Below are 104400 nucleotides of genomic sequence, written 5' to 3' on the forward strand. Positions count from 1 at the left end.
GGGAAGGTCTTGGGGATGCAGGTTGGAAATGCAATGCTAACTTTCACAAGAAGGAGATCAGCTGAGGCAGGATTTGAATTTGTGGCTGGCTCCAGGAGGCTGCAGCCCCCTCTCAGTACAGACCGAGGTTCCCCACTCTCTGGCTGCTCTGGTGAGATACTGGGGCACCCCCCCTCTGGCATCCTTCACCCCTGGGTGCTGCATGCCTGTGCCCAGCTACCCTGAGCTCCTCCAGGCCACAGAGCAGCCCAGAACGGCCTCCTGATGCCATGTCTGTCCGAGGCCAGGCTGTCACCGACAAAGGCATCGGATCGCACTTGCGGAGACTTGAGGCTGTGACGGAAACTCAGCTCACCCGGGCTAAGGCGCGATGAGTTCTGGCCCCCCCCAGGAGGCGATCCAGCGCTCCAGGTGCCTGCCTCGGCTGTGCTGCCTCCCAGACGGGTACCTCTCCCGACCAACGTCCCAGGGCGGACTCATCGGCCTGGCGTGGGTCCCTTGCCCTTCTCAGCCTGTGCCCACGGGGATGGGGCACAGATGCTGACCGGCCTGAGTCCTGTGCCCCCCAGGGGAGGGCAGTACCTACCTCCCTCGACTCACTCGGGTCCTAGAGCCACCCCCACCTTCCTTGCTGACGGAGTCCTGGTTTCCCTCGGGAGCGCTTGGTGGCATGGGCGTCAGATGGGGTGGGCATCCCTGTTCCAGGCAGTGAGTGCAGCTTTGTTGCTTAAAGCTTGAGTCTAAGCCAGCCGTGTCCCCTCACCAGTAATCGGACCTGTGATGCTCTTGTTTTTGTTTTGTTTGTCTTGGGGTGTGTGTGTGTGTGTGTGTGTGTGGTGTACTTCTGACCAATAAGACATGAGGGGAGATTCTAGAAATGTTTGCTTCATTTTTTTAAAAAATTGATTTTAGAGAGGAAGGGAGAGGGAGAGAGAAACATTCATGATAAGAGAGAACTATGGATGGGGTGCCTCCTGCATGCCCCCCCACCCCAGTGGGGATCAAGCCCACAACCCGGGCATATGCCCTGACCGGGAACTGAACCCGTGACCTCCTGGTTCATAGATTGATGCTCAACCACTGAGCCACACCAGCCGGGCTGTTTGCCTCACTTTTAAAGAAGGACATGAAGCAGGGACTCCCTCTTCTGGCTTTGGGCATAGAAGCTATTGCAGCCATTCTGTGATCGTGAGCCGTGACCCAACGTGTTTCTCTACTTTGGGACAGTGGAGCAAAAAGATGGAAAGAACTTGCTGGGGTTGTTCAATCTTTAATTTAAAAAAGTTTCGAATCAGCAGAAAAAGCACAAGGAGCACGCTTCCCTTGGATTCCCAGTTGGGACCGGTTCAGGGAGCTGGTGACATCAGTAACAGAATGAACCCTCGGGCTGCACCCTGGTCTCGTTTTGCCTCCCATCCCTCCGGCAGCTGACGACTTTCCTGGTGACCAGATGCCGTAGAGCAGGGGTGGGGAATGTCCAGCCCACGGGCCTTGAGAAATCATGTGGTTTGGTCATGTGGTCTGGCCCTGCCACGGCAACAGGGGTGAGTTAATGCAACATTTAACCAAATATAGCAGGCTGGTTTTTAAGTTGGTCATTTTGTGTGGCCCACAAATACTGTTACACATATCCATATGGCCCTCGGCAGGTCCCCACCCCTGTCCTAGAGGTGCTTTCTGCTGTCCCTGAGTAATTTTTCCCTTTGGGGGTGGCTTTGAGGCTAGTGGCCCAAGCTCAGACTCTGAAATCAAGATGCCACCCACCAGCTGAAACCGGTTTGGCTCAGTGGAAAGAGTATCGGCCTGCGGACTGAAAAGGTCCCAGGTTCGATTCCTGTCAAGGGCATGTACCTTGGTTGCGGGCACATCCCCAGTAGGTGGTGTGCAGGAGGCAGCTGATCGATGATTCTCTCGCATCGATGTTTCTAACTCTCTATCCCTCTCTCTTCCTCCCTGTAAAAAGTCAATAAAATATACTTTAAAAAAACAAAAGGATGCCACCCACCAGTCTCTCAATTTCATTTTAACTGTTACCAATAGCCATAACCAAGGGACTGGCTATATATTCTGTTTGTTTTGTGGTGTGTGTGTGTTTTCCCTATTTCCTTAGCCATCCAGTAAACCGGCTCCCCAAGAGTCATCTCCCAATTCCACTGGTCGCTTTCAGAGTCGCTGGCGCCCCCTCCCCGTCCGCACCACGGAGACACGACGTGGCACCCAGGAGCCTGGGGTTCCTCACGCCCTGTCCTCCTTCCCCTTCCCAAACCACACGTTTCCATGAGCCGGGCCGGTCCAGCAGCTCCCACTTCTCGGACGGACGCCAGCTGAAAGGGAAAAGGGTTCCCTCTTCCCACAGAATGCTCCGACGCCGGATTGTTAGGTCCGGGCAGGGGGGCAGCCAGAGCCCAGCCAGCAGCTGCAAGGTGGATGGTGACAGAGATTCCTGGACCCCTGGCCCCAGGCAGGAATTCCACCTCTCATGCCCTCCCCCTCCCCCGTAAACAGCTGTATAAAAGAGAGAGAAACATCCATGATAAGAGAGAACTTATGGATGGGGTGCCTCCTGCATGCCCCCCTTTTGGCGAGAACTTCCCTGGCCCACCCCGGACCAGCGAGGGAGCGCAGATTAAAACCTCCCCCCCTTTTAATTGCCTGGACTCCGTGTCTTGCTTCTACATCGCAAACCTCTCAGCTGGAACCTTACGCAGATGTGTGGGTTTTCCACCTCAAGCCATTCTCCAGTTTCCTGCGGACACCAGCGGGGCGTCCTCCGGGTTATTCCATTCCGACGGCACCCAGAGTGCGTGCAGGACCCACGGCTCAGGGGTCAGTCCTCCCGACTTCCCCACTGCGATGCCAGCCCCAAGTCCCACGTTGTCACCTGCACTTCTGACCAACCGGCTACAAACCGGGGTTCCCACAACCCCTTGCTCGGGCTGGATGCTTTGCCATCGTGGTTTGGAAAACTCAGAAAACACTTACGTTTGCCGGTTTCTTGTGTGACGAAGGCTGTGAGGAAGGGCACAGAGGAGGAGTGGGAGGAAGAGACACGCACCCTCGAGCATGTAGCATGTCCGCCAACCCCGAAGCTCTCCACACCCTGTACTTCAGGGTGTTTGGTGGAGATGGATTGCTAACTCAGTCTCCAGCCCCGGAGGGTAGGGGTGGGGGTAGCGGACTGAGAGTCCCAGCTTCTAATTATGGCTCGGCATGTCTGGTGACCAGCCCTGGAGCCATCCAGGAGCCCACCCAGAGTCACCTCATTAGAACAAAAGACATTCCTGCCCTGGCCAGCGGAGTGGCTCTGTTAAGCCACCAGAAAGTCATGGGTTTGATTCCAGGTCAGGGCACATACTCATAGAAGGCAACCCAGCGAGGTATCTCTCCCGCTTTCCCTTCCTCCCTCTAAAAGAAAAACAAACCAAAAAAGATACTCCTATCACCCAGGAAATTCCAAGGGATGTAGGGGTTCTGTGTCAGGAATTGGGGTCACAGACCAAATATTAAAACAAAAGATGCTTTTCGCATCTCTCTTGCTTAGGACATTACCAGGGTTTTAGGAACTCGGCCACTAACTGGGGTTGGAGACCAATTATACATTTGTTACCTCACACTCCCCAATTTTTTTTTTAATATATATTTTATTGATTTTTTACAGAGAGGAAAGGAGAGGGATAGAGAGTTAAAAACATCGATGAGAAAGAACTATCGATCAGCTGCCTCCTGCACACCCCCCACTGGGGATGTGCCCGCAACCCACGTACATGCCCTTGACCGGAATCGTACCCAGGACCTTTCAGTCCGCAGGCTGATACTCTATCCACTGAGCCAAACCAGTTTCGGCCACACTCCCCAATTTTTAATTTGGAAAAATGTCAAACCAACAGGAAAGGTGTAAGAGCAGCAAAGGAACATCCATATGCCCTTCACCGAGATGCCCCGTTGTTGATATTTGCCCAGTTTGCTGAGTCGTCCTTTACACTTACCCTTTCAGCTGGTTCCTCTGAGAGTACGCTGCTCACCCCAAGTCTTTCCGCTCGTCTCTCCTAGGAGTGAGGACTGTCCACACAGCCGCCTTCCACGGTCAGACAAGAGCCCAGCTCTCTGATGATGTCACTGAGCCCCTGAATTCATTTGCCACGGAAGCCTCCCAGCTCCAGACTTTTTATTTTATTTTATTTTATTTTTTTATTTTTTACAGAGAGGAAGGGAGAGGGATAGAGTCAGACACATCGACGGGAGAGAAACATCATCAGAGCTGCCTCCTGCACAACCCCTGCTGGGGATGTGTCCACAACCAAGGTACATGCCCTTGACTGAAATCAAACCTGGGACCTTTCAGTCTCTATCTACTGAGCCAAACCGGTTTCGGCTCCAGACTTCTTGTTACGTGAGCATTTCTCTTCACTTCAAAGCCATATCCGATGTTTTGCAGCCAAAAACTGTCCTAATACACAGGCCCAGGTCCACCATAGAAAACATTAAAAAAAAAAATCACCCACATCCCATACTGTATATACCCTGTTTCCCCGAAAATAAGACAGTCTTATATTAATTTTTTCTCCCAAAGTTGCGCTAGGTCTTATTTTCAGGGGATGTCTTATCTTTCCATGCGCTAGGTCTTATTTTCGGAGAATGTCTTGTTTTCGGGGAAACACGAAAATATGTGGAATGTGTTGTTTGTCTTTTTTCCTATACATTTTTCAATGTATTTTAATACTTTTATTTCAGACATTATTTGGCTATGGGGATCGAATTTAGGAGCGGCCAACCTCTAGGAAGGCTTGGGCCCGCGTTTGAAGTAAGAAAATTCAACTCACACCATTGTTTTAAAACAGAACATACTTTTTATAACGACCGCCCTTTAAGTTTGAACACAGCAAACATTTATTAATTCCAGCTTTGCAGTTTCAGGATTTGGGAGCCAAGACTTTTTTTTTTTTTTTTTTCCTTCTTCCTTCAGGTTTCAAATATTTTCCAAGCTCTTAAAAAGCCCTTAGCTCCCTGGAAGTCTATAATTAGGACCAAAAAAATGTTTAAAAAAAAAAACCTGAAAAAGACTGGCGCCTGATCCCTGGAGGGCTAATGGATCCCGCCAGACCTCAGAGGAGAGGAGGGGCTGCGCGCTTAAGGCGAGCCAGGGCCTGCGCTCAGGGGGGGTGGGGGTTGGGGGGGACAGACAGCAGGTGGGAAGGCAGAGTGACTGGCCTCTGCTGTGTGTGGGGAGGTGGCTGGGTGGGAGGGGCCACACAAGCAAAGGCAAGGATGACAAGGTGGGCTGGGGGTTGGGAGGCAGGCTCCTGCACAAACCAGTAGGAAAGTGCCTGAGTGTGTGTGTGTGTGTGTGTGTGTGTGTGTGGCTGGGGGGGTGGGGGAGCAGGGGGGGGGGGCAGACATTCTCCGTCCCCTCACGAGTTCTTTCTACCCTTCACGGACCAGGACCCAAAGGAGATCGTTGTTGCCGAAATCGGTTTGGCTCAGTGGATAGAGCGTTGGCCTGTGGACTGAAGGGTCCCGGGTTCGATTCCCGTCAAGGGCATGTGCCTTGGTTGCGGGCACATCCCCGGTGTGGGGTGACAGGAGGCGGCTGGTCGGTGTTTCTCTCTCATCAATGTTTCTGGCTCTCTATCCCTCTCCCTTTCTCTCTGTAAAAAATCAATAAAAATATATTTTAAAAAAATAAATAAAAACAAAACAAACAAACAAAGAAGATCATTGTTGGAGGTTCCGATATGCCAGGCCCTTGGTGTTCTTTCCTGGGCTCAGCAGATAAAGGCCCCGGCCCGCCCTGGCTTCCTGTGACCTTGGTCCAGTGGCTGCCGTGGCAGGTGGCTGCTATGTCATCAAATAAGGGCGTGGAATGTGGGGGTCTCTCCCTGCTCGGACTTCCAGGACCCCTGGCTCCGACCACCACAGCTTTCCACCCACCCAGCCTGGGGGCAGCGGGGGCGGATGTGTGTCCGTGGGCCTGACACCCTCTCCAGCGCTGCCAGCTGGAGGAGGCACGGCCTTCACAGGGCAGGGCAGGCAGGGGCAGGGTTGGCAGGGGCAGGGCTGGCAGGGAGGGCCGCACAGCGCTGGCTCCCCTGCCCGAGCAAGTCCACCTCATCTCGTGCAGCAGCCAAGGTCCAGCCTATAGCACAGGCCTGGAGGATGGAGGACTCAGGGAGGATGGAGGACTCGAGAGCCCACGGCCTCCACTGCAGACTGGTGGCGGGGAGAGGGCCCGGGGGAGGGCGTTGGCCCGGGGAGGTGCAGAGAACACACGTTGAGCCCCTCACACATCATCCTGTAACCTTCCAGCCAGCTGGTGCCTGGGGACAGCCCCACTTTCCAGGCCCGGAAGCCGGGTCAGAGAGGTCAAGGACTTGGCTACAGTCACAGTCAGGCAGCCTCACGCCTTTCTTCCTTTCTTTCGTTTTAAAAATATATTTTCATTGATTTCAGAAAGGAAGAGAGAGGGAGAGAGAGAAACATCAATGACGAGAGGGCATGGTTGATAGGCCGCCTCCTGCACGCCCCCTACTGGGGATCGAGCCCGCAACCCCACGCATGTTCCCTAGGCCAGAATCAAACCTGGGACCCTTCAGGCTGCAGGCCGACACTCTATCCACTGAGCCGAACCGGCCAGGGCAGCACTTGCCTTTCTTCTCCCGTTCCTACCATCAGCTTCATCTCAGGGCCCAGGGACGCTCCCCTGTGCACGTCAGCCCAGATCGCAGGCAAGAAGAGGCGAGGAGAAGATGAAATGAGATAAAGTATGAAAGCGAGGCGCCAGGCCCGGGGCCTGGCCGATAAGAAGGCGCCACCACACAATCCACCCCGTCCCTGTCCCTCCCCTCGGAAAACCACGGCCCTGGAGACTCCCTGCCCCTGCCCAGGCAGGAGGAGACAGGTGGGGGTGAAGAGGGGGAGGAGGGACCCCCCGGAGGTGTGCCCCCAGGAGGTAAACAGCCTGGGAGAAGAAGCTAAGACCTTCTGAGACTACGAAGAACACACACCAGCCATTTAGACCAGAACTCCGCCTTGTGCTAACCTTGTCCCGAACAGGGTGTCACCTCCCCATAGCACAGATGGGGAGACTGAGGCAAGCAGGGAGAAGGGACTTGCCAGGATGCCAAGTTGGCTACGACCAACACCCAAGGCTCCAAACTCCCAAAGGGGCCTTTTCGGGGGCGTGTTCTCTGTGCCACACCGTGTGTCTCTCTCCACCAGCCCGCGGCCAGCCAGATGCAGAAGAGGAGTGAGCAGCCCCTTGTCCGGCAGCAGACTCTCCCGGTGCCGGCAGTCCTCCGGGGGAAGAGGAGAGGCGGTTCTGGGCCCCGGTGGTGGCAGCGGGGCAAGGACTGGCCTGAAGCGCCTCTGTCCTCGGTCTGGGCCTCCTCCTGAACGCCCTGACCCGGCAGAGAGGGTGCCTGTGGCCCCTGGAGGAGCAGCACAGAGGAAAGGCAGGGGGGCTGCCCTCCCTTTACCCACCCCTCCCCTCTTCGCCCCTCCTCAGGTTGAGGTTTGGAAAAGGCCCTGTGGGAAAGCGCAGCTGCTGCGGTTGAGCCGAGGCCGCAGGCTGGGTCCGGGAGGAGCAGCGGGAAGGGGCTCCCGGCGGGGGTGGCTCAGCCTCCTCTCTGGCCTGCCTTGCAAAACCATGCACCCCCCCCCCCCCATCTTCCTGGTCCTCTGTGGGCTTCAGTCCCTGGAGGAAGGCAGCCGTGGGGTGTGGGACCGTGGAGGCCGGACTGGGGCGGTGGTGGGGAGGGACAGGGCGGATTTGCTGGTCTGACCTCCAGATGTGAGTCCCTCCTGGTCCACATCTTCTTTCCTCTCTGGCGCTGCCAGTTCAAGGGGAGGACGGTAATGTGGAGAAGGAAGTCCCACTGACAACTTCCCTGGTAGCTTCCCGCCCTGCCCAGTGCTCCCCACACCCCTGACTCCACCTGGTTCCCGAGTGTGAGGTGAGCGCCCCTCCAACCCGCCCCCAACTCTGCTGCTCCGGCGATCCTCCCTAAAGCCCAAGTCTGGCCTCCGTCCGCACCTTCCCTGTGACCTTCCGTGGCTCCCCAGCACCTCAGAGAAAAGCACGCCCAGGCCCCTCCGTGAGGCTTCGTCATCCAGGCCCTGGTGGCCTCCCAGCCTCACGCTCTGTGTTTCTGCAAGACACCCCAAACTCCAGCCGTGGCCCCACGCCCGCCGAGTCTGTGCTCTCTCATTTCGCATCCTCTGCCCAGGCTGGAATGCCAGCCCTCCTCCCTCACGCACCCTCCACGGCCGCCCTCGCACTCTGGACAACCTCCGCCCCATCACCTTTGACTTGTCTCAGAGCTGACACCGTGCTGTTCCTTCACTGGTTCATGGCCAGATTCCGCCCATCCGGGGGCTGCCTGGGAGCAGGGACTGGGAGGGTTCCATTCTTCGAATCCCCTCAGACCAGCTCAGGGCCACGCACGTAACAGATGTTCAGTCAAATGTCTGCTAACCGGACAGGAAAGGTAAGGCTGTGCCTGGCCTTGGACGGAGAGATGTGAGGAGGGTGGAAGGGGTGCACAGAGTAGGGACCCTAGCCCCTCATGGCTTGGATCAGCAGCCCCTTCTCCTCTCCCCCTTTCTCCCCCCAGTCCTGACCCTCTCAGACAGGCCAGAGGCTGTCCAGCAGGGGCTCCTGTAGGATCCCCTGCAGGCACCTCAGGAGGGCCGAGGCCTGAGCCCTGAACCCTGGCAGCCGCCTCAGACTTGGCATCCGGCCCAGCCTTTCTTTAGCGTGAGTGACAGGCACGCGCAGCTGCAGCCGCAATCCTTGCTTCCGGAGGAGGCCCGGGTGGGGCAGGGCCTTGTGGTGAATGGGTCCTGGGCCCTCTGCATAAGCCTACAGGAGGGGTCACCGCCTGGCCGTGCCAGGGTGCAGCCCCAGGAACCCCAGGTCTGAGTCCCCGAAGGACCCTGCACCCCCTCCGCGGTCTCCCCTGGGTACCCCCCTAGCTCAGCCTGCTGGCCCCAGGCCCCTTCCCGCCAACTCCTGGGCCTAGCTCATCCTCAAACTATTTTCCATTGGCTTCCCCCAATCCCTGCCACAGCACAATTTTCTGGGGGCTGGGGAGGGGTGAGGGAGAATGAGAGGTGGGGCCTGGACCCCGGGGGCGTGGCCACCAAGGCATGAAAGGGGGGGTCACCATTCTGATTGGCCAGCTCCGCTCCAGAACTGGCTACCGAAGTCCACTGACTCCGCCTCCAGTGGCCCCTGTCCCTGTCCTGACTTACAATTGGCTGAGCGTCCAGGGGGCGGGACTCGCCGGGGTCTGGTCCAGTTAAAAGGGTGGGAGCGGCTCAGGGCCCATCTCTCGGGTGGAGTCTTCAGACAGCTGGTGCTGCAGTCTTCAAGACCACTTCTCTGTCCTCAGCCATGGCTTGCGTGAGTGCGGGGATCCCGCCCCGAGGCTCGGGGTGGCGTGGGAGCTGGCAGCTGGCAGAGTGGGGGCAGTCAGGGGTGTAGGCCCCACGGTGTGGCCATGGGCAAGTACCTCCTCTTTGCTGGGCCCTTAGGGGTCCCATCTGTAAGATGGGGGTGGGCACCGGGGTCTCAGACCCAAGACCTTCTCCGGCTTAAGAATTTTCTGGATCGCTCCAGGGCCTGACAGCACAGTTATTTCTGCCAAGGTCCGGCATTCTGCAGCTTTCTGAGAAGTCGTAGAAAGGGTGTGGCCAGCTTGGGGCGGGGGAGGCCCTTTGATGGCACCCAGGCCACTGTCCCTTTCCCCTCCTCCACCCCAAAGCCACCCCGCGGCAGCTGCTCCCAGGCGCCCGGCCGGCGGCCAGCGCTGTCACCCTCTGCTCTAGAGAGCCTGAAAAGGCGCCAGGACGAGATGGCCGCCCGGGAAAGGGGCCTCCCGGGTTAGTGGGTGGAAGGGGCTCTGTCCAGGCTGGTCCGGAGGGGGCTGAGGGGAGAAGGAGGCGGGGAACTTCCCAAAGCCCTGAGGGAAACCGTTCAAGTTTCTGGCAGAAGGAACCACTCGCTAGCAGTTAATCTGTGCGTTCAATCTTGTTAACCCCCGCCAGCCAGACTGCCACCCCCGCCAGCCAGACTGCTAACTCAGACCCAGGCCTCTCCTCCTAGAGGAGCTGGCCCTGCTCCGGGGCCTCCCCTCCACCTCCCTCCTCTGCAGGGGGGCCTGTGGGGGATCCCCCAGCCCCAGGCCCTTCTTCTCCAGCAGAGGGGCAGCCCCCCCCCCTCCTCTGCACCAGCTCCCTCCCTCCCAAAGAGTCTGATTCTCTCTGTCTAATCCACGAGGCACTGGAGCACCCCGAATCCAAAATCTCCACACTGACCCGCAGAAACTTCTAGACCTTGGATGCTAGAACCTTAGTCATGTTACAGATGGGAAACTGACCCGGCTGGGAGCAGGGAGTCGCCCTGGGCCACACAGAGAAAGGAAAGGAAAGGAAAGCTAGAACCTGATTTCCCTGCTGGCCAGGGACACTGCATCCTCTAACTGTCTGGGTGGGGTCTTGCCTGCAGGGTTTGGTCGCCAGCAACCTGAATCTCAAACCCGGGGAGTGCCTCCGAGTGCGGGGCGAGATAGCCCCCGACGCCAAGAGGTGAGGGGGCGAAGGCGGGGGTGGCGGGGAGGGGGGGCGAGTGGCGGGGTCTGGGCGCCCGAGGGTCCAGCCCGAGGTCAGGTAGGGGTGTGGCCAGCCCGGCCTGCAGGCGGCGGGAGGCCGGGGCTGGGTGTTCTGGGTGAGTCACTTCCTCCGCGGGATCTGGATGCCTCCTCCGCGGTCGCCCCCTCCCCTCCCCGCTGGAGCCTCTTAAACTGAACCAGCTGCGGCTCCCGCGCCTGCCGCCCCCTCCAGGCTCTGGGCGGGACCTGAGGCTGCCGGGGCGGGGCGGGGCGGGGCGGGGCGGGGCGGGGAGGGGAGAGGGAGAGGAGAGGGGTGTCCCGCTCTGTGCTCCCCCTCTGAGGTCCCTCCTGCGTTCTTCACCAGCAGCCCAGCGCTCAACCTTTCATTCCTTCCGTCCTTCCTCCACTCACCATTCGGCCAGCTGGCCTGTTTTCTCAGCAGCCATGTGACCGGCCTTGGGCTAGTCCACCCACTGCACTGAGCCTCAGTGTGCTCACCAGTAACCAGAACAAGGGGCCTGTGGCTGTGTGGAGGATGGGAGATGCGGGATCTCGCAGGGAGGAGGAGAGGGTCAGCTGACGTGACCAGAGCCGCATGCATTATTCATTTCACTCTTACCAAACCTCAGGGGCCAGGATCGCTATTCCCTCCACTTAGCAGATGTGTTGGGATTTGTTCATTCGCTACTGAGTGCTATTGTGTGTCATGCATCGTGCTGGGCACCAAGGATACAAAGATCCACCAGACAGACAGGACACTTCCCTCCCAGAGGTCTCCCACCTTGGCCAAAGGGCCGGGCCGCACACTACAGTCTGCAAGCACCTTGCCCGTCAGCACAGCGAGGCCCATGGAGATCCTTCTTGTGTGGCCCCATTGTGCAGATGAGGAAACTGAGACCCAGAGAGTAGCAGGGACTTGTTCAAGGTCACACAGGAAGGAGGTGGCCGGGCCGAGAGAGAGAATCGGATTTCCCACCTCCGGGCTCAATGCATGCTCCCAGCTCTCTATGCAGTGAATGCCAGAGAGTGGCTGGTCTGAGGGGGCTGCCGCTGGCCTACAGCTGGCCTTGGTGACCTCAATCCCTGCCCCCTGTAACCCCCCTTCCCCCAGCTTCTCGCTGAACCTGGGCCAAGATGACAACAATATGTGCCTGCACTTCAACCCTCGCTTCGACATGCACGGAGACATCAACACCATTGTGTGCAACAGCAAGGACGCGGGGGCCTGGGGGGCCGAGCAGCGGGAGACTGCCTTCCCCTTCCAGCCTGGCAGTGTTGCGGAGGTGGGCCGGGGACTGGGGCCGGGGGCTGGGGCGGGGGGCTGGGTGGGCTGGGGCCGAGCTGGGTTTAGCGGCTAGAGAGGTAGGCCCCACCTTTGTCCTTCCCGCCCACCCCCTTCTCTCCCTGCCTCGCCTGCTGTGTCACCCCCCTCTCCCAAGCTCAGCGGACTCCCCCGCGAGGTCTACGGGAGGAAGGGCTCTGGGCGGGCCCGTGGCCTGTGGGGCCATGGCTGTAGCTGCACCGAGACTCGCCCTGGGGACCCTGCTCACTGCCCTTTTCCCCTCCCAAGGTGTGCATCTCCTTCGACCAGGCCGACCTGACCATCCAGCTGCCGGATGGATACTCATTCAAGTTCCCCAACCGCCTCAACCTGGAGGCCATCAATTACCTGACAGCTGAAGGCGACTTCAAGATCAAGTGTGTGGCCTTTGATTGAAGCCAGCCAAACCGTAGCACCCAATAAAGGCAGCTGCCTCTTCCCCCTGAACCGGCCTCCTGTGTGTGTGTGTGTGTGTGTGTGTTCCACTAACAACCCCGCCCCCCCAGGCTCTGCCCCTTTCTTCGACCCACTGCCTTGATGCACACCTGCTAAGTGCCAGGGACAGCTGAGTCCCCTGGGCCGAGAAGAGAGCTCAGTACCTAGTAGGAGGCTTGGTGACACACAGCTCCCAACCCTAGTGGGCCCCAGCACACAGTAGGTGCTCAAAAGATGAATAGATGAAACCCGGGGCAAAGCCGCAAGGCCAGACTGATCCATGCCATGGTCTCGGGCAGCACAGAGAAGGGTGACTGGGCCCCTCATTTGTTCTCATGAGCTAGAACGAGCTGGTTCAGACGGTGGTGAGGGCTGCAGCTGTGTGGCCTTGTGTGCATTAACTGACTATGGCTAAACGTGTGTGTGTGGGGGGGGGGCGGGGGAGGGCGGTTAGTAGCACATACCCAGTTGTGAGGAGTAAGAGAAATGTGTGAAAGGTGAAGATTAGTGCAAGGCCCCTGGTAAACAGGAGTGGTTTCTCGCCCCCACTGCACTCTAGCCTCTGAGTGGCAATGGGATGCCCTGGTCTGTGCCACACCCAGCTGAGCTTGGCAAATCTCACTCCCCAGAGCAGCCAGCAGCAGCTGTGGGGCCCTGGGCAGGTCTTGTCTGTCTCCAGCCTTCGTTTCCTCACCTATAAAATGGGGGTTATTTCCCACACCTGGGCCCTTTGGGGTGGAAGACTCCCGCCCCCGCGGGTCCGCTAGGAAGCACATTTCTAGGAGAGGCCAGGGAGGAAGGGGCGCACATGCTGGGCCTCCTCAGAGCCACACCCAATCTCCTGTTCTCCTGAGTCACTCAAGTGGCCACCCAGAAACCGCATTGGAAATCTGGCTGTGGGAGGGCGCCCTCTGCTGGACATTGGAGGAAGTGTCCCCTCGACTGCCTTTCTCTGGCCCTGAGAGTTCACTCGCATTGATTCTCCCTACACTGGCTGACCACCACCAATACACCAGAACTGGGACCACAGGGAGCCAGAGGAAAGCCCTGGGACAGATAAGCAGAGAGACCGACACACATTGGAGGAAGGAAACGGCTGGGGTCTGACCTGTGTTCAAACCCCAGCTCCATCACTGTTTGCCCTCAGATCAGTTACTGAACTTTTCTGAACCTGTTTCCTCATCTGTCAAATTGCATTTAGACTAGTATCTGCCCTATGGGGTTGTTGCAAGGATTTGCTGAGGTAATGTACAGAACGTATGGTGTGTGGCACATAGGAAGGGCTCTCTGTAAGTGTTGGTTTCCTTCACCTCTTTTTTAAAAATGTATTTTATTGATTTTTTACAGAGAGGAAGGAACCTAGAAACATAAATGAGAAACATCGACTAGCTGCCTCCTGCACACCCCCCACCGGGGATGTGACCACAACCAAGGCACATGCCCTTCACCGGAATCGAACCTGGGACACTTCAGTCCGCAGGCCGACACTCTATCCACTGAGCCAAACCCATTAGGTCTTTCACCTCTTTTTTTATTTTATTTATTTATTTATTTATTTATTTAATTTTATTGATTTTTTACAGAAAGGGAGAGAGATAGAGAGATAGAAACATCGATGAGAGAAGCATCGACCAGCTGCCTCTTGCACACCCCCTACTGGGGGATGTGCCCGCAACCAAGGTACATGCCCTTGACCAGAATTGAACCTGGGACCTTTCAGTCCGCAAGCTGATGCTCTATCCACTGAGCCAAACCGGTCTCAGCTCACCTCTTTTTTAAAAACACACACACACACACACACAAATTTGTATGGGTTTCAGAAAGGAAGGGAGAGGGAGGGAGGGAGGGAGGGAGAGAGGGAGGGAGAGAGAGAGAGAGAGAGAGAGAGAGAGAGAGAGAGAGGAACATCAATGATGAGAGAGAATCATTAATTGGCTGCCTCCTGCACGCCCCTTGCTGGGGATCAAGCCCAAAACTTGGGCATGTGCCCCTGACCAGATTCACCTCTTTTAAGACTCATTGTGTATCAAGAGCCTATGAAACTCGGCCCAGAAAAATTAAGTAGAGCTCCACCCTTAGACCACCTGGCGCCACCCTCAGCGCTTGCTCTCCTTGCCTTGGGCACGTGACTATATCTCTCTGGGCCTCAATAGAGTGAGGCTCATGCCTCAAAAGAGATAATCGTGTAAAGAGTTAAATAAATAGCAAAATTCCTTTTGCACCTTATCTTCATCAGCACTTCTATCGATAGAATGTGCCATCTCTTGCTATGCCTGGCACACAACGGGTGCTCAAGAAACATCAGAATTTCAAAAATAATCCCCAGAAGGTGGTGGGTGTTTAGACCGTGAGCTGCAGTAAAAGGCTCTTAAGTTTTTGGAATCTGGGTGGCATTGCCAGTCTCTCGTTTCCTGAGCTCAGGCAGGAGGGCCTGACGCTCCCTAGGAAGAGTTTGGAGCAAAAGCGCCTGCCGGAGAGGGCGGACTTCCCTCTGCATTGGGAGCTCTGGTGGATGAGGCCTTGCTGAGCCCCCGTGGGCCGGCTGCAAAGGCCAACTGCACAGTCCCCCACACGAGGTCCCACACAGAGTAGTAGTGTAACCCTGGACAAGTCACTTCCCTCTCTGAGATAATACTGTAGTGTCGTTCCCTTCTCTTTAAAAAAATTTTTTTTTTTTTTTTAATTTCAGAGAGGAAGGGAGAGGGAGAGAGAGAGAAACATCAATGATGAGAATCATTGATCAGTTGCCTCCTGCACAACCCAGACTGGGGATTGAGCTGCAACCTGGGCATGTGTCCTGACTGATGGGAATTGAACCGTGACCTCCTGGTCATAGGTGGAAGCTCAACCACTGAGCCAGGCTGGCCCGGCTCCTTCCCTTCTCTATGTGCCTGGCATTCAACAGGCACACAGCTTACTTGCTCTCTGGGATCCATTCACCTATTAAAGGAGAAGGATGAGTCCTAAGAGTCTTTTAATGACTCTGATATCCCCCCTCTCAGCTTTTCTGGTGTCATCACCTCTGGGAAACACTCCACACTCTGAACTGCAGTCTGTAGGACTACCCAGCACAGATGCGTTGAGAATGGAGTGCTGCCCTAAGAATTAAAGGGGCCTTTCAAAGTGAAAGGCAAACAAGCATTTACCTGAGACCAGTAGGATAGTTATTAAGGAACCATTAATCCAGGCAAAAGCCCAAACAATATTCTGATTAGGAGACAAAGGCAAGTGGTATTTATGAGACAGGGAAGAGGGTCAATCATATCATAGAACGAAGGCATTTCTATTGGTGCAAATAACAACTTAGTGATGTGAATGCTAAACAATGTTTAAAATTTTCCATCTAGTAGTCATCATTCTATTAGTCACCATAACTGCTTTCTTATGATCTCTGCCAACAGTTCTTAGGGAAACGAGGTGGCTAAGGCCCTGTCCAGAGGTTCCTTTGCCTCATTTTTTACTTTCCACAAAATTCGAGGCATAAGGCAGTTCCTCTGGGACGGTGGCTCTGGCTCCATTTTAACGTGGCTCCATTCATATTATTGTTTACAGGGAGACTGAGGCATGTAATCCAGTTACTAAAATTCCCCTTCAGGTGTTGTTTTAGTGAAATTGTTCTAACCACGGTGCCTTCATTTTCAGTAGAGGGTTAGTTATGACACCCCTACTCTATACTTGGGGAAACTGAGGCATAGAGAGGGGAGACAGCTTGTATAGTAAACGTGTGGCATGATTATGTTATACACATGTTACATAACTCATTTAGTCCTCACAATCATGTTCTCAAAGTGTGGTCCGTAGACCAGCAACATCAGCTGGTGAAGTGTTAGAAATGCAAATTCTGGGGTCACTCCTGACTCGCTGAATCAGAAACTCTGGAGTGGGGCAAGGGATCTGGGTTTCGGCCTCCCTCCCCCCACCCCCAGAGATTCTGGTGCACACCAAAGTTGGAAAACCACTGCCTGACAATAACACTACAAAGTTCGCTATCATTATCCCCATTTTACAAAGGGCAATTCAGGCACCGCAAAGGCAGCTGGTCCAACACCCACAGTTGTAACCGGGATACCAGGTTTCTAATCCAGCTAGTTTACGTCCAGAAACGTGATCTTGGAGAGCAAGTGAACATCAGAATCAAAAGCAGGATGAGGCCCGGCTGGTGTGGCTCAATGGATAAGCATTCACCCATGAACCAGGTTTGATTCTTGGTCAGGGCACATGTCTGGGTTGCGGGCTCTATCCCCACTAGGGGGCGTGCAGGAGGCAGCCGATCAATGAGTCTCTCTCATCATTGGTGTTTCTATCTCTCCCTCTCCCTTCCTCTCTGAAATCAATTAAAAAATAAAAAAATAAAAAAAAACACTAATAGAAAAAAAAAAGTAGGATCAGTAATCTTTGGCCATTCACTAATAACTCCATATTGAGCACCTACTCTGTAACTAAACGTACTTGTCTAGAAGGAATGGGGCTGGGAGTCGCCGGGCAGATTCTTGCGGGTTACACCCAGAAGGGAGGAGCAAGGCTGGGGCGGTCCCTTTAAAAGACAAGCTCCAGCGAACGGAACCGCGGAGCGTCGTCGCGAGGCGCGCCCGGAAGGCTGAGGACGCTACACCGGAAGTGTCTCCGGGAGCGGGAGCCGCACCGTCCGGGCCTCACAGTGATGGGTCGCAACAAGAAGAAGAAGAAGCGAGACGGCGACAACCGGCGGCCGCGGCTCGTTCTCAGCTTCGACGAGGAGAAGCGGCGGTGAGTGCTAAGCTGGCCCGCACCCGCTCCGGGTGTCAGGGTAAGGCCTGCGCCCCCCGCGCCGCGCACGCTCACGCCCAGGCCCTTCCGGCCCCGCCCCGCGGCGTGCTCTGCGGCCTCCGGGACGCTCTACGACGTAACGGAACCGCTCGCCCCGCCCTCCCTTCGCTCTTCTCCGCACCCCAAACCACCCCGCTTCTTCTGTGTGCGGGGCCCCAGAGCTGGGAGTTCGGGTTTCAGAGCTACGGCTTCGACCTCCCTAGCCCAGCCGGCCGCCCCGTGTGCAGTGCTCTCAGATGTTGAACCAGACATTTACTTCTACGGACTGTCCCGATTTCCAACACTTTTTCCCGCGACCCGCGGCGTTTTTAAAAAAATCCAGATTCGTTAAAAATCGGGACTTTTTTAAAACGCAGCAGGACGCGGGAAAATTTGTTAGAAATTGGGACTGTCCCGCCAAAAGCGGGACGATCTGGTCACCTTATCCTACATGTGTGCGCCACCTTAGCGTGGGGTAGTGGGTCATCGCAAAACCTAGTGTTGGGGCCGGGAATAGTTGGGAATGGTGCAGTCAGTGCTACAGAGCCGAGGAGGGCCTGAGATCAGATAGATGGAGGGAGAGGAAGGCGGGGGCACCCACAGGCCCTACACAGATGGATGGGCCCAAGAAACAACTGCCCTGGAAATGCGGTGTTGGTCCAGCAGAAAGTGTAGAGGTCTGAGTAAGGGGAGTCCTGCTAGAAGTGGTTTGATTCACTGGGAAATGGGATTTGGCAGTGTAGATGGGGCCCCACCTACTTAGGTTCAAAGGCCCACAACCTACGTCCATCACCAGTCTCTTGAATCTGAAAGCCCAGGAGGGTAGTGGGTAGAAAGAGGCACCATCTCCCTCTTTTAATTTTTTTAAAAAATATATATTTTATTGGTTTTTATACAAAGAGGAAGGGAGAGGGACAGAGTTAGAAACATCATCGACCTGCTGCCCCTTCCACACTCCCCACCTGGTATGTGCCCACAACCAAGACACATGCCCTTGACCGGAATCGAACCCGGGACTTTTCAGTCCGCAGGCCGACACTATCCACTGAGCCAAACCGGTTAGGGCTCTTTTTCATACCTTACACTCTGTGACCTTGGGCAAGTAACCTAGTCTCTCTGTGCCTCAGTGACCCCATCTGTAAAATGGATTGGTACCCACTACACAGATAGTTGTGAGGATTACATGAGTTAACAGGTACATTTTTGGACTGGTGCAAGGTAGCTGTTTTTGGAGTGAGCCTTTCTTTCCTTGTATCTCCTGACTCTCCCCGGCCTCTTTCCTGTAGGGAGTACCTGACAGGCTTCCACAAGCGGAAGGTGGAGCGAAAGAAGGCAGCCATAGAGGAGATCAAGCAGCGGCTCAAGAAGGAGCAGAAGAAGCTCCGGGAGGAGGTGCAGAGGGGAGGGCGGGAGAGTCTCTCACCCCAGGGGACCCGCAGCCTTGGATGGCCTGAATGGGGCATCTACGGGGATGAGAGGGGGTGTGAGCTGGCCTGGGAAGCAGTTTGTATAGGAAGAGACGCCGTGGGCCCAGGTCTGGGGAAGGTTTAGGATGGGATCTCCTGGTCTTTCACTCACTCACCCTGCAGGTGAGCAATGCCCGCCTGAGGTGGGCTGAACAGCCATCATACTCACTGTGTCCCCTTCCCTTTTGGTTTCAGCGCCACCAAGAATATCTGAAAATGCTGGCCGAGAGAGAGGAGGCTCTGGGTAAGCCCACCCTTGGCCTGACCTGGAGACTAGCCAACAGGCCTGGGTTTATTAATCCCTCCATGGGTGGCGTGTAAGGGTTGCTCAGAAGCTGAATTCCTTAATTCTGAAGGTCTTGGTGATGACCCCGGAGACAGGAGTGGTCCTTGGGTCCCTCTCAATGTGAGTGGCTCAGAGACAAGGAGACCCACCCTCTTGGTAAACCCATTCTGAGCAGACAGCCCAGTGTCTGAGACCCGGAGGGACTGGGGATAGAGGGAAAGGACAGCAGCAGCTCCTGGCGTCACACTGGGCACACTAGGTGGGAACCAGGTGGTCTGGGGGTTTCCTGGAACACAAAAGGAGGAATTGGATAATTTATAGCATTTGTTGGCAGGCCAGGCTCTGGAGCAGTGACCTCCTGGATCCTCTCCCGTAGAGTAGAGGGGCCATTGCACTCCAGAGCTGGGAGGGGCTGGGGTCTGGTTACTTATGCCCTAGTGTTGAGGCCCAGTTCTGTGCTCACCCTGCACAGAGGAGGCAGACGAACTGGACCGGCTGGTGACGGCAAAGACAGAGTCCGTGCAGTATGACCACCCCAACCACACCGTCACCGTGACCACCATCAGTGACCTGGACCTCTCGGGGGCCCGGCTGCTCGGATTGCCCCCGCCTGATGTGAGTGTCACTCCCTGCCCGGGTCCATGTCATGGAGATTCCAGCGCAAAGGGTTCCTTCCCTTCTGGGCCTGGACACAGTCCTGGAGTCGGGGCTTCAGAGGCTAACTCCACCACTGAGCGGCTTCTCTTTACTTTGCCTCTTCCTCTCATTGGTAAATTGAGGTTCGCTAATGGCAGCACCTGCCTTGTGGGATTTCTGTGAGGTTAAGAGTGGTGAACCCACGAGAAGCACTCAAGGTAGCTGTTTACTGTGATCACTCGCATTGCATGGTAAGCAGCAATAATAACACGGCACATCTGTGAGCACTGACAGTGAGTTCTCAACCTTTGGGGTATGAGTTATTAGGAGGTTTCTAACAGCACTAAAGAGTGAGGGAGAGGGAGAGGGAGGGAGAGAGAGAGAGAGAGAAAGAGAGAAAGGGGAGAGAGAGAGGAGATAAAGAGAGAAATAAAGGAAGAAGTAGCCCTGGCCGGTGTAGCTCAGTTGGTTGCAGCGTTGTTCCATACACCAGAAGGTTGCCTATTTGATTCCAGGTCAAGGCGCATGCCTAGGTTGCAGGTTTGTTCTTAGTCGGGCAACCAGTTGATGTTTCTCGCATTGGTGTCTCTCTCTTTCTTGCCCATCCTCTTTAAAATCAATAAACACATCCTTGGGTGAGAATTTAAAAAAAAGCAAAAGCCATAGCTGGTTTGGATCAATGGATAGAGCATCAGCCTTCGGACTGAAGGGTCCCAGGTTTGATTTCGGCCAAGGGCACATGCCTGGGTTTTGGGCTTGATCCCCAGTAGGGGGCGTGCAAGAGACAGCTGATCAATGATTCTCTCTCATCATTGATGTTTCTGTCACTCTCTCCCTCTTCCTTCCTCTCTAAAATCAATAAAATATATTGAAAGAAAGAAAGGAAGGAAGGAAGAAAGAAAGAATAGAATTATCATTAAATATCAGAAAGCATCTCAGTAAGTTAGTTTCAGTTAGAGTTTGTCCAGGTTGTGTGGGAATTTGTATACACGTATATACAGTCACAAGCTAAAGCACATTTTCTGTCATGGGTTACAGTGTGCTTAAGTCCTGGAGCCACTGCCTTACCACGTCTTATTATCCACTTTGTATTTTGTGCTCCATCTTCTGAAAGGACCAATGCAAAGACAAGTTTTGTCCCCGTTTTAGAGTTCTTCCATCTGTGAGTGTTGTGTGCCCACTGGAAACTGAGGCAGCGGAGAACTCTGAAATACAGCTCTCCCTTGTGTGATTCCGGCCCCAGGGCATACAGAGCCTTCCCGGAGTCCCAGCCCAGGCCTGGGATGTGGCGAATCTTGCCCCCACTTGATAGAGCCATGATTGCTTGTCCTTCCAGTCCACCGCTCTCTGTGACAATCTTTGTCCTGTGCTTCTTTAGCAAGGGGCCGGGCCTGGGCCTGAGGAGGTGTCATCGATGGAGAAGCCAACCAGAGCCTTACCCAGGAAGTCCAGAGACCCCCTGCTGTCCCAGCGGTGAGCTGGCCTGTCCTCCCTATGAGCCTGCTCTGCATGGCTGCCCTGGTGACCTGCCTGCAGAGCCACCTCCCGCTGCCTTGGGGGGAGTGCGGTGGGCGGGGCAGGTATGAGGCCTCAAGTGGTCCTCAGCTTCTCCTCATTGTCCCCCATTCCCACCCCAAGAATGGCCGAACCTGGAAGCCCTTCGTACCTGGGGTAAAGAAAAGACCTTTCTCTCTCTGAGCTAAGGAGCTGGCTGGCCCTTTGCAGTCAGAGCAGGCTGCCTTTGGAATGGACTTGGTGCTCCCGATATTGTGGGCTTGTCCTGACTTCCCCTTTATGACCTGGGCTGTCAGTCAACCTCACCACAACCTTTCACTATGCCCCGTTCCCCTAGTAAACACCGCCTTTCACTATGCCCCGTTCCCCTAGCCTCACTAGCGTCCCGCTCTCCCGCAGGATCTCCTCCCTCACGGCATCGCTGCACGCACACAATCGCAAAAAAGTCAAGAGGAAACATCCTCGACGAGCCCAGGACTCCACCAAGAAGCCCCCGAGCGCCACTCGGACCAGCAAGACCCAGCGCCGCCGGCTGACCGGCAAAGCCCGGCACAGCGGAGAGTGAGCCCGAGAGCCAGGCCAGCCCCCAGCCTGGGCTGCAAGGATCGGTCCCGCCTCTGCTTGGCTGTCCCCGTAACCCAGCCTGCGCTGACACCGGGGGCTGTTACCCCAGAAGGAGCAGGCATGAGAACCGGCCTCCCTCAGGGGGAACCTTCTGAGCCACATTTGGAGCACCTTCCTAAATGTATACACCCCTGGGCCTCCCTCAGGTTTTTGAAACTAAGTGCACTGTGGTTTGTCCTTGGCCCCAAAGCCATGCACCAAGGGTGGGCTTCTGGGTGGTGGGCGTGGTCAGAGTTGGGTCCATCCTCGCCCTCCAGCACGTTCCCCTGTGGGTGTGAAGAGGCAGCGTCAGGGCTGGGCCCCCTCAGCCAGGCTGCAGACCAGCATAACCGCTGGTGGAACCCAGCGTCCACCTGCTGCCCCGAAGAGCGGCATCTGGGTGGGTGAGCAGTGCCAGCTGAGACTTGCAGTCTGTCCCTTCTTGGTCTTCGTCGCCTCAGCGGAAATTGAAATGGCAGGAACAGGTGACTCGGAGCATCCCCCACCCCCAAACAGGCAGCTTCTCGGTGCTCGGAAATGCATCTTGTCTGAAAGTGTGCCCCTTTCCGAGCACGCCCCTCGGGAGTCCGGCTGGTGGTGTGCGGGTCTTCACACTCCTTCCAGGCCTTCAGATTTGGCTTCCGAGCTGCTGAAACCACCCTTGTCCCTGCTTGTTAGTGACCCCACATACTCGCTTGTTCCCTGACCAAGAAGGTGGAGCACAACCAGAGCATGTTCTGGAGCATCATTGACTCCCCGCTTGCCACTCACCGGTTCCTGTGATTCTGAGCAGGACACAGGTTTTGGGTTTACCCTGGTCAGGGCCCTAACACTAGGACTGAAAGGGCGTAGATGTGCTCTCATCCCCAGTGAAGTTCATGGCTAGTGAGAGATGGTCACGGTGACAGGAGAGTGCTGTGATGGGAGCACAGATGCAGAGTCTGTGGCCTTGAGATATAGGAGACGCCTGGAGGAGAGGGAGTTGAAGTCTGGGGGCAGGCCTTCCCCCCACTCCTCCCAGGGAAGGCACTCCAGGAGCAGCCCCACCCCCATTGGGCAGGCTCAGGAACTGGCTCTGTTAGGCTGCACCTGGGGGTGGGCAGGTGCTTTCCCATGTCGCCATCACCACCTATCTGGTGATATCTGATGCAGTTCTGAAGGCCACACCTGGGCATGGGAACGCACAGCTCAGGGCTTCTGGCCAGGAGGCCTCGTGACCTGCTGCTCAGCTCCTTCCACCAGCTCCTCTTGTCTCTGGTTGTCCCCTCCTGTGCTTGGGCCAGGTGACTCAATCCCATTCGGTTGCCTCCATCCAGGGCAGAGCCTGCTACCAGGCTCAAGTCATTTCTGGTGCTCAACCCAAGATAGCCCAATGTGGCCCTAGCCCCAGGAAAGGCTAGGCCTGGGGCATCTGCACAGCAGAGTGGATTTGAATCTGGGCCCTCCCACGTGACCACTGAGCTCCTCACTCTGCTAACCTCCCTGGGTCTGTTCTCACGTAGGAAAATATGAGATACCGACCTCCTAGTGCTGCCCCTAAGGCTAAAAGGAGACCCTGCCTATGAACCGGTTCTCGGCACAGCGTTCTCCTGTGCGCCTGCAGTGCATGTGCAGTTGCTGACTGCTGAGACATCTGACATGGCCTCTTCCCATCCCCAGTGACATGGGGTCATGTGTAACTTATAGCTACAATTTGTAAAGTTTGTTAATATTCTTATCACTCCTATGTGTGCCACTAGTTCTTCCAGGAGAACAAGGACATTGAGGCATGTGGCTTTGCTAGTCCTAGTATCAGCAGTGGTGCAATCAGAACCCTCTGGAGAACTTGTCTTATTCTAGGAGCTCCTCTCTCCATGCTTATCTTTGGTTCTTTACCCCCATCTCGTGGGCCCTGTGGGTTGAAGCCTCTAGCAGCTTTATCAAGTCATGAGGCTCTAAGGAGTCAGTAAAAACAAGACTGGCCGCTTTGAATCACTACTGTGCAAGGTAACCACGGGCTGGAGCCAGCCCTGATGACCCTTTTAGAGACTCGTGCCTTCCTGTCCCTGCTCCATTGGGCCACACTCTCCTGCATCTCTGGCTTGCCTGCCAAGAGCATGTGATTCCCCACCAGGCCTGTGGGCAAGGAGAGCTGGGACGCCCATTTCCACTTGTTGGAGAGGAGGCTGAGGCTCTGGGGTGTAGCAGGAACAGAACCTATCTGCTCTCCCAGATCTCTGAAGAGGGGTGTCCAGCCACATGAAATGGCATGAGCAAAGGTGGAGATAAGCAGAATTCAGAGAACGGGAGATGTGAGGCTGGGACTAAATGGTGACGCTTCCTTGGCTGCCACCACTACACCCTGAGCCTGGGCCACCCCACAGAGGGGACAGCCAGGCAGCTCCAGAACTGGGAGGAATGCTCAGGACGGCCCACCAACCTGCCCCCGACTCTCCTCTCCTCTCCACTCCAACCTGTCCTCGCAGCTGAAAACTTACCCAGGTCCTGCGTGCTCACTGCCCCATCTTCTCCCGGTCTTTGTTCAAACGTCACCTTCCTCAGTGCAGCCTTCCCTGACAGTACCAGCCACTCCCACCCTCTCCCTGCTTCTTTCTCCTTTGTGCTCATCACCAGCCAACACACTCCATAACTGCCTATTTATCTAGTTTGTGGTCTGTCTGTCTCCACTGGAGTATAAGCATTACAAAAGCAGGAGATTTGATCTTTTGTTCACTGATCTGTCCTCAGTACACACACATAAGTATTTAATGAATTTGTCAGGAGGGCCACTGATGGGTGGGAGCAAGAGGGCTGGCATCATATCCTGAGCTTCAAACCCAAAACTGAGTGCCCACCTTACTCCCACCGTAGGCTCAGAGAGGTTAAGGAACTTTCTCAAGATCACACAGCCAGGGAGTGCTAGAGCCAGATATTGAGCACAAGTCTCACTATTTCCGGTTTTGCTTACAGTAATTGGGACCAAGCAGAAAGCATATTATTCTTGTTATGAAGCTGTATCTTCGCCTGTTCCTTGCGGGGCCAGAGTGACCAGTTCAGAGTCTGTCTCTCCCACTGGTCAGTGGGCTCCTCATCTCAGAAGGAGCCACATTCTGTTCATGTTACCATCTCCCTAGTACCCAGCTCAGCATGCCATGCCGGTACATGTGAATGTCAGACATCCAGGGTTTTAGTCGTGCCCCTGCCTCTTACTAGCTGTGTGACACTGGGAAGTTAGGTATTTCTCTGATCCTCAGTTGCTATGAAGTGAAGATCTTTGTACTTAATTCTTCACATTGTTATGTCTTCATAATTGTGGAGATTTGGAGCAGGAGCTGCCACAGAATGCAGAATAAATGTTAGCCTTTTACTAGTAAAAAATGTTTTTTTATTAATTTTAGAGATAGAGGAAAGGAGAGAGAGAGAGACAGACAGACAGACAGACAGACAGACACCTTTCGGACCAACTGAGCCACACTGGCTAGAGCAAAATGTTGGACTTTTTATTTTGTTAAATGTATTCTATTGGTTTCGGAGAGGAAGAGAAAGGGAGATAGAAACATCAATGATGAGAGAGGATCACTGATTGGCTGCAGGGGCAATCCAGCCCAGGACCCTTCAGTCCACAGGCTGATGCCTTAACTGCCGAGCCAAACCAGATAGGGCGGAGAAGTTAGACTTTTTAAAAGGGGAGAGCTGTGATTGGAGTGAATGTCGCATTAGTGGAAATGTGCAAATAGAGGTTGAAAACCCTTGGTTATTTAATTTTATCCTTACAGATAATATTACTAGCCATAGTTTATAAATTAGAAAACTGAGGCACAGAAAAGTTAAGACTCTAGCCCAAGGTCTAGGCAGAAACCAGGCTGGCGGACTGTGACGGGAATGAACCAAAGGGAAAGAGCAGAAGGAGCCATGGAGGATCCAGACCTGGTTGCTCAGGCTTAACGTGCAGTGGGTCCCGCGCTCAGAGGCATCTGGGCACCGCCCGCCTCCGCCCCGCCCCTTGCCCTCGGGTTGTCCAATCGCACAGCCTTCATGTAAATAAAGAACCTAGAGAGAGCCTGTGAGAGAGCAGCAGGGGCGTGGTCTCCCCCCTCCTCCCGGGCAATGTTCTGATTCATTGTTAAAATAAAGAGGCTGTGACCTCCCTACCCAACCCTGGCACCCCCTTGTGCGTGGAAACTCGAGCCGAGGTTAGTTCTGCGCATTGGGAAGGGTGTCGGGGAGGAGGATAAGCGGGAAAAGGTAGAGGAGTGAGGGATATGGGGAGGGACTGGCTGGCTGGCTGAATGGAGAAAGGGGTCCATTCTCCGGGTGGGGCCTCCGTGTCCTCTGCAAGTTTTTCATTGTTATATCCGCATCTAAATTGCACTTCAGAGAAGAATTCTGCCAATTGGTTGCGGGCGGGGAGGAGGAAGCGGGAGCAGTGAGGGAGGACGTGGAGTAGAGTGCTCTACACCTGCCCCCAGGAAAATGAGCAGCGGTCTCCATCCCAGAAGATACTCCTTTATGTGGTCAAACTGGGAAAGAACTGCGCAGGCTGGGTGGGACCAATTCACTCCTGGTCTACCACTGGGAGCTGGGAGCAGTGATGCTGGGAGAAGAGCCCGGCGAGGATCAGAGACCACCGAGGGGTCAGTGGGTGCCCCTCCTCCCCACAGATCATGGCCTGCCGCCTCCCAGGTCTGATGATGGAGGAGCCAAGAGCCTTCGCCCTAGCTGCCCCGGCGGCGGCGGACATGACATTCCCCAGCTCTGGGGTGAGATTGGCAAGGAAGGCCTGATCCCCCGGGATGCTGTGGAGGAAATTCTCCAGGTGAGGAGAGGTACCCTAAGGGGCAGGTATGTTTGGGAATATGGATTCCTCTCGCCCCCATCCCCTCCTGGGGCTCTGTGTGGGCTAGGAGGGCATCTTCAAGTCACTCTTCCGTTGGGGGTCCCCACCCCTCCCCGCAGGGCATGCCAATGGAGCTCTCAGAAGGGACAGGCACAGGCCAAGCCGGAACACTAGGGTTTCTCGTGGGCCAGGCTCTGCCACAAACTTGCTGTGTGACTTCAGGTTGTTCACTTTTGTTCACGACTTTGTCCTCAACTCTGAAAAGACCTGGCTGGCCTTTTGCCTCCCAGTGTTTCCCAAAGGACCTGTGTGAGTTGGCAGCATGATCCAGTGCCCCTCACTTCCACCTCCTTGTGTGTGTGTGTGTGTGGGGGGGGTGGCGGCAGCGGGGAGGAGATGCACAGACCAGTTCAGCCACTGGGACCTTGCAAGTTATGGAACCTCTGTTAGCCTTCCTTGCTTCATCTGAAACTGACATTAGTTTTATTTAGGGGTGAACGCAGGATAATTGTAAGGCAAGGGCACTCCAACTTTGGGGTGCATGAGTGCCCTGGGAGACTTGTTTAAAATGCACACCCCCTAGGGCTCTCCTCCAGAGAGATTTTCAGTAGGTGGATCTGGGGAGGGAACTGGGATACGCATTTTATAAGCAGCTATACTGAGTCCAGCAGAGTCCTCGGATCACACTTGGAGCAACACTGCAGTAATGACTAGGAAGCACGTGTCAGGTGCTTGGCAGAGTGCCTGGTGCTTAGGTGCTTAATGAGTGTTTGTTGAGTGAATAAATGAACAGATGACTACATAGATGAATAACCTTATTTCCTTGGTCTTTGTCCAGGGGCAAGCTGGGGCTGGGGTCCAGGTCCTACTAGCCAATCACCTGGTTCTCGCCTCCCTGCTCCATTCTTCCCAGGCCTAACCAGTGGATTGCAGGCCTGACTCACCCAGGATGGAAGGGGAGGCTGGGAATGCCCCCGGCGAACACTGTGAGGCCAATGTGCTTGCCCAGAGCTGCTGTCACCACTGCTTCCACCCCGAGGGGGCCCACAGAGCAAGGCACCAGGTGGGCTGGCGTTCCTGAGTGGTCGGGGGGTTGGGATGGGGGAGTCCGTGACAGGCTGGGGCATGACTGAGACACTCACTTGCAATCGAACCCAGACACCGGCTCTCCTCCTGGGCAGAGTCTCAGTTTTCCCATCTGTTCGATGAAGTAGTGGGACCATGTGAATGTTTCCCCAATGCCAGTCACTCTCCCGACGTTATGGGTTTGTGTGTTGTTTTTTTTGCCATCGTCTCATGTAATCTATTACATGCCTTATTCTTTAAATCAACCCCCCTTTTCAACTTACACCAAAGCAGAACTTTACATCACCACCAGATAGAAAGCGAGGATCATATCCTTTATATAAAAGGTTAGAGAGAAGGGAAGAGAAAGAGAAAGAACAGGAGTGTCTTTAAATTCTAACTAGAGAATTGGTTGGCCAAAGATTCTGAACCCGAGTCCTGCTGTCGGTTAAAACGGGAGGTTGGGGGGAAAGGGGAAGATTGGCGGGTGTTAGAGAGAGGTTACAGATACCCCAGCTGCCACTGCAAAGGTTCTCCTTGAAGGTGTAGAAGGAGTGAAACATTTTCTCACTCTGGGATCCGTATGGTCTTGGGCCAAGTCCCAGTACACGTAACCCCGGAGCTCCTGGCACACATGCTATGAGAAGCGTGGGGCCGTGACTCTCCACGGGCCCTCCAGCCTTGGTCCATCATGGCCCTGGCATTCCCAGAGGTCCTCAGGCTCCTCTGAAGCAGCCAGCACCATGCAGGGCCTTAGGCTCCAAAGTGACCCATAGCAGTGAGTCATTGTCCTGCTCTGGAGCCACGCAGCCAGCGTCCAGTGCCAGGCTTGCATTTTCCCGCCGTGTGACCTGGGTCATTTACCCTCTGGCTTCACTCTCTTAAAGCAACAAGGCCTCTCACTCAGGGCATCTGGCACGGCTTAGCCTCAGTCACATGTGGCCAATTCAGTACGCCTTCGTTTCCTCTCCCGCCTTCCCGATCAGGCAGACAGACCTGGGACATTCCTTTTTGCCCATCCTGATAGCTGTAGTAATAGCTCCCCTCCCGCCAAGTTCAGGGAACAGATGCCTGAAAGCTCGGTGAGTCCATCTTCCATGCAGCTCACCTCTCCCGGTGGGTGGGGAGATGGCAAGCCAGAAACAGAAGATTTTGATTTCGACAGGTTTGGGTTCTAGTGTTAGTCCCACCACTTCCCGGCTGAGATGGGCCACTTCATGTGTTCATACATGTTGAATGGGTGCTTAATGTGTGCCAGGCATTATGCTAGATGTTGGGGAAACAGTGATTAACACAGACACAGTCCCTGGTTCATGGGGCTTGCAAACTAGCAGGAGAAATGGAAACTAACTAATCTTGCAAAGAATGATGGTTGTGGTAAAGGTTGTAAGGAATGGCAAGTGGCATGAGGATGAATGATTGGTTTCTCCATGGAAAGACATTGCAGCTGCTTGGTAAAGGCTATGTGGGGACATTGGCCAGTGAAGTTGGAGGAAGAGGAGAGGAAGGGGACAGTGGGTGCAAAGGCCCTGAGGCAGAAAGGAGGAGGCACAGGAACCCCAGGGCAGTGCTGGAAAATGAGGTGGCGGCTGGTTTCCCTGTTTTTCTGGGGCCTCATAGACATGCTGACTTCCACCTTTTTCCTGAGAGGCCTGGGAGCCACTGAAGATTTTAAATGGGAGTGATGTGACCAGATTTGCATTTTCCAAAGTCACTTTGACTGCAGGACAGAGAATGGAGTGCAGGGAGTGAGAGTAAATCAAGGTGACCAGGGAGGAAAAGGTGTTATTCCTGCCAAAGATGATGGAGACTTTGAGATGGAGAGAAACGGACACATTGAACAGGGGAACCTAAAGGATTTGGTGCCTGAGGAACGTGGAGGGGTGAAACATGGCCGACTTCTAAGTTATTTCCTGAGGCGGGTAATTGGGGTAGGAAATCCATCGGGAGTGCTGAGAGCGGTGCCTGTGGCCTCACTGTAGATGAGGGAAGGTCCTGAGTTATGGAGCTGAGGAGCCCGGCCTCAGTAGGAGATGAAGGCTCTGGAATCATCAGGATCTGACCCTGATGAACGTCTTGCTCATGGATAAGTGGTTCAAACATGTAGAGTCACAAAGTCTGTGTTTAAGAAGCATCCCAAGCCTGGATGGGATTGTCTGGGGCCCAGCTGGAGCCTTAGTTAACCTGGGCTCCAGCCCTTCCCTGGCGGCTGGGAAGATATCTCTTGTGGGCGGAACTAGTTCTGACATCTTTACCTCCTTGGAATAGGCAGGGGTGGCCCAGGTCCCTCCCCAGAGCTTGTTCTGGCTCCCCCGGGATCCCAGCTCTGGATGTGCCTCTGCTCTGTTCTCAGCTGAGTCCCACAGGCCAGGGGAGGGCTTATCCCTGGAAATCACATGGCTTTGACCAGGTCATGGCCAGGTTTTGGATAGAGGGAGGGAGCCTTTGTGGGAAGGTCGTGCTATGTGCCAGGTACTTCACATCCCTTTTTAAAAAAAATATATATTTTATTGATTTTTTATAGAGAGGAAGAGAGAGGAGTAGAGAGTTAGAAACATCGATGAGAGAGAATCATTGATCAGCTGCCTCTTGCACACCCCCTACTGGGGATGTGACCGCAACCAAGGTACATGCCCTTGACCAGAATTGAACCTGGGACCTTTCAGTCCGCAGGCCGACGCTCTATCCTCTGAGCCAAACCGGTTTCGGCCACATCCCTTTTTAATGTATTTATTCCTAAGTGTGTTTAACATTCTATCAATTCAACACTAATAAAATTCTATTTCATCTTTATACGTTACCTATTATATTTAAGATGTACAGATTAGACACTGTTCTAAGCCCCTTACAAATATTAACTCCTTTCATTCTCATAACACCCCTAGGAGGTGGGTCCTCTTATCATCCTGGTTTTATGTATTTATAACCAGGCTCAGAGAGGGGAAGCCGCAGGGCTGAGGTCACTAGCTGGGAAGTGGAGGTGCCAGGATTGGGCTTGATGTCTGTCTGAGGCCAGAGCCTGTGCTGACCCGCCAGACAGGAAATCAGAGCCAGGGACTGGCTGCTGGGCTGCTCAAGTGGGTGATGGGTATGATGGGGGCTGCGGGGGGAGCAGGAAGGAGGTGCCATGACCGGCTGGGGTCTTATTGGGCTCAGCTGGGGTGGGACCCCTTGGCAATGCCCGGCAAGCTGCTCCGCCTCATTCATGCTGCGAGGTCCCTGGGGTGGCCCAGGCGCCAGGCCGGGCTGTGGATCTGACACCTCCCGCTACGAGCTCTGATCAGAATCTGGCTCCGAGGCAGGGGGCGAAACTGAACCCAGACGGGCTCCTCTGGCTTGGATGGCATGGCAGACACCCTGGCCCCACTCCGTGGCCTTGCCTAGGACCTGCCAGGGGCCACTTTCTTGGGACCCAGAGAGTCTGTGCCCACCTCGGGGTTGTGTCCAAGCTGTGGCCTCAGCCCTGAGCTCTGGGCTCCAGGGTCCCCAGGGAGCCCATGCCCAGGCCCCCGCCCTGCCAGCTCTCAGGTGAGCTGTGGGGATCAGGTTCCTGTGGTTTCATGTCCTGCATTGTTCTTGGCTGGGCCCCGGCTTATGAAACAGTAATGAGGGGCCCCTGCTCCCGCAGCCGGCCCCTCTAAGGTTTCTGCTGCCTGGGCCGCTGCTGCCACGGCCCAGAGTCGGGGCCTGGGAGGGCCGCAGCGTGGGGGCCGGAGCCGGAGCCCCCCGGGGACGAGGGTGCTGACAGCCGACAGCCGCCACCGCCGGAGCCCGCCGCCCAGGTAACCCGAGAGGAGGCGGGGTGCAGGGTGCTGAGGCCGCTGTCTCCCACCAGGGGAGGGCCCTGCCGCCCCAGGAGGTGGGGAGGAATGGGGGGGCCTTTCCAGAGGTGAGCAGCCGTTCCCCCTGGGTGAGCCCAACACCAGCCATCACAGGTGTGGCCTCAGGGAGGGCGGAGGGAGAGGGAAGCCAGCAGTCAGCTCAGGGCCTCCCTTCCACCCCGAGGGCCCCCTGCCCGCCATCGGCGGGGCAGATCTCTCCTCTGAGGCCTTCTTTCCCATCTCCTCCCTCAGACAGCCTCTTCCTCCCTCCCTCTGCAGGCTGGTTTAACCCTTCTTCCTCACCCTCCTTCCTCCTCCTGTTCTAGCTACAGAACGCTTGGTTCCTTCTGTGTACTTCATGTCCTCAGGCACACACACCTACATATGTGCCAACGTGTAAAGGAACTTGCATGCACTTATGCAAACGTGCGCTAGTATACCCCCCGGCCTTGCATACACATGCATGCACGTGTACACAGTTACGCGCGCGCACACACACATACCTGTACACACGTGTGCGTACACACACTGTACCTCGGCCTGGATCCCCAGGGGCGCTCCCAGCCTGATGGACAGCTCTCCTGAGAAGTCTGAGATCCTAGGAGGAGATGCCTGGAGACTTCCACAATGCCTGGTGCGGGGAGGGGCCGAGCAGGGGGAGGGGAGCCCCCACGTGGGCCATGAGGTGCCTCCTCTCTGCAACTCTGTCTCAGGAGCCCGGGAGCCCTCCAGGTGCTGAGGCGCCCTACTGCGACCTGCCCCGCCGCCCGGCCGCCTCTGAGGACCCGCCCGGAGCCTCAGCCTCTGGGCGCCAGTCTGTGGTGGGCCTCAGCCTTGAGCCAGAGTCTGAGAGGTGGGTAGAGCTCCAGGGCCTAGGGAGGGGCTCCCTGGGGTAGCCTTCACTTACCCCACCCCACACCTCTTCACAATGGCAGCGTCTGTCTACGGTGGCCTCTGGCGTGGGTCACACGCGCACTCCATACAGCTGGGCACACGGGCATGTTCCGGGGCCCTGGCTCAGCTCTGATCCAGGGTGCAGAGCACCCCCGCACCCACCCTGCGGTGGGCATGGCTCACAGCCGCTCACATTTCCTTGTTCCCTTTGCACAGCTTTAAACAATTAAATAGGCTCATCCCCCACCCACCTGCCTGTGCACGGCTCCGGGCTCTGGGGTTCCCTCCACCCCATTCTGAGCTGCACTGAAGTCCCTTTGGGGTTGAGGGGCGTTGGGAGGGCATGGCTGAGGGTCTAGAAACCTGGGGTCCAGTTTCAGCATCACCCCTGTTGGGCTGTGGGACCTTGGGCAAGATATTCCCTTGTTCTGTGCCTCAGTTTCCCCAGTTGAAAAATAAGAAGAATTGAACTAAATCAGCATTGCTTTGGGAACATGTGTTCCTCACAGGTAGACATTTTTTAAAAAAAAAAGCTCTGCCGTCAAATAGTTTCAGAAAGTCTGGGATCCTCAGAGGTGGATGTCTTTCTTGCAGGACTTGCCAAAGCCTTTAGTTTGCAGACGTGCATGGTACTTCTGAAGGGGGAGGTAGACGTGTGGAGTACGTCCAAAAGTTATTTGACTCCAGGCCTCTTTCTTGGGGGTCAGCACCCCTTTCCATCACTCTTTGGGGATACTGCCAGCTCTAAGCCTGCTAAGGCCCATGGCCACCCTCACTGGCTTCTGCAAAGCAGGACTCTCTCGCAGCACCCTCCCTTGGCATCCAGACGGGTGCCCCCGTCACTGCCACTGGTGTTCTGTTACCTCTCAGAGCCCCCATTAGCTCAGCACAGTTATGTCTGGGCTTCCTGAGCTTGGATTCCCACTGCGGCTCCAGTGACAGAGGGTCAGGGCTGGCACCACAGCCCTGATTCACAGGATAGCTCTTCCCTTTTCTTGGCCACTCTGAGCCTCAGTGTCCTCATCTGTAAAATGGGAATCATTACACTCCTTTCAAAGAAGGGCCGTTGTAGCTAACCCAGGAAGACATAGAGAGCCTTCAGCGTCAGCTCCCTCTTCCTCTGCAATGTGAGGTGTGTGTGTACCTGGGTGGGGTGTTACTTCTTAATTTCCATTACCGTGGGGGAAAAGTCACATGTCTGTCTCCTCTCTCAGGGGCCCGGCAGCCGCCCCCAGGAGGAGGAGCTGGGACGCGGAGGCAGTGCCCTATCTGGAGGGCCCGGCCTCCCCGCTGCGGAGCTTCGGCGCGGGCCCTGACTCTGGCACCAGCTCCAGCCCTGACTGCGGCGCCCCTGATGATACCAGCAACTCGTCCTCTGTGGTGAGCTGGGGGCGGGAGGCTGAGGCCACAAGCAGACCACCCCTCTGTGCCAGCCCCAAACGCCCAGAGGAGAGCTGGGCCTCACCCCGAGGACCTGGGCCAAGGGCCCCTGAAGGCCTAGTGGGCACCTCAGGCTGCCAGACCACCCCTCCTGGGAGAGGTAGGGGCCGGTGGGGGAGGGCAGGGCTCTGCCTATGAAATAATGGAGGAAGGAGTTTCGGTTGATGGGCGCTCCATGTGAATCACCAATGGGCTCAGGTTGCCAAAAACTCTTGGGTCACAGGTCACAGAGGGCCAGGAGGTTGGGTATTTTGTCCAGTGCAAGGATGGGATTGGTCCTGGTGCCGCCTTGGTTACACACCACTGCAGCCTGTGAGCAGCCCTGGCGGAGGACAGAGGGAAGGGAGCAGGCTGGGGTGACGGGGTGAAAGGGAGGGGGACACCTGGGCAAGGGCAGAGCTGAGAGAAGGGAATCAGGAACTTCCTGGGCATTCACCCCTCAAAGGGCCCCCCCAGGGTAGAAGAGGCAGACTGTCTGTGAGACCTCCAGGAGGAAGTGACAGGGAAGTGATGAGGTGGCCAGCGTGGGCTAGGGAGGGCTCACCACCCTGCTTTATGGCCCTGTTTCGGGGCAAGAAAACTGAGGCTTGGAGAAGGGAAGCAAGTTAGTGGAAGCCATACATCCGGGCAATGGGCGGGCAAGGCTTTGAACTCCTTCTCTCTGGATCCTGGGCTGTCTCTGGGGCGGGGGGCTGCTATGCGAAGGCCCTCCTACCACATGGCGCTCCCTGGGTTCAAGTCCCCTCCCACGTAAACCATTTCCCAGCTGTGTGATTTCGGGCAAGTTCTTGGCTCCACAGACCACCTGCCTCAGGAGCTGACTGAAGATTAGCTGAGTTGACACCTGCAAAGAGCCCAGCATAGTGCTGGGTATACAGTCGGTGCCCTTTCCATGCCAGTCCTTTCCCTTCCTTCTACCCATCTCATGCTGCGGGTCTCTCTTCCTCCTCTCCCTCCCTGGCAGGACTGGGACATTGTCAGAAGGCGGGAGGAGGCCCCCGGCGGGGACAACAACGCCGAGATGATCCCTCGGAAGCTGCAGGAGGGGTCCAGAGCTGACAGTACCCAGAGGGCTCCGTCTGTCCTCGCCCGGTCGCCCGTGGGAGGAGACACTGCGAGCCAAAGAAAGGAAGGTGAGTCCTTCTGCCTGACCAGGCTGGTTCCTGTCGCTGTCGATGGAGTGATTGCTAGGGGCCCTCTGGGTCCCTGGGCAGCTCTCACTTTGCTGGCTCAAGTCTTCATAGTAACAGTCTCCTATAATTATGGGGCAGGCATGATGTCCATGCATCCTGATTGACGTACATTCTCCCACAGTTGGTGGGTTAGGGTCTTCAGGTTGCAAGCGACAAACTAGCTGAGTAAAAAGCCTATGGGGATGCCGAAACCGGTTTGGCTCAGTGGTAGAGTGTCAGTCTGCGGACTGAAAGGTCCCGGGTTCGATTCCGGTCAAGGGCATGTACTTTGGTTGTGGGCACATCCCCGGTGGGGGGTGTGCAAGAGGCAGCTGGTCGATGTTTCTCTCTCATCAATGTTTCTAGCTCTCTATCTCTCTCTCTTCCTCTCTGTAAAATATCAATAAAATATATTTTTTTAAAAAGGGGAAAAAAGTCTATGGGGAGCCCGACCGGCGTGGCTCAGTGATTGGGTGTTGACTTACAAATCAGGAAGTCCTATTTCAAGCCCCCGATTTTGGACTTGATCCCCAGCGTGGGGCATGCATGAGGCAGCCGATCAATGATTCTCTCTCATCATTGATGTTTCTATCTCTCTCTCCCTCTCCCTTTCTCTCTAAAATCAATAAAAACATATATTAAAAAAAAAAAAAAAAGTCTAGGGGGAGATGGCTTCAGGCATAGCTGGATCCAGGTGCAAACAGTATCAGAAATCAGGCCTCTGCTCCGCTGTCTTCTGTGGGGGCTTCCTTGTCAGCCAGACCCGCGCCCGTAGTGACATGATGAGCAGCAGCAGTGCCAGGCTGTATCCTACCTGCTTACCCACTTCCACAAACAGTAGGTACAATCTTCCTAACAGATGCAGCTAAAGTCCTAGGAAGACTTTTCCAGGGGACCCAGCTTGGGTCATGTGCCCAATCAGGTGACCAGGGACAGGGTCAGCCCCCTGCACAAACCGCATGGTTTGAGAGTGGGGAAGGGGAGACAGCCCAGAGGAAATCAGGGTGGAGTTCCCAAGGGAAGCGAAAGGCTGCTGGTCAGGCCACGTCCAGAGATGCACGTGACGCTGGCTCCCACAGCTCGGGCTCTCCCATCGCTATGGCACTGTGTCCCTCCTGATCTGCGTTTCCAGCATCGTCCGGGTGTGGGGATATGGCCAGAGCGTGCAGCCACTGCGGTGATAGCTGATTCAGGCAGGAATCACCGGCTGATGCTAAATTCCCGGGTGAAAGGCTGTTGGGGAACAGGATATTCACACGATCTCAAAGTATCACCCCTCAGATTACACACCGATTACAGAGGGAAAAGGCACCTTTAGGATGGGAAGATTTGGCAGATCCCAGCGGGGGCAAAGTGGCGAGAGGTGCCCCCATGTGGTGCCCGGGGGGGACACAGCATCCTTTCCCAGTCTTCTGGCTAAAAATGCACCGCCTGCATCTGCTCTGACCAAAATATCAGACAAACCCAAATTGAGGGACTGTTTGCAAAATAATCGTCAGGACTCTTTAAAAAAATTTTTTTTTTAATTGAATTATTTGAGAGAGAGAGAGAGAGAGAGAGAGAGAGAGAGAGAGAGAGAGAGAAACTTCATTAGTTACCTCTCATATGCTCCCCAACCAATAGAACTTGAAACCTTTTGGTGCGTGGGCCAGGGCTGACAGGGCGCTATGGAAGACGAAAAGGGGACTATTCCCCAATAAAAGAGGCTACAGAGACAGAGAAGCAAAGTGCCTTGTGGGATCCTGGATTAGAGCAAGGACAGGAGAAGTTATAACTTTGGGAGACATTGCTGTGACCGCCAGGAAACTTGAACATGAAGTGTCTGTTAGGGAATGTTCGGATCCGCGCTGCGTTTCCTGAGTGTGGCGATGGGAGGAGACGGTCCTTGCTCACAGGAGGCGCATTAGGAGAGCATGAGGGTGAAGTGCCATGAGGTCTTCAACTCCCACATGGTCCAGCAAGAAAGAGGACAGGAAGACAGAGAGACACAGGTAGACAGGCAGGCAGGCAGATGGGTGAGAAAAGCAGAGGGGACAAACAGTTAGCAGCTGGTCACTCTGGGGGAAGAATTGCTCTGTGGGTAGTAGACGCACCACTCCTGTAACGCCTCTGGAGCCCGTTGTGATTGTCCGGGAGGAGATGGAGAAGCCTGAATTAGGGCAGGCTGTGGGTGAGGAGGGGCAGAGAAGGAGAGAGGTTTAGGAGGCGGGGACAGGAGAATACACGGTCCCAGCTGCTGGTCTGGGTATCTGTGCAGATGGAGATGGCTTCCACTGACCATGGAGAACTGGGGAGGAGGTGTAAGCAGTGTGGGCCGAGGTGGGTCTAGAGCCAGGGGAGAGGTGTAGATTCGGGGAAGAGGTGTAGAGCAGGCTGCTCAGTGATGGGTCAGGACCATCCTCTGGTTACTCCTTTGCTGATGCCTCTCCCTCCGCTCGACCCTCAAATATGGATGCCCCAAAGTCCGGTCCTGGGCTCCCTTCTCTCCTCTCTCTCACAACTTGACAACACCTGGCTTTCAATATTATCTGGAAAAATCGACATCTCCTGGGTTCACACCTCTGGCCTTGATTTCTCCCCTGACCTCTATCTAGTTCATTGTACAACTGACCTCTTCCCTGGGGTGTAGGATAGCACCTCACACTCAACGCAGCTTCTTCATTTCACTCATCCGCTAAGCATTTATCAGCACCTACTGTGTGCCAGGCTCCGTCCCTGTGCCAGAGAGCCAGAGGGGAGAAGACAGACAAGATCCAGCCCCTGGAGCTGGCCCTCCAGTGGAGAAGCTGACAGAAAACAAACAGAAAGCCAGATCAGAGAGCGGCAACTGCTTCTGGGAGGATTAAGACAGGAGACTGAGAGCGACTGGCCAGGTGGACAGGGAGGCCTGGGGGGCGGGGACAGTGGTATTGTGGCTGAGGTCTGAGTTCACTAGCAGAAGGAACAACCAGTGCAGAGGCCCTAAGCAAGAAAGCATGGCACCTGGTGGGTGCCTCACTGTGTGACCTGCTGATCAAAGGCGGTCACCTCCGCTGTCCACCTGGTGGCAGGAACCCAAATTGCAGGCAGGGTGCCAATGCCCAGGAGGAATTAGCCAAATCCAAGATGCTAGAAACTCCTTGACATCCCTCTTGGGCCATCTCTCAGTTTGCAAAGCACACTCTCCCCTCCTCACCTTGAACTGCCTCTTCTCTCTAAGATACCGGCGGTGGGAGCCGAAGCGCCGGGCAGCACTGGGCGAAGCTCCGGGGAGAAAGTGGGCACTTCCTGGAGCGGCACCGGGCTTCCTCTGCGGCGCCCCAGGGCGGGCCTCGAAGTACCGCCCCCCAGGCTTCCTCTCTCCACCGCTCTGCCCAGAGGGACGTGGCCCAGACTGCTTCCACACACCTTGATGCCCCCCGAGCTTCCTCTCCCTCCCAAACAGCCCAGCGGGACCACCCCAGAGCCTCATCCGCCCAACAGGACGCGCACGGGGCTTCTGCGCAGCAGAGCGCCCCCAGGACTGCCTCCCCCTCCAGAACCGCCCAGCGGGATCCCTCCAGAACCTCGTCCACCCAGCGGAGCAGCCCTCGAGCTTCCTCTTCTCCCAGAGCCGCCCAACAGGACAACTCCAGAACCTCTTCTGCCCAACAGGACAACCCTCAGGCTTCTTTCTCTGCCTGCACTCCTCAACCGGAAAACTCCAGAACGTCCTGTGCCCAGAGAGACAACCCCAGAGGCCCCTCTCCCAACCGGACCACCCAGCGGGAAAATTCCAGAACGTCCTGTGCCCAGAGAGACAACCCCAGAGGCCCCTCTCCCAACCGGACCATCCAGCGGGAAAACTCCAGAACGTCCTGTGCCCAGAGAGACAACCCCAGAGGCCCCTCTCCCAACCGGACCACCCAGCGGGAAAACTCCAGAACGTCCTGTGCCCAGAGAGACAACCCCAGAGGCCCCTCTCCCAACCGGACCACCCAGCGGGAAAATTCCAGAACGTCCTGTGCCCAGAGAGACAACCCCAGAGGCCCCTCTCCCAACCGGACCACCCAGCGGGAAAATTCCAGAACGTCCTGTGCCCAGAGAGACAACCCCAGAGGCCCCTCTCCCAACCGGACCATCCAGCGGGAAAACTCCAGAACGTCCTGTGCCCAGAGAGACAACCCCAGAGGCCCCTCTCCCAACCGGACCACCCAGCGGGAAAATTCCAGAACGTCCTGTGCCCAGAGAGACAACCCCAGAGGCCCCTCTCCCAACCGGACCATCCAGCGGGAAAACTCCAGAACGTCCTGTGCCCAGAGAGACAACCCCAGAGGCCCCTCTCCCAACCGGACCATCCAGCGGGAAAACTCCAGAACGTCCTGTACTCAGCAGAACACCCCCAGAACCTCTTCTACCCAACGCACCAACCCGCAGCCCTCTTCCTTCCGGCGGGACAACCCCGGGAGCTCCTCACCTCAGTGCTGCACCCCAAAGAGCAATCCTGGGCCATCACCCCCCCATCGCTCCTCTCAACGGAACAACCCCAGGAATTCTTCTCCCCATCGGACCAACAAAGACATCCCCTGGGCCTCCTTCCCGCTGCGGCCCACGCAGAGCGATGGCCCCCGCACCTCCTCCCCGTCCCGCTCCAAGCAAAGTGAGGTTCCCTGGGCATCGATCGCCCTTCGGCCAACCCAAGCTGACAGGCCTCAGACCTCGTCCCCCACCAAACCAGCTCAGCGGGACTCCCCCGAGTCCTCGGGCCCTCCCCAGCACAACTCACCGGCCCGGGCCTCTTCCTCGCACAACCCCGGCCCCCACACTGCCCCCCGGACTTCCACGCCTTTGTACCTCACCCGAGGGGCATCCCAGACCTCTTTTGACTCCTCCCAGTCTACATGGGCTGTGTGCATTGGGCACCGGGATGCCCCCCGGGCCTCTTCGCCTCCCCGCTATTTGCAATATGACCCGTTTCCCTTCTTCCCGGACCCCCATGCCTCTGAGAGCGAATCCACTCACCACGAGCCTCCCTATATCCCCCCCGCCGTGTGCATTGGACACCGGGATGCTCCCCGGGCCTCCTCACCCCCTCGCCACACCCAGTTTGACCCCTTCCCCTTCCTCCCAGACACATCAGATGCTGAGAACCAGTCGCCCCAGCACGACCCTCCCCAGTTCCCCCCACCTGTGTGTATCGGATACCGCGATGCACCCCGGGCCTCCTCCCCTCCGCGCCAGGCCCCTGAGCCCTCCCTCCTGTTCCAGGATTTCCCCAGGGCCAGCACCGAGAGCCTTGTCCCCTCCACAGACTCCCTGCACGAGCCCCCCCACCTCCCCACCCCGGTGTGCATTGGGCACCGAGATGCACCCTCCTTCTCATCCCCCCCACGCCAGGCCCCTGAGCCCTCCCTCTTCTTTCAGGACCCCCCTGGGACTAGCATGGAGAGCCTGGCCCCCTCCACTGATTCTCTGCATGGCTCCCCAATGCTGCCCCCCCAAGTGTGCATCGGGCACCGGGATGCGCCTCGAGCCTCCTCCCCACCCCGCCACCCACCCAGTGACCTAGCCCTCCTGGCACCCTCACCTCCTCCAGGCAGCTCAGGGGGCTCCCGGGGCTCAGCACCCCCCGGGGAGACCAGGCACAACTTGGAGAGGGAGGAGTACACCATGCTGGCTGACCTGCCCCCACCCCGGAGGCTGGCACAGAGGGAGCCAGGGCCCCAGGGCAGCAACGGGGGCCGAACCCGCAGCCCTGGCCGCGCAGAGGTGGAGCGCCTCTTCGGGCAAGAGCGCAGGTGAGCCCAGGGGGGGTCAGCCAGGTGGGTGGGGAGGAGCCTCGGCAGCAGGACAGGTGGAAGGTTCAAGGCTTAGGCTGTCCCCTGCGCTGCCACTTACTGGCTGTGTGACCTTGGGCAAGTCACTTCATCTCTCTTTCCCTAAGTTAAGCGTTTTTTTGTTTGTTTGTTTGTGTGTTTTTTTGTTTGTTTGTTTGTTTTACGATGAAGTGATATTGTGCACAGCCTGGTGGTTAAGAGCAAAGACCAGGGTCAGGCAGGCTGGGTTCAATCCTGGGTCAAAGCCCCTCCCCATCTTTGTGACCTGGTAAAGTTACTGCCTCCTCTGTAAAATCCGAATGTTCTACATTAATTGAAATGAGGTTAAGCTCTCAAACCCTTAATGTGATCCATAGTCACAGGTTTGTTTATTTCCCCCCCTCCTTACGTGAGGGAAGAGTCCCCATGATTTTTTTTCTGCCTTAACAAAGAAAACTCAAGGCTACCCATGCCTCTTGGAAAAGAGATGTCAGTTTAAAATATATAGCCAGAGCATTATTGTAATTAAGCGAACTCAGAATCACAGACTTCTTAGAAGTTAAAGGTTACTTTCCTGGGATGTGGCGAGAAGCCCAAGTTCAGGTGTCCTGTGAGTGCTCCGTTCCCCCTGCTCTGGCTGAGGTCTCTCTCCAGCAGTCCCAGCCTCAGGAGTTCTTAGGACCAGGGTTGGAATTCCACTAGTCAGGGTTGAAAGAACAGCAAACAGTTGGTCTGGTATAATGAATTTTAGTGTATCTTCCAAGACCCAGTTGTTCAGCCATCACCACCACCCAAATTTAGAGCATTTCCATCACCCTAAAGAGCAGGTAATATTTTGCATGCAGAATTCCTCTCTCTGTTGTCCCTGAGGCAACATTTTATCTTAGATTGAATCTGTGTTTGAAATCTTATCTTTTATTATTCAAGTTTCCTTTTCTTGTGAGGGTATTTTCCCCCATTGATGTTTAGAGATAGTGGAAGGGAGGGGAAAAGACAGAAAGAGGAAAAGGGCCTTGTGAGAGAGACCATTGATTGACTGGTTGCCTCCTGGGGATTGAGCGCCCCTTCAGTCCTAAGGCTCAGCTAAGGCTCAAAGTTCCTTTTACAGTAACTTCAATCCATTTACTATCCAGATGACAACCTTTAAGGTCTCCAGCATTAATATAACTATTTCTTTGGTCTTTTTAAAATTAAAAATATACGAATTTTTAAAGCAGTTTTAGGTTCACAGCAAAATTGAGTGGAAAGTACAGAGAGTTCCCATGCATCCATTTTCCCCACATGCCTGGACTCAGCTCATTATCAACAGCCCCGATCAGAAGGTGCATTTGCTACAAACCATGAACCAACACGGACACGTCATTAGCATCCAAAGTCCATAGTTTACATTGGGTTCACTCCTGGTGCTGTACATGCTGTGGATTGGGACAAATATACAATGACACAGGTCCACTATTATGGCATCAGATTAGTTTCACTGCCCTAAAAACCCCTTTGTCTTTGCCTTTTTACGACTATTTTTAGTCACACGTCAGCTTGTGTACTTTAACTTCTATCTGATAACTCAGTAGGAGCACTAAGGTTTTAAATCAAAGTTACATTTTCTTTCTTTCTTTTTCCTACTAGGATAACTTTTAGAGAGAGAAAGGCTTATAATAAAAGTCCAGAATATGTTTATACTTTTATTAATCATTTAATTGTTTTTACGCATATACTTTTATTCATTTTATTTTATTCTTTGAAATAGATTATTTACCTTTTTTAGCTTTATTGAAGTATAGTTGCTATATAACAATTAAATATGCTTAAGTATATATTTTGGAGAAATAGATGACTTAACTTTTAACCAAGGTTTTATAACTCTACTGAGTAATTAAATGTTCTCCTGTTGTATGGCACTTTTTCCAAGTAGAAAACCATTTGTAATCTGAAAATGAAATTGAAAAACCTATTTAAGTATCTGGAAGACTGAAATTTATGAGTGAGTGACTATAGATAGTACGTTTATTATTTTCTCCTATTTCATTTAGCATGTATTTATTGAGCATCTACTCTGTCCAAGCATTGTACTAACTAAGCCTGGAAATTTTTCCTTAACGGCTCTCACATTAAAGCATTAGGAATTTTGGCTTGATATCTTCATTTTCTTTTCCCCTGGATGCCTTTGGAATCTCTTATCTTACAATCACATAAGCACTTTTTAGTCTCTTCAATTCAAAACTGAGCCTTCATGGAACTTGCTAGACTTGACAGCTTTGTCCTGTAAACTTTGTGGAGGTGGAAGAGCTCATCCCAGGTTCCAAAGGGAATGCATTTCCTTTATCAGCCCAGTGCAGCCACGTCAGCCGCAGTAACAGGTGACCCGAGGGCCCTATTGCTGCCCAGATTCTACCCGAGTCTTCACTCCTTCTCTCAGTTCCTCCTGGAGCGGGGGCTCCTAGTAGGAACTGACAAGCTGGAGTTCATATGGAACATACACTCACTGGGAGAGAACACACACGTGTCTCGCTGCCCCACACGGAGTATTCTCCATCGCTGTCACAATCACATTTTGGGCTTTTGCTTCCCAGAGGCTCCTACACCCTGGTTCTGGCAGCAATGCCCTCTGAGGCCTCAGATCCCTCAGAGCAAGGAACCTCTCTTGCTTCAAATTAGGTTAAAAATGGAACCTGATCTGGTAGCCCTCAAACTTAGAATCATTTAGCCCAGTGGGAGGCTTTGATTCCCTGTGAGTCAGCTGCTACAAACTCCAGTTAGTTTATGGATTTGATTTTAGGGACATCGGTTAACGCCATAAGACAGCAACAGACCCCAAGCCCATGATTTGTTTTCGCTCCGAAGCCTCTGTAGGGTTCCAGCATGGCTCCCAAGCTGGGGGCAGACCCCAAGCACAGTCCCCTCCCAGGCCCAAGGGAGGTTCCTCTGGCTTCCCTCTTTGCTGGCTCTGTCAAGGCTCAGCACCAGGTCATCTATTCCGGGCTCCGCCCAGGTCAGCTCGGCCACCAGAGATACAGCTCCCTTTGCCCATGTAGATGGAGCCAGACTCAAACCCTGTTGGACTAGATACCCAGTGGAGCGGCCCAGTCTTGTGTTTTGAACCCTTACATGTGGGAGTGGAGAGACGGGCCCAGAACCTGTTTGGTATTCCTACGTGCAACACAGTTGTCAGTTAAGTATTAATAGCCATGGCTACCAATGACTAAGACAGCTAAGTGGCACTAAGGACGTTTACCAGCTTCGAGCTTATCTCTGACAGACGTGGCAACAATGCCTGAAGCCTAGGTGTCTTGGCAACAAACTTTTCTGCTGGCCTACCTGGAGCTGTGTAGGAAGAGGGAGCATTTCTTCCTTCTGATCTTGCCCAGAGCTCTGTTACCAATAGCTAGGATGGCCCAGAATTTTCAAGGCCAAGTGCAGGAATCTTGTTCGTACTGAGGAAGAAAAGGGTGGACCTGGGAACTCAAAAACGTACCATGTAGACTGAAAGATGGCAGAAAGAATGGAATAGGAGGATGTGAACATTCTGCAGCTCCCGTGGGGTGCGTGAGATGACATGGTTTGGCACCTGGAACACAGCAAATGATCAATAAAGGTTTGCCGTTACCATCCTGTGTACACAGTGCCTGGGGACCAGTAGGTGCTCAATAAACCTTAATTCCCACAAAGACCAGTCTAACCTTTGTTTGGGTTGAGAGATGGGCTGTTGGCTGGGTGGCAGTCAGAAATAGGAGGTACTGAGAGAGACAGGAGGCAGTCAAGGCCAAGGCTGAGCCCCCACCTTTGCTCATCCCTTTTCCCATTTAATCTCCACAACAGCCCCCTGAGGCAGGTAGAGCAGTGTCGCCCATTTTTCAGAAGGAGATACCGAGGCCCTTAAGGCTCTTCAGCTGTGGGTCCCCTATATCTCTTCCGGTTGGGGGTGGGAGTAGAGGGAGTAGAGTAGGTGGGTGCTGGGAGTGGGACAGCCCCAAGGGCCCTCAGAGGGGCGGCTGCATTTGCTCATAGGAAGTCCGAGGCACCAGGGACCTTCCAGGCCCGGGACGAGGGGCGGTCGCAGCGGCCCGGCCAAGGTCAGAGCCAGCTTCTCCGGAGACAGTCCAGCCCTGCCCTCAGCAGGGAGGTGAGCACTGCCAGCCTGCCCTGGGCCCTTGCACCCCGAGGGGTGCGCCACTGCTTTTCCCCTCCCCCAGGTGCCAGGCTGGGTCCTGGGAAGGGAGGTCCTCTATGAAAGTGTCAGAGTCCCCATCACGGATTTCCAGCTTCCCCCTTTCCCAGAGAGCCAGCAGCTCTGGGCAAAATTGTGGACCCCCCGTTAGTCCTTTGGAGATGGCCCTTCCTTGTTTCCTTCCTTCATTGGGTAGCTGCTATCTTGAGTTTTCAGGAAAAGCCTTGGACTCAATAGTCGGCCTCTAAGGGCTATCCCTTCCAAGGGGATTTATATATATATTTATATATATTTTAAAATATATGTATATTTTAAAATATATATATTTCTGCCAAAACCGATTTGGCTCAGTGGATAGAACGTTGGCCTGTGGACTGAAGGGTCCTGGGTTCAATTCCGGTCAAGGACACGTACCTTGGTTGTGGGCACATTCCCAGTGGGGGGTTCTCTCTCATCGATGTTTCTAATTCTCTATCCCTCCCCCTTCCTCTCTGTAAAAAATCAATGAAGTATTATATATATATATATATATATATATATATATATATATATATATATTCTTGATTTCAGAGAGGAAAGGAAAGAGAAAGAAACATCAATGATGAGAAAGAATCATTGATTAGCTGCCTCCCGCTGGGGAACAAGCCCACAATCTGGGAATTGGACCGTGACCTCCTGGTTGATAGGTCAATACTCAACCACTGAGCCACGCCGGCTGAGCAGGATTTGCATTTTTAAAGAAACTCTTAGAGGGCAAGGCCTGAGCCAGGGGAAGGGAGTGTTGGTGTGGAAATTCGTGCACCCGATAGCCCTGGTTGGAATCAATATCGTGGGGGAGGGGAAGCCAGGACAGTGAGCAGCTCTTTGCCGATCTTTCTGGAACTGCGGAAAGTGGGTGAGAGGGGAGAGCAGACACCCCCCGGGAGGGAGTGCAGAGGCTGATCCAAGCTGCTGTGAGGACACAGCCTGCCTCTCCCTGTGGCCTGGCCAAGAGCCCAGTGTCCTGAGCTCCTCGACAGAGTGCACCTGGCCAGGGTCCCGGAGCCTCACCCACCCTCACCTCATCCTCAGGTAACCACACCCCTTGCGAAGCAGGCAGAACCAGCCCGGAGGAGCCGTGCAGAGCCCCCTCCTCCCAGGAGGCCTGAGGGGGACCTGCGGCTCCAGGGGTCCTCGCCGCCCCCAAGAACGTCAGCCAGGACTTCTGAGAGGGAGCGGCGAACAGAGAAACCTCCAGAGAGAGGCCGAGCAGGCCCAAGACAGCCTGTGGGGGGGTGGCAGAGTCAGGAGGAGCTGCCTGGGGCCCGGTGTCCTCACAGACACGTGGAAAGAGGCTGGAGCAGCCAGGAGGAGGGCCCAGGCCTGGGGGGCTGGCAAGGACCTGGGGAGCCCAGCGGGGGCACTACCAGAGCCCTGGAGGGGACATGGAGGGGCCCTCTCAGGGAGTCTGAGGAGAGCTGGGGGCAGTCAGAGGCCTGGGAGAAGCCCCCCAGTAATGGGCTGCAGAAGCCCCCTGACAGGCCAGCTCAAAGGGGCCGGGGCGCTCTGCAGGAGCTGTTCGGTCCTCCCCAGCCTATGAGCCGCCCAGAGGACACCCGGGAAGGCCCCGCAGAGTTCTCGAATTCCCGGAGGCCTGAGACAGCCGCCGCTATGGGCCGGGGACCTGAGGGCGCATGCCCACACCTGCACGGCCCTGAGAGGCGCCTCGAGCTTGACTGGAGGGACCTGCTGAGCCTTCTTGGGATGCCCAGAGAGGGGGCCTGGGACCGCACAGAGGAGCCAACGTCTGCTTCCCGTCTTCCAAGGCTGGACTGGGAAGGCCTCCTGGAGCTCCTGCAGGCCCAGCTGCCCCGAAAGGACCCGGCTGGACACTGGGGTGGCCCAGCCACAGCTCCAGGGCCAGAGCTGGGTTCCCCAGGCACAAAGGATGCCCTTGAACGAGAGCAACAAAGCCAGCCTGCCGGCTGGGCAGAAACCGCCCTAGTCAATGGACACAGCCCCGAGCAGTGTCCTGCCTGCATCTCCACCCAGTGGCCAAAGACCAAAGCAACGGGTGGACCAGAGACCTCAACTACAGCTGGTCTGGAGACGAGCCCGCGGGCGAGTAGGAGCCCTGCAGAAGGCCCCAGCTCAGCAGACTGGGAGGTAAGTCAGTCTCAAAGCTCGGCCCTAATCCTCCCTCCTGACCAAAACCTTTCCCAGTCCACCAAAATGGCCATTGGTGATCATGGCCAACTCTCCAGTGAGAATTTACTATGTGCTACGCCCTGGTGTGAATGACTTACGGGTATTTTCCTCATTTAATTTCCATAGCAACCTCAGGAGAAAGCCACTGTTCATTTACAAATAAGGAAACTGAGGTAGAGAGGTCAAGCCACTTGCCCCAAATCACAGCTGGTAAGGGCTGGGGCAGGGGTGAACCACAGGTCTGCTCAGAGGCCTGAAGCAAGATGCTCTGTCCTGAGCCTTCTCCCCTCACAGCCCCCCACACCTGGCTTGTGTTGTCCTGGTGGCTCTTCGCTGACTTTGGCCGGCAGGTACCCAGTGCGGTCATGTCCCCTCCCCTCGCTGTATTCCGGGCCCCTCACAGACCAGAACAGCCTCACTTACCCCTCTCTGGTCCTTCCAGCTCCTTCCAGGCACAGTGAAGAGGTTGTTACCTGCTCAGTGAGTGAGTCGGCTGCTGAGACAGGTTGCTTAAATGAGGACCCATGTGCACAGTAAGCTCAATGCCTGGCACATAGTAGGTGCTCACCAAGTCCCTTCCCTGTCTTCTTGGTCCAGGGCAGGCTCACAGAGTCGGTGGTACTCTGGTGCTGCCTGGAGCATTTATCTGGAGGTGATGGGCTGGGCGGGTTCTGGAGGCCAGAGCCCTGCAGCCTGCCTCAGCTCCCTGGAACAGCACATGGTTTGGGACTCCTAGCCCATCTTGGCCTCAGTCTCCCCTATAAAACAGGACCAAATGCTTCCCTGACAGGTGCCACTGGGATGATGTGAGGCTCCCGTGTGTTTATCTGACCCTCAATGTACAAGGATGACGGCAGGGTTTGCGGTGTGCCGGGCCCTGGGCTGGGCGCTTTACATGCTCTGCCATGTACAAGGTTCAGACCATTAGGCATTTGCCAGGAGTCACACCTGTATAAGTCCACGGCAGGACTAAGGAGTTCCTCCCCCGTATTTATGGCTTTTATCCATTTGTCCTCTAATCATTCAATGCACAGACACCAGAGAGGCAGAGAGGTTCTGCCCTCGGGACAATGGAGGAATTTGGGGACCCCACACAGGAAGTTGCTGTCAGGCTTCCTGAGGAGGCAGGTGGACCACTCATAGCTCAGGGAGGGTGCCAAGCTGTGTCCCAGTGAATGCTGGGATGCCAGCTCAAAGAAAAGAGGGAATCCAGCTAGAGTTACTCCACAGTGAGGCTCAGGGGTCCCAGGGAGATTAGGAGATGGTGACTGGGGAGGGGCAGAAACACCACATGCTTAAGGGCATTTCTACACACACACACACACACTCACACACACACACACACACATGTCCACCGATGACAACAGGCATTCACTAGGCTCCAGCTGCTCACCTCTATGAAAATCCTTGGCACGGCATTCAGGACCTCCTGGCCTTCCTTTCACCAGATTTGCGCTCCGGTTGTGCTGAGCTGGCTGCAGAGCCCCGTGAGCACACCTCCCTGCCTTTGTGCACGCTATTCCCATGGCCCAGGATGCTCTTTCTCTCCCTCCTCACTAAATGCCGTTCACTGAGCAAGTCAGATCAGGTGCCCCGTTCTGAGCCACTTTCCCCAGGTTGGTGATGTCTTCCTTCTGGACTTGGTAGTTCTACTTCATCTGGTCATGCTCAGTTGTCGTTTCCCCATAAGAAACATGAGCTCTGTGGGGCAGGAGGTATGCCTTTTTTCTCTCTGTATCCCTGGCCCCTGGCCCAGGGCCTGCCACAGTGGAATAGGTCAGCTCAGTGCATGGCTGACCAGTGAATACATGGATGCTTACGTGCATGCAAGCCCTGGCTGGTGTTGCTCAGTGGTTAGAGCATCTGCCCACGTACCGAAGGGTTGTGGGTTTGATTCCTGGTCAAGGGCATGTGCCTGGCTGCAGGTTTGATCCCTGGCCCTGGCTGGGGCATGTGCAGGAGCCAACCAATTGATGTGTCTCTCCATATTGATGTTTCTCTCTCTCCCTTCCTCCCTCTCTCCACTCTCTCTAAAAATCAATGGAAAAAATATTCTTGGATGAAATTAACCAAAAAAAGAAGAAAAGAAAAGATGGAATATGGGGGAAGAGGGAGTGGATAGATGGTAGATAAATGATTAAAAATGGATATGTGAATGGATGATGAAAAGGGCATATATGCTGGACAAATAATAATAATAAATATTGCATGGATGATAGATGGGTAGATAAATATATAGATAGATGGGTGATGAATGGAATAGATAATAGATATTAGATGGATGGGTGTTGCTTAGATGATGGATGGGGTGATGAATGGATGGATGGATGAATGTTGGGTAGAATATGGATGGATAGATGGATGGATGTTGCATGGATGGATAAATGTGCAATATGGATGGTGGATGTTGAATGAATGTTAGAAGGATAGGTAGATGGACTAAGGAAGGATACATGGATGTAAGATGAATGGGTAGATGATGAATAGAGGATGGATGCATAAATGTGAAAATGGATGTTGGATAGAGAAGGTGGATAATGTAGGATGGTTGGATGGGTACATGGATCTATGGATGTTAGATCTAAATAGATGTTGGATGATGAGTAGATAGATAAGAAGGTGGATAGACGGGTGGAAACTGGGGGAAAACTTGGACTAAGCTGCGTTCTTTCTTATCTCCAGTTCCAATCAAAGGAGCCTGAGGAGTCAGAACCGAGAGGAGACTCATTGACTGACCAGAAGCAGGCAGACTCGGTAGTTGGGTCTTGGGTGTGGACACCTGGGGAGGGGAGTGGAAGGGATGGAAAATTAGATTGGAGATGGGCTGAGGTCCTCAGCTGAATTTTGGGTTCATCCAGACCCAGGTGGGCTCTGTAATGGGGTCGTTTGTGTGCATGGTGGGGCCTTGAGAGGAGGGGCTCCAGTGGAGCTGGGTGGCAGAGCCACCTTCTGGCTTGGGGATCGGGGAGGACTTGAGGGCTCTGCTTTTAACTTGCCAGAATGCCCTAAAAGGTAAGCTAAAACGGTCCCCCCGCCCCACCCTCCCGGCAAATAGCAGTTTGGCTGCAATGGTCTAAGAAGGCAAGGTCCTTCTGGCTCTGGAGGGCTGCCAGGCTGGGAGAAAGGGTAGAGCTTCCAGGAGCTGGAGCAAGAGCAGCGTTGAAGGGGGCTGAGGAAATGCCACGCTCAGCCAGGTCTGGAGCATCTCCAGGATCCTGGGGCAGGACAGATGTGTGCAGGGTGGGACCCCCTGAGGCTGCTCTGGGCCTGGCTGCAGCTGTAGTGCTTTGTCCCGCCCCTCCCCCTGACCTGCCAAACAGACTGTTCTCCTCACCCTCAGCCTCCAGAGAGGTGAGGTCAGAGCTCGGGGCCTGGGGCCGAGGGAGGGAGGCAGGCAGGGAGGAGACAGGCTGTTTGGGGTTGCGCTTTCCTTATCCTGCTGCTCTCCTTCCCACTTGCCGCCTGATTGGGGTGTCTGTCTGGCAGGCTGGAGCCCTGACTCTGGCCCTGCTGCTTGTCAGAGCTGGGGGATTGTGCCCAACCCCTCACTGTGCAGATGAGAAAACAAGGGGCAGGGGTGTGGTTCCAGGTCATACAGTTGGTGGCTGAACTCAAAGAAGAACTGGGGCTTGGAACCCCCACCCAGCTCTCTCTGCTCCCTGCAAGCTGCTTCCTGGCCCTGCCCTGACTCCCTGCACAGCAGCAGCAACGTCCCGTGTGCTTGGTGGGCCAGTCTTCCCAAAGGGTGGCTGTCGGAGTTTGTGAAATGGGAGGGGACAGGGGACTGGTCACTGAAGGCACTTCTAGCTCTCACAGGGGCCCCCGGCAACTTTGCTCTTCCTCTTTTTGGGTTATTTCTTCATACTTCCTGGGGCCAGGGTTTCGTGAACAAAGAGGAAATAGTCAGACAGGGGTCCCTCTGGTCTCCACAAAATGGGGCCACCCCAGCAACACAGAAAGCCTCTCAACCAGCCCCAGGCAGCCAGGGCTACACAGAATTGATAGCAGCCTCATTCATTCATTCATTCATTCACTCACTCATTCACCTTCCCTTAGTGAGTGCCATCTGCATGCCTGGGTGTGGGCGGAGTGACTCAGAGCGCCAGCATGGAGCGCACGGGCTAGGGGCCAGCACTGTGATGGGACAGGGGCTCAGTCCTCCCCAAACCCTTCTCCACCTGTGCTTTCATGCTTCATGTTCTGCCTCCAGTGAATCTCCCGATCTGGAGGGTTGGGACATCCGGGCTCTGTCTTTCTCCCACCTGCTCTGTGACTTGAGGCAAATGCTTTTGCTTTTCGGGGCCTGTTCCTCCAAAGGGGGCTCGCCTGGGGGGGCTACCAGGATGGGAGGACAGGTGGCTGTAGGAGTCTGTGACCCATTCCTTTCACCAAGGTGAGGAGAGGAGGCAGATGGAGGACTTGGGGCTAGAGGGGCCTTGGGTGGCCCCTCAGCCCCAGGTGGCTGTGCTATGGGGAAGAGGGTCCAGAGTTCCCACATCTTCACATATTTTAAGAGAAGTTAGAAATAAGTAATTACATGTTAAATCTCTTGATGATTTAACACTGGAACCTCAGGCAGAAAACCCCTCCTGCCGGCCACATGGGGTGAGGAGCCCTGTCAAGCACACACCCTGTAGCACGAAACAGGAACCGAGCTCTGTTCTCACAGCTCTGTGAGCGGAGAGCAAGGGGAACCCTGGGCCTTTAGGGGGGCCCGGCAGGATGGGCAGGGGAGGCCGTAGTCAGGGACTTTCCCATCCCACCAAAGGGACCTGGGGGCCAACACTGGACCCTGTTTGACAGGCAGACAAGAGGCCAGCGGAGGCCAAGTCTGGGAGCCCGCTCAAGGGCCGACTGGTGACCTCATGGCGGATGCCCGGGGACCGGCCCACGCTGTTCAATCCGTTCCTGCTCTCCCTGGGGGTCCTCAGGTGGCAAAGGGTAGGCTGGCTCCCGTGGGGTGGGAGGGGTGAGGGTGAGGAGCTGGGGAGGAGAGGGAGGAGGTTGGTGTTAGCCAAAGAGGAGTGAGGGGAGGCTGAGAGGGCAGGGTTTGGGGGCCCAGGTGAGAAAGCAGAGCCCTGAGCCCTCATGGCCTCTGAGAGGGAGTGGGGTGCCCACTCCAGGGGGAGGGGTGACTGAGTGAGCTTCAGAGCTGAAAGCTCCCGGTCAGCAGCCGGCCAGAGAGCCAGGCTGGGGGGAGGGGGAAAGGAAGGGGGAGGAGAGCCCTGTGAGGGGCTCTGGGATTGCAAAGTGTGTCTCAGTCCTGGGCCTGAGCCAGTTTCACAAACATCTGGCATTACGTAACCCATCCCCTGCCCAGCGCGGGCTGTAAACACTCAGGCCTCTGGTTCGGGGTTTCCTCAAGGGCAGGAGGGGAGGCAGCTGTGACCTGCCCCCTCCTGCCCCTTCACAGCCAGAGAGAAGGGGGCTGGCTCACGCGGCTCTTCTCTCAGTGACAGGCTGGCTGTCACCCTCTTGCTGGCCCTGGGCCCCGCCCTGGGCTGGGCACGTTAAAGACTTACACCCATTTTACAAACGAAGGGACTGCGTCTCAGGGCGGCGAGTTGACTTGCCGGAGGTCAAAGAGCTGGGGTTCAGAGGAGCCAGCTTCTCGGTGACTTTCCTCACTCCAAGACAAGAGAATGGCTGCAGCTGGACTCACTGAGCCGGGTTGCCACATCGGTCTAGGGGGGCAGGGACTCTATGAGACACTCAGGGTTGCAGGGGGGCCCCGGGAGATCAGGATGCACAGAGGGGCGATGGGGGCAGGTGTGGCCAAATACCAACTTCCCCATCCCCTTCATAATTTCCTCTCTTCTGCCTTTTGGGAGTTAGTAAGAGGGTATTGAGAACATGTTACCTGGGCAGGGTGGTACTTTCAAGCCATGGACAGGAAGTACCTTATGAGATCTTGTCAAAGGGAAGTGGGTCTGGCAGGAAGGGGCAGGTGAAGCCCTGAGTGGAGAGAAATGGAAGAAGGACTCTGGGATAATGATGCTTGCTGCTGATCCCTAGCATTTATTGTGCACCTACTATGTGCTCAGCTGTGCTCAAAGCATGGCATGCCTTACCACCAGGCATATCAGGAACTGTTTATATTGTCCATGTAACAGACAAGAAAATGAGGCTCAGAGAAGACAAGAAATCACTGCTGTAGATCCCACTGGGGGCAGAGTGGAGATTTAAACTGGTTGCCCTCATGCCCCCTCCCTCCCTACAACTGTGCATCTGGATCTCCCTTCCTTCTGCAGGCTCAAGAGTCCCCATTAGACAGGTGTGGCAGCTGTGGCTTGGTGAGTTTGCAGTGGTTCTTGCATCTGGGAATGAGGAGAATCAGGAGCTGAGGGATAGAACTGCCAGTGGGGCCGCCCAGACAGTTACTTAGAGTAGTTGCAAACATCTCTTGAGCTAGATAGTGACATTGGTCCAAGGTTAAGAACCAGGATGCCTGGGCTTGAATTCTGTTGCTGCACTAACTTGTGTGGCTTTGGGCCATTGTCTCCCTTTTCTGGGCCTCACGTGGCTATCCTTGACAGAGTACTAGCTTAAGACTGAATCCCCCCAAAGTTGGGTGGCCCTGTGTAATAACTCTCTCCTGCGTCCCCGAGCCTGTGCTCTCTCTCTCTCCTGCTAGGGCAGGTTGTGGTAAGGTAGTCATTTCTTCATTTGTGCATTCATTCATTTAACCCATGTTTGCTAAGGACGTATTGTGGGCTGCAGCTCTGAGACAGAGACAAAAAACCACTTCATCCCTGCCCACAAGGAGCTCATGGTTTGGTGAGAACACTGACACTTATGTGGTTAGAACACTGTGGTTATCACGTTATGGGGGAACGTACAGATGTAGGGAGCACTGGGTGGGAAGGTGGCGCAGGGAACATCAGACAAGGAGATGGTTACTGTGCTGGGGGCACTTGGGCACCAAGACTTGAAGAGTGAGGAGGTGTTTTCCAGGCAAACAAACAGTTGGAGGGAGAGGCGGGAGAGACGGGAGTGGATGTGTGCACTCTGGGGTGTGGGGAGTGAGGGTACAGAGAACTGGAAAGGAAGTGTTTCAGACACAGCAGAGAACAACGTGTGCAGTCCCACCGAGGTACAAATGACCTCATTCTGGGAATTCTCAGAAGTCCAGCATTGTGGACCCTAGCATGTAAAATGTGTGTTTATGATGATGAGGACAGCAGGCAGGGGCAGACTTTAGGATTGATTCAGACTGCTTGGAACAAGAATGCGGAGTTGATCTATTAGCACAGGGGAAGTATTGAAGAACCTGGAACAGGGGAGTGATCTGATCCCTGGATTGAGGAAACTAGAAGTGGAGTCCCAGAGGCCAGGAAACCTGTAAGGAGGCTGTGAGGTGTCCAGGCCACAGGGCAAAGCACTGGTGGTAGGTGAGGTCTTCTTCTTCTTCTTCTTCTTCTTCTTCTTCTTCTTCTTCTTCTTCTTCTTTAAAAATATATTTTATTGATTTTTTACAGAGAGGAAGAGAGAGGGACAGAGAGTCAGAAACATCGATGAGAGAGAGTCATCGACCAGCTGCCTCTTGCACACCCCCCACCGGGGATGTGCCCCCAACCAAGGTACATGCCCTTGACTGGAATTGAATCCGGGACCTTTCAGTCCACAGGCCGACGCTCTACCCACTGAGCCAAACCAGTCTTGGCCGAGGTCTTCTTTTTGTCCACTCACTCTCCGCAGGGTGGAATGCCTGAGTTAGGTACAGGGGTGGGGTAGGAAAGCGGCATGGGGATGCCAAAAGGCCAGTGTCTAGCGGAAAATGGGCTTATCTATGACCTCATTTCTAGTGTGGAGGAGAGAATCCCAGTGGGAAATACTGAGAAAGAACTACAGCTCCCTGAGCCTCCATTTCTTTATCTGTGAAATGGGGACAGTAATTATGATAGTAATAATTCTTGATTCCCAAACTAAGATGGCAGAATAATTGAAATGGCAGTTATTCCAAACCCCCTGCCCTTCTACCGAAGGATAGCTAACTAGGGATACATGAGGTGTTCTGAGTACTTTACTTAACAATTAATCCTTATAGCAACCCCATGGGACAACAGCATTATCCCATTTAACAGAGGGTGAAGTTGAGGCACAGAGAGGTTAAGTACCTTGCTTAGGTAATGCAGAGTTTGAATCACAATTCCACACAAGCTACTACATGCATTTAGCAACAAATTCCACCAAAGGTTCCTCCTCCACTTCAGGGCTCAGATGAACTCCTGCCGGCAAAAGGGCTCCTAAAAACCGCCAAGTGCTCTGGGAACGGGAGCCACGGGTGTGCACCCGCACCCGAGAACCCCAAACCAGGTTCTTAGGTCAGAAAGACCCATTCACAGAAGAGGGCATCTAGGGGGCACATGCTAGGAGTGCCACCTCTTCTTACTCTGTGACCTTGAGCAGGTGGGCTATCCTCTCTGCGCCTCTATTTTCTCATCAGTAAAATGGGGACAAGGGCATCGTCCTGTCAAGCCTGTAGTGAGGGTGAAAGTCGATTTCCTTGGTGACACGCGAGGCTCGGGGAGTGGGACGCTAAGTGGTTAGCATTGGGTATTTTGCCCACGTGCCCAGCAAACCCGGCGGCTCGCGGTAGCCGAGGCGACGTGGGGCCACACCCCGCACCCCGGCGCGGTGGGCGGCGAAGTCACCTGCCGGCCGCACGGCTCCTTCCGCCCCGCGCACCCGGGCCGAGCGCGGCCGCCTCCCCCTCCCCGCCCCCTCTCCCCGCCCCCATCCGCCCGCGGCCGCCCCGCCCCCCGCGCCCCTCCCGTCGCGCAGGCCCCGCCCCCCGGCCCGTCCCACGCTCCCATTGGCTGGCCCGCGGCCCCGGCCGCTGTTTGTCCCGGCTTCCCCGCCGCCCATTGGCGCGCCCGGGTCCTCCCAGGAAGTTTGAAAAAAAAAAAAAGTTTTATGGGCGGATGGACGGGCCGGAGCCGCGCGGGCGAAGGGAAGGGCCGGAGGTGCGGCTCTGGGCGGCCGAGAGGGGCGGCGGCAGCGGGATTCCCGCGCCGCGGAGCCCGGCCTGAGCGCCCCGTCCTCCCTCCCGCCTGCTGCCCCCACCGCCCCCGGGCGCCGCCATGACGGTGAGTGCCCCCCAGCGCCCCTCCGCGCCCGGCGAGTGAGCGACTGCCCGAGCCAGCGTCCTCCCGGGCAAGCCCCCTCCGCGTCCCGGCGGCCGGAGGCGTCTCCCCAGCGCGGGGCCGGCCGCCTGCCTCCCTTCCCCGCCTCCGCCTCCGCCTCCCCTCTCCCGGCCTGGAGCCCGGGCGGACCCCAGGAGCTGGGGACGTCCCGTCTGGGCACCCGCCTCCTCACGTCTGCGGGACCCGTCACCGACCGGTTCGGGGCGGCCCTTGACCACCGCCGTCCCACTCCCCTAGTGGAGACCTGACCAGGTCCCCCCAAACTGGGAGACCCGTGGGGGCTCGCCGGGCTCCGGGCCGGGGCTGGGGAGAGGGTCCCCCTGGCTCGGGTGGGTCTCGTTGGCCCGGGCCTGGGAAGACTGCCCCCCGTGGGGGCCGGCGGAGGTGGGTGGGTGAGAAGGGGTCCCGGAGCCCATCCTAGGACGGAAGCTGCCAGGACCACGTTCTCCCCGGCTTGCTCCTTCGCAGCGGGGCCTTGGGTGGGGCAGCGCCGCGAGTGGGATGGAGGACGCGCCGGCTGGGATTTGTCTTTCTCGGGGGGGTGAGCCCTACCCTGGTTCCATCCATACCTGTGCCTTAATAGTAGGCCTCGCAGCTGAGTGCTCCATCATCCCCATTTCACAGACCGGTAGACTGAGGCTTGGGGGAGAGGCCGGGGGGAGTTGCCCGAGGTTACCCTGAGCGCAAGGGAAGGAGCAGCCCCTTGGCGGGTCAGCCTGCCCCGCGGTGCTCTGGAAGGGAGGGCAGAGCTGCTTTTGGTTTCTGATTAGTGTCCTAGGGAGGCTCTGACAGCTGGTGAGCACAGGGGCGTGAGGCCCGGTGTGTATGTGCGTGTGCCCGTCCCCTTTCCACAGCCAGGGGAGTGGGCTGAGCTGCTGGGGAGCGGGCTGGTGGCTGGGGAGAGGGGCCCCTGTCCCCCTCACCCCCCTGCGAGTGTGATGACCTGGCCGCTGCCTGGACTTCCTCAGCCTCCACACATCCTGCCACCTCCCTGCTGGCCCTTCCTGTCTGTCCTCAGCGGCCTCCCCTGTCCTGTCAGAGAGCAAAGAGGGATGTGGGGGAGGAGCTGAGTCAGTGTCCTGCCCGGCCCCCCCAGGCCGGGGAGGGTAGCCACTGTGCCCACTGGTTGCCTGCCAGGCCCTGCACTGGCTGCTCTCACGGTACCAGAATTGATCCTCTAAGGCTGATGGGAACTGCCCGTCTGCCAGGTGAGGACACGGAGGTGCGGAGAGGTGACACGGGGCCCGGGCCGAGGCGGATCGGAATGGAGGGCTAGCCCGGCTTTCTCTCCGGGAGATAAGAAATGTACACAGTTGCCTCCTGGAGAAGCACATGCTCAGCAGGGCCAGGCTGCGGGGAGCAACATGTGGGCGCGGGAGGAGGGAGGCTGCCCTGTGGGAGCAGCCTGCCTGCCATTGTGGGCTTGGCCAGGTGGAGATGGACAGGGCGGGCGCGCTGTGGACGAAGGCTGGTGGGTCACATTTGGGGGGTGGCGGGGACGTGGGGAAGGGTCCGGAAGAAGAGGGCCCCAAGGCCGGGAAAAGTAGCATAGCCTTTTGGTCAGGGTTCCCGAGGAGCCATGGAAGGTCTGAGGCAGGGAGGAGGAGGAGGGTCACCCCTGACGGTGCTGACTGGTGTCATCCCGCTGCCCGCGGACCTGCGCCTGCTCCGGGCTGGTGTCCTTTCTCACCGCCCTTCCGCTCCCGGCTGAGCCATCTCCCTGTCCCCAGGGATCCGCATGGACCAAGTGGCCAAGGAGCAGTGAGGGGTGAATGCTCAGAGGCTGGCAGCTGGCAGCTGGGAGTCTCCGCCGCCTCCTCCTCCTGCCTTAGCCGTGTGCAGCCTTGCCCTGGAGCCTCATTCCGCAGCCTCTGCCTGGCACCAAATTATATACCTGCTCGCTTGTTTATTGTCTGTCTCCTGACCTCCACCGAGACGGGGCCACATCTTTCATCCGCAGCTCACGGACTTCCTGGTCCAGAGCAGGGCAGGAGAGTTAAAAAAAAAGAAAAAGGAAGATTTCCACAAACATTCCCCGGGTCCTGGGGGTGTGAACGCGCATGTCCCTGCCTGTGAGCTGAGTCTGAGGGACAAGTAAATGTCTTCGAGATAATCCTGGGCCACGGAGGCTGTGGGAGGGCGCGGGGGCGAGTGCGGCATGTGCTGAGGCCGGCCCTGGAGGAGGAGGTTAAGCCGTGTCTTAAAGCCTGAGGGGGGTGTGCTCTGGTGTTCAAGCCGAGGGCACAGGCGTGCGGAGGACCTGAAGTCCTGGCGTGTTGGGGATCCGTGAGGATGCATGGAGAGGTTAACACGGGGGGGGGGGGGGGGAGGAGCCTGGCTGGAAGGGGGGGGCTGACGCTCTTGTGCCATCCTAAGGCAGCTGGGTTTTGTTTTTATTATTTGTTTATTTTTCCCCATTTTAAAATCATTTTTATTTTTTAATTACAGTTGACATACATTATTATATTAGCTTCAGGTGTTCTGGACTTTGTTTTGAAGCCACTCCTGGCGGCTCTGAGCAGACTTGTAACACTGGGCCTTTTTGAGGGAGCCCCTCTGCCAGAGCGCCCAGAGGGAGGAGGCCGTGTCCCAGTCCGGAAGGTCCAGGAGGGCGGGCATAGTGCCCACCTGTGGCCAGAGGGAGGAGGGCGGGCTGGGCTGGGAGGCCTGCTGGTGCTCCTTCAGGGAGGAGAAGGTGAGCTTCCTGCAGGTGGCGGAGAGGTGGCTGGGCTGAAGAGCTGTGTGAAGCTGCAGTGAGAGATTTAGGTTATCAGACCTCTTGACCCTGGGTGGGGGGTGGGAGTTCTCAACTGACCATAGGACCTCCCCTGCCAGCAGTTTAAGATCTCCATCGGTGGCCTCCTCTCCCCGTGGTCCCTGAGCCAGCCCACGCCTGAGGTGGCGTGCGGCGTGTTGGTACCGGCTTCCCAGAGGGCCACTGGGCTTTTCCATGGGGCACGTTCAGTCCTCATAACACTTGAGGGGGTCAGGACGCCCCGTCATTTACCACATTGGGCAGCCGGGCTCAGAGAGGGGATGTGACTTAGGAAGGTCGCTGTGACCCCACTTCCCAGCAGCCCTTGGGGTCCCAGCCTGCATTGCTGCTAGGGAGCCCTTCCTCAGCTTCTGGAAGTCCAGGCTGATCTCCTGTGGGCCATCCCAGGAAGCCCAACTCCTCAGGGCCAGGGGGTGGGGGTGGGGCCTGTCTCCAGAGCACAGAAATGTAGATGGGGTAGAGGAGGGTGGATATTTATTCAGCACGTTTTCCCGAGTTCTAGCCACACCATGCCTAGTCCTGGTGCCACGGGAGGTCCAGACTGAATGCAGGTGAACCCAAGCGGCCCGGTGGCCTTAGCGGGGCTGCCAGCCTTCATTGGGTCTCGGTTTGGGACAGACACCTTACATTTGGGAAGAGGATGGGAGAAATGGAGAGCAGACAGAATGAACACCACCCAGAGTTTCTCAGGTCTGAGCAGAGCCCGTGTCCCTTCCCTCCGACAGGTATGCAGGGAGGGGCTGCAGCGCAGGGTGGGGCTGCCAGCCTGCTGAGACGGGGCCCTGGTCCCACGGCCATGGCTGTGGGCGTCTCTGAATGTCCAGGCTGCTGCCCCAACCTCCTCTCTGGCCACTTCTTCCAGCTGAGGAAGAGGAGAAGGCGACTCCCTAGGAGGAAGGCAGGTCAGGGGAGGAGGCCAGGTCAGGTGGCTCTGGTTTCCAGGTTTCCAGCTGCCATCCTTGCCGCCCACCCCACTGAGCCATGCCACCCGCTCCCTTCACGCAACCAGACACCTTGGCCTGCTGAGGCTTCGATGCAGGCGCTGATAGGTGGGCTCAGAGCCATGGCAACAGGTGGACGCCTCTTCCCTGCCCGCCAGCCTGGCCCGCCCCGCTCTCCCAGTGGGCAGGAGCTGAGACTGCAGAGGGCCCGGGACTTAGACTTAGACAGGAGAGGTCTCCCCAACAGGCAGGAGGGTCTGGTGTTGGGCACCCACCAGCTGGACCTGAGAGAGAAATTGTGAGAATGAGCAGCTTCGTTGTCTAGGCCTAGGTGGGGGCTCGTAGCTCACAGGCCTCTGTGGAGCATGCTGCAGCTGGGAGCCCCCAGGCCCCGGGGCCGTGTCCCTCTGAGCAGCACCCGGCAGGTAGGGCTTGCCAGGACCGGCCCGTCCGGAGATCTAGAGGGAACCAGAGGGTCTCTGATCCCAGCCTGTGCCTGGTTCCGTCTTTCAGGATCTCCAGGAGACCAGGGCAGGGCAGGGCAGGGCTGTTTGGACCACAGGAGGGCAGTGGGATGGGGGCAGGTGGCAGCAATAAGGCATTTTCCTGGTGGGCCACCCGGGCCTTGTCGGAGAGGAACTGGCCTGTGGGTCTGGCTTCTCTACAGGATCTCTACAGGCAGCGTTCTCTCGGCCCTCCCTCTCCCACTCCTGCGTGAGGAAGTAGGCTGGTGGGAGGGAAGCTTGAACATCTTTGGTGGAAGTCCCAGTCGCCTGGTCCACCCTCTTGGCAATCAGAGATTACTGGGTGTTCTGGAAAGGGGCCAAGACTGCATTATGGCCGGGGAGCCTGCCTCGATTTGGGGTGTTACCTGGGCCCTCAGCCCTCTCTCCTGGCTTCTCAGGCCCTTAGTCTTACAGGATCCAAGGCCTGGAGGGTGCAGCACCCCCTCCTCCCCAGCCCATTGGATTCTCCATGGGCCTGACTCATCTGCTTCCTCATCTCCCCATAGCCCGATCTGCTCAACTTCAAGAAGGGATGGATGTCGATCTTGGACGAGCCTGGAGAGGTAGGAGGGCGAAGTGGAGAGGAGGGGGGTGGCTGGGGCAGCCCAGGAGGCTGAGCTGCTTTCCTCGCCTGTCCAGCCTTCTGGAGACCATGGCTTCCTGGTGGGGGGGGTGGTCCAGGGTGGGGGCCTGAAGTGAGAACTCGGAGGGCAGGGCTTTCTTGTCCAGCCTTGGACTGTGGGGGTGGGAGGGCGGAGGCCTCCTGGAGCAGTGTGCAGTGTGTAAGAGTCACCATGGAGGGAGGCCTCCTAGCCCCTCAGGCTCTGTACCCCGTCCCCTCCTCTCACCAAGAACCTCTTGATGACCTCCTGGGTATCGGAGGGTCTGGGGGGAAGGGCTCTCAGATTATTGGGCCTGAGAAGCACAGATTGGTAACCACTCAGTAGTGTAACAGCCCCCCCCCCCCCCCCCCCCCCCCCCCCGGATGATGCTCAGAGCACATCTGAAGTCTCACCAGCCTGGGGCCCATTGGTTAGATCACAGCTTTCCCTGGCCTCAGTGGCCACATCTGTGCTAGGGGCATAGTGGATGATGAGGATTCCCTCCAGGTGGACAACAGGCACAGATGTCAAGCAGGCAGTGTCTCACATAGCCCCGGTATCTGCTAGGGCCTCAGTGATAACCCTCCCCTTTCTCTAACGTGTCTATCCTTAGACCCAGAAGGGCCAGTGCCTCTTTCGGGTTCTGCCCTTTCGGCTGCCATGCTGAAGCTGGAGCTGGCTCTCTGCCCACCCACCTTGGGAGGGAACGGCTCCCCGCCCCTGCCCTGCATGCGCTCGTGGCTTTGGGCTGTGTGCAGCCCGCACGCCGGGAGGGCTGGGAGCCAAAGGGAATTGCATTGTGTTTCCTACCCACATGCTTTATCCCCTCTCACCCACAGCCTTCCGTACCCGCTGCCTGCTTGCCGGTCCTCTGGTGGCTGCGCTCCAGCCTCACACAGGCCTGGCACCTTGCCAGTGACCCGTCCTGGCCTCCCACCCAGGGTCTCGGGAGGGCAGAGATTATGGGCTCCGCCCAGCACTGGCCATTACTCATTCTCTCTCACGAAGTTTTGGAATGTCCGAGCTGGAAGGGCCCTGGGAGTTCCGCCAGCACAGCCCCTAGGTGCAGACAGGAGACAGGCCCACAGGGCTTCCATCTCTCCCAGGCCCCGCAGTGCCTTGGGCAGACACAGGCCATGCACTCAGGGCACCTCGGCCCACAGAGCTCCATCTAGTCCCCATCTTAGACAGGCACAGACTGGGCCAAGGACATCATTTGGCACAGAACCCTTGCCCCACTTTACGAAGGGACAGTTGAGGTCTTGAGCTGCAATTCAGGCCGCTCAGTGAGAACAGGGAGTCTAAGAGGGCCAGCCTTTTAGAGCAATCCACAGCAATGAGCTGCCCCCCCTGGGCCAGATGCCCAGAGAGACATACCAGGGAGAGGTAGGAACTTCTGACCTTACAAGAAGGCTTAGGGACTTCTTATTAGCCCTACTTTACAAATCTGAGGACTGAAGCTCAGAGAGAGAAAGATACTTAACTAAAGACACACAGCTAGTAAGGGATAAAATAGTTGTCTCTTGAATCCTAAGGAGAGGCGGTGTGGAAAGAAGTAGAAAATGTCATTCCGGCACATCCTTGAAAATGCACCATCTTCTTAAGGGAAAAAACCCCCTAAGTACTTGAAGTAGCAAACAGTGTGGATAGGGCTTGGGGATGTGTGGGAGTCCAAGGAGATGCTGGGGACTGCACTGACCCTGGCAGTGGGTGGACCTGATCTAGCATTCCAGCAAATGGCCAGAAGCCAGAGGGCCAAGCGTGGCACCGTTAATATCAGGCTGTACCGGGGCCCCCACCCCTTTCCTTTCTGATGTGTTCTGCTAACCTCACCCCAGCTGGGGCAGAGAGAAAGGCGCCGCAGAAAGGTGCCCAAATCCTAAATGTTCAGATAATGCATCTCACAAGTGAACACACATGTAACCGGCACCCAGATCAAGAAACAGAATACGGCCAGATGCCTCCCCCTGGGCCACCGTCCAGTCCTGCTCTCTGGGAGTCCCTGGCGACAGGAGGTCCAGAGGGGCATATGCAAAGTAACGGAAGTTCCGGTCTGGCTTGCTAGGCAGATGACCTTACACAGGTCACAGTCCCTCCCTGGTCTGCCCTGGGGGGTTTGCTTGCAGGCGCCTCAGCGATCTGGTGGGGGATGGGGATGGAAGTGTTCACAAAGCAGAGGAGGGCTCCCAGAAGGAAAGGGAAGGTGTGGCTCAACCCATCTCATAGATGCTGCCCCTGCAGCTCAGGAGGAGGGCCAGGCATCGAATGTGGGTTTTCTGACGGCCCCCACCCCTCAGCAGGGTGGGGGAGGGTGCTTGAGCAGAATGGTTGACCTGGCAGCACCCAGGGTGCCAGCAAAGTGGCACACGCATATTCTTCCATTCCACACTAGCACCCCTTACCACCATCTCTCCTTCACAGTGGAAGAAGCATTGGTTTGTGCTGACTGATTCAAGCCTCAAGTATTACAGGGACTCCACCGCTGAGGAGGTGAGACATCAGGTGCTGGGGGCCCCTGGAAGAGGCTCGGTGGGCTTGGGGGGGTCACTGGCGTATATGGACCATCATCTTCTGGCTGTAGGCAGATGAGCTGGATGGCGAGATTGACCTGCGTTCCTGCACTGACGTCACCGAGTATGCAGTACAGCGCAACTACGGCTTCCAGATTCACGTGAGACTGTGCATCTGGGGGATGGCATGACCGGAGAGCCCCAGAGCAGATGTTGGTGTGGAGCGTGGCTGGCTCTGTCACTCATTTACCCAGAGACCCTGCCTCAGAGCCAGTCAGCTCTACTGTATATCTGAGGAGACCCCAGATACCATTGGCAGGGTCGTTCAAATGTTGGGGAGACCTTGGAGCCCCTGGGACTCTTCCAAGACTGGGCTAGTGAAGGGGAGCATTGCTCCCTCTGCTCAACTCCAGGCTCCAGACCTTAGGCTCTCTCTTGGGAGGGAAGGGCTACCTCCCTGGGGTCCAGAGTGGGGAGGGAGCAGTGGTGCTGGCCACGTGGCAACCTACCTGTGGGGTGGACTTGCAGACCAAGGATGCTGTCTATACCTTGTCGGCCATGACCTCAGGCATCCGGAGGAACTGGATCGAGGCTCTGAGGAAGACTGTGCGTCCCACCTCCGCCCCAGATGTCACCAAGTACGTGCTGGGTTGGTCCGGGGCTTTGAGAAGGCACTTGCCCTGTATCCCTGAGTGCTGTCCTGGCTCTCACCTGGGAGCCTCGGGCTGTACCTTCTGGCCTCAGTTTCTCTAGCAACACAATGCGCTGAGGGCAGTGCGCATTCTTGGCAGTCCTCCGAAATACGGTGAGGATTTGGAGCATGACCGCTGTCCCTCTATGCCCCCCACATCCTGAAATGTGGGAGAGGCCTTAGCTCTTTGGAGAAGATGGCAGTGAGTCCGAGGCCCCTCTAAGGGGGGGGATTGTGCTGTGTGAGCTGTGTCTCATCCTGTGTTAAGGGGAGGGGCTGGCTAGGTGTCTGGGAGAGGAACTCCCTCCCTCTGGAGGTCACTGTGGGTAGAGTAGTGGGAGGGCTCAGTTACCTGGTGGCAGAGCTCCCTCACAGTATAGACCCCAGGCGCCTATGGGGGGCTAGGACTTGTGGCTGCTGGACAGCAGGAATGGAAAGATGACATTGAGGGGTGTCACGCTTGAGTCCCTCTGTCTGGCCACAGCCTGGCTGTTTAACCTCAGTCCAGTCACTTTCTTGTCTGAGTTTCAGACACTCATTTGTCAGACTGTCACGAGAATATGCACAGAAGCCCTTTGTGAACTGAAGCGCAGTGCAGCTGGATTATTACTTAGTATATAGGCTTGGCTGCTGTAACAAAGAGGCCCCAAACACACTGATTTTACGCGGGAGAAGTTTATTTCTTCAAAGCGGTCCAATGGTGTGTAGTCCAGACCAGCTCTGTGGCCCTCAACTCATAGCTTTGCCTCTGACTCAGGAAGCTGCTTACATTCTCCTACAGTGCCAGCAGGAGCCAGGCCAGGGCACACCCAGTCCTTTAAAGGGTGCCACCTCTCGCTTCCACTGGGCAGAATATAGGTACATGGCCCTGCATAACTGCAAGGGATGCTGGGAAGTGTAGTATTGGGGTGAGTGTTATAGAAGATTACTGCCACAGTTAAGTCTCCACAGTTTGTGCCTATGCACCAGAGGTCACTGTTCACCCGCTCAGCAGTGACCATGGGCGTCTCCCCTATTCCACTGTGAGTCTTTTGAACCCAGGATCTTATCTCAAACCATACTTTTAATAATAATGCTCTGATCACCATTCTTAATGGGCTTCCTTGTTGCTTTCACACATTCGCTCACCTAGTCCTCTTATTCTTCCTGTGAAAAGAATTGTCCCATATTACAGATGAGTGACTGAGCTCAGAGGGGAGCCAGATATTCTGGTCCCTCTGCTGGGGAGTGTGGAGTTGGGATGGCTCCCAGGGTGTGCTGATGATGAAGCTCTCGTTCTGACCTCTGGGTTCAGCTGCTTCCTCTGCTGGGGTTCATCCCCAGGCTCAGGCACATGGGGACACTCCAGGAGTGCTTGTTTGGGGACTGAGTGGGCAAGATCCTGCCTGACGTGGCTCTGCTGGCCCCCTAGGCTCTCGGACTGCAATAAAGAGAACACGCTGCACAGCTACAGCACCCAGAAGGGCCCCCTGAAGGTCGGGGAGCAGCGTGCGGGCTCTGAGGTCATCAGTCGGGGCACTCCTCGGAAGGCAGATGGACAGCGGCCATCCCTGGACTACGTGGAGCTCTCCCCACTGTCTCAGGGCTCCCCCCAGCGGGCCCGCACCCCGGCTCGCACTCTTGACCACCCAGCCAAGCAAGAGGAGTTGGAACGGGACCTGGCCCATCGCTCTGAGGAGCGACGCAAATGGTTTGAGGCCGTGGACAGCAAGACCACAGAGACACCTGCTGGCGAGGGCCCACGCCGGGGCCTGGGTGCCCCCCTGACCGAGGACCAGCAGAGTCGGCTCAGCGAGGAGATCGAGAAGAAGTGGCAGGAGCTGGAGAAACTGCCCCTGAGGGAGAACAAGCGGGTGCCTCTCACTGCCCTGCTCAACCAAAGCCGTGGGGAGCGCCGGGGGCCCCCTAGTGACAGCCATGAGGCACTGGAGAAGGAGGTAGACATCGTGGCTGGCCTCTGGGAACCCCCTTACCTCACCAACACCCCTCCTGTCCCTAGTGTCATGCTATAGCATTTATCATGCAAACCTACAGTGATGGGCCCTCGCTCCTGATTCACTGTCTGACAACTCAGACTCCTCTGTGAACTGGAGTCTTCTTTTCTAGGCCTTGAGGTGTTTATTGTTTTTAAAAAGCATTTTTATTGATTTTTAGAGAGAGAGAGAGAGGAAGGGATGGAGGGAGAGAGAGAGAAACATCGATGTGAAAGCAGAATATCAATCGACTGCCTTCTGCACACCCTTCACTGGGGCTCAAGCCTGCAACCTGGCTTGTGCCCTGGCCAGTAATCAAGTTGGCAACCTCTCGGTGCACAGGACAATGTCCAACCAAATGAGCCACACAGGCCAGGGCTGTTTGTTTGTTTTTTTTAAATATTTTTGCCTCTTAGTTCTGTCCTCCGCCATCACACAGAAGGGAATAGAGAAGAAAAAGGAGAGGCCATTTATTGAGTATCTTGCCCTTGGCCCTCTTTACAAACAGGCTCACGTATGTTCACAGCAGTCTCACGGTCCCATAGGGCATATCTCATCACAGTTTTACTGATGGGACATTTCCCCTGCCACCTACATAACGTACATGTCTGTGGCCACAGTGTCCTGTTCCCAGCCCTGTGTAGTCTTCTCTGGTCCAGAGCTCCTCTGGCTCATTGGCCCTGCCATCCAGGAAACAGTGGAATGCCCTCTGGCCTGCACATCCTCACCAGGGCCATGTCTCCTCAAATCCACAGCTCCACGCTGCCTCCGCCAGCCCTCCCTCTGCTTCCAGGCCCCACTGACCGCATCTCCCTTCACAGGTCCTGTCCCTTCGTGCCCAGCTGGAGGCGTGGCGTCTAAAGGGGGAGGCTCCTCAGGGCGCGCCCCGGTCCCAGGAGGATGGTCACGTCCCCCCAGGCTACATCTCACAGGTGAGGCTGAAGAGCTGCTTTCTGGGGGACGGGGGCAAGTTTCTGTTTGCCATGTTTTCAGAAAAGAGCTAATATTTTGGAAGCCCTTCCTGTGTACCAGAACATGGGAGGCATTTGACAAGCATTGTCTCATTCAGTCTCTCCAGCGGGTGGACATGCGCATTGTGCCCGTTTTATAGACAGGCTGTGAGAGGTTACGGGACTTGCCCAAGCTCAGCTGGCCTGCAGCTGTCAGAGGGGATTTAAGCCCAGGTCCGACTGACAGCCCTCGTGTGATACTCTGCACTTGGACCACTTTCCTCACACCACCCTGGGGAGCTCCAATGGGCAGGCTCCTGGGAGGTGCTCCCTAAACAGGGAACTCCTGCCCATGCCTGCCAGGCCGAGGCCCTCACAAGATGGTCTTTGGGACTTGGGAGTTCCCAATGGCCCCCAGGGAAACATGCGGTCTGCTGAGGACAGCAGTTCTCAACTGAGGCCGATTTTGTTACCCTGGGGCAGTAGTTGGCAAACTGCGGCTCATGAGCCACATGCGGCTCTTTGGCCCCTTAATGTGGCTCTTCCACAAAATACCGTGGCCTGGGAGAGTCTCTTTTGAAGAAGTGGCATTAGAAGAAGTTTAAGTTTAAAAAATTTGGCTCTCAAAAGAAAATTCAGTCATTGTACTGTTGATGTTTGGATCTGTTGACTAATGAGTTTGCTGACCACTGCCCTGGGGACATTTGGCCATGTCTGGGAACAACTAGCCTTCCAGAAAAAATACATCTATGTGTATACACATGCACACTTATATATGGTTTATCCTATATAATAAAAGGCTAATATGCAAATCAACCAAAGTGGAACTATTGGTCACGATGATGACCCGAACTGACCACCAGGAGACAGATGCTCAATACCGGAGGTGCCCCCTGGTGGTCAGTGCGCTCCCACAGGGGGAGTGTTGCTTGGGCTCATAGCAAGTGCAGCGGCAGCGGCTGTGGGCAGTGGCCAGTGGCGGAGTCTCTCCTGCCTCTGCAGCAGCGCTAAAGACCCTGGTGGCCCGGCGGGAGGAGGGGAGTGAGGGGGAGAGGGAAAATGTCCCACTGCTGGCTTAGGCCCGCTCCCCACAGGCCAGGCTGATGGATCCCCACCCCCTCGCCCCCTGCATGAATGTCATAAACCGGGCCTCTAGTATATATATATATTACTGATACAAAAGATGTTTAGTATACAACTTACAAATAAAAAATAAGTAACACTTTTTATTGTAACTTCTATATAGCAAATTGATCTTTCTCATAATACTTTCATTGGTTTTTCCGAATGCTGGTATCCACAGCTAACTGACAAGCGAGTGTCATTCTAACATGAATGTTGGTTGACATTTTTATTTATGTGGATGAATAAGGCGAGAAACATATTGAAACTTTACTTGGTCAATGTCATGAGCAATTTTTTGGTTGAATTGGGAAATAGTTCTCTATTGAGAATGTTTTCTTAAGAGTATTCCCTCAGGTTTTTGTTCTACTTACAGTGTAATGGTCATAGGTATGGCAAACTTAAATTTAATCTGCATTACTAGCATTTTCTCATCCTTGCGTAAGTCAAGACTATCAAAAAATAAACCGAGTCCTGATTGTAATGTTTACCAATGTCCATGGTGTAAATACTCCCATGTGGCTGAGGACCTGAGCACGGAGTTGGGAAGATATGTCACACCCATTAGAGAGCATTTCCACACAGACACAGAAGAGAAGTAACCGCGGGAGCATAGACAATAATAAACTGCAGTGAGATCATTAAGAAGACATGTTTGGAGTATCAGCATTGTTTTGAATGTAATTAACTATAAGCTTATATAATATTTAATAATGGCCTGCTTAACTGTGTCACAAAATTCCTAAAAACTTGATAATCAGCTGCCTTTTATCAGCACATCATTGCCTGAAGCAGAAAAGGATGCTGGGACCCCAGGCTCTGAGCAGAGGGACCTTCCAGGAGTTCCAGGCGGGAGGTTGCTGGGCGGGCTCTCGGGAAGCTTCTGGAGCGGGCCCGGAGCTGAGCACTGGGGCGGGCAGGGGCAGGGGCAGGGGCCGTGGTGGAAGGCTGGCGGGTGCCTCTCCTGGAGACCTCCGCTGCCAAGCCAGGGGTTTGGATCTTGTCCCACTCACTGAGGAGGTTTGGGGTGATGCCGGGAGGGTGGTGGTGGCGTGGGAGGGGCCAAGGCCATGGCAGGAGCTGGGATGATGACTGAGGGTGAGCAGGATGTAGGAGGGTATAGAGGGGGACAGTTTAGGACTGGGTGCCTGGGTCTAAGGAAGGCAGAGAAGAGCCCCCTAAGGCTGGGGTTGCTGTCCAGGCATGGGTACCATCTGGGGCGTGTGGTTCAGCTGAACGAAGACCAGGGCCTAGGGAGTTGGGGCTTGACATGAGGGCTAGCTTGGGGGTGACCTGGTATGTGGAAGAGGAGAGGGCAGGAGTCAGTGTTGTCACAGGCTCCCTTGAGGCAAGAGGAAGGGGTGACCTGAGAGTGGCGTCCCCTCAGGACCCCCACAAGCTGTGCTCTGTGGAGCTGTGGTCTCCGGGACCGCTTTCTGGGTGGGTGAGCAGAGCAGCTCCGCCTTTGTCCATTTCACTGTTCGAACCTGCATTCGATTTCCTTTGGAAAAAGGTTTCTGTTGCCAAAATTAAATTCGAAAAGCACTTCTCTGACTTCTCAGCACACAGATAGGGAAACTGAGGCCCAGAGAGGAGGCTAGACCTTTGACCTGGAGTCAGACCAGGGCTGTGGGCACTTGGTCATGTGAGGTTGGGGTAGTAGGTGGGCAGGCAGAACCGAGGGGCGTTGAGAAGGGAATAAAGGGGAGCCGGAGGCAGAAGCCGGAGTGGAGCCGTGGCTCAGGACGCCGAGGGCGCCAGGGAAGAGGAGCTGAGCCACCTGTGTCCCCCTCAGGCCTGGAGGAAGCGGCTGAGGTTCAGTGGACCCCGGAGAGGTGACAGCAGGGAGGGATCCCCAACCTGGATCTCAGGCCGAGTGGTGCCCCTCTTTTAGCTGTAGGGCTTGTCACCACAGGGCAGCAGCTGGGGGTCTGGGAACCCTTCCATCCTAGTGCAGTGGGGATCACGGGCATTTCTTAGTCCACGTTGGTCCACGTCAGAGGTGGCAGCTGACACCTTGGGCCCACAGGAAGGTGGGTCAGAGCGCAGCCCCTGACCTTCTAGGAGCCCCTCATCCTGGCTGGCTCCCACCCTGACACCAGCCTCCTGACCCCATTAGCTTCTGGCTCTGCCTCCTGAACTGAGCCTTTGAGAACAGATCCCCACCACCACCCCCATTTTTCTGATATCTGCAGGTGGGTGATCTCTAGGTGGGCGCTAGCTTACCTTAGGACACTCAGGAGTTGGTCTTATGAGGCCTGTTTTACAGATAAGGAGACTGAGGCTCAGAGAGGGAAGAGGCTCAAGTTCATTCCACAGAACAGCCAGGATTAGGACTCCAAAGAGGTCTATTGTCCTAACTAGAGGGACCTACAGAGGGCGTGCGCAGAGTCCCAGAGAGACAGGTACCCCTGCTCACTACCTAGAACACCTGGACCCCTTGCCCTTCCCCCAAAGTGGCCTCCCAGGTGTGGCTGTGGCTGCTGGAGAGGTGGGGGCGACCTGAGATGCCCTGTGCCATGGAAAATACAATTCTTCTTTAAAATATATATATGTGATTTTTAGGGAGAGGGAGAGATAGAAACATCAATCAGTTGCCTTCTGCATGCACCCTACTGGAGATCAGGCATGTTCCCTGAGCGGGAATCGAACCCGTGAGCTCTTGGTGCATGGGACAACGATCAATCCACTGAGTGATCAATCCACTGAGCAACACTGGCCAGGCGAGAATACAACCTCTTAACTGGCCCTTTGTGCCTTGGTTCTTCCCTAGCTCTTTACCTTCCCTTTTCAGTTATCTTAATTTTTTTTATTCTCACCCAGGGCTATGGTTTTTTAAATTGATTTTACTTTGAGAGGAAGAGAGAGAGAGACAGAAAAACATCTATGTGAAAGAAACCGGTTGATCAGTTGCCTGCTGTACACGCCCTGACCTGGAATTGAACCTGCAACCTTTTTGATATACAGAATGCCGCTCCAACCAGCTGAGCCACCCAGCCAGGGCCTTAAATATTTTTTAATTATATAAGAAATAGGGTTACATTGTCATAAATAATTCAAACAAATTAGAAGGTTATAAACAAACACATGAACTCTCCTTCCCCTGCCTGCTCTCCGGTTCCCCGCAGGGTGGCCGAGAGCACCATCAGAGCACGTCTGTAGTTTCCTGTCCCGCCTCGGTTTTGGAGGGCAGAAGTCTAACGTGGGTCTCGCCAGGCTACAAGCCAGGCACCCGCAGAACTGCATTTCCTGTGAGCTCTGGATGCGATCGGTTTCTCGCCTTTTCCAGCATCCGGTGGCTGCCCACCTTCCGTGGCTCATGGCCATTCCTTCATCTCTAAAGAGAGCAAAGGGGTCAGGTCCTCACTTCACATCACTCCCTCCTTCCACAGCCACTCCTCCCCCGCGCTCTGCTCTCCTGCCTCTTCTGCATCTGCGGACCCCGATCCCTGCCAGTCCGTGACCCAGGAGAGAGAGTCTCCGTATTTCAGGCCATCTACAAGCCCAGCTCCCTCCGCCGCAGCACAGGCGATAGTCACAGGTTCCGGAGCGGGACGCGGACACGTTTGGGGCCCAGTCCTCTGCCTGCAGGCATCCTTCCTTACCTTTTCTGTGATTTTGTGTCCATGTACCCAGATGTCCAGCTCCATGGGTTGTATGTTGTCAGAAACCGGCTTTTATCACCCAACTTTCCATATCCTTCCCCCAGCTGTCCATGTGCGCAGAGCCTTCTACCAGCCGCCGGAGTCTTTGTAAGGCTCGATCTCATGATTTATTGAAGGGTTGTTTATTTAGGTGGTTTCCAGTTCTTGTGTGTTGCCGATCTTTGTACACGTGACTTTCTCTGGGGTCATTCTTACAAGAGGACCCGCTAGGTCAAGGGATAGGGTCATTAAAAATGCATCGACGCTATCAAACTGCCCTCCACGAACCCCATCACAGCGACTCTCCCAGCAGTGGTATTAGCAGGCTTTTAAATGCTGGCCAGTCTGTCCTAGCCAGTTTAGCTCAGGGAATAGAGTGTCAGCCTGTGAACTGAAGGGTCCTAGGTTCGATTCCGGTCATATGCCCGGGTTGTGAGCTTGATCCCAGTGTGGAGCATGCAGGAAGCAGCTGATCAATGATTTTCTCTCATCATTGATGTTTCTATCTCTCCCTTTCTGAAATCAGTAAAAAAAATATGTATATTAAAAAAAATACTGGCCAGTCTGATCCACAAGGCCCTGTTCTGTGATTGCATCAATTTCAGCTCCCTCCCCCAGCACCTGCCACACGTCAGGCCCCGTCCGGGCCCTGTGTCCTCGGGGGACTTACGTCTGGCAGATGCAAGGCCTTTGGTGGCAGGAGAGAGGTTTTCAGAGACAGAGCTAAGCTGGGCTGAAAATGAAGTGAGTTAACCCCAGGAAAGGAAAGATGGAAAAGAACGTTCCAGGCAGTGGAAAGCAGGAGCTAAGGCTCAGGTGTGAGCACACTGAGTTGTTTTTTTTCTTGGTGGGGTAAAGGGCAGGGATGAGGCTGCAAGAGTCAGGCGTGGAACAGGGACTTGACCCGGCAGGTGGGGGCCTCAGAGGGGTGTGAAGCAGAATGGCAGGCTGAGGTCTGCAGATGGAGGAGAGAGGTGGTGCTGGGTACAAGCTGGTGGTGCTGGGGTCCAGAGGAAGCCTGGACCAGGGTAGGCCCGCCTACCTCAGGCTGGAGAGCAGCCCGTGACCCCTGCCCTGCCCGCAGGAGGCCTGGGAGCGCAGCCTGGCCGAGATGGAGTCCTCCCACCAGCAGGTGATGGAAGAGCTGCAGCGGCACCACGAGCGGGAGCTGCAGAGGCTGCAGCAGGAGAAGGAGTGGCTCCTGGCCGAGGAGACGGCCGCCACGGCCTCAGGTGAGACCCGGGAAGAAGTGGCACAGCGGGCGTGGCCTCACAGACCTCTAAGCAGAGGCCTCCTCGCCAGGTTTGGGAAGCTGTTAATAAGAGGCTGGGGTCTTGGTGCTAGACTTAGGGTAAGTTGAAGCCCCCAGAATTGGCCTCTGGACCTACTGAAAAAGAGGGAAGTGCAGGCCCTCAGAAGGCTCACTGTGATCCAGGCCTCTGCCCACGCTGGTGCCATGTCCTGGCGGAGAGACTGCTTAGCCTCAGACCAGTTTTCATAGCGGGGCCATCTTATTGGGCACACAGGCCGGACCCCCGGGAGAGCAGGGAGGGGTGTGAGCGGTCCTGGTCCTTGCAGTGCCCAGGAGAGTCACCCATTTCACAGATGAGGAAACTGGCTCAGAGGTTAGGGATCTGACCCAAATGGCACAGCTTAGAGGTGGCAGAAGCGAGTTGGAGCCCAGAGCACACTGCCTGCAAAGCCATGCTCTGAACCCATCCTCTGCTCTCCCAAGCCAGACAGGAATGCCAGCGAAGTGTGGGGTCCCCCCTCTCCCCGGCAGCTCACACGTGTGTGCGCCTGGCACATCTCACGCACCTCCGGGCGCTTTAGAATAATGGCAATGATGAAGCGAGACCCTCCAGGGGTCTTCAAACTACGGCCCGCGGGCCACATGCAGCCCGCAGAGGAATCTGATCCGGCCCGCCAGGTTTTTTGGGCAGAGAGCGCAGCCGAGGTGTTACAGTAGGAATTAGTAGTTCATATAGTCCGGCCCTCCAGCTCTCTGAGGGACCGTGATCTGGCCCCCACTTTAAAAAGTTTGAGGACCCCTGAGAGCTTACACCTGCTAAGTGCTCGACACACTCCAGCCCTTACCCCTCATTCCAGACCTTGGGGACATGTGTTTTGCTTTTAGGAAGATAACCTGGTGCATATAGTAGGTGTCTGAGCAGGATCTGAGCCTCACCCTGAAGTCTAGCACTGGGTGGTTTGCAGTGCAATTTCTCAAGGTCACCCTTAAGTGGGACCTCAGATAGCCTCATGTCCATTTAGGCCGGGGACTGTTTTACCAAAAGGGTTATGAAAAACTCCCAGCGTTCAGAGCTTTAGGGTTTTGGAATTACAGATAAGACGATGGTTGAGGACTTGTTTAATCCTGAAGCAACCCCATGTAAGTGTGAAAAGAGACTCAGTCCTTGGGAGCTCACAGTCTGAAAAATAACCCAAAAGCTAATGTCTGGGCTGCGTGTTGTTTGAAATGCAAAGGTGCTGTCGGAGCAGTACTCACAGAAGTGCCTGGAGATCAGCACCCTGACTCCACACATCTCCCACTCACTCCTGAAGGGAGGTGCTGTTGCTAACCCCACTTTCTGGATTAGGGCCTGAGGCACAGAGGATTTAAATCCCCTGAGCAAAGTCACCTAGATGTGTTATCAACTGAGCCGGTACTCTTGACCACTAAGCTGGGCAAGACAGGTGGATCTTTTTGTTTTGTTTTTTTAAATATATGTTATTGACTTTTCTACAGAGAGGAAGGGAGAGGAATAGAGAGTTAGAAACATCGATGAGAGAGAAACATTGATCAGCTGCCATCTGCACATCCCCTACTGGGGATGTGCCCGCAACCAAGGTACATGCCCTTGACTGGAATCAAACCTGGGACCCTTCAGTCCGCAGGCCAACGCTCTATCCATTGAGCCAAACCGGTTTTGGCAAGACAGGTGGGTCTTGTTAAAGGACCCTCCGGGCTGTGCAGGGACAGGTCTGTGTGGGCTCTCCTCAGCATCACTAGCAGAAGGTACCAGAGCTCAGACACCAGGCGTCTCCCCAGCAGGGTCCATCAGACAGATTGTGATCCTCTGCTAGACAGGCTCAGGAAGGCCGAGCCCTCACCCAAAGCCACGTGGTGCACGACACAGCCTGGCCCGGGCTCTTTGTGTGCCCTGCCTGCTCCTGTGCACGGTGCAGGTGCGTCTCAGAGGAGGTGAAGATGCTGCTGACCCCTCACTTCTGCTCTGTTCCCAGCCATCGAAGCCATGAAGAAGGCCTACCAGGAGGAGCTGAGCCGGGAGCTGAACAAGACACGGAGCCTCCAGCAGGGCCCAGACGGCCTCCGGAAGCAGCACCAGTGAGATGGCACTTGGGCCCTGGGGTCTGTGGCTAGGCCGCCTCCTGAGCCTGGGCCCCAGCTGCCTACATTGGCGGTTATGAGTCAGGGACCTGTGCTGACGTCCCTGGGCAAAGGATACGTCAGTTTGCCCCCAACTGAGACGCCCACTGTCGTCATTGTGGCACCTGAACAGAAGCAGCAGGGCCTTAGTCAGACCTCCATGCCACCCACAGAGACAGTTCTTCAGGCTACAGTTTTTCTGACCCTGCTTACCAGGCTGGTCTCGGCCTCCGCACTCCTGCCCCCTCGTTACTGCCCCCTAGAGCTGGCTGCAGTGTCACCCTCGGCCAGTCCCTGTCCTGCCCCAGAGCACAGTTTAGAGGCTACAGAGATGGGCTCCTCCAGCCCACCCCTCACAGAGGAGGCTCCTGCAGCACCAGAGGCTGTCACCGGTCAGAGCCCCCCAGCTGGGCGCGAAACAGACGAGGGCGGGAGCTCAGGAGCTGCTTGGAGTTCGCCATGACTTGGCTCTGAGCTTGGCAGAGGGCAAGCGAGCCCCCGTCCGTCACTGTTCCCTCCTCCCGCCTGGGCAGGTCAGACATGGAGGCGCTGAAGCGGGAGCTGCAGGTGCTGTCGGAGCAGTACTCCCAGAAGTGCCTGGAGATCGGCACCCTGACGCTGCAGGCCGAGGAGCGCGAGCACACGCTGCGCTGCTGCCAGCAGGAGGGCCAGGAGCTGCTGCGCCACAACCAGGTGGGCCCGGCCCAGTGGGCGGGGACGGGCGCCCCCGCAGCCCTGCGCTGACCATCCCCCCCCCCCCAGGAGCTGCACGCCCGCCTGTCCGAGGAGATTGACCGGCTGCGCGGCTTCGTCGCCTCACAGGGCACTGGCAACGGCTGCGGGCGCAACGAGCGGAGCTCCTGTGAGCTGGAGGTAAGTGCCCAGCGGCGCACCCCGCTGGTCCTCGGGGCCTCGGCATGGGGAGGGCACCTGGGCTGGGCCCCAGCACGGAGACGCTAGCACCCTGGGGAGGACCTGCTGTGTGCGCTGCCCTACTGCAGAGTCCAGCCTCCCACCTCTGCTGTGTGATCGGACCGGTTGCCTCGCCTTTCCCAGAAGCTCATCTGTAAAATGGGGCTACGCACCTTTCTTACTGGGAGAAGCTGCAGTGAGAAAATGTGGGCATGATCTCAGGATCACCCTGATATTTTATTTTACAAACATTTATATACGGTTTCACTCTGTGCCTGGAACTTCTGTAAGCCGAAGTTCTTAACTCACCGAGTCTTCCTAACAGCCCTATGAGGTACATGCTGTTACTGTCCCCATTTTACAGGTAAGAAAACAGACACGCGGAGGTCAAGTACCTTGCCCAAGGTCACACAGATAGCTGGTGTGGGAACTGGGATTCCAACCCAGCAGTCTGGTTCCAGAGTCTAAGCTTTTAGACGTCTGGCTGAACTGTGTCCTCCTCAGTGAACTCCGGACAGCAGCCCCCGCCCCTCAGGGTCTGGGGAGGGCGTAATGAGGTGGTTTGCAGAGTCCCAGCCGCCTGGTCCAGAGGAGGGCCATACCATGCTTCCGTTCTCTTCTCTGCCCTCAAGCTGAGGCCTGTGCTATGGTGGGATGGGTGAGGACTTCCTGGGGAGTGTGCCCCAGGGCTAGTGGGTCTCAGCGCAGGTTGGGAGCTGCGTTCTCGGGGCCTGAGGCAAGGAGATGGCCGGCTGCGGTGCCCTGGGCTGGTAGCGCTGGCCTCTGGCCCTGGGTTAGCGTGCACCTGTGACCCCAGGTGCTGCTGCGAGTGAAGGAGAACGAACTTCAGTACCTGAAGAAGGAGGTGCAGTGCCTCCGGGATGAGCTCCAGATGATGCAGAAGGTAGGTCCTGGCTGAAGCAGGGTGTCCGCGGGGAGGGGGGTGGGCCTGGGGATACAGCTGGGTGCCCCATCCTGTGAGCACCTGCTCTGTGCCAGGCAGTCCCCGTGCCTCTCCCCGGAGGTGTCATCCTCATTTACAAAGAAACAGACTAGGAAAGGGGGACTTGCTCAAGGCCACACTTGCTTTTTTTTATTCAGCAAATATTTATTGAGCACCTACTATGTGCCAGGCATGGTGCTAGGTGCTGGGAGACACCTGTGAGTGAAAAGGCCAACATCCCTGCCTGTGCAGAGCGTGCATTTCAGGGAGCAAGCCATGTTGCCGGAGGAGGGGGAGTAGAGGAGGGAGTACTGGGATTCAGGACCAGGCCTGTGAGTGTGCGGCTTGCCTGGTGCCATGTCCCTGTGTGTTTGACATCCTCTGTGTGTCAGTGGCTCTGAGAGCGTGTAGGAGTCAGACTCAAGGAACGGGGCCAAGTATTGGGCCACACTGCCCTGCTTCTCCCCCCGCCACTGGTTGCAGTGTGGTCTTGGGCAGACGCTTCACCTGCCTGAGCCTCAGCTCTCCCGTTGAGCAGGTTGCAAATGCGGAAACCTGGGGCGCTGGGAGAGGTGTGTCCAGGCTGGGCTGCCAAGGGGGCTCCTGGAGGGAGAAGGCCCTGGGGACTGCGGAGGCCTAGCTGCTCGGTGTGGCCAGGAGGGGCACGGTGGGCAGGGCCGAGTGGGCAGGGCCAGGGAGGGAGGGCTCTGTGCCCTTATAGCCCCTGCCACCCCCAGGACAAGCGCTTCACCTCAGGAAAGTACCAGGACGTGTACGTGGAGCTAAACCACATCAAGACCCGGTCGGAGCGGGAGATCGAGCAGCTGAAGGAGCACCTGCGCCTCGCCATGGCTGCCCTGCAGGAGAAGGAGGCCATGCGCAACAGCGTGGCCGAGTAGAGGTGTGCCAGGGGCGGGCCTCCCGGCAGGGACCCAACCGGAGGTGTGCGCTCAGGGCTGTGCCGCCCGCCAGGGCGCTTCCTTTTCCTGGCCCCTGCTTCCCTTCCTACCGGCAGGGACAGGCACTTAACGCTGCTGCAGCCACGGCTGATCCGTCCTGCCCCCTCAGGCCTGGCCGCAGGGCACACGTCACTAACAGTCTTCCTTCCACCGAGCTCTGCGCTCGGACTGCACTGACGGGGCAGCTCCCTCTTTCTGACAAGTCCGGGGAGGCCACCTGCAGGCCGCTGAGTGGGGAGAAGCCTGGGGGACAGATCTGGCCCGGCTTTTGGGGCCAAGAGGTGTGGGAGGACCTGCTGGCCACCCTTGCCTAAGCCGCACTGGGGCCCAGGACCAAACTGGGGTTTCCCCAGCCCTCACCGCCCACTCTCACCTTCCAGGTCCGGTGGTTCGGCCCAGCTGCAGACTCCCAGCCCAAGGGACCAGTTGCCCTCCTTCCCTGCTGGATGGAAGTCAGAAGCCAAGCTTTCTCCCCACCCTCTGTGGGCTACACGTGCACTCACAACTGTCACACACATGCACACACACAGACACACACACATTCTTCACGGGCATGCACACTGCACAGGTACACACACACCACACAGACACACCTGCACAGGTACACACACACTGTTCAGGCACACACACACACACATGCATACACATAGGCACTGCATAGACACAGGCACCACAAGGCATACACACACACTCAGGAGCACACATGCACATGTACACCACACACATGCACAGGTGCACGCACACACACTCTCTGCGTATCTGAGCGTGCCCCTCGCACTGGGTCTTCTTACCTTGCACCTTCTTCAGGATTTTATATGTGAAGAGATTTTTATATATAGACTTTTCCTTTTTTTTTTCCCCCCCCCAAAATACGTTGTACTTTTTAAAAAGCAATTCTGGTGGCCTTGTGCCTCCAGCGCTGGCTCCCCGTCTCCAGCCTCCTGTTTGGGCTCCTGGGCCCGTGGCCCTTCCTGGTGGGAGAGGCAAGGAGCCAGCCACCCTCCTCCCACCCTACCTCCTGCTAATTACTTCCTGCCCTGGAGCGTCCTGCACCCTGGGCCTCTGGACAGAGGGACAGACGGACAGAGGGAGCCGACCTGTCTCCGTGGCCCCACCTCCGCCTCAGGGTGCTGGGCGTGGAGCCTGGAACTGCCCTGAAGGCGTTTTCTCCTGCTCCACCGCCTTCTTAACTTAATAAAGTGTTCCTGAAGCTCCGTGTCCTGACGGCTGGTGCCCGCCCCTCCCCCAGCGCAGTGCCCTCCTGCAGGTGGCCTGTGGGCTTCTGAGGGCGGAGCTGAGGGTCCAGCTCCCCCTGCAGGCGATGCTCTGCAGACCAGCACCGGCACCCCCCCCAGGTCCAGGTCCCACCCCACCATGGACTCGGCGTCTGCGCTGCCTCAGTCCCAGTGGCTCATACACCTCTGGAGGCCCTGGGGCGGCGCTGGGCCCAGCGGGACCTGATGCTGCCCCTGACTGACCACGGCAAGTCCTCTCCCCTCCCTGAGCCGCCATCACATGGGCGCCCTTCAGCCCCGTCACTGAGGCTGTGCCCAGAGGCCATGCTCAGCCCTGGACAGTCGGCGGGAGGCCTCGTCATGGCTGACGGGATGTGCTGATCAAGGTCACGTGTGGGTTGGAACAGGCCCCCCCTGAGTCGCCCCGGGCCCAGGCCGGCTGTCCAACAGGCAGGGCTGTGGCTAAGGTGATGGAGACATAGGACAGTTTGAGCCAGCTTCACCCTCAGGGCTGTTCCCATCAATCCTCGGGGTCTCAGGCCGGGCGCCGGTGCGTAGAGGTGAACAGAACTGGCCTGGCCCCACTGCAGCCACGTCGGGTTGGGTCCTAGGAGGCTGTGGGAATGGAGGAGGCAAGTGGGACAGCACCAGCAAAGGCCTGTGAACATCCTGGTGTTCAGGGAGAGACCCACAGGGGGCGTCCTGATGGGGGTGGGGAACGGGCTGGTTCTCTTGCCAGCGGGGGTAAGGAGGGCACGGGTGCAGTTCCAGCCCCTGAGGTACAGACAGTCTTGGTTGGAGGTGGAGGGCAGGGGGGTTTTTGGGGGGTCTTCCTTGCTCTTAAAAGTGTCCTAAAGCCGTGGCTGGTGTGGCTCAGTTGGAATGTCGTCTGTGCACTGAAGAGTCTCGGGTTCGATTCCCTGTCAGGACTCACGCCCAGGTTACAGGTTTGATCTCTGGTCAGGGCACGAACAGGAGGCAACCAATCATTCTTTCTCTTCTCCCTTCTCTTTCTCAAATCAATAAAACACATCCCGCCTTGGCTGTTGTTCTGTGGATAAAGCGTCCCAGGTTCAGTTCCGCTTAGGGCGTGGCCCTTGGTTGCAGGCTCCTCCCCAGCCTCTGCCCTGGTCAGGGTGCATGTAGGAGGCAACCAACTGGTATGTTTCTCTCACATCGATGTTTCTGTCTTTCCCTCTCTCTTCCATTCTCTAAAAGATCAAGGAAAAATATCCTGGGGTGAAGGTTACCAAATAATAAAAATTAAAAAAAACAAAACTAGCCGAAGCTGGTTTGGCTCAGTGGTAGAGCGTCGGTCTGTGGACTGAAAGGTCCCAGGTTCGATTCCGGGCAAAGGCATGTACCTTGGTTGTGGGCACATCCCCAGTAGGAGGTGTACAAGAGGCAGCTGATCAATGTTTCTCTCTCATCGATGTTTCTAACTCTATCCCTCTCCCTTTCTGTAAAAAAATCAATAAATATATTTTAAAAATCAGGCCAGCATATGAAAAGGTGCTCCACTTTGAGATGTCACTCCACTTGAGAATAGCTCAAACTCAAGGCCTGATCATCTCCAGTGTCTGTGAGGATGTGGGACCTGGGTCCTCCTGAGCTGCTGGTGCAGTGCCCTGCGGGCCATCACTGTGGGCCAGGGTTGGGCAGATCCTTAGAAATACACATCACCCCTGTGACCTAGATTTCCCGCATATGCGCCCAAGAGCCACGTGCCTGAGGCCACAGGATGACTAGGACAGTAATGTTCCTATCAGCCTTATTCGTAGCAGCCCAAAGCTGAGCACAATATGTCCGTCAACAGAATGAATGAATAAAGGATGTCATATTCGTACTTTAGACAAACTATATGGCAATGAGAAAACAATTACTGCTACACGCAACATCTTGATAAACCTTCAGACATAATGCCGAGAGAAAGACGCCAGCCACAAAGGGCACATGCTGTACAATTCCACGTGTGTGAAGTTCAAGGACAGGCAACACCGTCACTATGGCGATGGTCATGGACCTCTGGGCTGGGCCGGGGGCTCCTCCTGACTAGCAGTGGGCACAAAGGAACTCTGAGTGAGGGAAATATTCCATACCTTGATCGGGGTAGTGGTCACATTGGTGTGTACACACCTAAAATTTTGTGCATTTGACTGTGAATCATGTCTCAAAAAAAACCTAGGTCCCAGCAGGTGCCCAGGTGAGCCGCCCGGGGAAAGCCCCAGCAACCTGTCACCCAGGGACTTTGGCCAAAACCACATGGCGGGGCTGCCAGGCATGTCCTGTGGAAAGCGTGGGCTGGGGTGTCACACAAACAACCCAGCCCGCCTCCAGCTGGCTCACACCTCACCAGCTACACCCTACCTGGGCTTCGCTTCCCATCTGCTGTTTGTATGTTTTTAATCCTCACCCAAGGGCATGCTTAGAGAGAGGACGAAGGGCGGGGGAGGGGGGACTGTGTGTGAGAGAAACGTTAATTGGTTACTGACCGGGGATGGAACTGAAACCCAGGTATGTGCCCTCTTGGGGATCGAACTGGCAACCCTTCAGGGCACAGGATGACGCTCCCACCAACGGCGCTGCTCTGGCAGGTTGTTCCCACCTGTGAGATGGGACCATGTTGACCTCGGAGGCTGTGTAGGTACTGAATTACCAGCTCCTTCAGCTCCCACAGCCTCGATGCCCAGAGCAGCTTCTGTGGTCTGTGAGGATGTGGGACCTGGGTCCTCCTGAGCTGCTGGTGGCAGTGCCCTGCAGGCCATCACTGTGGGCCAGGGTTGGGCGGGCCTGTGACTGCGCAGACCGGCCGCTTTCGGGGCGTCTCTTTGCAGCGGCCGTTGCTCCGTGGCTGGGCTGGAGCCACCGGAAGGCTCACCGGGTTGAATGTCCAAAGTGGCTTCTTCCCTCGCCTGCGCCTCCGCTGGGGTGACCCGACAGGGACCCTGGGCGCGCTCCGTGCGCCTCTGCACGGGGCTGGCACGGCTTCCTCGCCTCACGCAGCCCCCGGGGAGTCTGCAGTGCTTCCTACTCGGTCGTTGACCTCCCAGAGAAAGAGTTTCCCGAGGCCCAGCTGGAATGACAGGCTCCTCAGGACTTAGCCTTGGGAGTGCTGTGTGGTCGCTTTCATCACATTCATCAAGACCGGGTCACGGGCGGGGACAGACCGGGTCACAGACCAGACCGAGGGCGGGGACACCAGCGGGGCCTGATGTGGGGTGGTTCCCTGGAGCCCTCGTCCTTCTCTGGCCCCCTCTCCTCCTCCTCCTCAGGCCACAGAGGCTGGGGAGCCCCGCGGGACAGAGCTTTGTCACTTCCTCATCACCGCTGAGTCAGATGTCACTCCACCCCCCTTTACTAAGGCCCAGAGCTCCAGTCTCCCAGCCCCACCCCATCCAGGGGCTCCACAACCACCCACCCTCTCAGCCCCAGGGGCCTGCAGTGCCTCTGGGTGGGTAGGGGACAATGTCACCCATAGCGGCTCACCCTCAGGAAGCACTAAGGATGCAGACCCCACCCTCCTTCCCCCCCGCAAATGCCCCGTTTATACCCCTGGCCCTGCTCTAACCCTGGACACCCCTCCCTCACCTGGGGGGGGGGGCGCAGAATGAGGAAGGAGTAGGAGCTCAGGGCTGCGGTCAGACAGCTCTTTGTCTGCAAATTTGGGCAAGTTATACAGCTTCTCTGTGCCTCAGTCTCCCCTTCTGTAAAATGGGGAGAGTAGTGCATAACTTGCAGAAGTGTTATGAACATAAAAAGTGAGCTAATAGCCTGGTCAGCATAGCTCAGTGGTTGAATGTTGACCTGTGAACCAGGAGGTCACGGTTCAATTCCTGGTCAGGGCACATGCCCAGCTTGCAGGCTCAATCACCTGTGTGGTGTAAGAGGCAGCCGATCAATTCTCTCTTATCACTGATGTTCCTATCTCTCTGTCCTCACCCTTCCTCTCTGAAATCAATAAAAATATATTAGGAAAAAAAAAAAAAAGAGCTAATAGCCCTGGCTCTTGTGGCTCAGTGGGTTGTCTCATACACCCTAAGGTGGGGGTTCAATCCCCGGTCAGCGCACATACCCAGGTTTTGTTTTCAATCCCCTGTTGGGGTCCATGAAAGAGACAACAGATGCCTGTTTCTCTTACATCGATGTTTCTCTCTCTCTCCCTCCCCCCGCCCCCTTCCAATAAAGTGAGTTCACCCTAGTTGGTTTGGCTCAGTGGATAGAGCGTCGGCCCTCAGACTAAAGGGTCCCGAGTTCGAGTCTGGTCAAGGCACGTACCTCCCGTTGCAGGCTCGATCCCCAGCCCTGGGAGGGTGCGTGCGGAAACAACCAATCCATGTGTCTCTCTTAGATCGATGTTTCTCTCTGTGTGTCTCTCCCTCTCCTTCCCACTCGCTCTAAAAATCAACAGAAAACATCCTCGAGTGAGGATTAGCCAAACAGAACAGAGGAGCTAACAGATGTCAAGTGCCGAGGAGAGTGCCTGGGACCTGGTGAGTGATACACAAAAGTTACTGCTGCCGAAACCGGTTTGGCTCAGTGGTAGAGCGTCGGCCTGTGGACTGAAGGGTCCCGGGTTCGATTCCGGTCAAGGGCATGTACGTGGATTGCAGACACATCCCCGGTAGGGGGTGTGCAGGAGGCAGCTGGTCGGTGTTTCTCTCTCATCGATGTTTCTAGCTCTCTATCTCTCTCCCTTCCTCTCTGTAAAAAAACAATAAAAATATATATTTTTTAAAAAGTTCCTGCTATGGCTGTGGTGGTTGTTATGAGGCAGTTATGATGATGAAGTGAGACTGTGGGAGCAGAATGCCTGGCACAGGCCGGAGTGCAGGAGCTAGGATTTTGTCATTCTCGGAGGTTAGCTGGATCCCCTGTCCCCCACCCTCCATAGGAGATCTGGTGAAACTGGGTCCAAACCCCAGTGCCATGGCTGGGAGAAGCCAGACTCCCCTTCTGTCACTTTTCCTGAGGCTCTTTCGCTGGGGGCAGGGGGCAGCACTGCCAGGTACAAAGCCAGCCCCGTCCGTTTCCACAATGAACGCTCTCACACAGGCGTCCTGTGAGGGGCTCCCGCCAGCTCGCCCCCTGCTGGCGGCGGGCGCAGGGCAGTCTGGGAGGAGCCCCGCCTGGCCTCTGGGTCCGGCCCACCTCCTCCTCCGCACCAAGCCCTGGCCAGCTACCCTTTCCTGCCTCGGATGCAGCTGCTTATCCTGGCGCCCTTGACCTTGGCCTCAGTCAGCCTCTTCCTGGGCCCACAACCGCGGCCTGGATCAGCCTCCCCTCGGTCCAGCCTCTGGTGTTTCCCTTTCTGTCCAATCTGCACGTCACCAGTGGGAACTTGCTGGAACCGAGAGCTGGCCCTGGGCAGTTTGGTTCAGTGCACAGAGCATTGGCCTGCGGACTGAAGGGTCCCAGGTTCGATTCTGGTCAAGGGCACATGTCTGGGTTGTGGGCTCAAGTTCTAGTGGTGGTAGGGGGCATGCAGGAGATAGCCAATCAATGATTCTCTCCCATCATTTATGATTCTGTCTCTCTCTCCCTTTCCCTTCCTCTCTGAAATCAATAAAAGTACATTTTTAAAAATAAAATAAAATAAAATAAAACCGAGAGCTGGCAGTTATTGCCCTCTTGAAGCCCTGCCTGCCCCCTCCTGCGGTTAGTCATAGCGAATAAACCCCTCAGCCTGCCCAGCCCCTGCTCCCTGCCCCTCGGGCTCCCGGGCTCCAGGCTCCCACACGAAGCCACCTGCAGCTGCTGAGGCACCAGCCAAAACTCACCTGTCCTCACTGCTCTCCTCCAGGCACCTCCCACCCCTGCCCCCCGCCTGATGGGGTCAGGACTCAGCTCAGGCATCACCTGCCGCCTCCAAGCAGCCCTCCCAGTCCCCCCAGATGGGGCTGGATGACTGTTCTGACTTGCACAGCCCCTCCACTTGACATGTTTTCCCCACATCTTTCTCTGCTCTGTTCCCCCCCACACACACACTGACGCCAGACCAGTTCTGGTTCACTTCTGTTTCCCCAGGGCCCAGCACAGAGCACAGGGAGTCTCGGTGGGGCAAGTGTTTGTTGATTGACTAACTGACCTAGTAACAGAAAGTAAATGACCGCCCAGCCACGGCTTCAGCCCCACCCGTGCGCCAAGGACAAAGGGCTGGGTTTCCCCGTGAACTGGCTGGGAAGCCCAGCAGCCGCCGGAGAGGCTGGGAGCGAAAGGTGGTTTCCTACATGAAAGGGCCAGCCCGTGACCGTGAGTCAACCCCATCATCCCGGCGTCCCATCCGGACTTTACGAGGGCCTGCGGGCTCTCAGGCCCCGGGGAGAGGAGCTCGCTTTGATGGCGCGTCTGCCGTGAGCACACTTGGCAGACGCCCTCCCTGTTAACGCTCACACTCACCCTTTGAAGCACCCGCCGCCGAGTCTGTTCACAGAGGGGGAAACCGAGGCCCAGCGCGGGGGCATGACCCGCCGAGGCCCATCATCGAGTGACGCACGTCTCGGCACATCTGACTGAGCCGGACCCCTGTCCGCAGGCCGCCGGCCCGGAGGGTAAAAATGCCTCCTTTTGCTGAGCACACACTGTGTGCTCGCCGCCGCACGCATTCGCCTCCATGGTCTCCGCGGACCCAGAACCGGCCGGTGAGGGAGGTGCGAGCGAACCGCGGTGTAGTGAGGGGGCCGGTGCTCAGAGCAGCCACCCACCGGAGCCCAGGTCCTGCCTGGGTCCCCCTGGGTCCTGAGCCGACCCGGCTCCTCTCCGTGGAGACGGCCTGAGGCCAGGCCTGAGGGCCCCCCTGTGCTGTCCGTGTGGGGGGAAATCGGGGTGTACCTCGCAGGGCTAGCTCAGATGAGCCACCACCGCACTCCTGCCTCCGTTTCCCTACTAAAGTAGGACAAAACCCTCCTCTTAAGGGAGCCAGGAAGGCTGGAGGCCCCTGGCCAGGGCAGGAGGCTGTGCCAGGGCTGCCCAGGCTGTGCCCCTGCACCATCCTTTATTCCAGACCCCCGTGCATCCTGGGGGTGCAAACCACACCGTCTTCTCAAAGCGCCTCAGTGCTCCCTGCCCACCCTCTATCCCCACTCCCTCACTCCTGGCGACCCCCGCTCTGGCCGCCCTGCACCCAGCCGGCCACATTCTCCACACTCCCTGCAGCTCCCTACAGCTCCCTGAGGCCAGTGGTCACCCCTGTGACCCATCTCCCCAGGGAGTGCCGTGAGCAGCCGCAGCCCAGATTGTCACCTCGGCCTGAGCCTGGTGTGGCCGCCCACTGGCCGGTGACCTCAGCTAAGGTATCTCTGAAGGGTGACGCCTGGTGGACAGGCTTCGCAGAGCCAGCCTCACTGGTGGAGCAGGAGGGGCCGAGGGCTCTGCGAGACCTGCAGGTGGATGGCAGCTGTGGCCCTGAGGACCCAGCAGATCCTCAGAGGACAGAGTGGCAGGGGTCTCCAGCCTCACGCCCAGGGGCCCGCATAACCCAGGGCCCAACTCAGGCTCTCTCTCCCCTCTTCACTCATTCGCTCACTGAGCCATTCGTCCAACCAGTCTGTGTCGAGCCCAGCCTGTGTGGTTCAGTGGTGGAGTGTCAACCCATGCACCAAGAGGTCGCTGGTTCGATTCCCCGGCAGGGCATGTGTCCAGGCTGCGGGCTCCGTATCCGTGAACACATTTAAAGTGAAGAAAGTCTGTGACTGTACAATAGCACACACATGAAGCCCGGAAGTAGGAGTGTTTAAGGAAATTCAGCACCACCGTGCCAGGCACCTACTGAAGCAGTGAGGACGGTATCGCTACGCTGATGCGGAGGGATCGCCAGGATGAGCTGTGAGTAAACAACGCAGGTGCAGAAACAGGTGTGGGATGTGGCTCTATTGGCACAAAAGTGGGAAATATGGTGAGTACAGATGGGCGTGTGTGTGTATGCGCCCAACCTCTCTGGAAGGGTTTGCACGCACACACACACACACACACACACACAGAGTGAAGGGGCCCTGGCCATGCAGGAAGCTGGAGCAGCCCTCGGTGTTTTGGCTCCGTGGACAGAGCATCTGACCGAAGGGTCTCGGGTTTGTTTCCTGTCAAGGGCACATCCCCAGGTTTCGGGTCCGATCCCCACTAGGGGGCGTGCGGGAGATTGTTTTTCTCTCTCTCCCTCTCCCTTCTCTGAAATCAATACAAATATGTTTTTTTACAAAGAAAAGAAAAGAACCTGGAGCAGCAGTTGCCTCCAACAGGGGATGGGACGGCCGGGGGACCGGGTGGAGGGACGCTGACTTTGACCTGATACTCCCGCACAGTCTGAGCTATTCCCCAGGTGCGTGTGGCCTCTTTCCCAAAAGGAATAAAGCTGAACCAGCCCCAAAAGGAACGCGGTGTGGAGACAGCAGGGCTGGAGCTTGGGGTTCACTTCCTGGTTCTGCCACCCTCCGGCTCTGGCCAGTCACCCTCTGAGGCTTCTCTCCCCCTCCCCCTCAAGATTAATAAGTGGGAGCAGAGCGAGGTCAGGAGGTGCGGCTCCCGCCCACAGTGGCAGCTGCTGGCATCCCAGTGAGTGTCCTGGTCAGGCCTGTTCCCGGCACCGGTGACACAGATGTGAAGGGACACACCTCTGCCCCCGCCCCCAGGACAGCCACCACCGGGGCAGACGGATGAGCCAGCCAGGCAGGCTGCCAGCGGGTGACCACATCCCGCTGAGTCTTCAAAGATAAGCCGGGGAGCCAGGCGGGGAGGGGAGGAGGGCGCCCGGGCAGAGGCCAGGCTGGACACACAGACAGAGTTGTAGACACACGCCGGCCCGCCCTTCACCAGCTCACCGACTCACACACCCACGGGCTTGTACACGCCCTCGGTCAGGGGTCGGCAAACTCATTAGTCAACAGAGCGGCAAACTGCGGCTCGGGAGCTGCATGTGGCTCGAGAGCCGCAGTTTGCCGACCACTGCCCTCGGTGCTCGCAGGCGGGTTGAGCATGCAGGGTGAGATGCTTGGGGGTTAGGGGTGCGTCTGGGATAGACGCTGGCTCCTGTGTGACCCCAGACAAGCCACTAAGCCTCTCTGCGCTTCATTTCCCCCGGGATAACAGTGCAGAGCACATCGGGAGGTGGTGGAAATTACATGAGGCAGTTTCTTTTTTAAAAACATATTGTTATTGCTTTCAGAGAGGAAGGGAGAGGAAGAGAGAAACAGAAGCATCAGTGATGAGAGAGGATCATTGATCAGCTGCTTCCTGCACGCCCCCTACTGGGAATCAAGCCCACAACCTGGGCATATGCCCTGACCGGGAACTGAACGAATCGAACTGTGACCTCCTGGCTCATAGGTCGATGCTCAACCACTTGGCTACACCGGCAGGCAGCTCCTGGGCAGCACTGAGGAGCTGTGTGATCCTTCCCCATTGTTACGCTAGAGCCACAGGCCAGAGGCCAGCTGCTCTGGGCAGAGAGAAGGCCCCGGACTCCCGGTGTGTGTTCTCAGCCTGGGGGCCCCGGAAGGCAGCTACCATGGTGTCCCTGTGCCCCTGCACCCAGCACCCAGCACGGTGTCCCTGTGCCCTGAACCCAGCACCCAGCACGGTGTCCCTGTGTCCCTGCACCCAGCACCCAGCACCCAGCACGGTGTCCCTGTGTCCCTGCACCCAGCACCCAGCACCCAGCACCCAGCACGGTGTCCCTGTGCCCCTGCACCCAGCACCCAGCACCCAACACCCAGCACGGTGTCCCTGTGTCCCTGCACCCAGCACCCAGCACCCAGCACGGTGTCCCTGTGCCCCTGCACCCAGCACCCAGCACCCAGCACCCAGCACGGTGTCCCTGTGCCCCTGCACCCAGCACCCAGCACCCAGCACCCAGCACGGTGTCCCTGTGCCCCTGCACCCAGCACCCAGCATGGTGTCCCTGTGCCCCTGCACCCAGCACCCAGCACGGTGTCCCTGTGCCCCTGCACCCAGCACGGTATCCCTGTGCCCCTGCACCCAGCACGGTGGGCGCCCGGTGTCAGGCAGGAGGCCTGGCTCCGGGCAGGAGTTGACTGACCGCGTGAATAAGCAGCTGCCTGTGTGTGAAGCTGAAAACACCAGCAGAGCTGCCATGGGGCTGTTTATCTCACTTTCATCCCCTCTGGACTTGGAGTTTCATGAACGTAGTGCTCATATCTGTTCTGGCAGCAGATTCTGGCGAAGCGTGATCATCAGTGAGGGAATTAGGAGATATTTGGCTGTAAGTGGCAATGGCAACAGATTAAATAAATGTGTTTATTTATCTTATCCAGAAAAATCTGGAGGGCAGATCCCAGTCTGAGCCACAGTGTCTGGGATCCAGACTCCTGATATCTTTCCGTCTGGGACCTAGACTCCATCAGCACAGCCTCCATCATAAAGCACCTCATGGCCCAAGGTGGCTGCTGTGGTTCCAGGCAACACATCTTCATCCTAGCCCGCAGGGAGGAGGAGTGAAGTGAGGAAGGCACAGAGCCTGTGCCGGGTCTTTATTAAGGAAGCTCTGGCCCACCCTGGCCAGTTTTGCTCAGCGGATAGAGCGTTGGCCTGTAGACTCAAGGGTCCCGGGTTTGGTTCCAGTCAAGGGCACATGCCCAGGTTAAAGGCTCCATCCCCAGAAGGGGGCGTGCAGGAGGCAGCCAATCAATGATTCTCTCTCATCATTGATGTGTCTTTCTCAATCTCCCGCTCCCTTCCTCTCTGAAATCAATAAAAACATAGTTTTTAAAAAAATAAAAAGAAAGAAAGCTCTGCCCAGCTGGTGCGGCTCCGTGGTTGAGAGTGGACCTATGAACCCAGAGGCCATGGTTTGATTCCCTGTCAGGGCACTAGGGGGCGTGCGGGAGGAAGCTGATCACTGATTCTCATCATTGATGTTTCTTTTTTTTTTTTTTTTTTAATCAATCTTTATTGTTCATATTATTACAAAGGTTCCTCATTTCTTCCCCCCTCCACCAGGTTCCCACCCCACCCTCCGCCCCCTCCCCATCCCCCATTGTCCTCATCCATAGGTGCACAGTTTATGTTCAGTCTCTTCCTCCCTCCCTTTCCCCGATAGTAAATCCCTTTTCAGATAGTAAATCTGTTACTTAGCATTATCTCATATCAATAATACCTCCACATGCCCAATGATACACTTCACACAAAAGACATTTCCAAATAGGTCAACCAGCCTCATCCAGGCCCCACCCAAGGCACTTACAGATCAACACCCCAGCGCTATACTAACTCAACACATCCAGATCTAAGCCTTCATCACTTGATTCAGCAGACCCTCAAGTTCCCGAAAAAGTTTCCAGCCATGTCTGAGAGGCAGCCGTGGGCAGGTACAGGCGAGGAGCGAGCTGTTTCGGGCCTGGCTGCTCCGGGCCTGGCCTCTGTTGCTCTGGTTCGTTCCACAACCAGCTGCTCCGGGTCTGGTCACTGCCGCTCCCGACCTAGTTGCTCTGGACTTGGCTGTTGCTGCTACAGGCCTGGCCGCACCCGACCCGGCTGCTCTGGGACAGGTTGCTCCGGTCCCGGCCGCTCCGGGCCTGGCCGCTCCCAGCCTGACAGCTGCTGCTCCGGGCCTGGCTGCTCCCAGCCTGGCAGCCATTGCTCCTGGCCTGGCCGCACCAGACCCGGCTGCTCCGGGCCTGGCCGCTCCCAGCCTGGCAGCCGCTGCTCCTGGCCTGGCCGCACCAGACCCGGCTGCTCCGGGCCTGGCCGCTCCCAGCCTGGCAGCCGCTGCTCCTGGCCTGGCCGCACAAGACCCGGCTGCTCCGGGCCTGGCCGCTCCCAGCCTGGCAGCCGCTGCTCCGGGCCTGGCCGCACAAGACCCGGCTGCTCCGGGCCTGGCCGCTCCCAGCCTGGCAGTCGCTGCTCCGGGCCTGGCCGCACCAGACCCGGCTGCTCCGGGCCTGGCCGCTCCCAGCCTGGCAGCTGCTGCTCCGGGCCTGGCCGCTCCCAGCCTGGCAGCCGCTGCTCCTGGCCTGGCCGCACCAGACCCGGCTGCTCCGGGCCTGGCCGCTCCCAGCCTGGCAGCTGCTGCTCCGGGCCTGGCCGCTCCCAGCCTGGCAGCCGCTGCTCCTGGCCTGGCCGCACCAGACCCGGCTGCTCCGGGCCTGGCCGCTCCCAGCCTGGCCGCCGCTGCTCCGGGCCTGGCCGCACAAGACCCGGCTGCTCCGGGCCTGGCCGCTCCCAGCCTGGCAGCCGCTTCTCCAGGCCTGGCCACTCCCAGCCTGGCAGCCACTGCTCCGGGCCTGGCCGCACCAGACCCGGCTGCTCCGGGCCTGGCCGCTCCCAGCCTGGCAGCCGCTGCTCCTGGCCTGGCCGCACCAGACCCGGCTGCTCCGGGCCTGGCCGCTCCCAGCCTGGCAGCCGCCGCTCCGGGCCTTGCCGCTCCCAGCCTGGCAGCCGCTGCTCCGGGCCTGGCCGCACCAGACCCGGCTGCTCCGGGCCTGGCCGCTCCCAGCCTGGCAGCCGCCGCTCCGGGCCTGGCCGCTCCCAGCCTGGCAGCCGCTGCTCCGGGCCTGGCCGCACCAGACCCGGCTGCTCCGGGCCTGGCCGCTCCCAGCCTGGCAGCCGCCGCTCCGGGCCTGGCCGCTCCCAGCCTGGCAGCCGCTGCTCCGGGCCTGGCCGCACCAGACCCGGCTGCTCCGGGCCTGGCCGCTCCCAGCCTGGCAGCCGCTGCTCCGGGCCTGGCCGCACCAGACCCGGCTGCTCCGGGCCTGGCCGCTCCCAGCCTGGCAGCCGCTGCTCCGGGCCTGGCCGCACCTCATCATTGATGTTTCTATCTCTACTGTGTTTCCCCAAAAATAAGACATCCTCCGAAAATAAGACCTACTTACAGGTTTCCTTCTGAGTGAAATATAAGGCATCCCCCGAAAATAAGGGCCCCCTAGGCTAAACATGAGTAATTTGGTCCACTGATTCTGAAAGAAATGGAGTCACAAGAAATTCACCAGAAAATTCAGGAATTGGATTGTTATGATGATGTTCCAGAAGATGATGACATGATTGTCATTGAATAAATGAGTAAATTCTTGATACTGTAGGATTCACAGTTTGTCTGGTTTGTGTTGACAACTACCGTATTACCATACCGTATACAGGTAATAAATTTCCTTTATTTTCATTTAACAATAAATGTGTACCGTATTCTTCTTCATGGAAAAATAAGACATTCCCTGAAAATAAGACCTAGTGCATCTTTGGGAGCAAAAATTAATATAAGATACTGTCTTATTTTTGGGGAAACAGGGTATCTCCCTCTCCTTTTCTTTCTGAAATCAATAAAATATTATATATTTAAAAGAATCATCGATAGGCTTAACCAGCATTCATTTGTTGACTGCCCTGTCAGACTTTAGTAATCCTGTATATACACATAGCCATGCATACTTATATACTTCTTTTAATATGAAACGTATATACTTTCCATGGGATCACACTACACACAGGCTACTTGAAAACCTCAAAATGCTAAAAACGATCTTCTTGAAAAATAACTTTCCCACCGCTTCACACACCAACATCGCTAGTATTTGTGCTGGTTTCATAGGACCAAGATGCTCTCCGCTGGGGCTCTGTCTCACATACAAGTTTTCTGGGATTGAAAATAATGCTGCAGTGAGCATCCTTGTACACAAATATTTGTGTGAATTTCTGGTTATTTGCTTAGGCTAGCCTCCTACCAGTGGGCCTCTTCTATGTTTTAAAACGTTTGGCCTAGCCGAAACCGGTTTTGCTCAGTGGTAGAGCGTCGGTCTGTGATCTGAGGGGTCCCGGGTTCGATTCCGGTCAAGGGCATGTACTATCTTGGTTGCAGGCACATCCCCGGTGGGGGGTGTGCAGGAGGCAGCTGGTCGATGTTTCTCTCTCATCGACGTTTCTAGCTCTCTATCTCTCTCCCTTCCTCTCTGTAAAAAATCAATAAAATATAAAAAACAAACAAACAAACAAACAAAAAAACGTTTGGCCTCACACAAGCCAGGAATAAGAGATTCCCACATTTAAAAAACTGAGCGGAGCCAGATGGAGCTCGCAGTCAGAGCTGCGGATCGGCAGGAGAAGGCCCACTGTTCCCGCCCTGCACTGACACACATCAGAGCCAGGAGTAAAGACGCTGCGCACATTTGTGAGTCTCTGCTGCCTTACTGTGGGCAAACACATCATTTCTGTCCCGGAGTCTGAAATACCAACAGTGGTGACTGCAGCTAAGGCTACACTGATTGTGTGTCAGACTCTCACATACGCATTATGTCCATACCACATGCACCTACATTTATGTATGCATGTGCACGTGCAGTCTTCACCAACACTCCACCAGGTGGGTGTCATTATTACCCCCGTTCACGGTGGTGGGCGGGGGAGGGGGGTTGAGGCACAGAAGGGCCAGTTGCCCAGCGTCTCATGCCCACGAGGGTGGGGTGGGCTGTAACCCGGACGCCGTGGTCTGTGGCGCTTGGACCTGCCGCGGTGCTGGACTCAGTCGGCTTCTAGTGGGCCGATGAGGTCCTGCTCCAGCCAAACCCTGAGTCTACAGGAGAGAGCTCACGGCCCAGAGAGGGTTAGCAAACAACTTTAGGGCACACAGCAGACTCAGGTGCTCCTCACCCCTCCATTACCTTCTTCTTCTTCTTCTTCTTTTTTTTTTTTTAAATATATTTTATTGATTTTGTACAGAGAGGAAGGGAGAAAGATAGAAACATCGATGAAAGAGAGTCATCGATCAGCTGCCTCTTGCACACCCCCTACTGGGGATGTGCCTGCAACCAAGGTACATGCCCTTGACTGGAATCGAACCCGGGACCCTTCAGTCCCCAAGCCAACGCTCTATCCATTGAGCCAAACCGGTTTCGGCTCCGTTACCTTCTAAGCTGTGTTTAAAGGGACCAAAACCACCGAAACCGGTTTGGCTCAGTGGCTAGAGCGTCAGCCTGCGGACTGAAATGTCCCTGTCTCGATTCCGGTCAAGAGCATGTACCTTGGTTGCGGGCATATTCCCAGTGGGGGGTGTGCAAGAGGCAGCTGACCGATGACTCTCTCTCATAGTTGTTTCTAACTCTCTATCTCTCTCCCTTCCTCTCTGTAAAAAAATCAATAAAATATATTTAAAAATAATAATAATAAAAAATAAATAAATAAAGGGACCAAAACCTTTCTGAAGCGGCGGTGGTGACGCAGAGTCTATGCCCACTCCTCTCCGGGAGCCGCTCCTGGCTTCCCACCAGCACACCTGCAGGCAGTGATGCCAGCTGCGTTTGGGCCCAGGTGGGCATGGCCCTGGCCAGATAGCAGCCGGGCCTGGTGTGTGGCCTCCTCATCGCCCCAGGCGCCCCAGCCTCTGCCCTGGGGCCATTTGGCTGCTGGTACCGGTCAGGCACTGGCGAGTGCGGTGAGAGTGTGGGGCACGGGGTGGAAAAAGACTGCAGTGGCTGCCTCAGCCCTTTCCAGCCGCAAGAGACTGTAACTCCAATATCTTCTCCTTTACAGTGCTAACCACCGTGAGCGTTCGCTGCTGCAGCTGATTCTCTTGAATCCTGTGAGTCTAGAAGCCTGTCCTTTATCCCCAGACGCTGCGGCCAAGCAAGGCCCTGCACTGGGCAGCCAGGCAGCGGGCTGCTGGGGCCTCAGCGGCGGGCCGCTGGGTCAGGTCTCTCGGGGGGAAGGGACCACAACCTCTGAACTTTGGCCTCTTCCCCTGGAACCTGTGGTCTTGTTTTAAGTTGTGTGTGGCTCCCAGGATGTCCCAGTCTTCCTGCCGGGACCCTCCTTACCTCCCCCTGCAGGCGGGCTGCTGCTCACGTGAGGGGCCCCAAGGTCAAGCTCAGCTGACCGCTCCAAGAGCAGAGTCCGTGTCCCGGGGTTAGGAAATGAGCTTGTGCCGACGCTGGGTGTTACTGCTTTTTGGAAAAGAAACACAAATACCCCTCCATGTGCCCTGGGCCTCAGGGTCTCGATGAGGAGGGGTGCTCCAGGGCTTCTCCTGGGAGCCCCCCGTCTCTGGACTCCTGACCTTCCTGTTGGAGCTGTCCGCCCCATGGTGCCCACGGCTGGAAAGACAGACTCTGAGTGTTCGGGGTGATGGATGGCACGTCTGGGGAGAAAATGGCTCCAGGGTAGGGCCAGCAGGGACACGGGTAGAACCAGCACGGGGCTCGGCCTCCCTGGCACAGCCCGGGGTGAGTGCCGAGTCTGGGACCAGGGAGGGTCTGGCCTCATCCGGGCCGATGTGGGATGAGGGGTTGAGTGGGAAAGGCTGGCTCAGGGCTGAGGGGCTGGGGTAGGACCAGGTGGGGGAGGCGGTATGTGCCGGGGGGCCTCTAGGCGGGGGGACAGCCTGTAAGGGGGCTCCAGGCTGGCGAAGCTGAGGCGGGGCTCTGAGGACGGGGCCAGAGCCAGGTCAGCCTCACCGGCTGGCAGCCTGCCTCTCAGGTGCAAGGTCAGAGAATGACCTTGGATACCTTCCCGCCAACTTACTCTGAACATTTAAAATTACCGACGAGCGGCAAGGATATAGGACAATAAGCACCCGCACGCCCTCTGCCCGGGCTCTCCGATGCTGTCATTCTGCCACCTTTGCTCTCTCTCCGGTGTCATGTCCTCCATGTCTACACACACAGACCTGTCAGCTCCCTCCGTCTGGACACACATGTTTTGCCGAACGTTGTGTTGCAGACAGCCTGACACTCCATCTTCCAGTATCCATCTCTTTTTTTTTTTTTTTTTTTTTTTTAATATATTTTATTGACTTTTCACAGAGAGGAAGAGAGAGGGATAGAGAGTCAGAAACGTCACCAGGACCGGTTTGGCTCAATGGATAGAGCGTCGGCTTGGGGACTGAAAGGTCCCGGGTTTGATTCCGGTCAAGGGCATGTACTTTGGTTGCGGGCATATTCCCAGTAGGGGGTGTGCAAGGGGCAGCTGATCGATGACTCTCTCTCATCGATGTTTCTGACTCTCTATCTCTCTCCCTTCCTCTCTGTACAAAATCAATAAAATATATTTTAAAAAAAAAAGAAAAGAAAGAAAGAAACATCGATGAGAGAGAAACATCGACCAGCTGCCTCCTGCACACCCTCCACAGGGGATGTGCCTGCAACCAAGGTACATGCCCTTGACCGGAATCGAACCCGGGACCCTTCAGTCTACAGGCTGACGTCTATCCACCGAGCCAAACCGGTTTTGGCCCATAATGTGTTTTTTTTTTTAAATTCAAGGTCTAGCTCTAGATGGCTTGGCTCAGTGGATAGAGCATTGGCCTGTGGACTGAAGGGTCCCGAGTTCAATTCCAGGCAAGGCACATGCCCAGGTTGTGCGCTCAATCCCCAAGTAGGGGGCGTGCAGGAGGCAGCTGATCAATGATATTCTCAGCATTGATAATTCTATCTCTCTCTTCCTTTCCTTTCATCATATATATATATATATATATATATATATATATATATTTCCCATTCATCATATTTACTCTGAAGGTTTTTTGTTTTTTCATTTTTTTGCCTTTCCTCATACGTATGTTTTGACATTATAAAGGTTCTTTCTTTATTGCAAAAAGAAGAACCCTGGCTGGTGGCTGTTTGTTGGAGTGTCATCCGTATACCAAAAGGCTGCAGGTTCAATCCCTGTCAAGGGGCAGATGGGAGGCAATTAATTAATTTTTTTTTCTCTCTTTCCCTTCCTCTCTCTCTCAAAACATTTTTTAAAATTAAAACTGGTGTATAAATTAAAACTAGCGTGTAATGAAATTATACTAGTATGTAAAATTAAAACGCTTTTCAGCAGTGATTTTCAACCCTTTTACTCTCATGGCACACATAAACCAATAACTAAAATTCTGAGACACACTAAACAATATAGTATACTTTATTGTTATATAGGTATCATTTCATTCCCTCATACCGGACGGCCGTGGTGTTGGCTGTTGTCATGTTTTTGTTTGACAATCCCAGGGAAGAGAGGTCAGTGCTCCTGACGAGTCAGGTATTGCATGTTTTAAACATTCTTGCAGCACCCCGGTGGAAAATTACTGCTTTTAGGGTATAAAATAAAAAACAAAGGCCTGCCTTACCCGCTTCCACGTCCACAGGGAACAGTGAGTAATGGCGTGGTGTGGACCCACGCACACTCACGGGAGCGGCTCAGTGTGTGAGCCTGTTTATCTAACCAGCCTCTCCTGCGCTCATGAAGCCATCGGTGCGAGGCCCAGCATCTCCCTCTGGAGGTCTCTTCCAGAACAGTCTGAGATCCCAGGGCTCCCTGGTCAAGGAGGCCGGTCCCACTGCCACAGGCCCGGCCTCCTGCCAGGCCTCCGGGGACAGCCCTCTCTGCACACCCCCAGCTCGGTCCTCGCTCCCTGACGCGGGAATGATGCCAGGAAGGGCGGATCCGGCAAAACCTCCAGCCCAAGCCACTCCTGGCGTCTGTCCCCCACAATGCCCAGCCTCCGGCTCTGAGCTTGGGTCACCTGCCACACCAGCACCGTGCCAGCACACAGTAACTATCAGGGAATGTGGGCTGTTGTTATGTGCCCTGCAGGGAGCTCCTGGATCCCCTATTTTATAAAATGGGATCCTCCACACATATTTCCGGTAGGTTGCTTTCCTCAGCATCCCCTAGCCCTGTGGTCGGCAAACTGCAGCTCGCGAGCCACATGTGGCTCTTTGGCCCTTTGAGTGTGGCTGTTCCACAAAATACCACAGCCTGGGCGGGTCTGTTTTGAAGAAGTGGCGTTAGAAAAAGTTTAAGTTTAAAAAATTTGGCTCTCAGAAGAAATTTCAATCGTACTGTTGATATTTGGCTCTGTGGACTAATGAGTTTGCCGACCACTGAGCTAGACATTTGGAGATCAAACTATGGCTAAGGGTCAAAACCTCCTGTCTTTGTCTCCGTGATGTGTTCTGTTGCTTTAAATCTTAGGAGTGAGTTAAAGTTCAGTTAAACTAGTTAACGTTTAACTGTGAAAGCTGTCACCTGCTGTTCATTCCTCTGTCCCGGAGTGTGTTTGTCCATCATTTGATTCTCAGCCATGAAGGGTGTCAGGGAGGGCCAGCTCCCTCAGCGTGAGGCGGAGAGGGACCAGAGAGCGGCGGAAAGGGCAGGGGAGCAGAAGGCCCATTGAGCAAGGTCCCGGAGCAGGGCTCCCAGCCATCACCACCTCCGGGTCCCACCCTTCCTTGCTTCTGCTCCAGGAACTTGGGAGTCTTTCTGGTTCCTCCCGAAACCCCCAGCCATGAAGCCTTCAGCAAGTCCTGTGGACGTGCCCCCCTAAATATTCCTCACACCTGCCCCTTCTTCCCCCCCCACTGCCCGCTCCTTCGTTCAGTATCTGTGAGGCTGAGATGGCCCCTTCCGGTCTTGCCACCTCATCCTGCCCTTTCCTACTCCAGCACCCACAGGGTGGCTAGTGAAAAGCACAGGCAGGACCTGGTAAAGGGGAGCCACGCCTTCTGCAGCTCCTCCCTGTTGGCACCAGGACCCGCCCAGCAGAAAACTCACAGCAACACTGGAGAGCAAGAAACTGGAAACCACCCAAGTGTCCGACCAACCAACGTGGCAGTGTATGAGCTTCCTCCGGCTGCCGTAACAAATGGTCCCAAACGTGGTGGCTTACAACACAGATTCACTACCTTATGGTGCCGGAGGCCAGGAGGCCAAAATGGGTCTCACAGGGTGCTGGGAGGGGTGTGCTTCCTCGGAGGCTCCAGGGGGAGCGTGTTATTTGCCTTTTCCAGAGGCGGCCTGCATTCCTGCTCTCTTACAAGCCAGAGAGGGTGGGTCAGGTCTCTCCTGCTGCCATCGCTTTGGGTCTGATTCTTCCCCTCCCTCTTTCCCGATTCAAGGACTCTTGTGAGCCCTAACCGGTTTGAGTGTCAGCCTGCAGATTGACAGGTCCCAGGTTCGACTCTGGTCAAGGGCAGATGTTTCTCTTTCATTAATGTTTCTAACTCTCTATCCCTCTCCCTTCCTCTCTGTAAAAAAATCAATAAAATATATATATTTTGAAGCCGAAGCCAGTTTGGCTCAGTGGTAGAGCGTCGGTCTGCGGTCTGAAAGGTCCCAGGTTTGATTCCGGGCAAGGGCATGTACCTTGGTTGCGGGCACATCCCCGGTGGGGGGTGTGCAAGAGGCAGCTGGTCGATGTTTCTCTCTCATCGACGTTTCTGGCTCTGTATCTCTCTCCCTTTCTCTCTGTAAAAATCAATAAAATATATTTTATATATATATATATATATATATATATATATATATATTTTTTTTTTTTTTTTTTTTTTTTTTTTTTAAAGGACTTTTGTGATTACGTTGAACCACCTGGATAATCCAGGATAGTCTCCTATCTCCAGCTCAGCAACCTTGATCCCATCTGTTCCCGTAATTCCTCCTTGTCAGGTGACAGCATATTCACAGGCTCCGGGAATCGGGGCATCTTGGGGAGCCATCCTGTCACGTAGAATGGGACGGACTGTGTCCTCTTCCAGGACCACATTCTGGGACAGGTTCACTGTGAGGTTGGTCTCACTGAAGTTTTAGGGTCCTCCCCTTGCCCAGCCCCCTTTCAAGGCCCCGAGAGGAACCCTCAAGCCCTTGTAAGGCTCTGTGAGGGACCCTCATCATGAGGATCAGACAGTAATTAGTAAGAATAATATATTTCTGGATTTCGTGATGCTTGTGATCTTTACTAGTTTTTTGTTTTGTTTTGTTTTTTAAATATACAACTGTGAGTTCTCTTCTCCTAAATATAAATTCAGTTTTTACCTAATATTTTATTAAAATTTACATATTTTTTAAAAGGACCCCCAAATTTGTAGAAACTGTAGGCCCTACCAAAGCAGCATGTGCTCTGACCACAGCAGAGAACACAAACGAGCCTCGGCTGCTAGCACCAGTGTGATGACCTTCAACAACACAGCGCTGAGCGAAAGAAGCAGGTCACAGAGAAACACCCACACTGGAGGCCATCGGCATGTGGTCCCACGCCAGGCAACAGGAAGCTGTACAGTGTCCGGGAAGAAGTCCATATATGGGAAAACCATAAAGAAAAACAGGAGAACTGTTTACGTAACTTGAGGGTGAAGGTCAGAGAGATTGGATCAGGGAGAGACACAGAGCAGGCATTTCAGGGGCTGGTGGTGTTTGTTGTGTGCACTGGGCGATGGGAACACAGTCAGTTCCATGTCAGTTTTAGAATCACAAATACATTGCATCGTCTCTAGCTTTAATGATATTGGTTATCATCTAAATTTTTATCTTAAAATAACTGGAATAATTTTTTTAATTTTTAAAAATTTTTAAAAAATATATTTGATTGATTTCTTACAGAGAGGAAGGGAGAGGGATAGAGAGTTAGGAACATCAATCAGCTGCCTCCTGCACACCTCCTGCTGGGGATGTGCCTGCAACCAACGTACACGCCCCTGACCAGAATCGAACCTGGGACCCTTGAGTCTGCAGGCTGTCGCTCTATCCACTGAGCCAAACTGGATAGGGCTGGATTTTTTAAAAGAAACTTAAAATTTTGAGCTTAAAATTCTGCAGTGTGCTGAAACCTGTTCGGCTCAGTGGATAGAGCGTCGGACTGTGGACTGAAGGGTCCTAGACTCTTTAAATTAAACAGTGGTGGACAGCCCTGGCCACTCTTTCTCAGTGGTTAGAGCACTGGCCCTCAGACCTCAGGTCATGTACCTCGGTTGCTGGTGTGATCCCCAGCCCCAGTCAGGGCACATGCAGGAGGCAACGAGTCAATGTGTCTCTCACATGGGTGTTTCTCTCCCCCTCCTCCTTCCCTCCCACTCTCTCTCTAAAGGCCACTGGAAGAAATATCCTTGGGTGAGGACTGAAAAAAGAAAAAGTGATGGGCACTTAGGGACATGAGGAATCTGACAGAGCCCAGCCAGAGGGTCCTACAGTCTCCCCTGCTTCCTGCCAGCCACCCTGCTGCCAGGTGACCGAACAGTGCCCGCCTCCTCCAGCTCTGCCCAGCCAGGGCTTTTCCGAACAGGATCAGCCCTGGATGCGAGCTGAGCCCCCTCGGTGCCACAGGGGTGCCGAAGGATGCTGCTCACCGCCCCCGGCCCCCGCCCACGCAGGCATGTGGGTAGCTGCGCGGGGGAAGTAGAGTCATGGCTCCCCACAGACGTGTGTGCCCTGATCCCTGGAACCTGGCGAGATGTTATCGATGTGTCTCATGAGAAGGGGGAATTAAGGTTGTTAACTGATTGACCTTGGATTATCCATGTAGCCCAATGGAATCTCAAAGGTCCTTACGTGAGGGAAGAGGAAGAAGGTGGGAGTGTCAGAGCCAGAGAAACGGCAGCAGGAAAAACAACCAGTTATTGACAGCTTTTGTGGTGGAAAGGGCCCACAGCCAGGGACTGCAGGCGCCTGGACTTGGGAAAAAGCAGCAACGGGTTTCCCCTGCAGCCCAAGGAGACCCCTTTTGGACTGCTGACCCCTGGAACTGTAAGATAACAAACGTGTTGTTTTAAGCCACCAAGTTGGGGATAATGGTTAGAGCAGCAGCAGGAGACTATACAGCGGGTAATTTATTCTTTTCCTCTCCTCGGGGTAACAGGCAGAGCCCCCAGGACAGCCAGCCACAACTCTCTGACCCCATCCGGGGGCTGGGAGGCAAAATTCCCTCTCCTCTTAAAAGAAGCCTGAATACCGTCATGCGCCGTGTAACCACACTGCAGGCATCACAGGACCACACGTATGACAGCCATCCCGCCCTAGGAATGTGTAAAGTATTACAGAAATACTTACCATTGTGTCACGTCGCCTGCAGGCTTCAGCCCCGTCACATGCTGCACAGGCTTATAACCTAGGAGCCGCAGGGGAACGGAACCTGTCACCCCAACTCAGGTCTCTTTGGCGTAAGGGTTATTTGAGGTTGGTTAATTTTAAGAGGTCCTACCTATCCCAGCGCCTGACACACAGGAATTCCTTAAAGTACCAAAGCCCAGAGTGTGTGCCCTCTGTACAGGAGACCACAGCGGGGCCGTGGGAAAGTCACTGGCTTGGGAGTCGGTCAGCAGTCACCCTCCTGGGTCACCCTCCTTCACGCTGCCCCACCCCCCACCCCCCTTGGGCACATCCTTTAGCCATTCCAGACCTCCTGCCTGAAAAACGAAGATGTGATGGGTCAAGGCTCAGTAAACGTGGCGCATGCACATTAGTGAAAGCATGACTCCTGGCACTCTAATGCGATCTCCGCTCTTCCATACGGGATTTCATTTCACCCTCACACCAGCCCACAGCGAGCTGGAGCCCCCTTTTAACAGGTTGAACAAAAACAAACAAACAAACAAACAAACAGCAGGGAGGCCGGGGGTTTCTCCGCACCCGCCCGGCTGGGCGTCTGACCTTCGCCCCGCGCCCTGGGCGCGCGGCTGTGCCAGGCTCCCCGGTCCGGGCTGGGGGCGCAGAGCGGGGCTGGCGCCCGCGGAGACTACATTTCCCAGGAGGAGTTGCCCGCATCTCTGCGACTCCGGGATCTTAAAGGGCTCGCGTTGGAGGGGAGGAGGGAGTTCCGCCGTCTGCCGGGGGCTGCCCTCCCCGGGCCGGGTGGGGCCCTGCAGAGGCCAAGTGCCGCCAGGCTAACCCGGAGGCAGCCTCTCCTCACCTGGCCTCCCTCGACCTCGGACTCTGCGCCCCACTCCGGAGCAACCCCTGCCGAGCCCGCCCCTCCTCCCAAATCTCCCCAGCAGGAGAGGTGGGCTGCCCGCCGGTGGAAAGCCCCGGCGCGACCCTCCCCTCCATTTCTGGCAACGGTGGGGCGGGGGGGGGGGGGTAGGGGGGGAGAGTTTGCAGGTCGCTGGGACGGGCAGGGATAGGGATGGGGCAGCTACAAAATCAAATCCAAGCCTGGGGTCGCCGGGAGCTGACCTTAACAGCGCGCCCCCCACCCCCCACCCGAAGGAGTCCCTCCGCCGCCCCGGAAAAATAGGGGTGACAGGGGCAGTGATCACGTTGCCTGCCGCCCCAGGCTGGAGGCGCAAAGGATCAAAATAACGGTGGAGAGCACTTTGCAAATTGTAGTGCGCCGTGAAAATAAAATTATTCCGTCATGATGGCACTGGATTGATCCATCGGTGCTGGCTCTAAGAGGTGCGCGGATGTGGGGGCGCAGGGTGACACGTCCCTGAAAGCGCAGGATGTTGGTGGAACATCTGGGGGTGTCTTCATCTGGATACCTGTTTCCCCATCCAGATCTTGGGAGCCTGGAGAACTGCCTTTGAAAACAGCCAAAGCAAACCCACCAGAACGCTGCGTTTTCAAGTCAGGGAACTTCGGGGTCACTGACACCAAATAAGAACTTGGCCTTCGTCAGGTCCCTCCCCACCTGTGCCACCAGGATCACCAGGCTTCAGAATGTCTCTGGCCTCCTCCTCCCCTCCCCCCTCCCCCCATCATTTGGATTAATCCATCCCTTGGTGTGGGGGGAACCCACTAATTTCCCTGGCCTCCGAGTCCTGCACGAGCCTTTCCCCCTCCCGCATCCTCGCTAAGACCCCGTCCCGCACCTAAACCCTCCATCCCTCCCCCCTCCCTGCGCCACAGCCAAAGCTCCGGAGCAGGGCGCAGACCCGTTCTTTTCGGGGACCAGCTACCCCCCTCCCCCGCCCAGGGCATTGTTTGGGGTGAAGAGTGATGGGCCTCTGCTTAGGGAATGCCAGCGGGTCTGATGCGGGGAGGTGGCTCAGGCACCGGGCATCCCAGGAGCCCAACCCAGGACCCTGCCTATGAGTGGGAAATTAGACTCTGGGATGCCCCATGTCCGTCACAAACCAAGGGCTCCGAACCAGGCGTCCTGAGGCCCCCTCTGCTGGCTCCTGAGCCCCCACATCCCCCCAGAGCCCCTCCAGGCCCTCTGAGGCCGATGGCACCCCTCGCTGGCCTCGCCCATACCTGCCAGAGACGGGGAGAGATGTGTGCATTTTAACAAAGACACTGCATCCTCCCAGCAAAATGGCGGTGGTCCGGGCCCCGGCTCCCCGAGCGACCGCACACTTTCCGAGGGGGAGTGAGGACCACGGGCCGACCCCCTCCTCGCCCCCTTCCCCGCGCCCCGCTCCCCGCAGCTCGCAGCGCCTGGTCCCTGCAGGCGCCCCCAGGACCGGCTCTGCTTAGAGCCTGCGGGGCA

General features: G+C 56.0%; 3 protein-coding genes across 3 annotated transcripts; all 3 read left to right on the plus strand.

Moving 5' to 3' along the window:
* Positions 1-8812: 8812 nt before the first annotated feature.
* On the plus strand, positions 8813-12375 carry LGALS1 (galectin 1). Its single transcript, XM_084876880.1, has 4 exons — positions 8813-9400; positions 10505-10584; positions 11719-11890; positions 12178-12375. The coding sequence occupies exons 1-4, from the start codon at positions 9392-9394 to the stop codon at positions 12322-12324; spliced, it is 408 nt and encodes a 135-aa protein (XP_084733006.1). The 5' UTR covers positions 8813-9391; the 3' UTR covers positions 12325-12375.
* A 4558-nt stretch (positions 12376-16933) lies between these two features.
* Positions 16934-21831, plus strand: NOL12 (nucleolar protein 12). The gene is made up of 6 exons (XM_084876872.1): positions 16934-17109; positions 18435-18540; positions 18810-18858; positions 19373-19515; positions 20915-21009; positions 21451-21831. Exons 1-6 carry the CDS (start codon positions 17024-17026, stop codon positions 21614-21616), a joined length of 645 nt encoding a protein of 214 aa, XP_084732998.1. The 5' UTR covers positions 16934-17023; the 3' UTR covers positions 21617-21831.
* A 4463-nt stretch (positions 21832-26294) lies between these two features.
* Positions 26295-79262, plus strand: TRIOBP (TRIO and F-actin binding protein). The gene is made up of 23 exons (XM_084876882.1): positions 26295-26449; positions 27384-27533; positions 32070-32209; positions 33465-33630; positions 34655-34823; positions 38062-40618; positions 44642-44756; positions 45873-46946; positions 49671-49742; positions 51792-51929; positions 60864-60920; positions 63381-63449; positions 63541-63630; positions 63998-64107; positions 65572-66097; positions 66955-67065; positions 72934-73081; positions 75096-75198; positions 75774-75933; positions 76003-76113; positions 76970-77056; positions 77833-77996; positions 78435-79262. The coding sequence occupies exons 2-22, from the start codon at positions 27420-27422 to the stop codon at positions 77992-77994; spliced, it is 6279 nt and encodes a 2092-aa protein (XP_084733008.1). The 5' UTR covers positions 26295-26449; positions 27384-27419; the 3' UTR covers positions 77995-77996; positions 78435-79262.
* The last annotated feature ends 25138 nt before the right edge of the window (positions 79263-104400 follow it).

Source organism: Pipistrellus hanaki (genome assembly GCF_964339955.1).
Source record: "Pipistrellus hanaki genome assembly, chromosome: 3".
NCBI lineage: Eukaryota > Metazoa > Chordata > Mammalia > Chiroptera > Vespertilionidae > Pipistrellus > Pipistrellus hanaki.

Coding starts and splice junctions, on each gene's coding strand:
- LGALS1 (XM_084876880.1), top strand. Junction 10,585..11,718: donor ATAGCCCCCGACGCCAAGAG/GTGAGGGGGCGA, acceptor CCCTTCCCCCAG/CTTCTCGCTGAACCTGGGCC. Junction 11,891..12,177: donor AGCCTGGCAGTGTTGCGGAG/GTGGGCCGGGGA, acceptor TCCCCTCCCAAG/GTGTGCATCTCCTTCGACCA.
- NOL12 (XM_084876872.1), top strand. CDS start 17,024: ATGGGTCGCAACAAGAAGAAGAAGAAGCGAGACGGCGACAACCGGCGG. Junction 18,859..19,372: donor CGAGAGAGAGGAGGCTCTGG/GTAAGCCCACCC, acceptor CACCCTGCACAG/AGGAGGCAGACGAACTGGAC. Junction 19,516..20,914: donor TCGGATTGCCCCCGCCTGAT/GTGAGTGTCACT, acceptor GTGCTTCTTTAG/CAAGGGGCCGGGCCTGGGCC.
- TRIOBP (XM_084876882.1), top strand. CDS start 27,420: ATGGAAGGGGAGGCTGGGAATGCCCCCGGCGAACACTGTGAGGCCAAT. Junction 46,947..49,670: donor CCAGCTCAGCAGACTGGGAG/GTAAGTCAGTCT, acceptor TCTTATCTCCAG/TTCCAATCAAAGGAGCCTGA. Junction 77,057..77,832: donor AGCTCCAGATGATGCAGAAG/GTAGGTCCTGGC, acceptor TGCCACCCCCAG/GACAAGCGCTTCACCTCAGG.